Source organism: Balaenoptera ricei, chromosome 10 (genome assembly GCF_028023285.1).
Source record: "Balaenoptera ricei isolate mBalRic1 chromosome 10, mBalRic1.hap2, whole genome shotgun sequence".
NCBI classification, from domain to species: domain Eukaryota; kingdom Metazoa; phylum Chordata; class Mammalia; order Artiodactyla; family Balaenopteridae; genus Balaenoptera; species Balaenoptera ricei.
The window spans coordinates 106,825,948-106,962,569 of record NC_082648.1 but is presented as its reverse complement, the minus strand read 5'-3'; the positions used below and the strand labels follow the sequence as shown (position 1 = coordinate 106,962,569).

Genomic DNA, 136,622 nt, shown 5'->3' with positions numbered 1-136,622 from the left:
TATTTTTTCCTATATGTGTCAGGATTTTTTCTTATAAAAAAAGATTTCTTAGCTCTAGGCTGGATCATAGAGCTGACCCTCGGGGATGAGGGAGGCCGCCTGTCCACTCGTGCCAGCCTGGCCTTGGGAGAGTCAGCTCTGGAGACCAGCTGCCATTCTGGGTAGTAACCTTGAGCACCAGCCACCCCTGTCTGAGAGCAGCAGCTGCTCTGCTCGGAGAGGGGAGAGACGTGAAAGCTGCGGCCCAAAAGGGCAGGGTGCAGGGCCAGGTCTAGGGCTGGCTGGGGGACGCACCCACTGCCCTGGTGTGCAAGGACCAGAGAAGGGGCAGAGACCAGGGGACTGCCTTCCCTGTGTAAGCGAGACTGTCCCCGCCAGGGCTGAGGGCTAGAGCTTTGCAGGCCGGATGGTGGGTCCCACCTGCTCTGGGCTCCTGGGCTCCTGCGGCTCCATCGGGACCTCAGGGGCTGAGGCCTCGGGGGGCTCTGCTGCCCCCTCTGTATCCTCTTCCTCACCCCCACCTCCGGGCACTGGGCCTTCTGGAGTGGTGCCTGGGCAGGGAAGGAAGAGACCAGTCAGCCCCAAGGAGCCTGAAGACCAGACAGCAGAAGGGGGGCTGCCTCTCCGGGATGAGGGGCCGACCCAAGGAGAACCTGAGAGGCCATTCCTCTCTCAGCTCCGTTTGTTAGAACCAGAGGATGCGGCAGGGCATTTTACACTCTCGTCATACTGCTGCTCTGTTTGGTTCATTTTATTTCTTAGTAATTTTTCTCTTGAAATGCTGCCACCTCTGTCTGCCCAGAGAGGAGGGGGTGGGCCCAAACCTCAGAGCCCCAGAATGGTCAGGGGGTGGTCACTGAACCAAGACAGCACAGAGGCCTGCTCCCCACGCCTCACCCCTCCACAGGCTGTACAGCGGTGGGCAGGCTGGGGTGGCTGAGTGCAGGGCCCCATCCCCCCCCCACCCTGCGGCTCCACCTGGCCGCTCGCTCCTCACCTGGCTCCTGGGAGATGCTGAGCGCCGGGACGGGACTCCTGCACGCAGAGACTTCCATTGGCTGCTCCTCAGCCCTCCCGGCCTCTGGGAAAGACGGGGGATTGAACGGGGTCAGCCCCGCTTCCCCCGCAGAAGGCCCTTTCCTTCCCACCAACATCCGAGCCCTCACCCTTCTGGTTCCTCGGCAGCAGTGCCCCCATGGGGGACATGCCCACCGGCTCCAACATGAAGGCTCCTCTGGGGTGGGGGGTGCACGTATTCATCCTAAAATCCTTCCGGCTGGCCAGGACCTCCCCCCGACAGCTGTGCTGGCAAAAACACAGGTGCTACAGTGACCCTTCCCCAGCACACCCCACCCTCCACCCACCAGGCTCGGGCCCGCACCTGTACAGGGGGTTACTATTCTTCTCCGTCTCATCAGGGGCTACCAGGGCCATGGGCAGGAGGGGGACGATGAGGGTCTCCTGAACAGAGGCCAAGAGTGGGTGAACCATGAGAACCCACGTGGCATGACACCACCTTCCAACACCCCCATCAGCTAAACGCAGGAGAGGGGCACTCACACTGGGGGCCTGGTCACTCCTCAGATCCACGTTAGCGCGGGAATCAGAGAGGTCATCCAACGACAGGAACTGCGGGGGAAAGGAGAGCTCAGGAGGGTGCCTGGCAAGCACAGGGGGCAATGCCGGGCACCCAGGAAACCTCACCTCATACTCCACTTCCTGGGGGGCCCTGGAGCCGGCATCCCCAGTGGGCCCGTCTTCCCGCTCACAGGAGAGCTGCTTGGCCCGCCTGAGAGAGAATCAGTGCAAGGGCATCACAGGAGGCCATGGGGCCTCCCGAGCTGCATGCAGGCCCCACCTCCAGTACTCACTTCTTGCCAGAGATGAAATCAAGAGCCTGGTAGACCAGCGAGTAGAGATATTCCACCTGGCAACCAGAAGCGGGCAGTGAGGATGCAGAAAGGAGGGGCCCTCCCCAGAGCCTTTCGAACTAGTCGTCCGAGTACACGGAGAAGCCCAGATGTCCTCTCCAAAACCCCCAGCACAATTCCTGCCAATGTGGCTGCCAAAAATACTTGTCCAATCAAACCAGTATGTTTCCCCAGAATTACCTAACAGCCGAAGCTCCCACTCCTCCTCCTGCGCCCTTACACCATGCCGCAGCAGGTGTGGCCACCTCCACACTGTGGCACCCCGCCCTGTGCCCCACGCAGCCCTGTCTGCCTTCACTGCTGGCACACCAACCAGCCTGCCTGCAGCCCGCGTCCCTGCTGCTCCAACCAGGGCCCAACCTGCAGGAGCACCTGGGGGTCTCTGCCAGCCCGTCACAGCTCCAGCCACAACCTGTGGGGCCCCACCGTTAAGGTGAGGGTTGGGATCTTCCAGACACCACAGAGCACCCAGCAGGAGGGTGCATACACGCGCTGCCCCTGGGCCATTTCCTCTGGGGTGACAGCGCCCGGTAGAAGACAGCGGTGAGCAGAACAGATGGTGGCCCCTGATCGCATGGATCCCACTCACCAGGAATAAGAAACGTTAACTTTCTTAGTGTTTGTCACATACACAGGACTGTGCTTCATGCTTCGTCTCATTTACTCTGTCTGAATTAGGTGCCATCACTATTCTCATTGTATACGAGATAAACTGAGACTCAGAGAATCAAAGTAACCTCAATCAGTAGTGGGTCCAGGACTTGCACCAGGGATGTAGAAATCCAGTGCTGCACCATCTAATACAGCAGCGGTGAGCCACAGGTGGCGCTATCAATTTAAATGTAATTAAAAGTTAATAAAACGCAAGATGCCTCAGTCACGCCTGCCACATTTCAAGGGCTCAGGAGCCGCACGTATTGGACAGCACAGATCACAGAACGTTCCCATCAGCTCGGAAGGTCCGGCTGGACAGCGCTGACTACAGCCAACGCTCCCCTCACACCTTCCAGACTTCGTGCTAACATTTTGCTACACCTGCTTTATCACATATCTACCCGTCTACATATTTGTCTATCGGTTCACCTTAGGGTTTGTGCTTTCAAAGTTAGTTGCAGATATTCCTTCTTAGGACAAATGCAGGGCGAAAGAATCCAATTTAATTGGATCATCTAGGACAAAAACCAATGAAATCTCAGACCATCTTAATAACTTACAGTGCCCAGAGGTAGGTCCATGGTACCCTGCGCCAGTTACCCTGCATGTAGGTTACTCCCCCTCCTCTGTCTGGTTGGGACCCCGTTACTGAGCTCCTCAACACACTTCTTCTGAACCCTTAACCTCCAGTGCACTTTTTATTTTCCCCCCTCCCACTAAACCACCAATTTGGGATCAGTGCTGTGGTCCACGTTTCCATGCTCCTCCACTAGGGGACAGCTACTGCTGCTGGAGAAGAATTTCCAGCGTTTAATCTTCATTAGACTACCCATGCTTTCAATTAATCTTTTATTTTGCATTCCCCTCAGCAAATATTTTGAACTTTCGCCAAACCTCACTCTCCAAATCTCCTATCCAGTAGCTGATTCTCAGTAGCTGACTTATATGCTCCATTGTGAAAATTGGGGCTGGCCTTCGGTGTGAACTCTGCAAACTGTTGGGCCCACCTTCTCTGCATCAGTGTTTCTCCCTGCAGTCTCCTGAGATGAGTCGTCTTTTCTTTTTTTCTTCTGGTTCTTTGTTTCATCCATTTTCCTCTCCCAGCTCCCCTTTCCCCTCCCCCCACCCGGCTGGCCACCCCAGCTCCGTGGTTTTCAATCCTGGTTGTCAGAGGGTAGTTCAGAAAATCCTGCGACCTGCCTGCCCCTCCGCCCCACCACCCGGGGATCTTGATTTAATCAGTCTGGGTTAGGGCGAGGCACTGGTGATTAACTGGAGTGTAGCCTGGGTTGAGAGCCACCGATTTAGTATTTGCCCAATCTCTTTCCTTCCCTTTACAATAAAATGTCTTTCTTTCTTTTTCTTCTTCTTCTTTTTTTTTGGCCACATTGCACGGCATGTGGGATCTTAGTTCCCCAACCAGGAATCAAACCCATCCCCCCGGGGAAGCGCGGAGTCCTAACCACAGGACCGCCAGGGAAGTCCCAACCCCGCAATTATCAAATCCAAGTTTGTTCTTTGGTGTTAAAAGGTGGCGAGGAATTGGGGGAGGAGGTGGGAGGCGCTGGTGAGCCTGCCACCTGCCCCGGCAGGACAGCAGACCTCGGTCCCACGAGACACTGCAACACCGAGACCAGCAGCCGGAGGGGCCCACCTTCTTACTGTAGACGCACGCGGAGCCCTGGACCAGCAGTGCTGCCTCGGCGAAGTTCATTGTGGTTTTGCCTTCGTCAAAAGAAATGCAGATCTGGTCCAGCTGCAAGACACAACGCAGGGCAGTGGGAAGTCTATGCACCCTTCTCGCTGGCAGCCCACCCGCCACCCCAGCTTCTCCCAGTGCCACTGGCCCAAAGTACCCATCACCACAAGCAGCCCCTCAGAACGACAGCTCTGGCTCTGCTTAGGGCTCACCGGTTGTGCAATTTTTTAGAGGCAAAAGACAGGTCTTTGTGATTTTCGCTACTTCCTGTAATCTCTGAGACCTAGTGTTTTGGAAGAGGGAGGCCCCTAGAGTGGATCATCCACAAACGGCCAGAGCTACACTCCACCTCCTCTCCGGAGGTGCTCACACCTCACCCATCCTAGTCGGGGCCAACTCAGCCAGACTCCAGCAGGAAGACCCCCACCCCGAGAGAAGGGCTGAGGACCCTCAGGGGTGGGGGAGACAGAGACAAAACGCTGGGGTCTCAATCCTTGGAGCAGGAAAGTCAGGAAACACTTCCAAGTACATCCTCCTCCTTCCTCTGCAACCACCAACCCCGCAGCCCCTCATGAGCCCCAATTCCTACCACCCCTTAAATCTGTGTCCACCAACCATATGCCAACAGTCCCCAAGCCCACCTAGACCAGCTCTCTCTCCTAAGCTGCAGAACTGTGTTTATAGCTGCCCACTAGGTATGTCCACCAAGACATCCAAAGTCCCCAGACTCTATCTCCATACTTAACTCAGGATCTTCCCCACAACCCGGCGCCTCAGGGAACAGTACTCTGAAGCCTCCACGTGGTTTTCAAGCCCTTTGCCTTTGCTCTCCATCTGCCTGGAACGTCCAGCCCCAGCGCGCTCAGACTGACCTCTCTAGCAGTCTCCCTAGGACGTGCCTCGGGCCTCGCCACCGTTAGGGTGGTCTTGTCACACTGAGTCTCTCCTCCCCCAGCAGACCGTGAGCCACACTAGGGCAATTCCAGCCTTCAGCTCAGCGCCCGGCACCGGCGTTCAATACACGTCTGATGAACAAGGGGGGACAACAGAGCTACGCCTGAAGACAGACCGATGCTCCCCAGACAGATGAAGGGAACGGCATTTTAGGAAGAGCAAAGGCACCCACGCAAAGGCAGTTAGCAGACACAGGTTTCAACGATTTAGGAAGATGAGTACTACGCAAACATGTCCAAAGCAGAGGGTGTGCTGGGGAATAAGGCGAGATGTTAGGTACTACGGTGGCACAACAAAGGGGGAGAGTCTGAGAGGAGCCACCATGGCACCACTTCTGCTAATTCCTGAAAGACAGAGGAAGTGTGTGAAGAGGACAGCAACATAAAATGTGTTTTAAAAAAAAAAAAGAAAGAATGTTCTGGTAGCTATGTGGAAAATGAAAGGAGGAGAAAGACAAAACTAGAGGCAGAGAAATCAGAACTTCAGGGGGCAGAGGAGGTTTGGAAAAGCAGACACATGAAGCAGGAGGGGAGCTGAGCAAGCAAGTAGGTTTACCAGGCATCCACGAGCACCCTGCCCGATGTGGAAGCCTGAATCCACACCGGCCCCGCCTAGCATAGCTCTCTGAATGTTCTCAGGAGACTCTACGTCTAAGCAGAGGTCGATTGCCAGATCAAGTGTCCATTTCACAAACATTTGTTCTGCACCTACTATGTGTCAGGCATTCTATTAAGCAAAGGGGAGAGAGCATGAACATAGTCCCTGCCCTCACAGAATTTACATTCTAGGGTGGAAACAGACCATAAACAAGTTAGAGAATAGCTTACGATGAACATTCTAAAATACAGAAGGTACTATGACAGAGAACTATTTTAGACATGGTGATCAGCTGATATTTCAACTGAGAGATACAGGATGAGAAAGAATTAGTCATAAAAAGAACTAGGCAAAGAATTTTTGCCATTGAGTGCAGAAAATATAAAGACTCTCAGCGAAGAATGAACTTGGGTGTTGTTGACTGACAGGTTCAAAAGACCAGGTGGAGAAGAGCCTGTCACAAGGCTAAGACAGTGGGCAGGGCCAGGTTCAGAGAAGGAAATGTGGATTTTCTTCTGGGAGCAATGGAAAGCCACTGAGGGGTTTCAGGCAGGGCAGTGCTGCAGCCTGATTTTAATTTTTAAGCATCACACTTGCTGCTGGGCGGAGCATGAATTGGATGGGGCCAAAAGCAACAGTAGGGAGGCCAGGAAGGAAGGTTTTAGCATGAATGGGAGCCAAATTGTGGCCTGGATCAGAGAAAATGGAAAATAGATGAACTGAAGTGAAATTCTGGTGGCATGGGAGAATTCACGGGTGAACTGGTGTGGAGTGTGGGGTTTCAATAGCTCTTAGCGTTCACCTTGGTTGAACAGTAGTGCCATATACCACGATCAGGAAGGCTGGGATTTGAGCAAAAAAACAAAGAGCTCCCCTTTATAATATATTAAACCTGAGTTGCCTGTGTGAAATCTAAGTGGAATGTCAAGATGAGCAGCTGGATACACAAAATAGATTCCGAAAAAAGACCTGGAATGGAAATATAAATCGAGGGAGGGGGTAATAAATAAATAAACCTAGGAGTTGTTCTCATACAAGTGATACTTAAAATCATGGAAATAAATTAAACGGCTTAGGGGAAATGCGTAAAAAGCTGGCTCAGGCCACACCCTGAGGAGCTCAACACTGAGACTGGATAGGAGAGAAAAAGTAGGTAACGAAATCGGAAGAAAATCAGAACACCAAAACCTGTTTCAAAAAAGAGGACGTGGTCAACCCACCAAATGCTGCTGAGTTGAATAAGATGACACTTCTGGTGACCCTTGGATTTGGTAAGAGGGATATCATTATTGATCAAGGCAAGAGCAGTCCAAGCGGGCTGAGGAGTGAAAGTGAAGTGCAGAAACGGAGCGGACAGCTCCTTAACGACGTCTAGACACAGCTGTCAAATACGGGAAAAAGGTTAAATGCTGACGAGATGGAACATGGCAGTAGCTTGAAACTGGTTTGAAAATCTAACATCAGATATCCCTCTTACATCGTGATCCAGACCCCTCACACACCCACACATGCACACAAATCGTAATTTACTCTATTAGAGAAAAATGCTGGTCGCCACTCACTAAATCGATTTCAAGGCTCACTAACGGGCAGTTACAGGAGCTGTAAGGACAACTCCAGGCTAATCTAATAAAGGATGATTTCGAGGGGCAGAGACGGGGCTGGGATAAAAGAAACGAGCCTGAGGACGAGTGCGATCAGAGCGCCAGACGGACACACAGCAGGAGGCGGCGGGGCCCCCGGCAGCCCCTGCCCCGCGCCACTCCCCGGGGCCGCCCTCACCTCCTCAAGATATTCGCCCAGCTGGGCCGCCACATCCACCTCCCAGTTCTTGGTGAGGTCGCGGATGGGCTGCAGGAGGTGAGCGAAGCGCGCCTCCACGTCCTCCATGTCCGGGAGGGGCCGGGTCGGCCCGGGGACCGCAGGGCCGGCTTCGAGGGGCCCAGTGTGCTCAGCCCGCCGCTAGTTCTGGCGCCATTTTACTGTTCCCGCCCAGGAAAATACGTAGCGCGCAGCGACACGCGCACATCTCTGACGTGAAGCTGAGGAATCGCACCGGAAGGGTCTCAGGACGCGCCGGAGGCGGGGCATGCGTGGGGACGGGGCCTGCGGCTGCGCGGGGCGGGGCGGGGCTTGCAGCTGCCGCCGGCGGGGAGGGGCGGGGCGGAGCGGACAGGACCCTGGTATCCAGTCCAGCCCGCAGCAGCGTAGCGGATATGGCTGGCTCCCGGCTCCCGCGGCAGCTCTTTCTCCAGGGCGTGGCCGCCGTCTTCATGTTCGCCTTCGCTTCCCTCTACACGCAGATCCCGGGTGAGGGCGCCGAGGGCGGGACCCCCCCCCAACCCGGGACCCCCCCCGCAACCCGCGCCCTGTGACCCCTCATCTCCCCACCCGACACTCCGCTGTCTGGGGGCGGGAGTGAGGGCCAGGCCTTGATGCATGGGGTAGGGGGCTGCGGTTTGTGTCCTGCGGGCCGCGGGGGTGTGGGCAGTGGGAAGGCGTGCAAGGGTCCCTTTTCAGTAGGGTTCTGGGTTCTGGGTTCTGACCTGGGGCGGGGGGCAGAGCCCTGAGGGGGGTGGGCCCAGACCTGGTGGGCAGGTAAGAGAACACGCTCTGGCGTGGAGGAAGGGGGAACAGGGCCCTGCCGGGTGGAAGATCCTGACCTGGGGGAGTCGGGTAGGCCTGGGGCCTGACCTGGGTGGGAGGGTCTGGAGGGTCTGCAGGACTTGACCTGTGAACGGGCAGAGTCAGCAGGTCCTGACCTAGATTGGCGGGGGTGGGCGTGGGGGTCTGCAGGGCTTGACCTGGGGAGGCGGGTCTGAAGGCCCTGACTGGCGGGAGGAGTCAAGCCTTGGAGGGCAGTGTCCAGTGCCTGGCCCTGACGTGCCCTCTCACAGGCCTGTACGGCCCTGAGGGCATCCTGCCTGCACGGAGGACGCTGCGGCCGCAGGGAAAGGGACGCTGGCCGCAGCTGTGGGAGACCCCAACGCTGCTGTGGGAGACGCCGCTCCTGGGGTTGGACACAGCACAGGGCCTGGAGCTGCTGAGCCTCCTGGGCACCCTGCTGGCCCTGGGAGCCCTGCTGCTGCACCAGCTGCGCCACTTCCTTGTCTACCTGCTGCTGTGGGCCGCCTACCTGTCTGCCTACCAGGCAAGTGAGGGCTGCCTGCTGCCCCCTGCACCACTGGGACCCTTATCTCCAGCTCACTCCAGGCCCATGCGCTCTCCACCGCACCCCTGCCTCTGCCTTGTCTGCCTTTGCAGACACACACCCCCTGTTCCCTGACAGCCCTTCTCCCTGCAGGTGGGCCAGGTGTTTCTTTATTTCCAGTGGTGAGTGATTTTTGGGTGTGGGGCTGCAGGAGGCTGGGTGGGTGGATGGGGTGGGCTGTGTTTGTCTCTCCCGGGAGGACCCCCTTAGGGGAGCAGCCTTGATGGGGAGGAGGCCCTTTGTGCTATTTTTTCTCCCCACAGGGATTCCCTGCTGCTGGAGACTGGCTTCCTGGCCTTGTTGGTGGCCCCTCTGAGGCTGCCCCCGCGCCACAAGCACGCCCAGGGCAGGCTGGCAGGGGTCTTGCCCCACGAAGACCTCCCCTTCTGGCTCGTGCGCTGGCTGCTGTTTCGCCTCATGTTTGCCTCGGGTGTGGTCAAGCTGACCAGCCGTTGCCCCGCGTGGTGGGGGCTCACCGGTGAGGTCTCTGCCTGGACGTGGGGCAGTCTTGGGGGACTCTGCCCAGCCCTGACCATCCGCCTGTCACCTGCAGCCCTCACCTACCACTTCGAGACTCAGTGCTTGCCCACGCCCGCCTCCTGGTTTGCCCACCATCTGCCCGTCTGGCTGCACAAGCTCAGCGTGGTGGCCACCTTCCTCATCGAGATTGCAGTGCCCCCTCTGTTCTTCGCTCCTGTTCGCCGCCTGCGCTTGGCTGCCTTCTACTCCCAGGTGGGTGTGGTCCTTAGCCATCAGGAAGACAGGCAGGACGTGGCCTTCCTCTGCACTGCCCAGAGGGTCCCACTGGGGATGGGGTGTCTGCTGCCAGCAGTCAGAAAGGCCTCACGGGCAGAGGAGCGAGTCAGCCTGACGTTGAAGGTGTGCCTGTGGGGCAGGGCTGCAGCCTCGCTGGAAGATGTCCATCTTGGGTCAGCAGGGGCAGGCGGGGAAGGGCCGCATGAGGCGTGCCGAGCTTGGGTTTTCTCCAGGTGGTGGTGGGGAGCTGTGGAAGGTGTGAGCCAAGGGGGAGGACAGGTGGAGTGGGAAAACAGAGGCCTGCATGCGGTGATGAGGGGGGCACAGGGGCCTGCAGGAGAGATCTAGGTGGGGCGGGGAGGGATGGTGCAGGGGGGCCTGGAAGTGGGCTCTGAAGGGCGCAGGAAGGGGGCGGCCCCTGCAAGCGCTGAGTCCAGACCCTCGCCAGGTCTTGCTGCAAGTCCTGATTATCATCACTGGCAATTATAACTTCTTCAACCTGCTCACCCTGGTGCTCACCACTGCCCTCCTGGATGACGCACACCTGGCTGGCAACAGCCGCCGCAAGAAGACGCCCTCCTGTGAGTGTCAGCCTGTCCCGGACAGACAGCCGTCCTCACCCCCGCTGCCCGCCAGAGTGTTGCCAGCACCCCCACGTGACCCTGCTCTAGCCCTGCCCCAGCGCCCTGGCCGCAGACCCTCCAGCCCTGTTCCCAGCCGACGCGTGACTGTCTTGCCCTGCAGCCTGGCCCAAGGCCCTGCTGGCCCTGCTGGCCCTGCTGCTGGAACTGGCCGTCTACGGGCTGCTGGCCTCTGGCGTGGTGTACTGCTTTGGCCTGGAAGTGGATTGGGAACAGCACAGCGTTCACTCCAAAACCAGTGAGTGCCAGCTGGGGGCTCAGGGCAGAGGCTGGGCCATCCCTCCTCACACGCCCTTCCTTCCACAGCCTTCACCTTCCACCAGTTCTCCCAGTGGCTGAAGATGGTCACCCTCCCCACCATGTGGCTGGGGGCTGCCTCCCTTGCCTGGGAACTGCTGACCGCCCTCTGGAGGTACATAGTCAAAGGGGGTGGGGTAGGGCTGTGCAGAGCAGGCCTGACTGCATTTCGGTCCCCTGCCCGCCAGGTGGACCCAAGTGCGAGGGTGGCTGCAGAAGTTCTGTGCTGCAGTCCAGCTGTCCGTCTTTGGCACGGCCACGGTGGCTTTGTTCACGATCAGCCTGGTGAGTAGTCCCTTGCGGCCGGGGTAGGGGGTCGGGAGAGGGCTGGAAGGTCATTGCTGAGCCTCTGCCTACCTGTGTCTAGGTGCCATACTCCTACATGGAGCCCTCGACCCATGGGCGCCTCTGGACTGGGGCCCACCGCCTGTTTGGCACCGTGGAGCACCTGCAGCTGGCCCACTCCTACGGCCTCTTCCGCCGGATGACTGGTCTGGGTGGACGGCCCGAGGTGGTGCTCGAGGGCAGCTATGACGGGCACCACTGGACGGTGAGAGCTCCCTGGGGCCCCTGTCTGGGGCGCGTGGCGGGCTCCACGGGGCTGGGGAGCCCACAGGCGTGGGGTTGGGGGGAAGAGCCGGGAACCAGGTCCTGCTGGCAATGCTAAACCTAACTCTGCCTGGCAGGAAATCGAGTTCATGTACAAGCCCGGTAACGTGAGCCGGGCGCCCCCCATCGTGGCGCCCCACCAGCCGCGCCTCGATTGGCAGATGTGGTTCGCGGCCCTGGGCCCGCACACGCACAGTCCCTGGTTCACAAGCCTGGTCCTCCGCCTGCTGCAGGGCAAAGAGCCTGGTGAGGCTGGGCCGAGGGGCGGGGCCGTGGGGCGGAGCCTATAGGGAGGTCTGCGGGACCTGCGGGGGCGGGGCTGCTGGAGGTGTCACGGGGAGGGGCGGGGTTGGGGGGGCTGTGGGGGCGGGGCCGCGGGGAGGGCCCAGGCTGAGGGAGCTGCCGGGTGCTGAGCTAGCTCCCCGCCCCTCGCAGTGATCCGCCTCATCCAGAACCACGCGCCCAGGTACCCCTTCCACAAGCAGCCGCCCACTTACGTGCGGGCCCAGCGCTACAAGTACCGGTTCTCGAAGCCCGGGGAGCAGGGGTAAGGCCGGGCGCCGGGTGGGGTGCGGGGCCTGTGCGCTGGCGCCGCCTGAGTGCCCCGTGCCGTTGCAGCCAGTGGTGGCGACGCCAGTGGGTGGAGGAATTTTTCCCGTCCGTGTCCTTGGGGGACCCGACGCTGGACATGCTGCTCGGGCAGTTTGGCCTTCAGGTGGGAAGGCGTCAGCCAGCCTGGGGTGGGCGGCAGGGGTGGGCCCAGGCCTTACTCCACGCCCCCCCGACCCCCTCCAGGACAAGAGCCCGCCCCGGCCCCGCAGCTCCAGCAGCACCCTGGCTCAGGCGCTCCGCTGGATGCGGAAACAGCTGTCTCCCCTGGAGGCCCCTGCCCTGCTCTGGGGGCTCCTCGGGACCGTGGTGGCCATTAGGGTCATGCAGGCCCTTCTGGGCCCCCAGTCCTCCCCTCGGGCCAAGGAGGAGAAGCACAGGCCAGCCCCCCCGGAGGACTCGGTGGCTGCCAGCAAACAAGCTTCCCCAGCCCCCGACGTAAGCAGCGGTTCCCAGACCCCTCGGCGGAAAAAGTAACCCCATTCTGTCAGCCACACGTCCGGAGAGGGTCAGGGTCCCGGCTTGTCTCTGGCCTTCTGCAGCAGGACGTGGCCCAGCCACCGTGCCTTAGCCAGCTGCCACGCAGACGCAGGTTGGGGTGCTGCCCTTTTGCTTCGAGGGCCCACTCGTCTACCCACGCTAACCACGTCCCGTCCCAGGGCATTCTCTGGCCTGATGGATGGCCCAGGAGGCCCGTGTGTGACTTGGCCCAGGGTCCTTCCCAGGACATTGTAATCAGGGCTGTGGGAGGTCCTTCCCTTTTGCTCCCACCGTAGGGGTCCAAGCTTGATGCCCCTGACACGAGCTCCTGCACAGAAAGGGATGAGGCTGACCTGCTGTGGGAGAGGAGGAAAGACGGCCCTGAGGTCATCTCCACAGCAGCCTGTCCTGTCATTCGGATCCGTGAACGAATAAAGGCAGTTCGTGCTTGATCGTGTGCCTGCCATTTCCTTCCCACTGGGGAGGCCTGAGGGCAGTGGGCCGTCCCTGCCTTTGACGGTGGACACAGCCCAGATACTGTCCGGCTGATGGCTGACCAGTCTTCCTGAGTGCCTTCGCTGTGCAGTCCTCAACATTCTCGTCTATAAAATGGACGCAAGGGTCTGAGCTGGTGCTGCCTGAAGCCCTGAGCCTCAGTGCAGCACAGCCTGGCCGACCTGTCAGCTCTACACATCAAGGCTACGAGGTTGGTGCTGGAACGTGGGGCCTGAAACCATCCTGAGGGCTGGAGAATTCACCAGAACGCAGCCCCTTCCTACTCTCCTGCTCCTGCTTCCTCATCTCAGGGCAGAACTGAAGGGTCAGCACACTGGCCCTTGCCTAGGCAGGGGTGGAGGAGAGATGGGGGAGGGAACTCGTCAGGCCGCTGACAGCGGAATGGGGCGTGGGTGGGGAGAGCAAGGAGGAGCAGAGGCCCTGGGTCAGGGCCGGAAGAGGGAGGACACGTATGACCACCTGTGTTCTGACCGCTTCCTGGGAGCAGGAGTTGAAGGCGCTGTCCAAGTTTCGGTTTGGAGATCGGTTGTCAATCAGGAAGTCACTGCCTCCCCTGTGCCTGGCTCTGTCCTCAGCCCCTATCCCTCATGCTCTCACCTCACAGACCCCTGGAGAGCCCCCCAGTGTGCCCAACCCCTCCCCCCAAGTCACTGAGCCCCCCCCCCAACTGACCCAAGTAGACAGTGCTCCATGCTCAGCCAGTGCCCACTGTCACACGTGGCTCAAGGGGACCTGCCACCTGAGCCTTCGGATGCTCTTAGACAGAGTTAAATGATCTATAAGTTGACCTTTGGCTTAAGACAGTACATAACAGCCCAGGGACTTCCCTGGTGGGAAGAAGATGGTTGAGAATCTGCCTTCCAACGCAGGGGATTCGGGTTCGACCCCTGGTCCGGACACTAAGATCCCACGTGCCACGGGGCAACTAAGCCCGCACGCCGCAACTAGAGAGCCTGCACGCCACAACAAAAGATCCCGCTTGCCGCAACTAAGACCCGACACAGCCATAAATAAATAAATATTTTTTAAAACGAGCAAAAATCAACGGAATAGAAAACAATAAAGAAAACGAAAAAAAAAAAAAAGTACAGTCGGCCCTCTGTATCCTCAGCTTCTGCATCCACGGACTCAACCACCTTCGGGTTGAAAATAATCGAAAAAAATTCCAGAAAGTTCCAAAAAACAAAACTTGAATTGGCTGCACAATCAACAACTATTTACATAGCATTTCCCTTGTGTTAGGTATTATAAGTAATCTAGAGACGATTTAGAGTGTATGGAGGATGTGTGTTAGTTTATGCAAACACACCATTTTACGTAAGGGAACTTGAGCATCCGTGGATTTTGGTGTCTGGGGGGATTCCTGGAACCAATCCCCCTTGGATACAGAGAGACAACTGTAATATATTTAAAATGTAAAAACCTGATCTTTTTCTTAGGCTTTTAAGCTCAGTGTATGAATCTCTTTTGGAGCGGGGCGGGGGAGGTGTTTTTGTTTTCCATAACAGCTTTGAGATGTAGTTCACGTGCCATACAACTCACCCACTTAAAGGACACAGTTCAGTGGCTTTCAGTAGATTCACAGAGTTGTGCATCAATCACCATAGTCAATTTTAAAACCTTTTTATCATCTCAAGAAGAAACCCTGTTATGCCTAGCTGGCATCTTCCAACCCCCCCTTCCCATGACCTCAGCAACCACTAATCTACTTTTTGTCTTCATGGAGTTAGCTATTCTGGACACTTCATGTAAATAGAATCATACAATTTGTGCCCTTATATGTCTGGCTTCTTTCACTTAGCATAATATTTCCAAGGTATATCCATGCAGTAGCCTGTGTCAGAACTTCATTCCTTTTTATGGCTGAACAATACTCCATTGTCTGTTTATGCCACATTTTGTCCATTGATCCATCACTAGACATTTGGGTAATTCTCACATTTTGGCTGTTGTGAATAATGTTGCTGTGAACGTGGGTGCACAAGTATCTGTTTGAGTCCCTGCTTTCAGTTCTTTTGGATGTATACCTAGAAGTAGGATTGCAGGATCACATGGCAATTTCATGGTAGACTTTTTGAGGAGCCACCAAACTTTATCACAGCAGCTGCATCTTTTAAATTTTACATTCCCTCCAGCAGTGTACCAGGGTTTCCGTTTCTTCACATCCTCACTAACACTTGTTATTTTCCCGCTTTTGATAAAAGCCATCCTCATGGGTAAGAAATAGTATCTCAAAGTGGTTTGTTTTTGTTTTGTTTTTTAATTTAATTTATTTATTTATTTTTGGCTGCATTGGGTTGCACGTTGCTGCGTGCGGGCTTTCTCTAGTTGCAGCGAGTGGGGGCTACTCTTCGTTGTGGTGCGCGGGCTTCTCATTGCAGTGGCCTCTCTTGTTGCCGAGCGTGGGCTCTAGGTGCGCAGGCTTCAGTAGTTGTGGCACACGGGCTCAGTAGTTGTGGCTCGCGGGCTGTAGAGCGCAGGCTCAGTAGTTGTGGCACACGGGCTTAGTTGCTCCGCGGCATGTGGGATCTTCCTGGACCAGGGCTCGAACCCGTGTCCCCTGCACTGGCAGGTGGATTCTTAACCACTGCGCCACCAGGGAAGCCCTCAAAGTGGTTTTGTTGTTGTTGTTGTTGTTGTTGTTTTATATTTTATTTTTGGCTGTGTTGGGTCTTCGTTTCTGTGCGAGGGCTTTCTCTAGTTGCGGCGAGCGGGGGCCACTCTTCATCGCGGTGCGCGGGCCTCTCACCATCGCGACCTCTCTTGTTGCGGAGCACAGGCTCCAGACGCGCAGGCTCAGTAGTTGTGGCTCACGGGCCTAGCAGCTCCGTGGCATGTGGAATCTTCCCAGACCAGGGCTCGAACCCATGTCCTCTGCATTGGCAGGCAGATTCTCAACCACTGCGCCACCAGGGAAGCCCTCAACGTGGTTTTGATTTGCATTTGCCCAATGGCTAATGATGTTGAGCTTATGTTCATGTGCTTATTGGCCATTTGTATATCTTCTTTGGAAAACTGTCTATCCAAGTCCTTTGCCCCCCTCCCTTTTTTTTTGGCCTCGCCACGTGGTGCGCTGGATCATTATTCCCAGATCAGGGATCAAACCCACTCCCCCTGCAGTGGAAGTGTGGAGTTTTAACCACTGGACTGCCAGGGAAGTCCCTCACATTGTTTTAATTACTGTAGCTTTATAGTGAGTTTTGAAATTGGGAAGTGTGAGTCCTTCAGCTTTATTGTTTTTCAAGATTTTTTGGCTATTTGGGATCCCTTGAGATTTTAGAATGGATTTTTTTTATTTCTGAAAAAATAAAAGTGCCATTGGAATTTTGATAGAGATTGCATGGAATAGTACAGTTGACCCTTGAACAGCACTGAGGTTAGGAACGCCGACCCTAACCAGTCGAAAATCTGAGGATAACCTTACAGTTTGCCGTCCATATCCGAGGTTCCAAATCCACAGATTCAACCTACCGAGGGTCATGTGGTGCTGTAATATGTATTTAGTGAAAAAATCCACATACAAGTGGACCGTGCAGTTCAAACCGGAGTTGTTCAAGGGTTAACTGTATTGTCTTCTTAACAAGAGTGAGTCTCCCAATTCATGTACTTTCATTTTCTCTGTTCTATTTAACTCTAGCAGGTTTTAGCAATAACTCTGAAGGGTTCCATTTATAAATTTTAAATGCCTAAAATATTCTAAGTGCTTTACAAATTTAATTTATTTTTTAACTGTTCAGTCATCTGACGCAACACAATCTTCCCAAGCTTCAAAAAAATACCCATAAATGAATAAACATACAAATGCAACGAGCCAGTAATTCACTTGAACGTCCCTTTACCAAGAATAAACTTACTAAGATTGACCAGAGGCAAAAGCTTACCACAGCCTGACCTGGTGAGGACGCACAGTGCTGGGACCCAGGGCTGACTCCGGAGTCCAGTGGGGCTGGCATGTGGGCCCCATGGCTGCTGGGCGAGCACCAAGTTTCTCCCCTTCTTGACTTCCAAAAGGAAAGGTGGGAGAGGAAGTGCAGCCCAGCCTCCCACCCAGACTCGTGGCAAGGCAGAGCCTCCGTCCACAGGAAGAGTTCCAACACCCACCCCCTTGGGTGCCCAGGCCCCTGATGAGTCCATCTTTCCGATTCACACTCCCTCCCCACTCCCACACAACGTTCCACTAACGCAAGGCAGCCACTCTACATCCCACGCGAAACCCCTCGCTCATGCCAGGTGGGGAGGCACGCACATCACTTCCAGGCTCCAGCTGGACACCCACCCCTGAGCTCAGTACAGTCGCATCTCAAAATTCTACATCTCACATCTCATTGAACAGTGAAGTTAGCCACCAGAAGATGTTTGAAGGACAGCGAGGAAAAAATACAGCTTGTGCTTGGTCCTGCAACAATCACGAGGTAGGGCTGGTCGGGCCTCCACGCTCACCATCTTGAGGTATCTGAGCCCTCGGGCCCGTCTGCAGAGGGCGCTGCCGTCTTCCACTAAGCTGGCTGCTGGACTCAGCACTGCACATCTATGGGTCTCCAGCAGCTTGTTCCCAGTTCTCCTGGCCTCTCAGTCGTGCACCAGCAGCTCTTTCCCAGTGGAGGTCAGCACCGGTCACGCCCCTCAGCTGCCTGCTCACTCAGCGGCCGAGGTGCTCAGAACGGCCACGTGGCTGGCCTTGCCCAGCTCGGAGGGCCGTCTGTGGGAGGAAGCGCTGCTTCCTTGAGAAGCGCATTCCACATGCAGCACCACCCGGTCACTGGGGCAGGCAGCAACAGCTTCTCCAGGGGTTGCGGGTGCAGGAGTGAGAGCCGCTTGCCTACGTGCACCAGATGGCTCCCAGACACAGGGCGTTTTCCACAGCCCGACTCCCAGGGGCACCGTCTCCAAGCTGGCACCACGGCTGGGGCTTCGACTGGTGGCTGCACCATTCCATCAGATCACTGATTTGGGGTCGTGGGGTGTGAGTGGTAGTTTCTTGGGGGTTTACTGCAATTTGGAATCTGAAACCTTACCAGTGAGCTTTCTGTCCTCTGCCATGTGAAAATCCATGTGTGCATCTTGCACTCTGAATGGATATTTTTACCCAGGCGTGATTTTGGTGGGTCACATATTGGTCATTTGGAAAATCTTGGCTCAGTGAGTTATGCAAATCTTCCAGATGTTGACACATTCCATCATACAGTCTAAAAAAATCACACTCACTAATTTCACCATCCACCTTATCAGACAAATCTTTAAGTATGAGGAAGCTGTCAAGTTCACGGTGGTGGACACAAGTTTTCCCAAATCCCAATTTTTTCTTGAAAGCTAAATGTTATCATTGGCAATAAATGCTGTCATCGTTTTCCTTTGTCCATTTTTTTAACAATAAATTTGTTTATTTATTTATTTATTTTTGGCTGTGTTGGGTCTTCGTTGCTGCGCGGGGGCTTTCTCTAGTTGCAGCAAGCGGGGGCTACTCTTCGATGCGGCACGCAGGCTTCAGTAGTTGTGGCGCACGGGCTTAGTTGCTCTGCAGCATGTGGGATCTTCCTGGACCAGGGCTCGAACCCATGTCCCCCTGCATTGGCAGGCGGATTCTTAACCACTGCGCCACCAGGGAAGCCCTCACTTTGTCCATTTTTGAGGAAATGATCACCAAATCCCCAAGGCTGAGTGACTCGGGTGTGTTTGTCAGTTGTTCTCCCGAGTAAGACTGACCCGCTGAGCTGGCAGCTGGGGCCACAGCCGCTCTCCCTAGGCAGCCAACCTGCTGATGCCCGCACAGAGCTTCCTCTCCCCCCCAGCTTAGAAAAGAGCTGCACTCAAGGAGGAGACTTAACAGTATCAATAGCTTTTACTACTTCATCAAAGACAATTCTTGGGAATTCCCTGGCCGTCCAGTGGTTAGGGCTTGGCACTTTCACTGCCGAGGGCCTGGGTTCAATCCCTGGTTGGGGAACTAAGATCCCGCAAGCCACATGGCGCGGCCCAAAAGATAAAAAAAGACATTCTTAAGTAAAACTTACCTTTTTTTAAACTGCAGGAGTGAGGACTAGAGGGACACGGCCACGACCGCTGCCCCCATTGTGACATTCTGTCACCATGGGAATGATGTGGGCTCAGTGAAAAGGCAACGACGTCTCTGGGTGAAAACAGCAGTGACCTCACAGGCCCCTGCCAGCCTGGAGTCTCGGGGGCAGCCGGGCAGCTGCCAGCCAAGCCCGAAGGGCTGCGGTCTGGGTACAGCCACAGACTGTTTCTCTTTCAGTCCAGGCTTGAGCCTGAAATGTAGGGATTTGAACTCGTCGTATTTTCTTAGGCCGTCAGTGCCCTTGGAAGCAGCCACCTTCCTCTAGTGCCCGCTCGCAGTGCCCTCGGCCTGGCCAGAGCAGCAAAGGCCACGATCAGCCGCCGCGCTCCTGCAGGCCACGAACCCGCCAGATTTTCATTACCAGCAGGCGTTGCCAACTTTCAGCCCCAAACGGGCCTGATAACAAATTCTACATTCCTCTAAGACTCTGTGGCTTGCTACCACTCTCTTAGAAGAAACTGGCTCCTTGACAGAGAAACGTGGCTAGTTAGAAGGGTGCTGGAAGGCCTGACCCAGGCCGTGGGAGTCGGCGGGAGGCAGAGTTGGCTCAGGAGCTGCAGGAGGGGCGGGTGCAGTGAGGCAGCGGGTCGGTGGCGGAAAGCAGAGCAGGCTGGAGGGAGAGCCAAGCCCCTCCTCCTCTCTGCGGGCTCCTCAGCTGTCCCAGTGCCCTGAGGCTCCCAGCGGGGCCCTGCTAGACAGAATTACGGGAACCCTGGCCCCCGCTGCCCTTCCCCCACGCTGGGGCCTTTTTGGAGACGGCCAGGTTAGGGTCTGCAGGGCCACAGAGAGGCCTGGGGACCCAGGGGCAGGGGCAAAGGTGGCCACTCCTGCTCTGCACTGGGGAGGCTCCCCCGGGGTGGTTTCAGGGTGATAACTTCGGGCCCAGAGGGGCAGTCTGTCAAACATCCCCCTGCCCCAGCTCCGGGGCTCATGTTTCTCTTCCCCACCCCAGCCTCTTCCCTGCTCTCGGGAAGGCTGAGAGGCCCCGTTGCCCACATCCAGTCCAGGCTCAGAGCCCCCTGCACCCCACAAGCAACTCTAAGGAGGGACCCCCTTGGCGCCCTGCACCTGCCCTGCCTGAGCTCAAAGGCTGAGAGGGGGCCGCAGCTGGGAAGGCTGCCCAGGGACGGTGCGAGGGAGCCCAGGGCAGGCAGGAATTCTCCAGAAGGAAGCACAGCGAGTGGGGAAGAGCTTGGGCAAAGCCTCTTGACACACTCGAGCCCATCCTCTCCTGACACCAGGGCACAGAGGGGCTGGGGTACACAGGGAGGGCCGGGGTGGGGTTTGAGCGGAACAGGAGGGTCTGACCGTGCAGCAGCCTAGGCAAGGCAGGGAGGGCAGTGGGCAACGCCACCTTTCATGGCTACAACCAGTGGACATTCAAGAAGTGATTGGGGGGCTTCCCTGGTGGCGCAGTGGTTGAGAATCTGCCTGCCAATGCAGGGGACACGGGTTCGAGCCCTGGTCTGGGAGGATCCCACATGCCGCAGAGCAGCTGGGCCCGTGAGTCACAACTACTGAGCCTGCGCGTCTGGAGCCTGTGCCCCGCAACAAGTGAGGCCGCGATAGTGAGAGGCCCGCGCACCGCGATGAAGAGTGGCCCCCGCTTGCCGCAACTAGAGAAAGCCCTCGCACGAAACGAAGACCCAACACAGCCATAAATAAATAAATAAATAAATAAATAAATAAATAAATAAATAATCCTTCCCTCTTAAAAAAAAAAAAAAAAAAAAAAAAAGAAGTGATTGGGTCTTCAGCCCCAGCACGTGGATTTGCAATACCACCTCCCACTCAGCAAAACCAAGGTTCCTTGGAGAAAGGGCCAATTCTATGTCGAGGGCAGCCTCTGTGGTAAACTGGAAAATGGCCCCCAAAGATGTCTACATCTGATCCCTGGAACTTGTGAGCGTAACCTTACTTGGAAAAAGCATCTTGCAGATATAATTATGGACCTTGAGATGAGGAGGTCATCCTGGATAGTCTGGTTGGGCACTAAATGCCGTCACCAGTGTCCTTATAAGAGCGGCAGAGGGAGACAGACACACAGAGAGGGAGCCACGTGAAGGCAGAGAAGAGACAGGCATCCACCAGCCAGGGCGTGCTGGCCGCCACCTGAGGCTGGATCTTCCCGGAGCCTCCGGAGGGGCCCCTGCTGACACGTTGATCTCAGACTTCTGGCTTCTTGCCAGAACTTGAGAGAATAAATTTCTGTTGTTTTAAGTCACCAAGCTTGTGGTAGTTTGTTACAGCAGACACAGGAAACAAACAGTCGGGCGTCTTGTTACACCAGACGGCAAGACATCCCAGAGACCCTTGCGATCGTCAGAAGGAGCCAGGGGCCCACAGGAAAGACCCTCCCCAACCCTGTCTGAGCACCAGTAAGAATAACTCACTGAAGCGCAAATATGCTGAAATCTACACGTTCTTTATTCAAAAACAGACAACTTGATCATGTTTGAAGGGTGCCAGAGAACCAGCTCTTGCAAAATGGTAAATTAAGAGAGAGACAGGAGCATTTACCTCCCTTTCCTCCACAAACAGGAGCCAAACAGCACCAGGGGAGCTGTTCTCTACGGCCCGGTTCTACCAGGTGAGTGAGGATGGAACTGGAGCCTTGCTGTTCTCACTCTATCCGGTGGAGGGTGTTCTCAGACCCGAAACTGCCACACAGCAGCTTCTGACAACACAGGAAACAGCGGGGCTTCCTGATAAAGCACAGCCCCCACCTCTAGGGCACCCCTGCCCTCAACAAGTCAAAGCTGAATCTGACTAAGCCTCTAAATTTATTTACCAATTAGCAAGAAAGAGGAGGAAAGTATATTAATAGGTACCATGGGGACGCAACCAGCAAATCCCAACAGGAAGTCCCTAGACACATGAGCCACTTTCTTCAAAGGAATAAAACCGCTAGTAGAGGGAAGGCGGACGCTGAACTGCAGCATGAGGGGTGCACACTTGGGGGACGAAACCACAAGCAAAACAAGTTGATTGTCGGCCAAGGTGAGGGCTGCACCTTGGGGCCCACGGAGGGTTTCTTGGCGTGTTCTCGTGGGTCGTGTTCATGGCAGTTAACCTGACCATTTATCATGATGTTTCCTGTAGTGCGTTCTTCTAGCTATCAGGTATTTTGTATTATTGCTTTCTTGAAGGGGACTGAGCCCAGAGGACTTGGTGGCTGTTTTCAGAATGTGGAGGTGGGCAGGGTGACCCCAGGTTCTGACGCCAGAGCTGGGAGGACGAATGGCAGCAGGAATGGCCGGGCACGCGTGTCCACGAGGTCGCGGACTTGCCTCTCCTGCCCCCCGCTCCCCCAAGCGACTGCCCTGCCACGACACGCCTCGGCCTCAATGAGGGTTTGAGGGTCAGACTCACGAGCTGCTTCAAAGTCTTTATTGCAACCGGGGAGAGGGGCCAACAGGGCGGGGAATGCAGGTGGGTATGTGGGGTCCCCTAGAAAGGCCAGGGTGGGTCGTCACTGTGCCTGACAGTGGCTGTCACCCCAGGGCACCCAGCCGGGTGTGGGCAGGCCGGTCACCAGTGGAGGACACCGGGGCAGTACTTGTCAATGAGCCCCTGGTAGTAGGGCCGCAGCTTGTCCACATCTGGCAGGTCAGAGCTCTTGGTGTAGAGATCGAACTTGCTGCAGCGCAGAGGGACAGGGCCTCATGAAGCCCCGAGTGCCCTCCCCCCCTCCCCCCCACGGGCATGACCGTACTTGAACTCCTGCACCCAGGGCAGCATGGCCAAGTCCTGCTCATTGCACAGCTGCTGGTAGTCGCCGCCCGTGTGCCACGGGTAGAAGGAGTGGAACCGGATGATGTAGAAGGCCTGGGGCAGGAGGAACCACACCCCACGCTCCAGCTTGGGCTGGACTGGGCCAGGCTGGGCTGCACTGGGATGAACTGGGATGGACTGGGCCAGGCCGGGCGGGGCTCTTGGTTTGGTTCCTCCCCCACACCTACCTCCGGTGGGAGGGAGAATTTGTTGAACTTCATCATCTGGTACATGTACTCTGTGGGAGAGAGGGTGTCACCACCAGGCACCCAGAGGCGTGGCCCCCACCTCGGTCCCCACTGTTCCTGTCTCTAACTGGCCTCACCGTCATGGCCCCAGGACATGAGGACGTTCTCGAGCCCACAGTGGGACTGGTACATGCCAAGCTCTGTGCTGCAGGGAGAGACAGAGGGTGAGGGGGGCTCAGGAACACCCCGCAGAGGGGAGGACCAACGGCGAGGGAGGCATACCTGTACAGAGGATCCTGGAGGTCAGGGTTGTCCTGGAAGGTAGAGTCACAGAAAAGCACAGAGCCTTGGGGACGGCAGCCAACTGGGAAGGTGTCTCCAACGACTGCCCACTGGGGAGGGACAGGCAGCGGTGGGTGGGCCTGACTGGCCTGCCCACCAAGTGGGTGTCCAGAGCCCAGAGCCGAGGCTGCCCTGGGCCCCGCCCTGCCCACCCCCTCCACCCCTCTCCTCACCTGGGGCTCCCCTGCCAGAGCCAGGACCTTCCCCAGGTCGTGCAGGAGCCCGACGAGGTGGAACCAGTCTGGGGGAGAGAGAGAGGCAGGGCAGGCTAGAGGGGGTGCAGGGGCCAGGGCAGAGGGACAGCCTTGGGGCTGGGGTGGGGGGCAGGGCCTGCTGGGAGAGGGCCAGACCTCTACCCTCCCCCACCACCAGCTGGGGCGGGTGGGGAGCACACCCTTGTCGGGATGGGCCTTCCGGATGCCCTCGGCCGTCTGGAAGGCGTGGAAGGAGTTGGGGAAGTCCACGTCGGGGTCCGACTCGTCCACCAGCCCGTCCAGCATGTCCACAGCCTCCATGACAGTCATTCTCTTATAGGAGAAGCTCCCAAACTGGGCACGCTGGGCCAGTAAGGGAGAGGTCAGCGTAGCCCCAGGGCCGGCCCTCGGGGGGTTCGGGTTAGGAGTCGTCCAGCTACCTTCCTCCTGACGAAGTCCACGGTCTGCCACGTGTGCATAAGCTTGTAGGTGGTGAAGACACGGTCCAGGAGAGGGCCGGGCTGCAAGCCAGAGGGTCCGCCGGGCAGCTCGCCAACCCCTGCCCTTCACACCCAGGGGGCCACTGCCTCCCTCTCCCAGGCCTGGCCCCACAAGATGTGAACGGGGTATCCCCAGGGTGGCCTCTGGAACTGTGCAAGGGGACAGGTGCTGCCCTTCCCAGGGGCGGGAGAGGCAGGGGCGGAGTGGGGGGCGGCCGCAGGTGCTCACCGTGTAGTTTCGGAAGCTGCCCTTGTCTTTGGCCGCCGCCTCTGCCTCCATATCAGGCCGGTAGACCAGGGAAGGGTCCGGGGGGTCCTGGTTGGGTGGGCAGTGAACCCATTTCACCACAGTGCCAGCTCCGTGAGGAAGTGAGGACATCCCCAGGGGGCACGAGACTGTCAGAAGTGGAGCAGCCGCGATGCCGTGGGCGCCCCAGGGCACAGCCCCTCCCAGCACAGGCGCGGTGGATACTCCAGGCTCCCGGTGTCCTTATCTGCAGGGTGGACGCCGAGGATGCCTGCTTCCCCGGTGATGCACGGCTCTGGAAGCACCCCTACCCGGCATCTCCTTCTCGAGACCTGGGTCCGCAGGGAGCCCAGGGGTTGGGCCGACGACCCTTGCCCCAGCTAGACCACGACAGGAAGGACGGAGACCTTTGACCCAGATGAGTGGGCCGGCAGAAACCCGCTGGGAGAGGGCATGGTGTTGCTGCCCCTTCCCCGAGGGAGCAGGCTGTGCGGGGCCCGGGGTGCTCACCACAGCCACCTTCATCCTGCGAGGGGGCAGAGCGCCGCAGGCCCGGGTGCCCGTATATATGCCCACAGGTTACATAAGTGACCGGACACCACCCAGCCCCTTGGCCTTGGCCCTCGGTAATGAGTGACCATCCACCCTCCTCCTGGCCTCTGAGAGTTAATGTGTCAGCACAGGAGCAGCCCCAGCGGCCCGGCCCCCCCCCCCCCCCCCCCCCCCCACCGCCAGCCAACCTCAGCGTCCCTGGAGCAACTGACCTGCCTGGGAGGTCGAGGCTGCTCTGTAGCCAGACTCCCACTCCTGCTTCCCAAGCTTTAAACACCTCCATGCCCCAGGCGGTAGGCCCCTCCCAACACCCTATCATCCCCAGGCACCTGGGATTTGGGGCGGGCCGGGGCTTATTTCAGAAAGTCATTTTGACACTTGTTAAAATGGGATAGAAGACTTTTATTCACGTTTCCCTAGAGGGGAGAGGTCGGGCTCCACTCTGAACACAGAGTAAATCCCCAGCACAGTCAGCTGGGGATTTACAGCCACCAGGCAGGGCGGGGGGCTGGGGTGGGGTGGGTGGGCAGGGGTCAGGAGGGAAAATTGCCAGCGGAGACATCAAGGGTGAGGGCACTCTTGCTAAACCCCAGGATTCTGTCAAGGGCGTGATTCTCGCTAATACTGGGTGAGGCTGGAGCCTTGGGCTCACGTTTGGTCCAGGGGGTCTTTGTCAGGCTCTTGAAGTGAGGGGCTCCATCTCGAGTCAGCGCAGACATGAATTCACAGCACTGGCCACGTGTGGGCTGAGTTAGGCAGGGAGGACACAGCAGGGACCGCACCGCCTGGAGCTGACTGTCCCGTCATTGGAAAGAGGCCGGCGCTCTGGCGAAGGACGGGGCACTGAGTGTGGTCAGGGTGCAGTGGGACGGGAGAGGGCAGTGGGCGAGATGCGAGGGTGCTGGGCACTCCGCGAGGCTCCTCCTGCCCACGCTGAGAATCAACCGGGCCCCACTTAAAATGGCAAAGTGCTCTCGGCCCCTGTGAGCCCACAGCGCCTCCAGCTTCCCACGTGCATGTGCATCCCTCACGCGCTGTACTTTTGAGGTTGGTTTCCTCTGCCTCCTCCCACTGGAATCTCAGTCCCTGGGGGTGGGGGGGCGGGGTTTATTCGCTGTTTCCGCAAGTGCTCAGAAAATATTTGCTGCAAGGATGGAGAGGGGACTGGGGAGGTGGGACGGGGACTGGAGCCATCACCCCAAAGCAGGTGGTGGCTTGGACCAAGAGAAGGGACAAAGGGCCGGCCAGTGGATCCGGATGAGGAGAGAGAGGGGCAGCAGCAGGGGGAGGGCAGCGGGTGGGGGAGCTGGGGGAGCTGGGGGGCTACCACCAGGCCTCCAAGCGGGGTGCCAGATAGGCAGCCGGGACACGGTCTGGAGCTCAGGGGCCATGTGGACGACAGTGCGATGCTGTGACCATGGCAGGTGACCATAAGGAAAAACAGCCCAAGGCTCAGGCAAGGGCACCAGGTGGTGCCATCCTGGGGGCCTCCTGGCATTCTGTGTTGCCACAAGGAGGGTGCAGTGTGGGGTGGTGTTCTGGCGGGGGGGGGGCACCCTGCGTGGAGAACCAGACCGCAAGGGACTTTGCCCCAGGGCCGGAGCCAGGGAGGGTCTTGGCCGAGCTGAGCTCCTGACTCTCCCTGACTCGGCCCTCCTGGAGCCCTCCTCTTCCTCGTCCCCCAGTCGCCCTGGCCCTGTGCCATAGCCGCCCCTCCCTGCCTGCTCTACCGACACCCCTCGGTGACCACAGGCTCCCGGCTCTGAGGCCCAGCCTGCCGCCCATCCAGCCCCCACGCACACACCTGTTCCAGCCTCCCCCCAACATCCACGCCTCCCCTGGGCTCAGGGCCTGGGCGCTCTCAGCTCCTCCCCTGGGGCCCCTGCCGTCCTCAGTTCATCTCCCCAGCGGGGCAGGGACCAGCCTGAACTATTCCCATGGGGCCTGGTGGAGGGAAGGTAGGCCCTGAGCTGGAAGAGCAAGCACAAGGGTGGGAGGCCAGATGGCGCTTCCAGGAGCCTACCGCCCTTAGGGGGCCCCCGGGGGCCTGAGGGGCAGGCCTGCCAGCGACCCAGGGTATGGGCTGCAGGGACCGCAGGCACCTCCCTGATCTCTGGCTGCAGAGCTGGGATAAAGGCGTGCTCTCTTCACAGGGTGGCTGAGAGGGTGACAGGGCAAACGTCGACAAATTAAGTGCTGTATGAACATTTGTTAAATAACGGAAACCGCATTTCTGAACCCATGAGGCATAGGGTGCCAGTACTACAGGACTGGCAAAAGGCTCTGGTGTCACAGCACTTAAAGCCCCTCCCCCTCCCCCCATCCCAGGTGGGGGGGGCAGACACACACCGAGAACTCCGCCCTCTGGCTGTGGACTTGTTCCTATTTGAGGCCAGTCCCCTCCCCCAGGCTCCTGGCAAGCCTGCTCCAGCCTCCTGTTGTCCCCACGCCGGGCAGGATGGGGCTCAGGGAGTCCCTGTGGCCCGCAGAGCCCCAACCCTTGTTCGGCCATCCCTACCCACCTTGAGGTGGTGGTGCTTCCGCCTTAACTGAGACATTTGCGCTGGGAGATTTGCCCCTCCCCACTCCCACCCTGCCCTAGGGAGTGGGAAGGGTGTTCTGCCCTGCTCTGCCCTGGAAGCCCTACACCCTTTCCCCAGCTGCCCTCAGGGCACCCAGGCAGGGAGTCTCCATTGCGACCTTGGGCCCAGCTGGAAGAGGGCAGTCCAGCCTTAATCCTACCATGTCAGGACCAGCAGGGAAGAGGCCATGCTGGGCCCACTCCGGGCCCCTCTCTCCTGCTTGCCCAGAGGTGGCCCAGGGTGTTCAGGTCCCTGGCATCTGCCCTACGTGCCTGGGCAGACCCTCTCCTCTAATGCTGCCAACCACCTCCAAGTGTTACACTCCCCAGGGGCAGAGCCCCTGGGTGTTCAGGCTCTGCTGGGTCCACACACGTGCACTGGCTTCTGTGTCCGCGGTTGTTCGAGGTTGGCTGCTGCAGAACCTGGCGGGGGTAGGGTGGGGCGGGGGTGTCCTCAGGGGCCTGCACCGCTGTTCCAGCGACCGCTCTTTGCAGCAGCTACGGGGCTGGTTCTGGGCTGGGGGCTCAGCTGCAGCTCCGGGATTAGGGCGCAGCATCCCAGCTGGGACAGGCAGGGGTACGGCCCGCCGCGCCTCAGCCGTAGCTGTGAGGGCTGCTGGGGTCCACAGGGGCTGAGTCGTGTGGGCCGGCTGAGCCGACAAGCTGCCATAGGCGGTGGCTGAGGTTCTGCACCTGGCAGGTGCCCAGCACACAGCCGACACGCAGGAGCTGGGCTCGGGGCCTGCGGGGACCCAAGTGTCGGCGGGGGCCGTTCCGGAGAGGCTGACCCATAGCAGGGGCCAGGCTGGCACTCCTCTGGGGCTGGAGGGCCTGGTGCAGCTTCCAGACCACAGACCGGGCTGCAGGGTGCCGGGACTGCAAGCCACTGGAAGGAGTCCGGGCTGGGGGCTCCCTGCAGAGGCAGATGGAGGAAGTAAGCCCGGTGGGCCAGCCTTTCAGGGACCCATGAACCCACCCGCTTTCCCTTCCACACAGGCCTGGGGTCACTGGCAGGGGAAGCCCACTGAGCTCAGGGCTCAGGGCCTGGCCCTCAGCCACCTCAGTAGCCCATTTACCTGCCCCTCCCTGGGCAAGGGGCAGTCCTGGCCTCTGTGGGCCACTAAGCTCAGGACTCAGGTGACTCCCTCTCAGCCCCTCCCTTGGGGTGGGGGAAGGGGGGCAGGCCTGAGGGCCCCTCCAGCCTCGCCTCCCACAGCTGACCTTTCCTTTTGAGGGGTCTGCTTGCCAGTGGAGGAGTGGGCATGCCTTAGGAGGAGAGGCAGAGAAAGAGGGGCCTCTTGCCCTGCTCAGGGGTTGCTTAAGGCCTGGGGCTGGCCCTTGATCTAGGGGGTGAGCCCCAGCAGCAGGTGGGGGGTTTCCCCAACCAGGGGCTAGAGGGCCTGGGGAGGGGGAGTGGTCGGAGGGAGGCCTCCCCCAGCACTCCGGTTTCCTGCCCCGGCAGCCAGGGTGGTCTGAGACCTGCTCACCTGGGTCGCGCGGGCGGCCGGCTCCGGGCCAGGCCGAGGGACAGCGCGCCTGGGAGCTGCAGGTAGAGGAAGCTGATGCAACCGAGGGTGACCGTCAAGAGCCGGGCCATGAGGGCGGGGCCGGAGGGGGCAGTGAGCCGGGCAGGTGTTGGGGGCGGCCCTAGGCTGAGCCACCGCTTCCGTCCGCACCTCGGGGCGCGCGGGCTGGCGCCGGTGGGTCGGCGAGGCTCTCCAACACAAAGCGACACGAAGCGGGCGGGCGAGTCTCCTGCCGGTGGCGCGTGAACCTCCTCGGTCAGCTGGCGGTCGGAGCCCTGCTGGGGCCGGAGCCTCAGCACCTCGGGGCTAAATAGTCTTCCAGGGAGGCGGAGCCGGACGCGCCGGCGGGGCGGGGCGGGGTGCTCCCGCCCGGACCCCAACTCCGCCCGCCGCCCGAGAGAGGGCGGCGGCCGTAGGGAGCGCGGGTGACTGGCCAGAGACCCCGGCAGGCCAGCCTCACCTCCGCCACCTTCTGGTGGGGGACACTGGCCCTGAGCCTGGAGGGATAAAGAGCTGGGTGCTGCGGAGTGCGATCGGAGGGGCTGGGTCCCGCCCGCCACCTCTAGGTCCCTGGGCCTCGCCTCCCAAATGTCCGCGCCAATGAGTGGCAGGGGCCTGGCCAGAGGCGATTTTGAGACCCCTCCTCAAGAGGTCCTAGCAGCTCTATTACTAAAAACTCTACCCTCCCCGCTCCCCACCCCCCACTATTACTGAAGTATTAACTGGTTTTTGTCAGAAATTTAAATGAGTAAAAAGTGAGAACCTCTCACTGCCATCCGGTGGATTCCTCTCCCAGGTCCGGATGGGTGCCCCGTTCTTGACTTTCTCGTGTGTGCATTTTGTTGAGGGGGGGTTGCATCCTGTGTGTGTGCACTATATACAGACACATATGCATATATAGGTAAAAATATATGTAAACATAGAGACTGCCATTCTTTCTTATGGTTGATCCTACACCAAAATGTAGGTGTTCTGTGGCTTAATTGATCCTTTACTGGGAAGCAATTAGGTGATTTCCAAGCTTTCCGAGAGCAAGAACCCTTCTTCATGAGCTCATGGATGTGTCTCTATATGATACTTCCACAGACATGGGAATTCTGGCTGAAGGTGAGCCCGTGTTTGTGTTGACAGATGGAGCCAAACTGCTCTCCACAAAGCTGATGCACTGTCCACCGATAATGGACTTGGTGCCAGGGTTCTTCATCCCTTTGTCCCTCTGAGAGGGGACAATTATTCCATCACATGCTCAGACATTTCTGATCATCTGAGCATCTCTGCACCCATTTGTATTTCCTCTTCTGTCTTCCCTGCCCCAGTCTTGCTCCCTCTATCGGGTCATCATGAGTGACCCGGTCACTTTCCGTCCCTCCTTCTGCACACGCCATGGGAGCTCAACAAACATTAGCTGCATGAATAAATCAACAAGTGGTGACCACCTGCCATGTTAAAGAGCGGTAGGGAAGCATCAGCAGGTATTCCCGTTTTTATTTGTTTATTTATTTTTACTGGAAGGAGGGTGGGTGATGTGATCCCATCTATGTTAGAAAAGTGGAATTCAGCAGGGAGGTGGGTGCTGAAGGGCTGGCAGGAAGGGTGCAGTGGGGACAGAGCGGATGGGTCAGAGAAACAGAGCAGAGTGGGGGGGCAGATGAGGAGGGTCAGCCCACCCATCTGTTTGCTGATGCAGGGAGAGTGGGGGGAGGGGTTAGCTACCTGGGGGACATCCTGGCAGGAATGTCTTGCTGGCCTCCAGCGTCCTGGGCCTCGGGCTGAAGAGAAAGCAGCCCTGGAACACAGTCTGGGGAGTTTCGGAGCTGGCAAGGCTCTGAGAGGTGAGGAGTGTGGCGAACATCACCCACAGAGAGTGAAGAGAGAGGACAGAACCTGGAGTGGGAAGAGGGGCAGGCAAGGGACCCCAGGGGTGGGCCCGGTTCTGCAGCTGCTTCTTCTCCCACCAGCACCCCCGTCCTCCCTCAATCTGCCTTCCACAGTGCTCCCAGTACCGTCTTTCCAAAACACATGTGACCGTATCACTCACCCCACCAATAAAGAAGAAATAGATAAATATTCGCAGTCTCTTAGGCCGTTGGCCACTGCATTCTTTCTCTCAGAACACTGGCTGCCACCACAGGCCTAGGGTCTCATTTCCCCGACAGCCCACGGGCAGGGTGTCCTCTGGCCTCAGGCCTCAGCCTGGGAGCTTATTTCGCCCCTATCCCTCTTGACTGGATCAGAGACCCCCTGTGATCCCACAGCCCCTGCACAGCACAGCTCGTGGCACTTGTGGTCTGTAAGTGTCCGCGTGCCCCCCGGGGGGAAATCCACAGGCTTCCCGCACTGATCCTCGGTGGAGGAGCCGCCGCTGTGGAGGCACCCAGAGCACCGCTCACCCATGGAGACACACAAGAAGCAGACCAGAGGTTCCCCTGGAGCAATGCTTTAGAGAGAAATCACCGTGGAGCAGGAAAAGCGAGGGTGGCAATTGGCTGGGCAGACAGCATCTAAGGAGGTTTCTCTTGAGTGTTTTAAGGTGGGAGAGACTGAGTGTAATCCCGATGGCGAGGGTCCATAGAGAGGGCAAGATTGAGGGTGGGGGTACCTAGCAAATAGCCAGAGGTGGGGAGGGGGCAGGAGGGGCAGAGCCTCTGTGGTCGCTGTGGAGGGGGAGGCGGGGCTGAGGGGGGCAGACTTGGGGGGATGCAAGTCTGTTTTCTCTGTGAAGGAGGGCAGTGGGGTCATCTCTGAGACACGGGAAGGGGGTCAGAGGAGACTGCAGAGAGAACCGAGCTGACCAGATGCCAGCAGGCTGGGCAGTGGGGAGAGTGCATCCACAGCTGGGGCCACGGTGTCACTGTGGCTACTCTGCACCAGCTGGCGCTGCAGGCCTCGAGGAGACGGATGGGCAGGACTGTGCGTGGCTGGGGTTTGCCAGGTGAGGACAGTGACAACAGTTGGGGGGGGGGCGACGATGTTGGCAGGATGACAGGTGACTGGAGCCACACTGGGAGGAAGCGGGCGGCAGCGAGTGCCTCTGAGGGTAACATGGACAGTGTGGTAGCCGGGAACTTGAGTGGGGCTATCTATCATGGTCTAGAAGTGACCCCAAACCTACCCTTGACCCTAAGGTGCTCAAGGAATGGGCTCCTTGCAAGGAGGGCATGAGGGTGGAACAAAATGGAGTGCAGGGTCCCCACCATCTCTGTGGAAGAGCCAGTCCTGGGCTCATGTGCTAGGCCAGAGGGCTTCCCTGGGACACTGCCTGCCCATGCACAAGCTCAGTGGTGTGGTAATGTGGCGGTGAGGACCTTTTTGGGTGTAAGTGACAAAAACCAACTCAAGACAGCTGGGGCAAAAAGGAGGGGTTCTCAGCCTATCTACCCAGTACCGTACAGAAGCAGAGGAGGCTGTGGCTGGGCATGTGCCCAGGGGCAGGGAGGGGAGCCTGGTGGTCCTCCCCCTCAGCTCTTGTCTCTGGGTTGGGTTCCACTCGTTCTCCAGGCGGGCCCCTGCGAGGGGGTGGAGGAGGAACGCCAGCAGTTTGTTCCTTCATAGGTTCTTGAAGCAGCCAAAGTCACCCCAAAACAAGTTCAACCCTGCCTCCCCCTCCCAGCCTGTCAGCGAGCAGCCCTGAGGCTCCCCCTCCCCCCACCCCATCTCCTCTCCTAGCGTGTTCTGCCCTAGACTCTGTGTCCCCCTTGCCCATCCCTGTGTCACTGCAGGGGAGGCCCTGGCTGGCCCCGGCCCTGAGGGTGTTGGGCACCGTCAGGGACCCTGAGTGGTGCAGCCTTCTCCCAAGCAGCGCACCCGGGCCCCGGCGCCTCACGGCCTAGTACGCGGCTCTTTACAGCAGGACGTGCAGCGCGCCTTTTAAAAAGTACATGTGTTAAAAATAAATGAATGGGGCTTCCCTGGTGGCGCAGTGGTTGAGAATCTGCCTGCCAATGCATGGGACACGGGTTCGAGACCTGGTCTGGGAGGATCCCACATGCCGCGGAGCGGCTGGGCCCGTGAGCCACAATTGCTGAGCCTGCGCATCTGGAGCCTGTGCTCGGCAACAGAGAGGCCGCAGCAGTGAGAGGCCCGCGCACTGCGATGAACAGTGGCCCCCGCTTGCCGCAACTAGAGAAAGCCCTCGCACAGAAACGAAGACCCAACACAGCCATAAATAAATAAATAAATAAATAAAATTAAAAAAAAAAAAAAAAAGAAAAACACTGGTTGAGTCTTTAAAAATAAATAAATAAATAAATGAATGAATGCATGAATGAATGAATGAATAAATAAATAAATAGAAATAAAAAAATAAAAGTACATGTGTTAAGCGTTTCACCTCACTTAGACTGGGCTTCCAAGTGGGGCCAGAGCCCTCCTCAGGCTGGGAACCCCACGGGTAGGGCCTGGGTGGGTACTCCCCCCTATCACCAGGCTGGCAGCCCCAGGGGATGGCTTAGGGCCCCAGTTTGGGAGACCTGTGGGTAGGGCCGGGCCTTCCAGCTTTCCTCCAGACTGACAGCGCCGGGGCAGAGAGCCCCGGGAGCCGCGCGGACCCCAGACAGAGCTCCCAGAGGCGGGGCCCGACCCCTCTCCGCCCCCTCTCCGCCCTGCGTGGGAGCCGCGACGGCGGGGCGCGCCCTGACCCGGCCCGCGCCTGCCGCTGACCCGCCCGAGCCGCCGTCGCTGTCACCGCTTGAGGGTGGTGAGCGGCTGAATCCCGCCCCCGGGAACCGAGCCTGCGCCGCTGGTCCAATGAGGGAGCTTCGCTCCGGACCCCGCCCACAGGGGGCGGAGCGAGGCCACGCAGGCGCACGGCGCGGCCGGGCGGGCCGGCTGGCTGGGAAGATGGCGGCGGGAGCCCTGGCCGCCGCTGTGGAGCGGGCCCGAGGCGTCCGGGGTGCGCGGGCCAGGGCCGGGGCCGGGCCATGAGAGCGCCGTCCTCGCGTCCCCGAGCCGCGGAGCCCGCCCGCGCCCCTCGCCATGGCGCGGCTCGCGGACTACTTCGTGCTGGTGGCGTTCGGGCCGCACCCGCGCGGTGAGTGCCGGCGCGCGGCCGAGGGCTGAGGCCCGGGGACCGGGAGCCGGGAAGGGTCAGCCGGGGCGGCGGGGCAGCCCCAGGGTCAGCCGGGCACCTGCCGCCCTGGTTCGGGGTCCGGGGTCGGCGGTCACAGAGGGCCGACCTCCCCGAGGTGGGCAGCGCGGCGAGACGGGGCGGGCCGAGATTGCCCACCCCAGTCAGGGCAGAACCGGACCGACAGCGCCTCGGCGTCGCCCCGGAGGTGGGAGGGCCCTGGGGCGGCTCGGCCTCCCGACTCCCAGTTGGGTGGGATGGGCTCTCTCTGCCTTGGCGGACTGCCGGGCGGCTCTGCTTCCAGGGGCACGGAACGTTCACTTGCAAGCCCCTCCTCTGACCCCCAGTGCCTCTGGTCTGGAGCCTCCGGCCCCTGTGCCGTGTCTCAGGTACAGGAGGCTGGGGGGCATGCAGAAAAGGGGTGGGGTTCAGGGACTACTGCTTGAAGAGGTGGTGTTTGAGTTGGAGGAACTGTGGAGAGGAGAGAGAAGAGTGTTCCTGGCAGAGGGCCTGCCGACTTCATGCCTGCAGCCAAGCCCTGGGTGGGAGAGTGGCGTGGTGACTGGTGCCGATGGCCAGGAGGTCCGTGTCTAGGGTCAGCGCCCGTGTCTGAGAGCCCTTCAGTCCAGGGGGTAGGAGAAAACAGCCTGACAGTGACATCAGCAACAGCCGTGGAGACAGCGGCGTTGGGGTGTGCACTCAGCGTGCCAGGCCCTGCACAGCCCTTTGTTGCGTGATCTCACTTCTTCCTCCCAGCAGCCCACCGAGGTTTCCCTGTCATTGCCCCCATGTGTAGAGTGCAGTCAGGGCTGAGAGGTTGAGTGCCTGGTCTGAGCCCCCAGAGGGGCTGGGACTCGCACCCAGGCTACCCCAGAGCTAAGCTGGGGTCTCAGATCCCAAACTGCAGGAGGGCACGCGTGTCATTGGGGGGGTGGGGTGGCTGTGTGGTCAGGCTGGGGCTGAACCTTGAGCCTGAGAGTGGGGTCGAGACCCTCAGTCTACCCTGCTTCTTGTCACCCCAGCTGCCTCTGTCACCATCCAGGACCCGGACTTGCACTCCTCTTTGCTTTTCTTCTTGCTGAGCCTATACCTGCTGGACTCCACACTCTCCAGACCCTCCTCATGCCCTTTCACTCAACACTCACTCCTCCTCTCCGCTCCTCCTGTCGTATCCATCCCGACACCGTCAGTCATGAGCATGTCTCTCCCTTCAGGGAGGACATTCTTGTGGGCAAGGACCAGTTGTCCTCGTCCTGCAGTCTGCACGTGGCAGGCTCACTGTCAGTGTTGAACAGGCCCAGAGGGAGGGCCGTCTGCTCCAAGGCATGTGGGGAGGGGGCAGTGAGGAGGACATGCCAACTGCAGCAGCGGGGTGCGCTGGATCCAGGGAGACGGGGCTGGCCAAGGTGCTGCCCCAGCGTGAGGGCCCCCAGGCTGCGTGCCAGGGCAGGGGCTGCATGAGCAGAGTGAGCTTGGAGGCTGAGGAGGCTGAGGGCAGGTGGGAGGCGTGCTGATGGTGGTGGCAGCTGGAGTGAATGTGAGGGAGGTGCGAGGAGGCATGGGTGGGCTCCGTGACAAGCTGGCTGGAGCCACACGGGCGGTGGGCACCGCAGGTGTGTGTGGCCTCTGAGCAGAGCCGGGGAGAAGGCTGGTGCCACAGTGCCGGCTCACCCCGTGACTGGAAGGAGTGACTCTCAAGATGTCCCTTCAGTAGGGCTGGGGGGCCATGGAGCCCCCTAACCACTGTCTTCCGGGATTGGAGCTGGTCAGCTGCTGGCTGGCTGCCCAGCCTCAGGGCCTCCCTTGGCATGGCCGGTCCATCCCTGTGAGGAGCAAGCCCACGAGCTGGGATCCCGGCTGTGGGACTGAGGGCAGAGCGAGGTGGTGGGGACGTCCGAAGCAGAGGAGCCCCGCGTGAGGCTCAGTGGTCCCTGCTTTGCCACTGGAACCTCTGTGACCTTGGACCAGTCTTTCGGCCCTCCGCACCTCACCTTCCTCATCTGGGGGTAGGGTGAGTGACACAGACGTCCCGGGCTGCCGTGAGCACAAGGTGGACACGCACACGTGGAGCTGCTCACACAGAAGGCTCCAGGAGGTGATGGGTGTCTCATTAGCGCTGAGCAGCCAGTGTGTGGACGCCACTTGGCACAGACAGTGGGCACCTCTGCGGGAGGTGGGGACCCCTGCGTGCTGGCAGGCCTAGGACACTAGGGCAGGACGTAGGGTCTTTTGGGTTCAGTGGAGGGTGTAGGAGGGGTAGAAGTGTTGTCCTCGGCCTGGATCTGGACGTCCTGTCTGGAGCTTCTAGATGCAGGGCCTGGGTGCTGAGTCCTCGAGTCCTACCTGAGGAAGTATCCTGGCTTCATGGTTACTACCTGGCAGGCCGCTCCAGGCAGGAGGACAGGGAGGGGGTTGGGGGGTTCCCTTTCGTTCATCCCAGAAGGTGTAGGCTCCTCCCTTGGTGAGTTGGGGGAGCTCCTTCACTAAGGACATGGGTTTAGCCTGTATTGCACCCTGGCCCAGCTCTGGGGACATCATGGGGGCCAGAGAGACTACCTTGCCCGGTTCCTGGCCAGGGAGTGCCCTGATGGTGGTCAGCTGATTTTACACAGTGTGACCAGTGCCGGGGTGTGTCTTTGATCTGACCAGATGGCCGAGTGCATATCTGCCAGGGAGGAGGGGCTGGACCCCTCCTGGTGCTGGGGGTTCCACCCCCAAACATCTGAGAAGAAGACTTTCCACCCCTGGCCTGGCCTCTTTTGGTCCTGACCATGTTGAGCTGGCCACATTCCTCCGCCCCATCTACTCTCCCCACCCATATTCCTGCCCTCTCTCTGGAGCAGGTTGGGGCTGTTTGGGATGGCCTTGGCTGGCTCCCAGCCCCACCCTGGGAGCCCGAGGGTCCAAGTCCTTGGGTCAGAGCCAGTCGGGTCTGACCGGAGAGGCTGGAGAGGTTGCAGCCCCTCTGCACATGTCCCGTGCTGTGGCCAGCTGGGAGTGGCCTGTGTGTTGAGGTTTGTGTTGAGGTGGGAGGTTGGGTTTGCAGCAGGACGGTGCCGTCCTTCCTACGGCCTGGCTGGTCTCAGGGCGTGTGTGCTGGGTGTGGGGAGGGGCGGGCAGAGGAGGCTGCCATCCTCCCTCGCCTCTGCCCACAGCACATGCTGGCCTGGGCCGGCCCAGGCGTCGGAGCCTGGCACTGGTGACGGCGTTGCCAGCAGATGACGGACGTGAGCTCTGGGTTCCCCGCCCCGGGGCTGGCTGTGGGGACACAGCTCTTGTCCCCGTCTGTGTTTCAGGGGACCTCTGTGCCCTTCCTCCTAGGGCCCCCCCGAGTCCCGCCCTGTGACGCACGGCTGTGCTGGTTGGATTAGTCCTGTCACCGTGGGGTGGAGGTGTCCTCTCTCCTGTCTACCCCAAGGTGGGGCGGCGGACTCAGCTGCTGTAGGTCCCCTTCACGGCCTCAAGAGCTCGACTGGGTGGGGGTCACTGGGAGATGTGGCAGAGCCCTACCCCCACCCCCAGGATGCAGGCCAGCAGCCAGATTGCAGCCCGGCCCCTGTGCCTTGGCACAGAGCTGAGGCATGGGCTAGGGTCTCAGAGAAGGGTGAGGGAGTCAGGACACATCCACGGTGCACCCTTCCAGGGAGGGCCGGCGAGCGCTGGTGTGCCTTGGGGCTCCAGGAGCTGCCCTGGACTTCCTACTGAGGAACCTGTTTGCCTGTGGGGTGCGAGCGGGGCTGACGGTGGGGGGAGGGTGGTGCCGCGGCTGTCTGCGATCAGGAAGCCCTAATTAGGCGGGGGGCTGTGCAGCGCTGGACGCGGAGACGTGGCTTCTTGCTCGTGGAGCTCCTGTCTGGCTCAGCTGGCCAACAGGTGCACCAGGAATCCCAGAAGGCTGTGGTAGAGGGTGGGAGGTTCTTGGGGTCCCACTGCAGGCCCCAGACTTGGGCAGGGTGCAGAGAGCTGGCTAGAGGAGGTGACGCTCTTTGGGCTGAGACCTGAGGGCCAAGTTTGGGGCCATCATGGCCCAGAGGAGGAGCTGGCGGGGGAATGCTCACCTGCCTAGCCTAGCGCCATTCTCCCGCCCGCCCCCCCCCCCCCCCCCCCCCCCCCCCCCCCCCCGCCTCTGTAGGCGGCCCGGACACCTCCAGGAAAGCCTGCGCTCAGTTCTTTGGAGGGTGGAGCCCTGCACGTGGGAGTAGAGTAGACGTTCCACACGATGAATGGGGTAGGGAGGGTGGGCAGTGGCCGGTGGCCAGCCACTCTGCCCACTTCCCTGGGGGAGAGGCTGTGGAGAGCAGCCCCCGAAGGCCACCTGCCCACTGGCTTTGGGGGGGAGATGGGGCGGAGGCTACTGTCCCCATCCGCACACACCCCCCTTCCTTCCTTCTCCTCCTGCCTCGTGGCAAGAACTGAGTGAGCCCTGGGTGCCAGCCAGGGCTGAGCCCAGATGGTGGTTTGGGGCTGCACACAAGTTGGCCCTGGGGGAGGAGCCACAGTTCAGGGTGAGCCAGCCTGGGCCTGTTGAGGGTGCCCCTTGGGAGTGGGCCTGGAGGGACCCTGGGGGCTTCGGGGTGTGTGTGTGTGTGTGTGTGTGTGTGTGTGTGTGTGTGTGTGTGTGTGTGTAGGTAGGTGAGGCACCAGCAGACACCTGTCCTCCCCCACCCTGTCCTGTCTGCCACCTCCTCTCCGTGTCAGTGGTGGGAGGGGGAGGGGAGCAGGAAGCTGAGGTTTGGTGAGGCGGAGTCACGGCCCCTCACTACCCCTGCCTGCTGCTGACCTTTTAGGCCTTGCCTCCGTGATCCTGGAGGGTGGCGGGTTCCTAAGATTGCAGCCCAGCTCCTCTGCCTCTGGGGGCCTGGGGAGTGTGTGCTCTTGGGCTGCTGGGGTCCGTTTGCCAGTGCCCTTGGGTCCAGGCCTGTGCCCAGGCCCCCAGCTCGGTCTGAGGCTCCTGTGCCCACTCAGGTCACAGGTGGACCAGACAGGCTGGACGTGGGACTGCATCTCACAGGTCCTCAGAGGCTGCACACGGTGGCTTTCTGGGCCTTCCCTATCCGCCCCTGCTCTTCTGCTGGTGTGGGCAGCAGTGTTGAGGCTGGTCTGAGGGGAGGGCTGGACCTGCTTGTCGAGTGTGGGAGGTGAAGGTGGAGAGCTTTTGTCTTTCCTGCTTCAAGCTGCTGCCATGCTGGGTGGGAGCTGGGGGAAGAACAGGGACCCCCGTCCTTCCTCCACGACGCCTGGGTGAGTGCTTCCCCGACTTGACCCTCGTCCTGCCTCCAGGTTTGTCTCCACGGAGGGTGGGCAAGAGGCAGGGGCCTCCAGCTAGCCCTGCCAGTGTGGACTGGACCTGGGAGCACTGCCCTGGGCATGTAGTGGGGGGAGCAGACCGGAGGGGGCTCAGCGGGCCGAGTGGTTTCGGGAGTGGAGGGGGGTCTCTGGGGAACACATGGGGGGCTAGCAGGCTGGGGGTGCAGGGACATGCCCTTCTCCCTGGTCTAGAGGACCCTCAGGGCTGCACATGGCGACCTGGTCTGTGGCTGTGTGCCAGGTGGCCTTTGCGGGCAGGGAGCAGGCCTGTGTGCCACCATCTTCAGGGCTCAGGAGAGCACTCCTGTCCTTCCTGCCAGCCCCACCCCTCTCTGGCTGTCTTCTGGGGCCTTTGCTTGTTGCGTCTGCCTCCTGAGGCAGCGGGGACAAGCAGCAGTTTGGGGCTGTAGGCACGGGTGGTCCTTCCGCCGGCACAGGTGGCAGGTGTGAGACCTCTGCACCTCTCAGGTGGGCCCAGGGCTGGCAGGTGAGGCGGAGGCAGGGAGCAGGGCTGTGGGCCGAGTGCCTAAGCCGGGCGCTGGCTGTGGAACAGTCTGGAACAGCTCTCCCCTTGCTGGAGGGGCAGGTGCTATGCAGTTGGGCGGGCACGCTGGCATGTGGCGGGCTGGGTGTGGGTTCTGGCTGGGGGTGCTGACACAGTGGGCGGGACCCAGGAGGGGGGTAGTGGGGGTGGGAGTAGGGAGTATCCCCCCCTACTCCCCTGGGCTGGGGCTCCTGTGCCCTTTTTTTTTTTTTTTTTTTTTTGAGGCTCTCACAGTTTATTTTATTTTACTTTATTTTTTAAAATTTCCAGGTGATTTAAAAAAAAGTTTTCTATTGGGGTATAGTTGATTTATAATGTTGTGTTAGTTTCTGCTGTACAGCAAAGTGAACCAGTTATACATCTACATACATCCACTCTTTTTTAGATTCTTTTCCCGTTAAGTTCATTATAGAGTACTGAGTAGAGATCCCTGTGATATACAGTAGGTCCTTATTAGTTATCTGTTTTATATACAGTGGTGTGTATATGTCAGTCCCAATCTCCCAGTTTATCCACCCCCCCCCCCCCACCGGTAACCATAAGCTTCTTTTCTGCATCTGTGACAGGCCTCCTGTGCTCTTGGCGCCTGGCCCAGCCAGAGGCTTGCGGGGCCCCAGCCCCACAGCAGGGGCTTCTCCCCATGCCCTCTGGTGGTCCGGGGTCTGTGGCTGCGTAGCAGCTCCTCCTCACGGGGCCGTCTGTAGGGAAACCGTAGGTCTGGGAGCTGGGACCGGTCTGGTGCCACATGAGGGCCAGGATGGGTGAGCTGTTCCCACTCGGACCCTCGAGGCTCCTGACCGGGTGCGGGTGTGGCAGGTGGGAGGTGCTCTGACCCCTGCTCCTGTCCTCAGGGAGTGGGGAAGGCCAGGGCCAGATCCTGCAGCGCTTCCCAGAGAAGGACTGGGAGGACAACCCGTTCCCCCAGGGCATCGAGCTGGTGAGTGCGGGTGCTCCCCCGGGGCCCGGAGCCGAGGGCTGGGGTGCTGAGACGGTGAGGGGCAGGCACCGTGAGGACCCCGCTGGGTACAAGCAGACATCAGCTGCGTTGGAGAACGTGGGGCGGGGGTGCAGGCTTGGCTGGTCGGGCGCTTGGTGCCCACATCGCGTCCTGTTGTCCCTCCCTCGTGATGGTGGGGACCGTGCCCTGCGTCACAGGTTCTCGCCCCACACAGTGAGGCGGGAGGCGCTGACTCTCCTTTGTGGGGGAGAAGGCTGAGGCCCAGGAGGCAAGGCTCGTGGGTCGCGGAGCGGGGTGCTGCTGGCTGCACTGGAGCCCGGCCTCCAGCCCTGGCTGTGCAGTCCCTCGCGGGCAGGGGGCTGGAGGGAGCTGACTGCCGACCCCCGTCCCCCTCCTCTCCGTAGTTTTGCCAGCCCAGTGGGTGGCAGCTGTGTCCTGAGAGGAACCCGCCGACCTTCTTTGTTGCCGTCCTCACCGATATCAACTCCGAGCGGCACTACTGCGCGTGCTTGACTTTCTGGGAGCCCGTGGAGCCCACACAGGTAACCCTGCAGGGGCCGAGCCTCTGGCTGTGGCCGACTCTCTCTGTCCTGTGTGTGTCTCCCCGTGTGTGTCTGCTCCTGGTGACCCAACCCCACAGAGGCTGAAGTTTCCAGAGGGCCAGTCCTGTCTGAGTCACCTGTGTCCCGTCCGCCACCTTCCCCCCGCCACCCCCGCCCCGGGCCTCAGGAGACCTGCCTGAGAGCCTGGCACATGGAGCTTCTGTCCACAGGAAGGGCTGTGCACCGAGGACACTGCCGAGAGGGAAGAGGAGGCAGGTGAGGGAGGCCTAGTGGGACTGTCACCCGCAGCTCCTGGCCCGCCCGGCCAGCTTTTTGCTCCAAAGACGCTGGTGCTGGTGTCTCGATTGGACCACGTGGAGGTGTTCAGGGTGAGGTGGGCAGCCAGGGCACGGGGCAGGATGCGGGGTGCTCCTGCTGGCTGGGCCGTCATTCCCCGATCTGTGGTCCTTGCAGAACAGCTTGGGTCTCATCTACACCATCCATGTGGAGGGCCTGAACGTGGGCCTGGAGAACGTGGTTGGGAACCTGCTGACGTGCGTCATCCCTCTGGCTGGGGGCTCACAGGTGGGTCAGGAGGCAGCTGCTGTCCACCCGCAGCCACAGGCCCCGCTGGTGCCTGAGGCCACGGGGTGGGGCCTGCTAGGCATTCGGAGTCCAGCCTGGGCAGAGCGTGGCCCCGGCCTCGGACACTGTCCTGCGTCTTGGTGCTGCCGCCTGTCCCCTTTCCTTGGCCCTGCCTGTCTTGTGTCCCATGTCGCACCTGGCTCTCTACCTGGCACCCTTTGGTTCCTCTGTCCTCTCGCTCCTTGGGTGTGCCTGTCTCTGGGTGTCAGTGTTGGCTTATCTGTCCACCCCCCGTCTGTGTCCCCGCGTGTGGGTGTGTCTAACTGTGTCTCTCTGCCTGTCTGTCCCGTGCAGCTGGACTCTGTTGAGGACGGAGTGGTACGGATTCTTTGTTTCTTCTGCCCACCCAGGCCCCGTCCCCACCCCAGGTCAGAGGCCCGGAGTTTTCTCTGCAGCACTGCTTGGGCCGACAGAGGCCGGGCGTGGCCTTTCCCTTGTGCCGTGCTGCCCGTCCCGGCCAGTCCCGCCTCGGGGTCTGTCCTTCCCCCAGGCCCGCCTGAGGCTGTGAAGCTGGGGGTGACCCAGGTCTGGGTGGAGCAGCTGAGCACTGGTCCCTCTCTCTCCACAGAGAACCATCTCTTTGGGGGCTGGGGACCGGCAGGTCATCCAGACGCCACTCACCGACTCGCTGCCCATCAGCCGCTGCAGTGTGGCCCTGCTTTTCCGCCAGCTGGGTGAGCCTGGTGCCCCCAGCCCCAGCCCCTGCACAGTCCTTCCTCTCCCCTCCCGGGCCGGTGGACAGACATCGAGGATTCGCTGCAGGGCGGGCGCCTGCGCCCTCTAAGCCTGTCCTCCTCCTCAGGCATCACCAACGTGCTGTCTCTGTTCTGCGCGGCGCTCACGGAGCACAAGGTGCTCTTCCTGTCGCGGAGCTACCAGCGGCTCTCGGACGCCTGCCGGGGGCTCCTGGCGCTGCTCTTCCCTCTCCGATACAGGTGCTTACCTAACCGCTGCCCGCCGCCCCGCGGTCCCTCCGCTCGGCCCCGGCCCTCGGGCTGCCGCGCTGAGCCTTGGCCTGTTGCAGTTTCACCTATGTGCCCATCCTGCCGGCGCAGCTCCTGGAGGTGCTCAGCACGCCCACGCCCTTCATCATCGGAGTCAACGCTGCCTTCCAGGCAGAGGCCCAGGAGCTGGTGAGGGCCCTGCTCTGTGTCTGCCTCGCTGCTCCAGGCTGGGCCGACCCCAGGCCCCGCTGACCGGCCCGCGGCTCCCTGACCTCTCGCTCCCTTTGGTCCACAGCTGGATGTGATTGTTGCTGATCTTGATGGCGGGACGGTGACTGTGCCCGAGTGCGTGCACATTCCACCCCTGCCAGAGCCACTGCAGAGCCAGACGCACAGTATTCTGAGCATGGTGAGGCAGGACCAGGGGCCTTGGGGAGGCTGGTGCCTCCGGCAGGCTGGGGTGGGGTCACTTGGTGGCCAGAGGAACCCAGAGCCTGGGGCTCGTGTGCAGCTGACCCTGCTCCCCGCTGCTTCCACAGGTCCTGGATCCAGAGCTGGAGCTGGCAGATCTTGCCTTCCCTCCACCTACGACGTCCACTTCCTCCCTGAAGATGCAGGTGGGGGTCGCTGCCCCTCTGGGGGCCCAGGCCCACCCGGTGCTGAGCGCTCCTCCAGGGGGTCGCCAGGGCCGCGTGGGGTGGGTGTGAGCCTCGGAGGGTCCTGCACAGGAGTGGCCGTCGGCGCCGAGTCTTAGAGGAGGCACTGTGGCTTGTGTGGAGGAAGGTTGGAGGGTCAGGAGGGCGAGGTGCCTGGAAGGCTCAGGGCCTGGCACTCACCTGCCCTCACGTATGCCCCAGGATAAGGAGCTGCGCGCCGTCTTTCTGCGGCTCTTTGCTCAGCTCCTGCAAGGCTACCGCTGGTGTCTGCACATGGTCCGCATCCACCCGGAGCCTGTCATCCGCTTCCATAAGGTGGGCGTCAGGCGGGGGCGGGGGCGGGCAGAAGGTGAGTGCCCGAGGGGCTGACCTCTTTGTGCACCGCAGGCAGCCTTCCTGGGCCAGCGTGGGCTGGTGGAGGATGATTTCCTGATGAAGGTGTTGGAGGGCATGGCCTTTGCAGGCTTCGTGTCGGAGCGCGGGGTCCCCTACCGCCCTACGGACCTATTTGATGAGGTGCACCCCGACCCCACCTGGGAGGAGCCGCCATCACCCCCCTCCCTGCCCCAGCCAGCCCGCCTGACCCTGTTTCCTCCCCCAGCTGGTGGCCCACGAGGTGGCACGGATGCGGGCGGATGAGAACCACCCCCAGCGTGTCCTGCGTCATGTCAAGGAACTGGCAGAGCAGCTCTACAAGAACGTAAGGCAGGCGGCACGAGGGGGCGGGCTGGCCAGGTGAGGTCACTGTGCTGCCCTGGCCCGGGCTGCTCGCCCATCCTGCCTGTGTCTGCCCCCAGGAGAACCCGTACCCTGCCGTGGCTATGCACAAGGTGCAGAGGCCAGGGGAGGCCAGCCACCTGCGGCGGGCGCCCCGGCCCTTCCCCCGGCTAGACGAGGGCACGGTGCAGTGGATCGTGGATCAGGCCACAGCCAAGTTGCAGGGCGCACCCCCGGCCGTGAAGGCCGAGAAGAGGACCACCGTGCCCTCAGGGCCCCCCATGAGTGCGTAACCGGGAGGGGGAGCCTAAGTGTGGCCGAGGGTGGACGTGAGGTCAGAGGTAAGCACGTTCTCTGCTCCCCAGCCGCCATCCTGGAGCGGACCAGTGGGCTCCACGGCAACAGTGCGCGCCGGCTGGAGGTGGTCCGGAACTGCATCTCCTACGTGTTCGAGGGGAAGATGCTTGAGGCCAAGAAGGTGAGGGTAACCTGGGCGCAGGGAGCGCTGTGGGCTCTGGATGGGGGCGGCCTGGGCCAGGGCAGCGGCCCTCAGAGGAGCCCCGGCCCTCGGTCTCCTGCAGGGGGCTGGAGGGAGCTGGGCTGGCGAGAAGGGCAGGTGGGCGCCAGGTCCGCCTCAGAGCAGCTGGGGGCAGCCTGCTGGGGAGGCTCAGCGGGAGGGATTTACTTCAACTTTTAGTCACCAGAACGCTCTGAAAGTTCCTACTGTTAAGTTTCTTCTTTATCTCTCACAAAGACTAGTGTAGACTCACACGTGTGTTTTGTTTTACTTGCAGAAAGTGGAGTTCATTTAGCATTCTGCCCTCTGTGATGTCCACTGACACTTTGGGTCTCTCAGGACAGCCAGTTTGAGTCTGTCTTGTGTTTCACAGCTGCGTGGTTCTCTGTGAAGCACCTAGTTCTTAAACCAGCCCTTTATCGGGTTCCTGGTTGTTTCACAGTGTGCGGTAGTGTCAACAGGACAAGTGCAGCCCTTTCTGTGGCCCGCCCAGTGCTGAGCCGGCTGCTGGCTCTGCGTTAGGCTTGTGCGTTCTAGGCGCTGGGGCCCTGGCTGGCCATGGGGCCTCGCTCAGAGCGCTGGCAGTGTCGTGAGCTTCGTGTGGGGAGGGCTGGCTCCACTAGAGCATTGGTCTCTTTTGGGCAGTGAAGCCCCAAGTCTGGGCACACCTGACCAGATGGCTTCCGGTCTCCTCTGTGCTGAGAGCCTGGGCTCTGGCCCCCACGTCTGGGCCAGGCCTTCCCTGTGCCTCAGGGCACGGTTGGGTCCACATAGGCTCGTGCCCTCATCCCTTTGTTTCCCCGTCCGCAGCTGCTTCCGGCTGTGCTGAGGGCCCTGAAGGGGCGTGCGGCCCGCCGCTGCCTTGCCCAGGAGCTGCACCTGCACGTGCAGCAGAACCGGGCGGTCCTTGACCACCAGCAGTTCGACTTCGTGGTCCGCATGATGAACTGCTGTCTGCAGGTGAGGCCGGGCCTCACACCCTGCTGGCGCTGTGGCCACAGGGTGGGGCCGGGCAGGGGTTCCCCGGCCTACCCATAAGGGTGCATCTTCTGGTGGAGCCGACAACTGGGGAGACCCCGGTCTGCCGGTGAGGGTGGCGTGGGGAGAATCCTTGTTGGAGGCTGGTGCAGGGGTCTCCTGCCCTCAACCTCCGAGCAGCCCTGGGGAACTGGTGCAGACGGTTCAGGGACTGACGGGAGGTGCTGCTCTGTCGGCGGTGCTGGTGGGGGTGTGAATGGCGCTGGCGGGGGTGTGAATGGCGCTGGCCCGGGATCCGACGCCCCCGGCCCTACCGCAGGACTGCACCTCCCTGGATGAGCACGGCATCGCAGCTGCTCTGCTGCCCCTGGTCACTGCCTTCTGCCGGGTGAGTGCTGGGGCGGACAGAGTCTCCCCAACCCCCTCCCGGCTGCACCCGCTGACTCCCTCTTGGCTTCTGCAGAAGCTGAGCCCAGGGGTGACGCAGTTTGCGTACAGCTGCGTGCAGGAGCACGTAGTGTGGAGCACGCCACAGTTCTGGGAGGCCATGTTCTACGGGGATGTGCAGACCCACATCCGGGCCCTCTACCTGGAGCCTGCCGAGGACCGAGACCCCTCCCAGGTGTGTGGGGACTCCCTGGGCCCGCGGGGTGGGGCTGGCCTGGCTCTGGCTCACCCGCGGCCCCTGGGGCAGGTTGGGGAGGCACCCGCACAGGCGGACGAGCGCTCTGCCCTGGACGTGGCCTCTGAGCAGAGGCGCCTGTGGCCCACGCTGAGCCGCGAGAAGCAGCAGGAGCTGGTGCAGAAGGAGGAGAGCACCGTGTTCAGCCAGGCCATCCACTATGCCAACCGCATGAGCTACCTGCTCCTGCCCCTGGACGGCAGCAGGAGCCGGCTGCTCCGGGAGCGCGCAGGGCTGGGTGACCTGGAGAGCGCCAGCAACAGCCTGGTCACCAACAGGTGCGGTGTGGCCTGGGGGTGGGACCTGAGCGGGACAGGCCTTGGGTTGGGTGGCCTGTGCCCACCGTGCCCCTCCCCGGCCCAGCATGGCAGGCAGCGTGGCGGAGAGCTATGACACAGAGAGCGGCTTCGAGGACGCAGAGACCTGTGACGTGCCCGGGGCCGTGGTCCGCTTCATCAACCGCTTCGTGGACAAGGTCTGCACAGAGAGTGGGGTCACCAGCGACCACCTCAAGGGGCTGCATGTCATGGTGCCAGGTATGGGGTCTGGGCCTGGAAACACTCCCCTTGGATGGGTGGGCGCAGGCCAGGGCATCAGAACTGCTCTCCCCCAGACATCGTCCAGATGCACATCGAGACCCTGGAGGCCGTGCAGAGAGAGAGCAAGAGGCTGCCCCCCATCCAGAAGGTGAGTAGGGGCCGGGGGTGGCGGGCACTAGGACTGCGCTATGTCTGAGGCGCCGCTCCTGTCCCCACACAGCCCAAGCTGCTTCGGCCACGCCTGCTGCCCGGTGAGCAGTGCGTGCTGGACGGCCTGCGTGTCTACCTGCTGCCGGACGGGCGTGAGGGGGGTGCCGGGGGCAGCAGGGGCGGCCCCGCACTGCTCCCGGCGGAGGGCGCCGTCTTCCTCACCACGTACCGGGTCATCTTCACGGGGATGCCCACCGACCCCCTGGGTGAGCCTTTGGACCCCTCTGCCCCCGCTCCCCCGGCCCAGGTCTTTGGACTAGTGGGACTTCTTCTGCCTCTCCCTCTCCCCTTCTCAGGGGTTTAGGGTCTCTGTGGGAGATAGGCTGTTGTCTTTCCTCCCCACCCTCCCGGTCTACCCCATAGCTCTGGTACCCTGAGACTCTGTGACCCCTGGCTCCTCCCGTCCCCCTGACTCTGCACCCGGCTTGTTATAAGTGGGGGAACAGGTGGTGGTCCGCTCCTTCCCGGTGGCTGCGCTGACCAAGGAGGAGCGCATCAATATCCAGACCCCCAGTGACCAGTACCTGCCGGACGGGCTGCAGCTGCGCTCCTGCACCTTCCAGGTCGGCTGGGGTGTGGGCTGGGTTGGGTGGGGTCTGTGGGCCCCTGAGTCGCGCGCCCTCTCCAGGATGCAGCATCTGAGCCCTAGTCTTGTTCTCGTGAGCGGGTGTTGAGCCAGCATTGAGCCCTTTGTGATTCCTGAGTTTACGGGGAAGTCGCTGTGCCTTAGCTTGGTGTCCTCTGCCTGCGCCATGTGCCAGTCTTTGGGGCTCTCCCGTTTCCCTTGCAAGGCCCGAACCCTAGAGGCCGTGTCTGGAGCGTGCTGCGTGAGCCCAGCCCGGCTGAAACCTACACAGATTAGATGAAACACAAAGACTGGGTTCCCGAGTCTCCCGCTACATGCAGTCTGGGTAGCAGGCCCTCGGCTAACCCTCTGTCCTTGGGGCGCTCCTTCAGGACGTGTCCATCACCAGGTGGAGAGGCGAGCCTGGCCCTTCACAGTCCCACGGTAGACCTAGCCGCCTTTCTCAGGGCCGTCTGGCCACAGGGCCCTCACCCGTCCATCCTGTTAGAAACACCTGAGTTCCAGTGATGCAGCATGGGGCGTCCCGTAGGCCTGTCCACCTTTGTGGCCAGGGCTCAGGCCCATGGGCCTCCCAGCCTCTGAGGGCCTCATGTGTGACACAGCTGCTGAAGATGGTCTTTGACGAGGAGGTGGGGTCTGACAGCGCTGAGCTCTTCCGCAAGCAGCTGCACAAGCTGCGGTATCCGCCGGATATCAGGGGCACCTTCGCACTCACCCTGGGTTCTGCCCACACACCCGGCCGGCCGCCCCGTGCCACCAAGGACAAGGGTCCTTCCTTCAGGTAGGGAGCTGGGCTCCAAGGCCAGAACACCTTCCCTTCGCAGGACCACTGTGTGTGTGTGTCCCCTTGTCCATCTCCTCACCTCTGCTGACCCTGCAACTGTACTCCTCGGGCCCCCCCAGGACCCTGTCCCGGAACTTCATGAAGAACGCTAAGAGGACCATCGGGCGGCAGTATGTCACTCGGAAGAAGTACAACCCCCCCAGCTGGGAGCACCGGGGCCAGCCATCCCCTGAGGACCAGGAGGACGAGATCTCAGGTGGGGGTGTGGGAGCCATGGGCGGTCTGGGTGAAGACCCTCACGTGGAGGGGTAAGGGACCCGGGCAGCCTGTGGGTAATGACCCCCGTGTGCCTGGCCTGCCCCAGTGTCGGAGGAGCTGGAGCCCAGCACGCTGACCCCTTCCTTGGCCCTGAAGCCCTCGGACCGCATGACCATGAGTAGCCTGGTGGAGAGGGCGTGCTGCCGGGACTACCAGCGCCTGGGGCTGGGCACGCTGAGCAGCAGCCTGAGCCGCGCGAAATCCGAGCCCTTCCGGATCTCCCCGGTCAACCGCATGTACGCCATCTGCCGCAGGTGAGCAGTGAGTGCGGCAGGCTTGGTGGCCTCCAGGAGGCCGAAGGCCCAGGGGCGCCTGGCTGTGGGTCCAGAGTGCCTTTGGCCTGCTTCTCCTCTCACATCCGCCTCCTCGCAGCTACCCGGGGCTGCTAATCGTCCCGCAGAGCGTCCAGGACAACGCCCTGCAGCGCGTGTCCCGCTGCTACCGCCAGAACCGCTTCCCGGTGGTCTGTTGGCGCAGCGGGCGCTCCAAGGCCGTGCTGCTGCGCTCAGGGGGCCTGCACGGCAAGGGGGTCGTCGGCCTCTTCAAGGCCCAGAACGCGCCTTCTCCGGGTAGGCTCCCTGCTCACGCTACAGCCCGCCCCGCCCCCGCCCCCGGCGCCCCGGCGCCCCGCCCCCAGCGCCCCGCGCCCGGCGCCCCGCCCGCAGCTCCACTTCCTCCCGCAGGCCAGTCCCAGGCCGACTCCAGCAGCCTGGAGCAGGAGAAGTACCTGCAGGCCGTGGTCAGCTCCATGCCGCGCTACGCCGATGCGTCCGGTCGCAACACCCTCAGCGGCTTCTCCTCGGCCCACATGGGCAGCCACGGTGAGGCTGCTCGGGGCGGGAGGACCTGGGGGGTTGTGACGACATTTATGGAGGGCAGGCCAACAAGGGGGCAGAGTGGGGTGCGGGAGCAGGTGAGTGTCCTGAGGCCCAGCTCTGACCACTCCTCTGGGGGTTTACAGAGGAGGCAGCAGGCCCAGGAGTTTGGGGCATGCGCCCAGGGGCCATCCTGGGCCCTACCCCTTGCTTGTCGGGGTACTGGTGCAGGGTGACCCTTAGAAGAGCATGTTGTCCACAAGCGGTGGTCTGGTCTCCTGGGGTGACAGGCGGGGACCCTGTTGTGGCAGGATGAGCCATGTGGATGCCTGGCGCTGGGAGAGGATTTTAGACAGAAGACACCCAGGAGGGCCCCAGGGCGTGCAGGCAGGGGAGGGTTTGTGTCAGGATGGGCAGCCTCACCCCAGGGTCTTGCTCCAAGGCAATCGCTTCTGCACCCCGCTTACCCTCCACCTGACCCCATCCTGCCCCCGCACCTCCCCCATCTCCCCCCGTGACAGCCTCTCCCCTACCTGCCCCTGTCTCCCCCCATCTCCCCTCCTGGACCCTCCGTCACTGATCTTCTGGTCCCGTCTGGTTCATCCTCTTGGCCCTCCTGGAAGCTGCTGGGCCTCCTCGAAGCTGCCCTCTAGCCCATGTTGGTGCTCACGTTGGTGATCCACAAGCTGCCTCTCAGTGCGTGCTTGGAGGTTTCATCACCCCGCTGGAGGCATGAGGGCTGGGGGGCTGCCCGCACTGGGCCTGACCATTGCCCAGATGCTGGCCTGAGCCAACCCCCGCCTGTACCTCAGCAGGTGCGGTGACAGTGTCTACCAGGGATCTGTACACACCTGGAGCCGTCCTGGCGGTTGTGTGTGCAGAGTTGGCAGATGTCACACGAGGGTCACTTCTGTGAGACCCTTCCCCCACCCTGGCTTGTGCAGGCATCACACCAGGGGTCACTTGTCGCTCAGGCCCTCCTGATTCCCTCCCTCTCCTCACACTTGTGTGCGTTTTTCTCTGCTGCTGCTCTAGCTTCCAGATGCACTGGCTCCCAGATGCATTGCTCTAGCTCTCAGGTGGCTTGGGGGCTGGCAGACCACCTGTGGGGCTGAACCTTCTAGAAGCCCGGGCATCGTCCTTGATTCTTCCCTCTCTGCCCACCCTGAGTCCTGTGAGCTCACCACCCGAGTCTGCAGCCATCCCCATGGCCAACTGCCCCCGTGCTGGCCCAGGCTGCTCCAGCCCGTGGCACAGGGCCTGCTGGGGCAGCCACCACTCGTTCCTGTAGCTGGAGGGCCTTCACCCCTCCCAAGTGAGGCCTGAGGAGCACCCCAACCGCAGGCACCTCCGCTGCTGCTGGCGCACAGCAGCCCCCACTGCTCCGTCTGCAGCTGTTGTCACCACTTGCTGGGCGCCGGGGCCAAGGGGGCTGGGAACAGGGTGGCCAGGCTGTCCTCACGGTAGTTAGTGGGGACGCCGCCCTAGGAAGCGCTGGACGCGGTGCCACCTTCCGAAGCGGCACAGGCCTTCCTCCTCTTGGTCCTCTGCTGGGAATACCGCTCTCTAGTTTGAGTGGCTTTTAGTTTTCCAAACATCAGAGTCCATCACTAAGTATGTTTCATGGTTACGCTGTCTTCCTGCCTTCTGCCCCCTCCAGAGGTTCTGATTGGCCCCTGCAGGCAGCACCCTCCCCACAGGATCTTTCGTCTCCTAGTGCCTGTGTCTTCCCTAGTGTTGCTTGGGCATCTCTGACTGTCCCCACAGCCCACTGGTGGTGCTTCTTGGTGTCCCCCGAGTTCTGGGCACGGGCCTTCCCCCTCATTGCCTAGGGGCGTACAGGGTCTCGGCTCGCCTCAGCCGTACACCGGTTCCAGTCCAGACTCTGTGTCACGAGGACACACCATCCTCACTGTGGGTGACCGTGCTTCTGCCTGCAGCGTAGTGGGCTGGCGCCATGCTGGCCTCTGGTGCCCTGCGCCCTCTCTGTAGAGGCGAGTGAGCCCGGGTCAGAGCCAGGTGCAGGCTTTGGAATCCAGAGGCCACTGTGGATCCGCCTCCTGCGGGCTCCCTGTGCCTCCAAGCTGGGCCGTCCCAGCCCGTAAGCCTCGGGCCTGGTCCTCACAGGTGGCTCTGTGCTGGGACTCGGGCCTGCCTGTGTCCTGGATTGAACCACCCTCCGAGGTTCCAGGCTGGGAGCTCCCAGGCTGGGCCTCCTCTTCTCTGGGGTGCGCCTCACGGGCACCTCCTGCTGCTGTGTGCTGGGCAGAGGCCGCTTGGTGGCCGTGTGTCATGAGCAGCTTAGGCAGTGTCCACGGGGCTGAGGGTGCAGAGGAGGCGGCCCAGCGTCCTGCCTGTCCCCTGAGCCTTTCTACCTGCCACTGGGTCCTCTGTTCCCTAGTTTGCCCTGGGGGCCCAGAGGGCCTTGGTGCTGATCCTCACTGTCTCTGGAGCCCCCGGGGGGGTTGGTGGCGACCCAGCCCTGCACCCAGTCTCTTTGGGCCACAGCTCCCCCCTTGCTGGGCGCACCCCCGGGCCTGGGGCCAGGCCTGAGCCTTCTCTCTGCTGTGCCCCCAGTGCCCAGCCCCAGAGCCAGGGTCACCACGCTGTCCAACCCCATGGCGGCCTCGGCCTCCAGACGGACTGCGCCCCGAGGTACCGTAGTGGCCGTGCGGGCTGGCTCCCCACTCCTGGCACTGATGGCCCCGTGTGACTGCTCATGGGCACTAACGTCCCCCACACCTGGCACTAACGGCCCCGTGTGACAGACCAGCATAACCCAGCCCTCCCCACAGCCCCGGGCACTAACAGCCTGACGCCCTGAGTCCCGCCCTTGCCCTCCCTGGGAGCTCAGCCCCAGGTAAGTGGTGCCCTGGCCCTGCTTCGGTGCTCACCTGGTTTCTCTGTGCAGGTAAATGGGGCAGTGTCCGGGCCAGTGGGCGCAGCGGTGGGCTCAGCACTGATGTAGGCACCCGGCTAGCAGGCATGGGTCCCCCCCAGGCCAACGGGGCCCCCCCCGACCCAGGCTTTCTCCGGCCCCAGCGTGCAGCCCTCTACATCATTGGAGACAAAGCCCAGCTCAAGGTGACTGGAACGGGGTCCTGGGGCCAGGTCGGGGCACGGGGCCTGGGCGCGTCTCACCACAGCCGGCTTCCTCCAGGGTGTACGGCCAGATCCCCTGCAGCAGTGGGAGCTGGTGCCCATCGAGGTGTTCGAGACACGGCAGGTGAAAGGCAGCTTCAAGAAGCTGCTGAAGGCGTGTGTCCCCAGCTATCCTGCCACTGAGCCGGGTTCAGCCTCCTTCCTGTGCTCGCTGGAAGACTCAGAGTGGCTGATCCAGGTCTCTCCACTGCCCCTGCCCCACCGTGGTGGAGGGCTACCCGGGGGGAGGGGATGCAATGGGCCGGGCCCCCCACTTACCTAGAGCCGTGGGTGGGCGGGGTCTGGGCTTGCTCTTTTGATAGCATTGGGCTTCAGGAGGGGATGATGGCCACTTCCCAGTGGTGGTACCTGGACAGGGGAGGGAGGCCAGGGCCCAGCTGTGTTGGAGACCTCTGCTCTCTGTCAGGATGGGGCTGGGCACGTCAAGGAGAGGGGGCGCCTCTTCAGGCCCAGAAGATGCTGATAGGCGGGTGGGTGGGCGGCCGGGCGGGAGGAAGCACGCCAGAGCATTTCGGGTCCATCCAGGCTGTGCTGCCTCGCGGGGTGTCCCCTGGCGTGGGCCTGCACGGCCGCCGCTCCTGTGGATGTGTGGGTCCTGGGGGCCCGGCTGGGTGCTGGAGTCTTAGGCCGCGGGCTCTGGGAGGTGCTGAGGGGCTGCGGGTCCCTGCAGATCCACAAGCTGCTGCAGGTGTCGGTGCTGGTGGTGGAGCTCCTGGACTCGGGCTCCTCTGTCCTGGTGAGCCTGGAGGACGGCTGGGACATCACCACTCAGGTGCGCAGTGGCCGGGGTTGGGGGGGGGGGTGGTTGGGCCAGGTCCCCACACCCTGCTGACCCACGGCGCTGCTGGCAGGTGGTGTCCCTGGTGCAGCTGCTCTCGGACCCCTTCTACCGCACCCTGGAGGGCTTCCGTCTGCTGGTGGAGAAGGAGTGGCTGTCCTTTGGCCATCGCTTCAGCCACCGCGGGGCCCACACCCTGGCCGGGCAAAGCAGTGGCTTCACGCCAGTCTTTCTGCAGTTCCTGGACTGCGTGCACCAGGTGAGCGGGCGGCCGTGGTGGGGGGCGCTGTGCGTGCTGACCGCTGGCCGCTGACTCCTGACGCCCCACAGGTCCACCTGCAGTTCCCCATGGAGTTCGAGTTCAGCCCGTTCTACCTCAAGTTCCTCGGCTACCATCACGCGTCCCACCGCTTCCGGACCTTCCTGCTGGACTCGGACTACGAACGCATCGAGTTGGGTACGGCGGGGGCGGGGGCGGTGGGCACGGGGGCGCGGTCGGCAGCCGGGGTGGGGCTGCGCTCAGCGCTGCCCCCCGCAGGGCTGCTGTATGAGGAGAAGGGGGAGCGCCGGGGCCAGCCGGCCTGCCGCTCGGTGTGGGAGTACGTGGAGCGGCTGAGCAAGAGGACGCCGGTGTTCTACAACTACCTGTACGCACCCGAGGACACAGAGGTGAGCTGGGGCCTGGTCGGGGCGGGCGGGCCCCCTCCGTGCCCCGGTGCTCACGCCAGGCCCGCCCCCAGGTCCTCCGGCCGTACAGCAACGTGTCCAACCTGAAGGTGTGGGACTTCTACACCGAGGAGACGCTGGCCGAGGGCCCCCCCTATGACTGGGAGCTGGCGCAGGGGCCCCCTGAGCCCCCGGAGGAGGAGCGGCCCGATGGGGGTGCCCCCCAGAGCAGGCGCCGGGTGGTGTGGCCCTGCTACGACAGCTGCCCCCGAGCCCAGCCCGACGCCATCTCCCAGCTGCTGGAGGTGCGTGTGGCCCCTGAGAGGGGAGAGGGGGTCCTAGCGCACGTCAGTTCGGTGGCCCTGCCCCTGCCCCCCCCCCCCCCCCGCCCCCCGATGTGGACTGTGCTCTGCTGGGTTCCCTCCTGCCTGGTGGTTCCCCCTTCAGAGAGAGATGGGTCTGGAAGCTTGGGGTTGATGTTCAGGCTTCTCTTACCCTCCCTTTGCCAGACTTAGTGGGCGTGTCTGCTTAGCCTCAGCAATCAGGATTCAATAGGACATGGGCCCCTGGAAGAGAGAAAAGAGCCCCTTGGGGTTGGGGTTTGGGGGGAGGCTGGGGTGGCATGGAGGGTGGCTGTCCGGTGGCTGGAGTTCTCCCCCGGGGCCTCAGGTCCGGACCACAGGAAGGTTTGCATGCCCCTCCCCACCCCTTGGCTGGGTGTCTTTGGAGGGATATCTAAGCATCCTGATCTTCTGCTTCCTTGTGGGGAAAGTGGGGAGGCTGATTCCTGCCTCTCGGGGAGGTGGTGAGGTGTAAACAAGCAGGTGACAAGGTTTTGACAGCCCAGCAGTGGCCCAGGCTGAAGGCACTGGCCACCCAGGGTTTGGGGAGCCTGGGTCATGGTTTTGTGGGTGAAGGGGATCCACAAGCACAGAGAGCAGAGGACCGTCCTCTTATCTCTGGTACTACTCGTGGTCTTGGAGTCGGTGTCCCTAGGCCAGCGTCTGTGTGGCGTGATGTCTGTAGTGCTTTCACTTCTGACTGGTCTGTGTCTTTACAGTTAAGGTGAGTTTCTGGATGGTACTCAGCATGTGGTTAGGTCGTCTTCTTACCCATTTCTATCTTTCATTGGACTTTTTTTTTTTTTTTTTTTGCTGCTTTCTTCCTTTTGTTATTTTTCCTGACAGTTGAGTATTACTTTTCCATGTTATCTACTTTGTGTGGCTTTTGAGCTGTATCTTTGTGTTATTTTTAGTGGTTGTCAGTGACTGCAGTCCCAGCCCATCTGGGATTGAATTGCACACCCCCCCACGGGAACTGCCCACTCCTGTCCTTCTGCCTTTGTCGTCACCCCTTTTACTTTTACCTGTGACATCAGCACAGAGCATGGATTATGGTTGTTTTAAATGGTCAACTTTGTTTTAAAAAAATTAGGAAACAAGAAAAAAGCCTTCTATGCTTTTATGCTTTTTGCTGCAACCCAGTATTTTTCATTCTCAGTGTAGATCTGGTATTGTATCATTTCCCTTTAGCCTGAAGAACTTTTAATGTTTCTTGTAATCCAAATCTGCTAGTGACAAATTCCCTCAGCTTTTTTTTTTTTTTACCTGAAAATGTCTTCATTTTCTTTTCTTTTCTTTAATTTCACCATTTCTGTTTTTATTGTATAGTTAATTTACAACGTTGTGTTAGTTTCAGGTGTATAGCAAAGTGACTCAGATATATATATATCCTTTTATAGTGTCTTTTCCATTATAGATTATTACAAGATGTTAACTATGGTATGCTGTGCTATTCAGTAGATCCTTGTTGATTATCTGTTTTATATATAGTAGTGTGTATATGTTAATCCCAAACTCCTAATTTATCCCTCCCGCCATCCCCTTTGGTAACCATAAGTTTTTATTTATTTATTTAGTTAGTTAGTTAGTTAGTTATTTGCTGCGTCGGGTCTTATTTGTGGCCCGCTGGCTTCTCTCTCGTTGTGGTGCGCAGGCCCCAGAGCACATGGGATCCAGAGCATGTGGGCTCTTTAGTTGTGGCCCATGGGCTTAGTTGCCTGACCAGGGATCGAACCTGTGCTCCCTGCATTGGAAGGCGGATTCTTAACCACTGGACCACCAGGGAAGCCCCCATAAGTTTGTTTTCTATGTCTGTGAGTCTATTTCCGTTTTGTAAATAAGTTAATTTATATCATTTTTTTAGATTCCACATACGTGATATCATATGATATTTGTCTTTTTCTGTCTGGCTTACTTTACTTAGTATGATAATCTCTAGGTCCATCCACGTTGCTGCACATGGCATTATTTCATTCTTTTTATGACTGAGTAGTATCCCATTGTATAAATACGCCACATCTTCTTTATCCATTCATTTGTTGCTTCTGTGTCTTGGCTTTTGTGAATATTGCTGCTATGAACATTGGGGGGGTGCATGTATCTTTTTGAATTAGAGATTTTGTTTTTTCTGGATATATGCCCAGGAGTGGAATTGCTGGGTCATATGGTAGTTCTATTTTTAGTTTTCTGAGGAACCTCCATACTGTTTTCCATAGTGGCTGCACCAATTTACCTTCCCACCAGCAGTGTAGGAGGGTTCCCTTTTCTCCACTCCCTCTCGGCATTTATTATTTGTAGACTTTTTTTAAATTTACGTTTATTTATTTAATTTATTTATTATTTTTGGCTGCGTTGGGTCTTCGTTGCTGCGCGTGGGCTTTCTCTAGTTGCGGTGAGCGGGGGCTGCTCTTTGTTGCAGTGCGCGGGCTTCTCATTGCGGTGGCTTCTCTTGTTGCAGAGCACGGGCTCTACGCGCATGGGCTTCAATAGTTGTGGTGCGCAGGCTTAGTTGCTCCGTGGCATGTGGGATCTTCCCGGGCCAGGGATCGAACCCTTGTCCTCTGTGTTGGCAGGCGGATTCTTAACCACTGCCACCAGGGAAGCCCCTCCCCTGTAGACTTTTTATGATGGACTTTCTCACTGGTGTGAGGTGATACCTCATTATAGTTTTGATTTGTATTTTTCTAATAATTAGTGATATTGAGCATCTTTTCATGTGCCTGTTGGCCATCTGTATGTCTTCTTTGGAGAAATGTCTATTTAGGTCTTCTCATTTTTTGATTGGGTTGTTTGTTTCTTTGATATTAAGCTGTGTGAGCTGTTTGTATATTTTGGAAATTAATCTCTTGTCCGTAGCATTGTTTGCAAATATTTCCTCCCAGTCCATAGGCTATCTTTTCATTTTGTTCATGGTTTCCTCTGCTGTGCAAAAGCTTTTAAGTTTAATTAGGTCCCATTTGTTTATTTTTGTTATTATTTGTTACTCTAGGAGATGGATCCAAAAAAATATTGCTGTGCTTTATGTCAAAGAGTGTTCTGCCTATGTTTCCCTCTGGGAGTTTTATAGTATCCAGTCTTACATTTAGATCTTTAATCCTTTTTTTTTTTTTTTTTTTTTTTTGGTGGCGCCATGCAGCTCGTGGTATCTTAGTTCCTTGACAAGGGATCAGACCTGTGCCCCCTGCAGTGGAAGTGTGGAGTCCTAAGCACTGGACTGCCAGGGGATTCCCTTTAATCCATTTTGAGTTTATTTTTGTATATGGTGTTAGAGAATGTTCTGATTTCATTCTTTAGCACGTAGCACCACTTATTGAAGAAGCTGTTTTTTCTCCATTGTATGTTCTTGCCTCCTTTGTTGTAGTTTAATTGACCATAGGTTCACGGGTTTATTTCTGGGCTCTCTATCCTCTTCTATTGATCTGTGTCTGTTTTTGTGCCAGTACCACACTGTTTTGATTACTGTAGCTTTGTAGTATATTCTGAAATCAGGGCACATGATTCCTCCAGCTCTGTTCTTTCTCAGGATTGTTTTGGCTATTCGGGGTCTTTTGTGTTTCCACACAAATTTAAAAATTTTTTGTTCTAGTTCTGTGAAAAAGGCCATTTGTAATTTAATAGGAATTGCATTGAATCTGTTGATTGTCTTGGGTAGTGTGGTCATTTTAACAGTATTGATTCTTCCAATCCAAGAACACAGTATATCTTTCCATCTGTTTGTGTCATCTTCAGTTTTGTTCATCAGCATCTTATAGTTTTTGGAGTACAGGTCTTTTGCCACCTTAGGTTTATTCCTAGGTATTTTATTCTTTCTGATGCAACGGTAAATGGGATTGTTTCTTTAATTTCTCTTCCTATGCCTTTATTTATTTATTTTTTAAAGGAATATTTATTGATTGATTGATTGCCACGTTGGGTCTTCATTGCTGTACTCAGGCTTTCTTTAGTTGCGGCGAGCAGGGGCTACTCTTTGATGCCGTGCACGGCCTTCTCATTGCAGTGGCTTCTCTTGCTGTGGAGCACGGGCTCTAGGTGCATGGCTTTCAGTAGTTGTGGCTCGCGGGCTCTAGGAGCACAGGCTCAGTAGTTGTGGCACACAAGCTTAGTTGCTCCGCATCTATGCCTTTATTTTTTTTTTTTTAATTAATTAATTAATTTATTTGTTTATGGCTGCGTTGGGTCTTTGTTGCTGTGCGCAGGCTTTCAATGCGGCGGCGTCTCTTGCCAGAGACCACAGGCCCTAGGCGTGTGGGCTTCAGCAGTTGTGGCTCACGGGCTCTAGAGCACAGGCTCAGTAGTTGTGGCGCACGGGCCCAGTTGCTCCGCGGCATGTGGGATCCTCCCGGACCAGGGCTCGAACCCGTGTCCCCTGCATTGGCAGGCGGATTCTTAACCACTGCGCCACCAGGGAAGCCCTATGCCTTTATTTTTTAAAGGGTGTTTTCTTTGGATGTAGAATGCTAGGTTGACAGCTTTTTATACTTGGCAGTTTAAAGATGTCGTTCCAGTGTTTTCTGCTTGCATTGTTTCTGATTGAGTGTTGGTGCTCGTTCTTATCCTTGTAAACCGTGTGTAACATCACCCTTTTTTTCCTTGACTACGTTTAAGGTTTTGTCTTCATCTTTAGTGTCAGCAATTTGGCCATCACATGGTTTTTTTGTGTGTTTGTTCTGCTTGGAGTTCTTTAAGCTTCTTAGATGTATGGGATGATAGTTTCAATCAAACTTAGTACATTTTAGGCCATTCTTTCTTTTTTTTAGTCTGTGCCCCGCGGCATGTGGGATCCTAGTTCCCCGACCAGGGATCGAATCCACGCCCCCTGTGTTGGAAGCACAGAGTCCCAACCACTGGACCGCCAAGGAAGTCCCTAGGCCATTGTTTCTTTAAAAAGTTTTCTCTGCATGATCTTGTCCCTCATTTCCTCTGGGACTTTTTTGCCCGATAGGTCACTGAGGCTGTATTTAGTTTTTTCCTCCAATCTCTCCTGTCTGCAGTTTTTTTTATGATTCCTGTTACATTGTTTTCAACTCTACTGCTCTTTTCTTACGTTTAATGTGCTCTTAAGCCTATTTAATGAATTTTCCACTCTAGATATTGTATTTTTCAGCTCTAGTGTTTCCATTTTTTTTTTATAGTTTTTCTTTTCTGTAGAGATTCCCCATTTGCTCAACCATTATGTCCATCTTTAAATCTTAAATGTATTTATAACAACTGTTTTGAACTTCTGGTATGCTAATTGAGTGTCTAGTTCCTTTCTGGATCTGTTTCTTTTAACTTTTCCCCTGAGGATGCTTCTTATTTTCCTGCCGTTCTGCTTGTCTAATAATTTTTTTTTTAATTTATTTATTTTTGGCTGCGTTGCGTCTTTGTTGCTGCCCACGGGCTTTCTCTAGTTGCGGCGAGCGGGGGCTACTCTTCATCGCAGTGCGCGGGCTTCTCACTGCGGTGGCTTCTCCTGTTGCGGAGCACGGGCTGTAGGCACGTGGGCTCAGTAGTTGTGGCGCACGGGCTTAGTTGCTCCGCGGCATGTGGGATCTTCCCGGACCAGGGCTCGAACCCGCGTCCCCTGCATTGGCAGGTGGGTTTTTAACCACTGCGCCAGCAGGGAAGTCCCTTGATTATATTTTTGATGTCTCTTCAACTGTTGTCTCCAAATACTGATTTTGCCCAATCCCTCCCCCTTGCCTCCTCTTCCTCCTCCTGGACAACAGTTATACATTCGTTAGATCTTTTCCCTGTCTCCTTTCGTACATCTTCCATCCTTTTATCCTTTCGTGTTCTAGTCTGGGTACTTTCTTCTGCGTCATCTCTCACTGATTCTTCTCCAGGAGCTGCAGCGGTTGGAGACAGAGCTGGGCCGACCCCCTGAGCGTTGGAAGGACGCCTGGGATCGGGTGAAAGCTGCCCAGCGCCTTGAAGGCCGGCAAGACGGACGTGTGAGCGGGGGTGGGTGTGGGGGGCTGGGGTGGGCTTGCTGCCAGGAGGAGGTGGAGGCCACCCCCCTGACACGGGCCCACCCTCCTGCCCCCAGGGCACCCCCAGCTCCCTGTTGGTGTCCAGTGTGCCCCACCACCGCCGCTCGCTGGGTGTGTACCTGCAGGAGGGACCTGTGGGCTCCACCCTGAGCCTCAGTCTGGACAGCGACCAGAGCAGCGGCTCAACTACATCCGGCTCCCGCCAGGCAGCCCGCCGCAGCACCAGCACCCTGTACAGCCAGTTCCAGACAGCTGAGAGCGAGAACAGGTGTGAGAAGCAGCTCTCTCTGCACCACGGACACCTCTGAGCTAGAGGGACTCAACTGGGGTCCCAGGCAATTCTCAGATGGGTGGGGGGGCAGGTGCCTTTGGGGAGCTTCTAGTTATTTCTTAGGTGGACTGATTTGCAGGGGAGGCCATGATGGTGGCCTGAGCCTAAGCTGTGACCGTTACTGGGGAGAAGCAGGTGGGCTTCGAAGGGGTTTGGGATATAGAACTGGTGACCACAGCCAGGCCACGGTGGCTGCGGAGGAGGAGAGGGACAGGGACCATGGGATACCTATGAGGGTGGGCCAAGTGCCCAGTGAGGTTGGGGCAGCTTCCAGCAGAGGCTGGGGCCCGGCAGGCTGCATGCCACCCTCTGGGCCTGGAGGGGCCACGTTGCCGCAGTCGCCTCCCCAGACCTGCCTGCTCCGTGTCAGGGGTCCCTGCTCTGCACGTAGGGCTGTTTCCCTGAGACCCTGAGGCTCTGGTGTGGGACCCTCCCGAAGTGTCTGTGCTGTGACGGGCGTGAGGGGGGTCCTTTCTGGGAACAACCCCAGGCTTCTTCGTGTTCCCTTGCCCAGTGCTCCGGGCTTGGGTCGGTCTGGGGACAGGGACCTCGGTCTTGCTGCTGGGGCTGGCGGGGCTGGCGAGGCGGGGCCGTTGCCGGGCCCTGATGGCTGTTCTGGCCGGTTCTTCTGCAAACGCAGGTCCTATGAGGGCACCCTGTACAAGAAGGGGGCCTTCATGAAGCCCTGGAAGGCCCGCTGGTTTGTGCTGGACAAGACTAAGCACCAGGTGAGTGGTCAGTGGGCCGGCAGGGGTAGGGAGTTGAGGGAGCCCTACCCTGACCTCCTGCCCTGCTCAGCTGCGCTACTACGACCACCGAGTGGACACGGAGTGCAAGGGCTTCATCGACCTGGCGGAGGTGGAGGCCGTGGCGCCTGGCACTCCCACTCTGGGTGCCCCCAAGACCGTGGACGAGAAGGCCTTCTTTGACGTGAGCTGCGGCTGGGGGACGGGGGGCGCGGGGGGGGGGGGGGGGGGGGGAGGCGGCCCGCGTGGAGCCGTGGAGTCAGTGTCCCGTGTCCCCAGGTGAAGACGACGCGTCGTGTTTACAACTTCTGTGCCCAGGACGTGCCGTCAGCCCAGCAGTGGGTGGACCAGATCCAGAGCTGCCTGTCGGACGCCTGAGCCCGGCCCTGCTCGGCGGCTCTGCGTCCAGTCGTTACAGACCACTAGGGGTGGGCAGGGCCCCCCGGCCATGTTTACAGCCCCCGCCCTTGACAGTATTGAGGCCCCGCCCCCAAATGTGTGTACAGCCCCCACCCCCGCCCCACCCCGCCCGGCCAGCTCTAACTTATCTTGGAGCCCTGGCTGAGCACCCGCCGGGAGCAGCCACGGTACAGCCCTCGCGGTGGGCCTGTAAATATCCCCCCTCCCGCCCTGTCAACGTGCTGGCCCCGGCCGGCCAGCCGCAGACAACCTGTTCCTAGAACCAGAGTCTATAAAGAGCGCTAATGACACACCGCACGCCTGCGTCTCCTCCGTGTCCTGGGGCCGGGGTGGGCGGCGGGGGCCGGCATCACCAGGCTTCTGCTTGGTGCCCGGCCACCCATCCCTCCAGGCCTCAGAGGCGATCCTGGGGCTGGTGCAGAAGGCGCCATCTAGAGGTGTGTGTGTTGTGAAGAAGGGGGTACAGGGGAGGTGGCCCCCAGGAAGCTGTCCGGAGTCCAGACATGCTGGTTCTTCCCTGGTCAGATGAGAGTCAGTCAGTGGGATGGGATGGATGGAGGAGTGGGACGGGGCCTGAGGAGGGGGAGACAACACCAAAGAGGGTGGGCTCTCTGGAGAGCAAGGGTGCTTGAGGGCTTGACATGGGGGGGATTATGTATGGGGAGGTGGGTCCCCAAGGACCCGACGGCCTCCATTATGGGCACTTTGCTCCAAAAGCCTGTCTCTGCCTCTCCCCTGGGGTCCTGACCATCCTCACCCCGCCCCAGTCTTGGCTGTAATGCGGGTCACTCTCCCATTCAGACGTGAGTCCCACCCAGGCTAGGGCCTCACTCGCAACGGGTGCCAACCAGGGGCGGGGCAGGGCTGGGTGGGCAGCAGGTGGGGGTGTGTGGGGTGGAATGTGGCACCGCGGAGGCTGGGAGAACATCCCAGAGTGGTCGGGGTGGCGGCCACAGCTCCTGGTCAGAGGGGCTGGTGGTGCGGGGGGCCCGGCCAGCAGCGGCACCCGTCAGTGGGCGCCAAGGCGGGGCTCACCCAGGTCCTCCCTGGGCCCACGGACAGCCGTCGGGCCGATGTTCCTGTTGCCCAGGAACCTGTGGGTTTGGGGTCCCTGCCCGAGACTCAACCTCCAGGCAGAGCTCGTTTCACAAAGAAAAAAAAGCTCAGTCTTTACTCAGGAGTTGACTCAAAGACGGGCCCGGGGGCAGCAGACGACCCCTGCTGCCAGCCAGGTTGGGGATCCAGGGCCCGCAGCGTAACAATACGCGGGTCTGTCGGTGAGAATAACAACTTTTATTGGGAGTCGTGGGGTCTGGGTGCCCTGTCAGATCATCAGAACAGTAACATGAGATACCCCGCCCTTCCCGGCAGGTGCAGGGTAGCCCCCCACGCCCGGGCACTGCTGGGCCCTCCGCACCCCGTCCTGCACGCCTGTGGCCAGCTCCTGCCAGGCGCCCCCCACTGCCCACTGTGGACAGCCTGCCAGGCTGCGGGGGGCTTGTTTTTTTTTTTTAAGGCAGTCAAGTTTGCAGCCTGGCTCAAGGCCAGCTCCCAGGGCCACCGGGCAGCTAAAACCCCGTCTGGCCAGCCCAGCTCCAGACCCACATTTGTCCCCAGAGCCTAGGAGACCCTCTCCTGCGCTAGATTAAAAAGTGCAAACACGTGGCTCTATCCGCATTTGTTAAAAAATGGATAAAAACAGGCTCAGAGCCTGTGGCGCAGGCAGAGCCCCCGTCTGAGGCCTTATTGCTGTGCGTGGGGCTGGACCCTCAAGGCCCACCCGGAGTCAGGCAGGAGAAATGCAGGCTGGGCCGTCTGACTGGTTCCAACTGCCAGCTTTACCAATGCAGCATTTATTTTAAAATTAAATTAAATTAAATTAAAAAAGACAAACTGCGTCACCAGGTAGTTTTCTTGGTTGGGGTGCCAAGGCTGGGCGGCGGCAGCATCACACGAGGCCATTTAAGGCGGCTCCCGCGGGCGGCGGCCCGTCAGTCTGCCTGCGGGGGTGGGTAGGAGTCGCTCAGGGCAAGGGTCCCCACCCAGCCCCTCCCCTGGTCCGACCTGCTCACCTGTCCTTTGTCACCGTCCCCAAGGTGGCCGCTGTGGAGACAGCTGGGCCAGCTGGGGCTGCAGGGGTGACGGCCGTGGCCAGCACAGGAGAGACTGCTGGGGTGGCCGGGGCGGGGCCGGCGCTGCCTGGTACTGTGGTGGCCGCCACGGCAGCCTCGGGGAGGACGGCCCCGACTGGGGCAGAGGTCACTTCCACAGGCGCAAGGGAGGCCAGGTCTGGAGGCGTGCTGGTGGCGCACTCAGCCCTGCGTGGCAGACAGGCTCCGGTTACTGGACCACCTCCGGTGGGGCTCCACCCTGCAGAGTGGCCCAGGCCCCTCTGCCACCCCAAGCTCCAAACGCGCCAGAGACCGCCTGTCAGCCCCCAAAGCGCTGCGCCTCCCCCCAGCAGCGCTCATCCCGGGCATCCCGGCCCCCTCGGCCCCCTCCGGACGGCCTCGCCACACCCCCACCCCAGTCTGGAACGGGCCGCCTAGGTGCTCCCAGCAACCCTCCCTCACTACTCTGTGGACCACACAGGCCCAGGGCCCTTCCCTGGACACCTCTCAGGCCCCGTCTGTCCACAACACTCCCGCCCACACCTAGAAAGGCTGAGAGCAGGAGGCAGGCGGCCTCGGGACACCCAGCCCTGGCACTCAGCTCTGGTCTGGGGCCCGGAGAGCAAGCCCATGGTCCCCCCACCAGCCCAGCGCCTGCTTCTGCTGTGTGACGTCTCCTCCAGCCTGGCACTGACCCTTGCGAGCCAGTGAGGGCAGAGCCTGGAGACAAGCCCCGCGTGTCCACCCACAATGGCCCAAGGCTTGTGAAGACCGCAGGCTGCGCGAAGACCACCCCGAGAACCAGAAGGCTTGCTTTCAGAACATCAACTGCTTCTTGGAGCCGGGTGGGTTTTTTGGGGAACGGGGGGTTAGGAAGAGGAAAAGGTTTTAAGAACTTCGATGACTCTAAGCTTCAAGAAGGAATCAAACCGTTTGGGAGCTGCGTGTGCACCTTTACCCCAGCGCTGAGGTTCTCCCTGGGCCCAGGCGTCAAGCTCGCGCCACCCTGCAGCGGCGGCGTGAACCGCGCCTCCCCCGACACGCACTGCGCAGCTTGACCCTGCTCCCTCCAGGCTGTGCCCACTGCCGCGAGCCCCAGCGCAGGGCGCCAGCGGGGACAGGCGCGCCCTGGGGTCCTGGGAGCTGGACTGGACCCCCAGCATCAGCAGGGACGCTCCAGGGTCACTGGGTGGGGACCTCACAGGAACAGCACCGTCACTCTCTGCTCCTCGTCCCCTCGTGGGGGTCTGGCCTGGCCCCCCGGCCCCCCGGGCCCCACCAGCCCCTTCAGGCCTTGACCCCAGCACCACCTTCTCCCTCACGTCTCACCAGCCCTCCTGCCCCGTTCCGTCTTCACCACACGCGGTTCCTCACGCTGCCCACCCGCCCCACCCACCCAGCCAGGAGGCATGTGTCCACCAGCCGATCCCAGAGGCCTGGACCTTCCCCCTGGGCGCAGGGGTGGGGTGCGCGGGCCAAGCCTGCAGGGAGGACGACCCGGGTCAGGGCCCCAAGCAAAGTCCCGAGACACCCCCATCCTACCGGTCCAGCGTGATGGACATGTGCGTCCGAGGCGCCCGGCTGAGGTGGGCGCCAAGTCTGGGACTAGGCACCCGCCCCAGGAGAGCGGCAGCTCCAGAGCCCACCCGGAACCCCAAAAGCCTGGCCATTCTCTCCGATGCGGCCTGAGATGGGCTAGCCCCGTGCTGTCTCGACGACCACCCCAGCTTCCGCTTGGACGAAGCGGTGTCCCTCCTGTCCAAAGCTGGCCTCCAAGGAGCCACGGGGCCACCAGGGCAGGAGGGTCGGCCTGCTCCCAGGCCAGCGGAGTGCTGGGGACAGCCAGACCTCCGTGTGCACCCGGGGGCCCCCCACCCAGCCTGTCCTGCTCACCTGGGGACGAACATAGGCGGCGGGGGGGCCTCCCGACCGGGGCCCATCCTAACGGCCTCCGAGGCGACAGCCACCTTCTGCTTGTCCTCGCGGCCGCTGGAGGCCACCAGGGGCGCCTTCCTGGCAACACATGCGTTCCAGGCACCCGGAGCGGCCGGCCCAGCTGCAACACAGGGAGCCGGCGACACCAGGTGAGGACAGAGGGACCAGTACGGCGCACGCGAGAACTTCAGCCTGCAACTGGCGACAGACCTGTCCCCCACACCCCCTGCCGCGTGCATGTGCCATGCACACGTGCGTCTGTGAATTCACAGGAACTTCAGGAGGAACGGTCCTCCCTGCAGGGAGGGCCACCACTCAGCCTTGCGGCTTCCAAGTCCCTCCCCGTGTGGCCCTGATACCCTGGGGGGGGCTTCCAAGCCCATCTGACAGGGAGCTCAGGGCCAGGGCCCTAAACAGGTCCTAGGACAAGCACTGGGGTGGCACGGCGCACACGTGTGACCCACACCTAGAAGGCGGCCGGGCCTGGGGAGACAGGCTCTGCCGGGGGTCCTGGCAACACAGACGGGTGTGGGCTGTTCGGACCTGTGCGCTGAGGCCAGCCCAAGGGCCTCGCCGGCCGTCCTGTGCCTGGAGCCGGGGCCCTGCCCCTTCCACACACCCACTCCAGTCCCCGCACGTGGCGCCAACCCCAGCATCACCAGGGCAACACGGCGGCCCCGAGGTCTTGGCCTCCCTCTCCCGCCCCCCTGCCCCTGGGGCCGCCCCTACTCACGGGTTCTCTCTGGGCCCCGGTTCAGGCCACCCTGGGCATCGCCATGACCTCTGTCCACGGGGGAGCTGCACCTGGGCCCCGACTCAGAGCTGCAGACAAGGCCAACTCTGAGCCCACGCCCAGGAGACCCGGCCGCCAGGCAGCCGGGGCCGCCCCCCGCCCCAGCCCCGCCTCACCAGCAGAAAGGCTGGAAGTCGGCGAACTTGGCCCAGCCTCTCTCCTCTGCAGCCGAGGCGCTGGGCGCGCTGGCCGCCCACACACTGGAACCCACGTCCATCGCCACTGCCGGGGCCAGGCCCGAGGCCGTGGAATTCACCGGCTCATCAGACACCGTCCACGGGGCGCCTGCTGGGGGAGACGTGGTGTCCAGGCCCCACAGCAGTGGTGCGGGTGTGCCTTCCCCCACGGTACCGGGGCACACCCGCCTCTAGCCGTGACGGCGTGGCCACGAGTGACCGTGACGGGGCGGGAGACCAAGGGCTGAGCGTCACCACAGTCGGAGGCATAGGAGCATATTTGAAAGTGTGTGCCGGGGGGTCAGTGGGCATCAGGCCCACGGCAGCCCAGCCACGCACACACACAGGCCAGGGCACCAAATCCTCTGTCCCCCATGTTCCCGCCCAAGCCCCTTGCCCGGCCCGCACCCTGTGGCCCCATCATCTACCTTCTGAGCCACCCTCAACACGAGGACCTTCCTTCTGGACGGCAGCCCGAAGGGCGCCCGCCCGAGCCCCGTCCCCGTCTGCTTCCGAGCTCTCCTCCCCACCTTGACCTCGGCGCTCCGGGCCGTCCTTCCGGCAGCTCTCTGAAGCGTGAGGGCCCCCGAACCTGGGGGGAGACCCACGGTCAGAGCAGCCCTTCCCGCCCGCCCTGGGCGCCACGGCACAGCTGAGACAGGGCTGGTGCCCGTGTGGCGCCCAGGCCCACCTGGCCCACCTGGCTCTGGTCACTCGGGCCACACAGTGTGTCTCCTCTTCCTCCCAGAGGTCGTCGTCCTCGTCGAAGGGCTGGATGTGGTCACTGCAGCAGGCCTCAAACAGAGTGGCACCGGGCTGCAGGAGAGCACACGTGGGCCACATGGCCCCCACACCCGGCCACCCCCAAGGGGCACCCACGGGACTCACGCTGTCCTCGTCAGCATCGACGCTGAAGTTGATCTCCGCGATCCTGTCAAATGGGGCGCTGCGAGGACAACAGGGACGCCGTCAAGTCCCACCCAGAGGGAGAGGAGGAGGAGGAGGAGGCAGCCCACCAAGGGAGGCAAAGGCAGGGGCGGGGGGCCAGGGCTGCAGGCCAAGCCCGGGTGGGTGCACGGGCTCCCCTCCCCCACCTCTGGGTGGGCGGCCAGGGGTGACTCCCCACCCGGCTGCTCTGCCTCCCCAGAGGGCGCCTCCGGGCCGTTGGGTCACACGTGGCTTCCAGCTGAGGAAGTGGTGTGATGGCCCCGAAGGCCAGGCAGGGCTGAGCCACAGGCCAGGGACCTGGTCACACCGAGCAGAGCCTGGCTCCCTCCCAAAGGCAGGAGGGTGGGGCAGGTGGGCATGTCCCACTGGGCTCACTTGACGCTGTCGTCCTGCTCAGCAAACTCCTCGTCACTGAAGCCAAATTGGTCCACGAAGGTGGCCGTCATCTGCTGGACCTGGTACTCGGAGAAAGCCTGGGCGACAGGACCCCGGCTGCTCTCAGGAAACCCCCTGCTACTTCAGTGGCTTCTCCCAGGTCCTGCCCTCTCGGCTGGGCGCCCACAGGCAGCCACGTCCAAACAGCCTGTGACTCTAACTTTCCATTCGCCTACCACGTCCCCAAGGGTCTCATCAATGTCAAGTGGCCCTGGGGGCGCCCCCTAAGCAGAGGAGGGTGAGGCTGCGCCCCCTGCAGGAGCGCGGGGATGAGCGCCTCCCCCGGTCCCGCCCGAGGCTCTGGTGACGTGGGCAGGACACTCTCGAGGCCGAAGCGCCGCCGAGAGTGTGGGGATGAGGGGGCCTGGCCTCACGCACCTGCTGAAGGGACAGCTCATTAGGGAAAACGCCCTCCATGTCCTCGTCTTCACTCGAGGGGTGAAGATGGTGGGTGCTAACCTGCAACGGCCAGGGTGGGTGGGCATGAGCCGGCGTCCGGGGCCGCGCCGACCCACCCTCCCCACGCAGGGCGCACCAGGCCTCGGGCACCAGGAGTCCAGCGAGCCCAGGGCGGGCAGGGACCGGGGGCAGGAGAGCGCTCTGCCCGGCCGGCCTGGGGCCTGCTCACCAGGTCCACCGCGTTCCTGCGGTTGGCCTCCGTCAGCGTCTGCCCCACAAAGCTCTCCCAGCGCCCGCGGCAGTCCGAGGGTAGCCCTGCGCGGAAGGCTGCGCGGTGAGCCCTTGAGACGGAGCCAGCGGCTGCATCCTGGCCCCGCGAGCGCTCCCGGGCCGACCGGGCAGCCCCGGGGACACAGGAACCACGGGGCACAGTCACGTCCCTCTTGGCCTCACAGGCCCAACCCAGCAGGCCTGGGTGTGTCTGTTTCTCTGGGCAGGTCGGAGCCCAGAGACATTCACGGTCCAGAAGGAGAGAGCCTCACGCTCGCCCCCAACCCCACACCGGGCCGTCCCGGGTGCGCACAGGTGCCGACGGGCTGGGGGCCAGACCGCAGCCCAGACACCACCGACCGAGAGCACCGCCCGAGCCTCCTGGCTCACAGCTGCCCCGGGACCACAGGGGGCCACGGCCAAGGTCACCATGGGGCAACTAGGCAAGGGCACGGGGGCGGGGGGCCACGGAGGCCACGCCCACTGCACGACCAACTGGACGTCTGCGGGGCAGCTTCCCCAGCCCAGGACAGGGACAGACCCAGCACCTCCCCTGCCTGCCCCGGGCTCAGGGCACCACGGCCCCCAGAAGGGATGGGGACCACCCCACCCCGACAGCACACACAGCGCTCAGGGGCCCCTCAGACGGTGCTCACTCCCGTTCGCTGTTCACTGAGCACACGCGCCCCCCTCCCCCTTGGCCAGCCCTGTCCTCAGGCCCCCACACAGCGCGGGGAACGAACTGTCTTGGCTGTGAGACCAGCATGAGCCCCCAAGTGCTCTGTGGGCCGCCACTGTCCATCACCCTCAGGCCGCCCCGAGCGCATGCCCCTCCTGTCCCACCCTAGCACGTGCTGCTCCTCCCCAAGAGGCCACACAGACCCTTCTAAGCTGCCCGCCTTCTTCCATCTGAACCGAGACCCCTCGGGCTCTCCCCAGCTCAGGCCAGAGTGCCTGGGAGCTGCAGACTGGGTGCCCAGGATGTGCGAGGGCTGGGCGGTGGCCCCCCGGTCGGGGCCCCGGATCGCGACGAGGAGGCCCGGGGGGTATGAGGGAGAGAAGGCCTGGCCAGGGGGGCCTCTGCTCAGGCCCTGCGGCCGCTCTCAGGACACAGAGGCCCCCTCGCCAGACTCCCCAGATGAGCCACGAGCTCAGAGAAGAGCCAGACGGTGGGGCAGGAGTGCAGGCGTTCGGGCAGGCGCGGGTGGTCCAGGGCACAGGGGAAACTGCCGCCCAGGCCCAGGCCCAGCTGACAAGACAGCCCCCGTGGGAAGGTGGGCCAAGTGCCTGGTACCAGTGCTGGTCCCGTCCACTGAGGGGCCGAGGGCAGGGGCAGGGCACCTCGAGTAGCGACACCTGGGCCTGGAGGCGCTCACCTCGGAGGACCTCGCTGACCTGGGTCTGCACGGGGCCCCCCTCCAGGCTCTGCACCACTGCGTTGGCGATCCGCGTGAGATGGCCCATGTTCCCGCGCCTCATGCCACCCGCTGCCCTGAAAGAGAGGGTGGCGTCAGGGCTGCCACCGGCCCTTCTCTGCGGTGCTTCCACCCGGCCAGGCCTCGGCTCTGCAGCCTCCCGCGGGCCTCCTCCCCGCGGCCCCCACTGCCCTGCGAATCTGTCTCGTGGCCTCGCCTGCAGACTGCTTCTTTTTGGAGCACCTGGTCCGCACCAGCGTCACTCCACTCCCCGCCTAGAAGTGAGATGGGCATTCGCTGCTCCCACTCTGCGCAGACCACAGGCCTGCAGACCCGCGCCCAGTTGGGGCTGCGAGTGTTGACCGAGCACGTCCCGAGCCCCCAGAGGAGCCCGAGGGTGGACCCAGGACCCGGGAGTGGGCAGCGCGGCAGGGGCAGGGGCCTGGCTCCCGTGCCCACGCACGTCCCGCGCGGCCGCAAACACACGGCTCTCCCTCAACGTCTCATCTCTCCCACACAGGACCCCGCGGAGCAGCAAGTCTTCAGACCCCTGACGCACTAGGAAGAGCATCAGGTGTAAGACTCCCGCGCATCTGTTACAGAATCACAGCCCTTGAATCCCAGAGTGGACAGCACTTGCTTTCAGCAGTGTTCTCTCTCCTCAGAGCCTGACGACAACCAGAGAGGAAGCGAAGGTGGTCCTCAGTCGGTGGGCCCACCCGGCAGAGGAGGGGGGTCAGGAGAGACCGGGCAGAACTGGCCCGGAGGTGAAGCGGGGCTGAGGGTGGAGGCCTGTGGGCAGCTGTCCAGGTCGCAGAGGACTGCGCTGAGGCCGCGGCCTGCAGGCATCCAGGCTCCCACGCCCGTCCACGGCTTACTAGGGCCCAGGGACCCCTCGGTGACAGCAGTGAGCCCCCCCCCCGACACAGGCACACACATGTGCACCAACACGCAGAACACACAGGAGCAGATTCGGCACGGGACCCCCTGGGCACTATGCACACCGGCCCCATCTTGCGTGTTGCTACCTGGGAGCGGACGCAGATGTGTGGATTCAGTAACAGCAGGACAGAAGGGATGAACTAGGCGAGGTCGCAGAGCTCCCCCTACCTGCCCAGAGCAGCCCCTGGTAGGGCAGAGCAGGAGCACGGGGGGCCAGGGCTGCCCACTGGACCCTGCAGTCACACCAGGGACCTGGGCAGTGAAGACTTTCAAGCAGGAGGTGACACCACCTGCTGGTTTCAGAAAGATACCAGCTTATCATGCAACAAGAGGGCAGATGGGGCAAGAAGGAAGCAGAAAGTGGCCCAGATGCTCTTTCAAGGGTTTGAGGCTTCAGTAAGAGAAGTGGCTGGAGGCTGGGATGGGGACGTGGGAGGATTCGGGACACAGTGCAGGCACAGGATTGGGGTCTCCGCTGATGGACGGGCAAGGGAGGAAGAGGGTGAGGGGCCCACGGAGCCAGGGGCTGGGCTGTGCAGGCCGCGAGGAGCAGGACCAGGACCACAGCCCAGGCCGCGTTACCCTGCCCTGCGCCCAGCCCCGCCAGCAGCACTGCAGCTGCTCCCACAGCGGTGGGAGCCTTCCTTGAAAACAAACCCTCCGTGGCAGCCCTGGAGCCCCACGCCGAGCCCCAGTGGTCCTTACTGTGTGTGGTCATTGGCTTCCCAGGCCTCCAGGATCCTCTGGACCAGGCAACACTTCTGGAACAGCTGGCAGACAGGCGGCATGAGTCAGGGCCAGCAGGGCTGCACACCCCCCTCCACCCACCCCTGAGTGGGCTTAGCAGGCAGCAAGCTCACACATCAGCCCCAAGTTCGCTGTGGGCAGTGACAGCATTACAGCCCAGCTCTGTGGTCCCCATCCGACACCCAGGCCGGCGCTGCTCAGGGTCGTCCACATGGAGACGGGGGTCAAGTCAGGACATTCTCATTCCCCGCAGGCTCCCGGCCGGTCGTGTACTCCCCCTTGGGCCACTCTACTGCCTTCTCTGTCCAGGAGGAAGGCCAGCGGCCCCAGGGCTCACTTGCTTCCAGGCCCTCACCACAGGCAGCTTCCCGCACCCGGAGTGTTTGTTCCGGGCCCCAAATCACATGCCCACCCGCGTGTGGCCTCACCCTCTGAGTGAGGGTCCCTTGCTGGCCTGCATGGCCGCCGCATATGCCCAGCCCCTGTGGCTCTCGGCACTGAAACCGCCCGCTCCGGGCCATGTACCCCCTTGGCTGTGTTCCAGCTCAGGCCTGCAGGTGCGGCCCTCCACGACCCTCCCCCAGGCCTCTGACCAGAGACCTAGGGGCCCCGTGGCCAAGCCCCTCCTGTCTGAGCCTTGCAGCCACCTGGGGGTGGGGGGCAGAGCTGACCCCCAGGGCCCCGCATGCAAAGGTGGGCTCCTCGGCTTGGGGACCGTCTGTGCCACGTGCTCCACCCACGTGCTGCTTCCTTCTTCCTTCCTTAGCGAACACCCACTACGGCCGGCTCCCTGCAGGCCCCGCGCGGCCGCTCAGGATGCCTCTTGCTCGCGGCCCCGGGAAGGGCAGCCCCGGGCGGTCTCCGCACGGTGTGCTCGGGTGAGCGGGAAAGCGTCAGGGAAGAGGCGGGCCGTGCAGGGCACCCACACTTTCCAGAGGCTCACAATCCCAGAAAGTCTTCTTGTGAGAACTGGCCATGTTCACGCCTCCCCTGGCATTTTCCCGGCACGGCATTCACACGACGGGGCTGCTCGCCCTCACGGCCTGGAGAAGCCGACTCGGGGGCAGCAACGGGGCTTCTTCCACACCCCTCCCGGGCCCTCCACTCGACCAGCTCTGGGGCCCTGGCAAACAGGGACACCTTCCTGGTGACTTCCCGTCTCACAGGTGAAAGGAGAGCAGTGCACCCGTGTCACGGGAGGATTAGAGGAGAAAACACACGAGGGCCCAAAGCAACGTTAATGTCCCTACGGTCTGGGGGGTTCAGCACACGCAGCAGCACACAGGATGCACAGGACACGCAGGACACAGCTACACGCGTGACACTGGCTGGACTTACGTGGGTCACCATCGTGCTCTCGGGGCGGCTGGCGGCAGGCTGGGGGGTCTCTGGGTCCCCGCTGGAGGGTGGAGGCTCCACCCCGCCCTCAGGTCCACTGGCCACAGCCCTGTCCTCCCGGGCAGCGTGGGACAGGATGGCGGCTATGCACAGCTCCACTTGCAAGTGCAGGAAGTTATTCCAGGCGTACTTAACAAACAGGTCCTGGGGAGACAGAGGGTGAGGGAAGCCCCGTGTCCTGCAGACTGAACGTGAGGGGCCCTGCTGCCCTGCCCACCTCCCCATGCTGTGTCCTGACGTCCGGGCGGCCACGGGCCTTCCATCTCCATCCAGCTCCGTAATCTCTGCTCATATGACCGCTTCCTATGGTTTCTTTATCCTCTGTCCTAGGTTAGAAGCTTCACCCACAGACCCTCAACCTCCCTCCTTCTCCAGTGCATCTTTACAAGGCTGTACGTTTCCCTGTAAAATCCACCTCAGCTACACTCTACACATTTTGCTATGTAGTATTTTTATCGTCTTTCCTTTATGATTTTATCTTTGACCCACAAGTTACCGGGAGTGGGTTCAATTCTCCAACCCCTGGGGATCCTATTCAGGAGGGCCATGGAATCAGGAGGCGCACACATGGACACTCCCCAAGGGAGCCCCAAGGGGCCCAAACAGAAGCTCCTAGGCGGACGCCCCCAAGGAGGCTGAATGGGCAGCTGCATCCCCTCTCCCATGGCCTTTTCCAGACCTGCCCCTGAGGTGAGCAGGGTGGCACCAGCAGGGAGGCGGGACAAGCACACCTACCACGTCCGCAGGGGCACCTCACACCCAGCAGGGGCCACAGCTGCCTGCACCCTACACCCTCTGCTGCCTACATGGAAGGAAGTGGGGTGTGTAGGATGGGGAGACGGGGCTGGGGAAAGGGGTGTAGACTCCAGCCCAGGATATAAGTCTGGACCCTTCTTTCCCACTAGGGAGTGGGGAGCTGGATAAGGAAGGAGGCCCGTCTGCCTGACACAGCTCTCCTCCCCCACAGAAACACAGTCTCCAGTCTCGGCTTCACCTTCTCTGCCTGTGTGACTTTGGGTGACACTGGAGGTGGCTTCATCCATGCTGCCTCGTCTTCAACAGTGAGACCCACCTCCCAATAAAGAAACGCCCATACCAGTTGCCTCAGGCAAAACAACCAACAGGGAGGGAACCCAGCCCCACCCATCAACAGTCAAGTGGATTAAAGTTTTACTGAGCTCTGACCACCACAGCAACAGTCAGCTCTACCCACCACCAGAGCCTCCCATCAAGCCTCTCAGATAGCTTCAACCACCAGAGGGCAGACAGCAGAAGCAAGAAAAACTATAATCCTGCAGCCTGTGGAACAAAAACCACATTCACAGAAAGATAGACAAGATGAAAAGGCAGAGGGCTATATACCAGATGAAGGAACAAGAAAAAACCCCAGAAAAACAACTAAATGAAGTGGAGATAGGCAACCTTCCAGAAAAAGAATTCAGAATAATGATAGTGAAGATGATCCAGGACCTCGGAATAAGAATGGAGGCAAAGATCGAGAAGATGCAAGAAATGTTTAACAAAGACCTAGAAGAATTAAAGAACAAACAAACAGAGATGAACAATACAATAACTGAAATGAAAACTACACTAGAAGGAATCAATAGCAGAATAACTGAGGCAGAAGAACGGATAAGTGACCTGGAAGACAGAATGGTGGAAATCACTGCTGCAGAACAGACTAAAGAAAAAAGAATGAAAAGAAATGAAGACAGCCTAAGAGACCTCTGGGACAACATTAAACGCAACAACATTCGCATTATAGGGGTCCCAGAAGGAGAAGAGAGAGAGGGAGGACCACAGAAAATATTTGAAGAGATTATAGTCAAAAACTTCCCTAACATGGGAAAGGAAATAGCCACCCAAGTCCAGGAAGTGCAGAGAGTCCCATACAGGATAAACCCAAGGAGAAACACGCCGAGACACATAGTAACCAAATTGGCAAAAATTAAAGACAAAGAAAAATTATTGAAAGCAGCAAGGGAAAAACGACAAATAACATACAAGGGAATTCCCATAAGGTTAACAGCTGATTTCTCAGCAGAAACTCTACAAGCCAGAAGGGAGTGGCATGATATACTTAAAGTGATGAAAGGGAAGAACCTACAACCAAGATTACTCTACCCGGCAAGGATCTCATTCAGATTTGATGGAGAAATCAAAAGCTTTACAGACAAGCAAAAGCTAAGAGAATTCAGCACCACCAAACCAGCTCTACAACAAATGCTAAAGGAACTTCTCTAAGTGGGAAACACAAGAGAACAAAAGGACCTACAAAAACAAACCCAAAACAATTAAGAAAATGGTCATAGGAACATACATATCGATAATTACCTTAACGTGAATGGATTAAATTTTCCAACCAAAAGACACAGGCTTGCTGAATGGATACAAAACCAAGACCCATATATATGCTGTCTACAAGAGACCCGCTTCAGACCTAGGGACACATACAGACTGAAAGTGAGGGGATGGAAAAAGATATTCCATGCAAATGGAAATCAAAAGAAAGTTGGAGTAGCTATACTCATATCAGATAAAATAGACTTTAAAATAAAGAACGTTACAAGAGACAAGGAAGGACACTACATAATGATCAAGGGATCAATCCAAGAAGAAGATATAACAATTATAAATATATATGCACCCAACATAGGAGCACCTCAATACATAAGGCAACTGCTAATAGCTATAAAAGAGGAAATCGACAGTAACACGATAATAGTGGGGGACTTTAACACCTCACTTACACCAATGGACAGATCATCCAAAATGAAAATAAATAAGGAAAGAGAAGCTTTAAATGACACAATAGACCAGATAGATTTAATTGATATTTATAGGACATTCTATCCAAAAACAGATTACACTTTCTTCTCAAGTGCACACATAACATTCTCCAGCATAGATCACATCTTGGGTCACAAATCAAGCCTCAGTAAATTTAAGAAAACTGACATCATATCAAGCATCTTTTCTGACCACAACGCTATAGATTAGAAATCAATTACAGGGAAAAAAACGTAAAAAACACAAACACATGGAGGCTAAACAATACGTTACTAAATAACCAAGAGATCATTGAAGAAATAGAGGAAATCAAAAAATACCTAGAGACAAATGACAATGAAAACACGACGATCCAAAACCTATGGGATGCAGCAAACGCAGTTCTAAGAGGGAAGTTTATAGCTATACAAGCCTACCTCAAGAAACAAGAAAAATTTCAAGTAAACAACCTAACCTTACACCTAAAGGAACTAGAGAAAGAAGAACAAACAAAACCCAAAGTTAGCAGAAGGAAAGAAATCATAAAGTTCAGAGCGGAAATAAATGAAATAGAAACAAAGAAAACAATAGCAAAGATCAATAAATCTAAAAGCTGGTTCTATGAGAAGATAAACAAAATTGATAAGCCATTAGCCAGACTCATTAAGAAAAAGAGGGAGAGGACTCAAATCAATAAAATTAGAAATGAAAAAGGAGAAGTTACAACAGACACCAAAGAAATACAAAGCATCCTAAGAGACTATTACAAGCAACTCTATGCCAATAAAATGGACAACCTGGAAGAAATGGACAAATTCTTAGAAAGGTATAACCTTCCAAGACTGAACCAGGAAGAAATAGAAAATATAAACAGAATTACTTTCAGTTTTAAGTAGTGAAATTGAAACTGTGATTTTAAATCTTCCAACAAACAAAAAGATGGCTTCACAGGTAAATTCTATCAAACATTTAGAGAAGAGCTAACACCCAACCTTCTCAAACTCTTCCAAAAAATTGCAAAGGAAGGAACACTCCCAAACTCATTCTATGAGGCCACCATCACCCTGATACCAAAACCAGACAAAGACACTACAAAAAAAGAAAATTACAGACCAATATCACTGATGCATATCGATGCAAAACTCCTCAACAAAATACTAGCAAACAGAATCCAACCACACATTAAAAGGATCATACACCATGATCAAGTGGGATTTATCCCAGGGATGCAAGGATTCTTCGATATACACACTCAATCAACGTGATACACCATATTAACAAATTGAAGAATAAAAACCATATGATCATCTCAATAGATGCAGAAAAAGCTTTTGACAAAATTCAACACCCATTTATGATAAAAACTCTCCAGAAAATGGACAGAGAGGGAACCTACCTCAACCTAATAAAGGCCACATACGACAAACCCACAGCAAACGTCATTCTCAATGGTGAAAAACTGAAAGCATTTCCTCTAAGATCAGGAACAAGACAAGGATTTCCACTCTCACCACTATTACTCAACATAGCTTTGGAAGTCCTAGCCATGGCAATCAGAGAAGAAAAAGAAATAAAAGGCATACAAATTGGAAAAGAAGAAGTAAAACTGTCACTGTTTGCAGATGACATGATACTATACATAGAGAATCCTAAAAACGTCACCAGAAAACTACTACAGCTAATCAATGAATTTGGTAAAGTTGCAAGATACAAAATTAATGCACAGAAGCCTCTTGCACCCCTATACACTAACAACAAAAGATCAGAAAGAGAAATTAAGGAAACAATCCCATTCAGCACTGCAACAAAAAGAATAAAATACCTAGGAATAAACCGACGTGAGAAGGTAAAAGACCTGTACTCAGAAAACTATAAGACACTGGTGAAAGAAATCAAAGATAACACAAACTGATGGAGAGATATACCATGTTCTTGGATTGGAAGAACCAATACTGTGAAAATGACCATAGTACCCAAAGCAATCTACAGATTCAATGCAATCCGTATCAAATTACCAATGGCATTTTTTACAGAAGTAGAACAAAAAATCTTAAAATTTGTATGGAGGCACAAAAGACCCCGAATAGCCAAGGCAGTCTTGAGGGGATAAAAACGGAGCGGAGGAATCAGACTCCCTGATTTCAGACTATATTACAAAGCTACAGTAATCAAGACAGTATGGTACTGGCACAAAAACAGAAATACAGATCATGGAACAGGATAGAAAGTCCAGAGATAAACCCACACACGTATGGTCAACTGATCTATGACAAAGGAAGCAAGGATATACAATGGAGAAAAGACAGTCTCTTCAATAAGTGGTGCTGGCAAAACTGGACAGCTACATGTAAAAGACTGAAATTAGAACACTCCCTAACACCATACACAAAAATAAACCCCAAATGGATTAGAGACCTAAATGTAAGACCGGACACTATAAAACTCTTAGAGGAAAACATGGGAAGAACACTCTTTGACATAAATTACAGCAAGATCTTTTTTGATCCACCTCCTAGAGTAATGGAAATAGAAACAAAAATAAACAAATGGGACCTAATGAAACTTAAAAGCTTTTGCAAAGCAAAGGAAACTACAAACAAGACGAAAAACAACCCTCAGAATGGGAGAAAATATTTGCAAACGAATCAACAGACAAAGGATTAATCTCCAAAATATATAAACAGCTCATGCAGCTCAATATTAAAATAACAAAGAACCCAATCCAAAAATGGGCAGAAGACCTAAATAGACATTTCTCCAAAGAGGACATACAGATGGCCAAGAAGCACATGAAAAGCTGCTCAACATCACTAATTATTAGAGAAATGCAAATCAAAACTACAATGAGGTATCACCTCTCACCAGTTAGAATGGGCATCATCAGAAAATCTATAAACAACAAATGCTGGAGAGGGTGTGGAGAAAAGGGAACCTTCTTGCACTGTTGGTGGGAATGTAAATTGATACAGCCACTATGGAGAACAGTATAGAGGTTCCTTAAAAAACTAAAAGTAGAATTACCATATGACCCAGCAATCCCACTACTGGGCATATACCCTGAGAAAACCATAATTCAAAAAGACACATGCACCTCAATGTTCACTGCAGCACTATTTATAATTGCCAGGTCACGGAAGCAACCTAAATGCCCGTCGACAGACGAATGGATAAAGAAGATGTGGTACATATATTCAATGGAATATTACTCAGCCATAGAAAGGAACGAAGCTGGGTCATTTGTAGAGACATGGATGAATCTAGAGACTGTCATACAGAGTGAAGTAAGTCAGAAAGAGAAAAACAAATATTGTATAGTAATGCATATATGTGGAACCTAGAAAAATGGTACAGATGAACCACTTTGCAGGGCAGAAATAGAGACACAGATGTAGAGAACAAACGTATGGACACCAAGGGGGGGAAGCGGGGGGGGGGGGGCGGGGTGTGGTGGGATGAATTGGGAGATTGGGATTGACATGTATACACTGATGTGTATAAAATGGATAACTAATAAGAACCTGCTTATAATAAAATAAAATAAAATTCAAAAATTCAAAAAAATAAAAGGTATCTAAATTGGAAAGGAAGAAATAAAATTATCTCTGTTCACAGATGATACAATCTTTTTTTTTTTTTTAAAGGTTTGCATTTTTTTTTAAATTTATTTATTTATGGCTGTGTTGGGTCTTCGTTTCTGTGCGAGGGCTTTCTCTAGTTGTGGCAAGCGGGGGCCACTCTTTTTAAGTACATATTTTTTTAAATTAATTAATTAATTTATTTATTTTTGGCTGTGTTGGGTCTTCGCTTCTGGGCGAGAGCTTTCTCTAGTTGTGGCAAGTGGGGGCCACTCTTCATCGCGGTGCGCGGGCCTCTCACCATCGCGGCCTCTCTTGTTGCAGAGCACAGGCTCCAGACGCGCAGGCTCAGTAGTTGTGGCTCACGGGCCCAGTTGCTCCGCGGCATGTGGGATCTTCCCAGACCAGGGCTCGAACCCGTGTTCCCTGCATTGGCAGGCGGATTCTCAACCACTGCGCCACCAGGGAAGCCCCAATACAATCTTATATGCAGAAAATTGTACAAATTCCACATAAACTGTTAGAGTTAATAAACAAATTCAGCGAAGTTCCAGGATACAAGATCAACACACAAAACTCTGTGGCATTTTTTCCCACTAACGATAAACAATCCTAAGAACTAAATCTTCACACATATGGTCAATTTATTTTCAACAAGGGTGCCAAGACAATTCAGTGGGAAAAGGATAGTGTTTTCAACAAAAGGTGCTGAAAGAAATAACAAGTGTTGGTGAGGATGGGCAGAAGAGAGGACCTTGTGCACTGGTTGTGGGAATGTAAACTGGTGCAACCCCTGTGGAACACAGTGTGGACGTTCCTCAAAAAATTAAAAATAGAACAATCATATGATCCAACAATTCCATTCCTGAGCATTTACCCAAAGAATACAAAAACACTAATTTGAAAAGATATATGCCCCTCCATGTTCACTGCAGAATTATTTACAATAACCAAGATATGGAAATGACCTAAATGCCCATAAACAGATGAACGACTAAAGAAGATGTGGTACATACATACAATGGAATATCACTCAGCCACAAAAAAGAATGATATAATGCCATTTGCAGCAACATGGATGGACCTAGAGGGTATTATGCTAAATGAAGTAGGTCAGATGGAGAAAGACAAATACCGTATAATTTCATCAATAAAAAACAAACAAAATAAACAAACCAAACAAAAACAAACATGTAGATACAGAGTAGTGGTTACCAGTGGTAAGGGGCAGGGTAGAGAGGAGGACGAAATGGGTAAAGGGGATCAGCTGTATGGTGACAGATGGAAACTAAATCTTTGGTGGTGGGCATGCAATAGGGTATACAGAAGTAGAAATATAACCTACGCATGAAACTTACATTCAAAAAACGAAACAAAACAAATGGTGCTGTGATATCCACATGCAAAAGAATGAAGTTGGACCCTTACCTTACACTGCATACATATACAAACTCAAAATGGACCAAAGACCCGAAAGAGCTAAAACTATAAAGTATTTAGAAGAAAACACAGGGGGAAAGCTGCATGACAGTGGATTTGGCAATGATTTCTTAGGTATAGGTATGACACCAAATGCACAAGCAACAAAAGAAAAAAACAGATAAACTTGGGACTTCCCTGGTGGCACAGTGGTTAAGAATCCGCCTGCCAACGCAGGGGACATGGGTTTGAGCCCTGGTCCAGGAAGATCCCACATGCCGCAGAGCAACTAAGCCTGTGCGCCACAACTACTGAGCCTGCGCTCTAGAGCCCACGAGTCATAACTACTGAAGCCTGCACGCCTAGAGCCCGTGCTCCACAACAAGAGAAGCCACTGCAATGAGAAGCCCACGCATCACAACGAAGAGCAGGCCCCGCTCACTGCTACTAAAGAAAGCCCACACACAGCAACAAAGACCCAACGCAGCCAAAAATAAATAAAATAATTAATTAAAAAAAAGAAAAAAACAGATGAACTGGACTTCATCAAAATGAAAAGCTTTTGTGCATCAGAGGACACCATCAAGAGAATAAAAAGACAACTCACAGAATGGGAGAAAATATTTGCAAATCATGTATCTAAGCGCTTAATATCCAGAATATATAAAGAACTCCTTCAATTCAACAACAACAACAAAACAAACAACCCAATTCAAAAATGGGCAGAGGACTTGAACAGACAGTTCTCCAAAGAAGATACACAAATGGCCAGCAAAAGCACATGAAAAAATGCTCAGCATCACTAATCATTAAGGAAACGCAAATCAAAACACTGTGAGATACCACCTCAGACCCATCTGGATGGCTATTATCAAAAAAATGGAAAATACGTGTTAGTGAAGAAATTGGAACCCTCATACATTGCTGGTGCGAATGTAAAACGGTGTACCCACTGGGGAAAACAGTGTGTGGGTGCCTCAAAAAGTCGAACATAGAATTACTATATGACCCATCAATTCCACTTCTAGGTATGTAGTCAGAAGAAGTGAAAGCAGGGGCTGAAACAGATATTTGTACATCCATGTTTATAGCAGCATTATTAAAAATAGCCAAAATGTGGAAGCAACCCAACTGTCCACCAACGTATGAATGGATAAACAAAACGTAGTATATCCATACAATGAAATATCATTCAGCCTTAAAAAGGAAAGAAATTGTGACACATGCTACCACATGGATGAACATTATACTAAGTGAAATAAGCCAGACAGAAAAGGCCAAACACTGTTTGATTCCCCTTACATAGGAATCCCTGGAATAGTCGGGTCCACAGAGACAGAAAGCAGAAGGGTGGGTGCCAGAGCTGGGGACTGGCGGGGGGAAGAGGACCGAGCATTTAATGCTCAGAGCTGGAGAAGATGAGAAAGTCCTGGAAACAGTGGTAATGGTTATACAACAATGTGAACGTTGAACCATACGCTTGTAAGTTATTAAAATGGTGTATTTCGTGTTACATATATTTTGCCACAATAAATGAAAAGCAGAAAGGGGGAGTGGGAGAGAGAGAACTTTCTCGGAGAAGAGGAAAGGAAACGAGGTCTTTCCTAGTCGCCCTCTGACCCACATCCAGGTTCTACAGTCACAGCAGAGCCCAGTGACTTCCAAACGCTGAAAGGACTCCTGAGGCAGGCAGTCCTTCAGGCCCAGGTCCAAGGCAGCTCCTGGGATTGAGACTTAAATTTAAGGATATTTCAGCTTCCTGGGAGCAGAGGCCCAAGGGCAAGGCTGAGGAGAAGGCTGGGGATGCATCAGCCGGGTGCACAGCTTGGGCGAGGTCCCCTCCCTGTCAGCACCGCCCTGTGGTCACTGCCTGCAGACCCTCCCTCAGACGCCCAGGGCATGCTCACCAGAGGAGCTCCCCACAGGCTCTGCCTTTACTGTGGGGACGAGGAGCAGCTCTTTAGGGCGTTTTAGGCTGAAGAGCTACAAAGTTCTCCACTAAGGCAGAAATCAGAAAGGGGAGGGACCGTATTACCCGCCCCCTCTGCTTCCAGGGCAGCCCTGCGCATGAGCCTACGCGGAGGCGGGTCCCAGCGTTGCTCAGTGCGCCTCACCAGCGACCTGGCGTCAAGCCTGGGGGGCAGGATGCAGTCTTTGCACAGACTGTGCCTGTCCCAGGACCGAACCAGAGCCTCCCTTCGGGCAGGCCTTCACCGGGGTGCTGAGGTCCGGCTGCCCAGCCCCGAGGCCCCAGGCCGGGCAGGTGTCCGCTCACCAGCAGCAAGCCCATGGTGTTGAGCCGGCAGAGCTCCTGGTTGATGCTGGGCGTGTGCGTGTGCAGCAGGGCGGCCACGAGGCGAGCTCCGTGCAGGCGGGCGTTACCCAGGGGCTCCTCCAGCACGCCAATGGTGGTCAGGATCGCTGCTTTCTGCAAACACAAAAGGACTGCCCAGTTAGAGCCCTGCGACCAGTGTGATCACCACCCATGTGTGGGCTTCTCTTTGACCTGGCCCTGCTCAAAGGGCCAGGGCCGCTGTTGCATGACGTGGCCCAGCCGGGAGGGGTCCTCAAGGCAACGCGGTCTGCAGGAGGAAACGAGGGGTCAGTCGGGTTAAGAGCCCCACCGCTCCCCTCAGGGCTCACAAGAGTGACTGAGGGTGGGCCGCTGCTCCTGGGTGCCTAGGGCACTCTGGTCTCAGCCTGCCAGCCGAAGGGATGTGACCTCAGCGTACAAGACAGAGGAGACTGATGACAAGGCTGGCCTCGTGAGATGGGGTGATCCCATACACGGAGCACAGTGCGTCTACCTTTTCATTAGCAGAATGTTCCAGAATCCCTGACTTCATGAGTCCTCCTTTCTAGCGGGGAAGGCAGACCACAAGCAAGCTGATAAATGTAAGAAACAGTATGGTAGACCACGGCGAATGCCAAGGAGAGGCACCAGGAGAGGCGAAGGGGCTGTGCCCGGGGCACTGAGGTGGAGAGGGACTGGGTCTTCCTCACCGTGACCACCGCCGCTCAGCTGAGCAAAGGGTCTCCCCTGGGACCCCCTGACCCCTTGGCTGGGTGCCCCCAACTCAAGAGTCCGGTTCTCCAGTGCACTCTGGCTCTCGGACACCCCCCCTGTCAGAAGGCAGGAGTTGCCTGGGGGGGGTGGCGAACCGTCCAACTCCCCAAAGAGAAGATGGACACTCGGCAGATGGGGTCTGAGTGCGCTTGTCATCCTGGGTGACGACTGGGGTCCTTGCCTTGTAAGCGACCCAGCCCACGAGGTCTCCTGAGCCCCCCTTTGCTCAGAGCACCTACCTTTGGCGGGCTGAGCAGAAGCTGGTGGAAGTCCTTCAGCCGTGGTTCGATGCCACGCAGGACGCCGGAGCTGACGGCACACAGCCTGTCCAGTCCCTGAGAGCAGGAGTCCAGCAAGCCCTCCATCCTGTGGACCAGAGGCAGCTGGACACGGGGACACTGGTCCCATCACACCACACCCCCTACCGACATGCCCACTTGTTGCCTCCAGGGAGGCTGCTGACCGTATGGGGGTGGGGGCCGTGCCCAGGTGATGGCCCTGACGGGCTGTGGGCGTCACACCCCCGAACCAGCTCTGCTCCCTCCTCCCGCCTTGAAAACCTTCACTGTCGGCCCCACTCCTCGGCTGAGAAACAGACAGGACTGGCCATAAAAGGATAAAAAGGGCCACATAAAAGGATAAAAAAGCAAAGAGAATGAACCGGCTCGTCTGTTTTCTGCATTGTCATTCTGTCCCTGCATCGCAGGCGAGGCCCTCGCCAGAGTCCCCACTTCCTGCGGGAAGGGCCCAGCCTTCCTGGGCTCATAAAGATGAATAAGCAATATTCTGGTTTCTAACTAGAGAAAACGATGATAACATCATAATTCTATTTTTAGGTAATAAACTAATAAATATGTATTGGGTACCAGAGTGAGAGAAAGAAACTGCTAATAATCTCACCAAGATTAAGTCAATTTCTTGTTATTTTCTGGTTGTTCTTTTTCTTTAAAAAAACAGCACAGGCTATCAGTGCTGGGGGCTACAGTGAAGCTCCTTCCAGAGCGGGGGCACGAGGGAACTGCAGCCTCCTTGGGACTCAGACCACCAGCACGGCATGTGACAGGACAGAGCAGACAGACGTGCACACGCGCGCGCACACACACGCGTACATATACACATATACACACATATAGAGACACACACACACACACGTGCTGGGGGTACTCATCGGGACAGTCCTTGGGGAAGCCCACTGGCCGTGCCTGTTCTGCACACACGTCTATAAACACTCCGCAAGCTGGCGACAGGGGGTGCCTTTGGGCTGAGGTGGGAATGTGATTGATGGCGAAGGTCAAAGGGGACTTCACAGCCGTAAAGTTTATCTTTTCAACGAGGAGAATCTATCCCCGTGATTACTTGCATCATCAGAAACACTAAAAACACAAACAGCACACCCGGCCAGCCCCCTGGGCCTCGCGGCACTGAGGTGGCAGCACTCTCCCTCTCGAGAGACACTCACCCCGCCCGCCTGGGCTCAAGCAAGCTCAGTAACACCTGGGTCCCGCTGACGAGGCAGAGCTCGGTCTGGGCTCCGTCAAACATGTTCCTCAGCAGCTGCTCCACGCAGCCCTGCCTGCCGGACACGCGCAAGGTCACTGCCTGGCAGAAGGGGCTGCCCGCCGAAGGAGCTAGCGCCCTGCCTCCCGGAGAGGCCCCGCTCGGGGCTCAGGCCACGCACCCAGGGTTTTTAGGACACGGCTGCCCTGGGGGCCCGCGCTCTCTGAACCTGCCAGGAGACACGTCCCGTGAGAAAGAGGCCCATCAAGTTAACTCTGGATCGGGGCAAGTTCCTCAGAAACGATCAGAGGAGGTGGCGGTGCCCCTGGCCCCCAGCCCAGGCCCCCCAGCGCCGCAGCCCACACTCACGACTCCAGCACCGTGAGGAGGGGGTCTGGCTCTGGAGCCTCCTGCAGCTGGCTGCCCTGCTCCCTGCCCAGCCTGACGATGTCGCAGAGCGTCTGAGAAGCGTTGGACTGCCTCTGAAAAGACAGGGACGAAGAGCTGCCTTCAGGGCCAGCCTGCCGCATGGTCAGAGCGGCTCCTGTGGCGGGTCCGCTGAGGCGCTGGACTCGAAGCCGGTTCGTCTCAGAGACGCCTGGCCTGCCTCTCACCACAGGGCGCAGATCTGGCCGCCCCCCAAGAGCTCCCACGGGGCCTCGACGGTCGAGCACGCCACGCAGACACCGCTCTACCCTCAGACAGACACCGCGAGTGTGCCCGTGGTACTGACACAACAAGTGGCTATTAACACACAGGGTGGGTCCTGTGAGCTCATGAAAACAGGACAGTTGCTACAGAGAAAATAAAGGACTCAACTCTTCTAGAGAAACGTTAAGCCCACACAAATTCAGAATCTCCGATTCGGCGCATTTGCCCACCACGTGGGGGCAAGTCTGTGGAGCAGGTGAACAGGGTCAGAGAGAGACTCAGGCGCCGGCTCGGCGCAGGGAGCACCTCACAGGCACCTTGGCGTGCACGCCACGGGAAACGGAGCGGAAGGAAGCGCTTCGTGCCTGTTTCAGGCAAGACTGAAAGCAGCCAGGTCGCCTCCGCGGCCTCCCAGCTGCCTCGGGGACTGGGAAGGGGCCAGTCAGCTCACAGCGTTCACACTGGTGGAGGGGCGTCTCCCTTCCCCGATGTGGAGCACAGACACCCTTGCCCGGCTGCCTGGCCAGGCCCGGGGGCCAAAAGAGCCCCAAACAGCACAGCCAGGCAGCAGCAAAGGCTCAGACACGAGTCAGCACCACCGTTCTCCAAAGTGCTGAGGAGACCATGCGTGTGCAGTTGTCACGTGTAGGAAAAGGCCTATCGGGATATACCCCACACTCTCAACAGTGATACCGCAAGGAGCGGGCAGGGGCTGAGAGAAGGAGCCCCACTGCCACCCCACTCGCTCCCTCCGGAGCTCACGCCCCTGCAGACCCATCTCCTCGAGCACAGGCTGGAACCAGCACTCACGGGAGCGGGATGCCGCCAGCGAGGACTGTCACCTGCAGGCCAGGTGCCTGCCCCAGAGGAGGCAGCAGCAGGCTGCGAGCCGCCCTGCGGAGAGGCCCGGGGGGGCGTGGGGCCAAGGGCAGCCTCAGCCAGTAGCCCTCAGGAAGCTGAGTCCTGGCACTTCCCTGGTGGTCCAGTGGTTAACTCTGTGTTTCCAACGCAAGGGGCATGGGTAGGGGGCGTGGGTTCGATCCCTGGTCGGGGAACTAAGATTCCACATGCCACAGAGCCAAGAAATAAAAAATAAATAAATAAATAAGGAACTGAGTCCTGCAGAGCCACCGGTGACCCTGGGGGTGGACCCTCCCCTCGTTGAGCCCTGAGGTAACCACAGTCTTGTGAGAGACCCTGGGCAGAGGACCCGTGACCCCTGGCCCATAAAAATTGAGATAAAAAATACTTACTGTTATAAGCAACTAAGTTTTGGGGTCATCTGTTACTCAGCCATAGATAACTAATACAATTCTATTCAGATTGTTTTTTTATAATATGTATGTACTATATTTTAGGAAAAAAAAGTCTAGAAGTCAGTGCTTGATTAAAGGAAGAAGAGCGTCTGAGGAAAGGAGGGACTTGCCCCTCAGACAGCAGTGGAGAGCGCTCTCCGCCAGCCCGGAGCGAGGGGCTCCTGCTCAAAGGTGGGGTCCACGAGCCCCATACTCACATCTTCATCCTGACTCGGATGGATCAATTCCACGAGCCTCTGGATGATCTTCTCTTCATTAAGCCACTGAAAGGGAAAAGAAGGCCTGTAAGTGACTCTGCTCACACCTGACGAAGCGGAAGGAAAGTCCTTCAGTGCAACAGAAATCCACGCACCAGGTTCTGGCACAGAGATACTTCACCCAACACGTGCGTCCACCCAGACCCAGAAAGCACAAGCAGTGGCCGAATTCTGGAGTGACCCAAAGATTATAAAGGAGGGAATCCCCTTCCACACGCCCTAATGGTTCAGACTCTTAAACGCACGCGAGCTCTATTTTTAGGACGTCTCCAAAGCGGAGCCTGGAGCCACCCGCGCTGGCGGGGCTCTCCCAGCACACAGCCCAGCTGCTCCCTGCAGCACCCGGGCCTTTCCAGGTCAGTCCGGCTCCTCCACGCACTTCCTTATCCAAAAACGGGCCCAATGTAGTCAGGGCAGGCTTCCCACTAACGTTCAGCAACGGCTGATGTTCACGCTGCTCTCACTGTGCCACATCAGCTACGATGATTAATTCTTAGTGGGAGGCTGCTCCATAATGAAGCGAGTTATGAATCTAAGAGTGACAACTGTCACCTAATTCCAGGAGCTGGAAAACTGTCAAGAAGGACCAGTGGTTTTTACTTATTCTGTTTTAAGCTGCATTACAAACAAAACCTGCCGAACAGCAGCAAACAGTTTGTCCAGCACTGATTTCCTGGGCTTCTCTGGGTTGAGCATCCCCTTTTCTGGGAAAGCCCTCAGGGAGCTGTGGACAGCCCCTCTCGCTGTGAATACTGTCAGGACAGACACAGGCACACGCTCCAGGACAAACAACAGGCCAACTCTGGTCTTCGAAACTTCTCTGCATGGAATCCTCTTGGGCGACTGTTTCCTCTCGGGCACGTGCTCGGGCACAGGACCAGCGCCCACTGGAGACCTAGCAGCCCTGGGGGTGGGGCACAAGTGAGGAAGCCTACTTCTGTTCTCTGCTAATGAATGGACTGAGGCAGGAAAAGAGAAAAGGTGCAGACGCCAGACCCAGTCTCAAATACAAGCCTTGACTAGAACCCGTGAGGGGTTCTCATCCGGAGGGGAAGGTTTTGCTGGGTGGAAAGCTGGGGTGCTGGGCACCCCGGTGCTGCTTCACCAGCTCCAGCCTCCTTGTACCAGGCACTTACTCCACACTCGGAGAATGTGCAGAACCCACGCAGACGGGGAGGGGCTCCAGGGAGGAGGGGGCCCACACACTCACATGCAGGACCTCCTGCCGGAGCCCGGCGGGCTCTACGCAGCTGACCAGGCGCAGCAGCAGGTCCATGAGGGCCGAGGTGCCGATGTGCTTCAACACCAGGCTGATGAACTTGTCCTTCTTCCTCAAGAACACTATCACCTGCAACCAGACAGCCCCTGAGAGGTGAGCAGGGCAGACCCTGACCACCAGGAGATGCTGCCCCCAAGAACTGCCATGGGAAAGATTCACTTTCAACAACAGGGAGCAGAAATAGTGGAAAGACGTGGAAAGAGTTGTAAGAAATCCCCCCCCGCGCCGCCCCCCAGCAATGACTGGCAGAGACCTGAACACAGGCGAGTCCACGAGGCGGTGGGGGCCTGAGAGGACCCCGGGCTGGCGGAGTTTGCCGCACACCGAGACTAGGCACCAATGCAGCCCCAGCACCCGAGTGAGATGGCACAGCAACCGCTCCACATGCACCAGCTCAAGTCTTCCCAGCAGAAATGACCAGTGCAGACGGAGCTGAGCCTGGGGTGGCCATCAATGACAGCTCCCGGACAGGGGACACAAACCCGGAGAGCTGACAGGCCCCACAGGTGGCTGAAGGGAAAGGACTGAGGTTTCAGAAAAGCAGAGGCGGAGGGGTGCGGCTGGCTGGTGACCAGAGCCGACAAGACACAACGCAGCTGGCTGGCTGAGTGTGCGGTCACAGGGTGTGGTGCCTGAGCGCAGAGGGGTGGGAGAAGCCCAGGCAGAGGCCTTCTTGGCCACGTGTCGGCAAGCTCGGCTCAGTTGGCCACAGAGATGAGGTGCCTGCGAGTCCAGGCCACTGCACAGACCCAGGAGTCTACTGGGGGCAATGGGGACACGGAAGAGGCAAGGGATCCCAACCATACTCATGCCAGAAGTGAAGGGGAGGAGGGGAAGGAGGAGGAAGAGGGAGAAGAGAGGCAATAGGGGTGGGGAGGCGGGGGTGGGGTGGGGGGGGGAGGGATGGTTCTTTGAAAAGCGTGATTAAACTCCTAGAAAGACTGAAAACAGCAGAGAAGGCGCCAGGGAACATCCCTACACACCCTACAGATATAAACACTATTACAAGAGGTTATCCGGAACAAGTTTATGCCAATTTCTGTAAATTTGGAAAAATGAAAAATTTCTTTGAAAAACTCACTTAAGTAAACTGACAAGAAGAAAGAGAAAATCTGGAGTTCTAGAGCGTCAAAAGAAACAAAATCTCTAATTAAAGGCCTCCCCATACAGAAGACTCCAGGCTCTAAAGGCTTTACTAGTGAATTCTATCAAACATTTAAAGAAAAATAACCCCAATCTTATGCAGGACTCTTCCAGGGAACATAAAATGAGAGAATATGCCCCATATCATTGTATGAGGACATAAAACCTTGATTCCAAAAACTTGATGTGGGCACTTTAAGAAAAGGAAATTATATAAGGACCTACTGTATAGCACAGGGAACTCTACTCAATACTCTGTAATGGCCTATAAGGGAAAAGAATCTAAAAAAGAGTGGATATGTGTATATGTATAACAGATTCCCTTTGCTGTACACTTGAAACTAACACAACATTGTAAATCAATTATACCCCAATAAAAATTAAAACACAAAAAAGAAAAGGAAATTATAAGCCGATCTCGCTGATGGCCACAAATACAAAAATTCTTTAAAAAAAAGCAATATGGGGGGCTTCCCTGGTGGCGCAGCGGTTGAGAATCTGCCTGCCAATGCAGGGGACACGGGTTCGAGCCCTGGTCTGGGAAGATCCCACATGCCGCGGAGCGACTAGGCCCGTGAGCCACAATCGCTGAGCCTGCGCCTCTGGAGCCTGTGCTCCGCAACAAGAGAGGCCGCGATAGTGAGAGGCCCGTGCACCGCGATGAAGAGTGGCCCCCACTTGCTGCAACTAGAGAAAGCCCTCGCACAGAAACGAAGACCCAACACAGCCATAAATAAATAAATAAATAAATAAATAAAATTTAAAAAAAAAAAGAAGCAATATGAAAAAAAGCATAATATATCACAATCAAGTTGGGTATATTCCAGGAAATCAAGGTTGGTTCAACATTAGAAACCCAATCAGTGGAATTTACCTATTAACAGAATAGAGAAGAAAAATCATATGATGAACTCAATAGATACGGTAAAAACATTTCATACATTTCAACATTCATGTTATAAACTAAAAAGACTAGGAATAGTCTTATAAAAAAAATCTACAAAAACTCCACAACAAACAACATACTTAATTGTAAAACAGTGAAAGCTTTTCCTCAGAGGCAATAAATAAAACAGAGGCCCACTATCACCACTTCAATTCAACAATGTATTAAAGGTTCCAGACAATGCAACAAGGCAAGAAAAAGAGACTAAAAGTGTAAGATTTATAAAGGACAAAATAAAATTGTCATTCATCACAGATGGTATGATCTTATACATAGATTTAAAAAAAGAATATAAGGAATTCCCTGGCGGTCCAGTGGTTACGACTCCATGCTTCCACTGCAGGGGGCATGGGTTTGATCCCTGGTGGGGAACTAAGATCCCACATGCCATGCGGCATGGTCAAAAATAAAAATTTAAGAAAAATTTAAAAAGAATTTAAATTATTAGAACAGCAGCTTTATTGATAATTTCCAAAAACTGGAATCAGCCCAGATGTCCTTCAACATGTGAATGGTTTAACAAAGTGTGCTCCATCCACCCCATGGAACACTACTCTGCAATAAAAGGGAAAGTACTCCTGATACATACAGCACCTTGGGTGACTCTTCAGGGATGTATGCTGGGAAAAAGCCATAAGGCTGTATGTTACATGATTTAATTTAAGTAACAGTTTGAAAAAACAAAATTTCTGAAATGAAACAGACTAGTGGTTGCCAGAGGTTAGGGATGGGTGAAGGGATAGAGGCCAGAGCAAGGTGGGAGTAGTTATAAAAGGGCAACACAAAGGACGCTTATGGTTTAAGAACCGTTCAGTATCTTGACTGATGGTGGAGACACGAACCTACACAAGTGATAAATTGTATTGAACTTAATACACATACACACACAAATGACTACAAGTAAAATGTCAATGTCCTGGTTGTGATCTTCTGCTAGTATTTTACAAAATATCACCACTGAAGGAAACCAGGCAAAGTGTACAAAAGATAGCTTTATATTATTTCATAAAACTGCATGTGAATCTACAATTATCTCAATAAAATTTTTCAATAAAAAAGACACTGCTTAGAATAACATGAAAATATCAACTACTTAAGGATAAACATAACGAAAAATATGTAAGACCGCTACCCAAAGAACTAGGTTACTGAGAGAAATTAAAGAAGCCCTAACTACTCAGCGTTTTGCTATAGCACAAAAGCAGCCATAGATAATATGTAAACAAATGGGAGCAGCTGTGTTTCAGTAAAGTTCCTTTTACAAAATAGGGGCAGGCTGGTTTTGGCCTGTGGGGCATCATTAGCCAACCCCAATCTATAGGAAATGCAAGCCTAATCAAAATTTCAGCGGGTTTTTCTGGGGAACAGGGGAGAATGTGGAAACTGACAAACTCACTCGAAAATTTGCTCATCCTAAAATAATGCAAAGGGCAAAGAATAGTAAAAACAACCTTGAAGAAAAACAAAGTGAGAGGACTAATTCTACCGAACGTCAAAACTTACAAAGCTACAGTAATTAAATAGTGCTGTGTTCATAATTACAAACAGGACAGTAGAACAGAAACATATACACACATGATTGCTTGATTTATGAAAAGAGGGACACTGTAAAGCAATTGAGAAAGAACGGCCTTATCAATACAGTGCTGGGTCAGCTGGATAACCATATTAAAAAAAATACTTCAATCTTACACCATTTACAAGAATCAATTCCAGGTGGATTGTAGGTAGAAATATGAAAGGCAAAACAAAGCTTCTAAAAGAGGACACAGAAGAGTAGTAAGAGCATTATCTTTATGATTTCGAAGTCGGCAGAAGTTTCTTAACAAAACAACAGCAACAAAAAAACCAAACAGAAATAAAGAGAGTTATGACTTGGACTATATGAAAATCAGGATCTCTGCTCATTAAAAGATACCATTAAGAGAGTAAAAAACAAAACAAAACCCAGCAAGCAGAGTGGGAAAAGATGTTTGCAACACAAAATCAACAAAGGGGGAATTCCCTGGCAGTCCAGTGGGTGGGACTCTTGGCTTTCACTACCGAGGGCGTGGGTTCAATCCCTGGTCAGGGAACTAAGATCCCGCAAGCTGTGTGACACGCCACCCCCCCCCCCCACCAAAAAAAATCAACAAAGGACTTGTATCCACGAAATAGAGAGAATTCCCACAAATGAAAAAAGAAGAGACAGCCTGATGGAAAATAGGCAAGAGACTTCACACAAAAAATATCCAAATGGCCAATGAATATATGAAAAGGTTCTCACCCTCACTAGTCACCAGGGAGACGCACAATAAAAGCACAATGCTGTTATATACACCATCAGAAGAGAAAAGATAAACCAACTGATAATATTAGTAAGGGCTGGAGGGGAAGTGGAAGAGCAGGAACTGTCACGCTCTGCTGCTGGGACTGCAAACTGGCTCAACCACTCTCACTTCAGCCATTCAAGCTGACCACACGTACAGCCTAGCTACGACCACGTGGCGTAATGCCTGGAGAAAAGGAAGTCCTTATATTTTAGAGATACACACTGAAATATTGACAAAAGAAATGACATGCCGTCTGGGGTTTGTTTTGAAATAGTGCCTGGGGGATGGCGAGCAGGGATAAAGGTGAAAGAAGACTGACAAGGCCGACTCCTGAAGCAGGTAACAGGCACAGGCGCCAGCAAACCTCATGCCCCTTCTGTGCCATCTACGGTGTGTGGTGCTGAAGCACGCCAGGGCAGATGTGAGGCAGGAGCAACCGTGGAGCAAGTGCGGCCTCCAGGAGGTCCACGCTCCAGCTGAATGAAACGAGTTTACTCCCTGCTTTTACAGAAACGTATTAGTAGACATTTCCTTTTTTTCTTTTTTGGCTGCACCGCGTGGCTTGTGGGATCTTAGTTCCCCAACCAGGGATCCAACCCACAACCCCTGCAGTGGAAGCACGAAATACTAACCGCTGGACGGCCAGGGAAGTCCTAGGCATTTCCTTTTATTTGCTTTGAAACAATAAGTGCCCTAGACATACAGGCACCCGCCACCCACACAGATGCAGCAGCAGACACCCTAATGTCCTGCCATGATGCAGGCATGTCCTGGATCTCACACCCATGACTGGTCAGTGACAGGACGAGCTGGCCTAGTTTGGGGCCCTGCGCAGCTCCCAGGGGTGGCAGAAGTGCTGCTTATTCCAGAGCTGGCCAGAGGCAGTCTCTCTTGGGAAGCCACTTTCTTAATCAAATCCCAGCTCCCACAGCAGCAGCCCACACTGCTCCACGTGCGTCCCAGAGACAGTCAGAAGCCTGCCCCCCACAGCCTGATGCACGGGTCACACAGCAGTGGCTGAGGGCAAGATGCGATGGCGTCAGCCACGCCTCCCTCCCACATCTCGCGGGCTTGGCGGATGAGTACCTGTTCAGTTCTTCTTGCAATGAGACTGCCAATGGTCTTGCTGAAAAAACTGGCGAGGAGAGGATTGAGAGGCGGCTCACGGTTCAAGAAGTCGTAAAGAAGGTTGAGCAAAGTCTCGTCCCCTCCCAGCCTGTCATTGATCTGTGGCACGTCACACGTCAGCAGCTCACAGGCTGTGTTTGGGTACCTGAAGGGGCACAGTGCAAGCAACTGGAGGTGAATGAGACTTCTCCACCGCTCAGCAAGCTACTTGAATAATCTGCCTCTTAGGAAGCAGATCCACAGGCAAAAACCAAACATGGCTAGACCTTGGAACAGAATAAAAATGTGATTATCCTGTGACCAACCAGCATTTTTGACTATTAGAACCTCAATGTTTTTATCATACCTTTTTCTGGCTCCTCATACCCTAAACTCTGACATCCCACATTTTCTGACTCTATTTTCATTCTCTACGGAACCTTTCCTGATCTTTTGGCTTCTCCTCTGCCCTCGTACTCAGCTGCCATGTCTCTCACCTCCATCAGGTTCGTCCTCCCCTCACCACGCCCTTCCTGACCCCACGTGTCAACAAGCACAGATCCAGCTTGTTCCCAGACTGAAGAGATGCTTCATCAGCAGTTTACAATGCAGTACCCATTCTGAAGTGTTATGCAGGCAAATTATTATTAAGAAATACCAATACATGTAAACTATGTACTATTCACTTGATAAAAAAGATCAGACAGGGACTTCCCTGGTGGTGCAGTGGTTAAGAGTCCGCCTGCCAATGCAGGTACATGGGTTCGAGCCCTGGTCCAGGAAGATCCCACATGCCACGGAGCAACTAAGCCCGTGCGCCACAACTACTGAGCCTGCGCTCTAAAGCCCACATGCCACGACTACTGAAGCCCGCGCACCTAGAGCCCGTGCTCATCAACAAGAGAAGCCACCGCAATGAGAGGCCCACGCACCGCAACAAAGAGTAGTCCCCGCTCGCCACAACTGAAAGAAAGCCCACGCGCAGCAACTAGAGACCCAATGCAGCCAAAAATAATAAATAAATAAATGAATAAATTTATTTATTTACTTATTAAAAAAAAAAGTCAGACACAAACTGATCCTGATCCCATTACGTGTAATCCCATACCACTGTGCTCCCTGCCTGACCCTCTGACAGACATGGGGTCACTGCTGTGGTCCTGGGACAGGCCTACCCAATGTCCTGCTGCATCCAGGACAGAGCCCACCGTAGCAGCACAGTGCCACACTCAGCACATCCGGGAACACAGGTGAGGGTGCCCCGGGCCAGAGCAGGCAGGGACCCGGCCGGCGCACCCTGCGGGGCTGGCCGCCCTGGAGCACGCCTGGCGCCGAGCGACACGGGACGCGCTGTGCAGCCTCAGGCCCCTTACCCATAGCGTCTCTGCGTCTAGGCTGCTTTATCTGAGCACGGAGGTCTGCGTGTCCGCCTTCCCCACGAGGCTGTGTACAAAGCAGAGCAGCAGCGCCTGGCACACAGTAAGCCCGGGATCAAGGGCAGCCACTACGACCCTCCGGCTTCTGGTAGCCACCCACACGGCCCCAGCAAGGGCCTAACCCCAGGTGGTCACTGTGGTCAGCTAGGGCCTGGGTTTGAGAGTCTAGAGCAAACAGCTGGTGGAGCGCGCGGCCGGCCCAGCGTGGAGGGGAGGGGACAGGATCTCAGCCTGGCTGTGGGGTGGGTGCTCCCCGGCACCCCGAGAAGAGGGCCTTCTGAAGCCAGGCGGGCAGCCGTGTATGAGGGGACGCCCGATCCACACAGAGGGGCCCAGGCGAGGTGTGGCCAGCGCCCAGCTCACGGGGTCGTGACGAGGATGAGATGGGGCAGCTCCGTACCATGGACGTGCCCCACGGTGACCAGCACAGCAGACAGGGGCAGAGGCCAGAGAGCCTGCTCAGAGGGCAGCACCCAAGGCCGGCACGAGGTCCCACAGGACACGGGCGGAGAGGTGTCCACCAGACTCCAAACAACAAGACAAGACTCGCCGAGCAACAAGGGAGAAGCATGCCCCAGAGAAAGGCACAGAAGCTTTTCCAGAGCACACGGAAAGGCTCCCATCCAGTCTCTGCGTGTGCGCACGCGCACACACACGAATTGTGCACGCGTGTGGCAAGCTGAGCCACAAGGCGCTGTTGTACTTAGACAAGGTTGCATCTAGGTGGAGGGACTGAGATCTCTGTTAGTATTCTATAATTATTCTTCAGAAAAACAGGTACTGCTCTAATAATTTATATAATTTATGCAAGGAATAGCCATTCCACTTACACACGGCAGATGGAACCTAGAGGTCTGTGGCCATGATGCAAAGAAGAAAAGACGAGGGAGGCAGAAACTACGCGGAATGAACCTGGAGGGTGGGCAGCCAGGGAAGCGGGCCAGGTGCACGGGGCAGGTCTGTGTCTCAGGGTCCTGGGGGAGGAGGGTGGACAAGCAGACACACAGCTCATGAAGCCGAGAAGGACCCCGTGGAGCCCTCCAGGGCACAAAAGCCTTTCTGTGTCCACTATTTCTTGTTTGTAGGAAATCGGCTTCATTCAGCCTCCCTGACATTCCGCACGTTCCAAAGGGCAGGTTCCAACAGTTGCTGACCAGGGAAGGGAGGGGCTGAAGAAACAAGGGAGGGGCCCTCAAGCACCAATGGTGCTGGTCCTGGTTCCTCCTCAAGGGACACACGTAAGGTATCTTTGAGCTCTTCGGCAGAACTAAGGCCTCCATCCAGGACGAGGACAGTAACTTTGGGCTGAGCCCAAGGTTCCTGGAGCTCCGGCTCTGTCACCTGACTACCAACCAACGAGAAGAAAGCCACACACCCCGCAGCTCTCACCCCAAATTCTCCCTATAAAACTTCTGCCCTGAAATCAGGGAGTTTGGGGTTTTTGAGCATGAACCACCCATCCTCCCTGCAGGGCCCTGCAATAAAAAACCTTTCTCTGCTCCAAACTCTGCCGTTTCCGTTTGTCTGGCCTCACTGTGCTTCGGGCACACACACTTGCGTTCTGTAACACTCAGAGAGGCCTGGATGGAGACAGCATCCACCAGGCAGGTGGAGGGTCGGGTTGGTGCACTGAGACTCCCAGCCCCTCCTCCTTGTTTTGTTTGCTTAGTTTTATACTTATTTACTACTAATTTCTCCCAAACTCTTGGACTATAAAACTCTCCTGGATTAATGGTGCTGCTTCTGAGATTCCCCTATCTTAACCCAGGGGATAAAGTTACATTACTGGGAAATTCCAGAGCAACAGGATTAGAAAAGGCCCTGAAATGCCCCTAAGGAGAGCTGCAGACCTGTGGCATCAGACTTGTCAGCAGCAGGGCTGGAACTAGGAACTAGAAGATGTGAATGAAAAATGCTGCTGCCCTGTCAGTAAACAAAGGATGCTGCAGCCATCAAGCCACTAGAGCCTCTCCAGCGGCCCCGCCCCGTGAGCCCTGAGGGAACTCAGGAGAGAGGAAAGTGGCTCAGCTGCAGCAGCCACCCTCAAGGATGGGAAAAGCACAGGATCCTGGCCCTAGACAGCTGAGGTGCAGATCAAAGGAATGATTTCAATGAGCCCAGACTCCTCATTTTTTTTTTTTTTTTTTTTTTTGGCTGTGTTGGGTCTTCTTTGCTGTGCGTGGGCTTTCTCTAGTTGCAGAGAGTGGGGACTACTCTTCGTTGCGGTGCGCGGGCTTCTCATTGCGGTGGTTTCTCCTGTTGCGGAGCACGGGCTCTAGGCGTGCAGGCTTCAGTAGTTGTGGCTCGTGGGCTCTAGAGCGCAGGCTCAGTAGTTGTGGCGCACGGGCTTAGTTGTTCCGCGGCATGTGGGATCTTCCCGGACCAGGGCTCGAACCCGTGTACCCTGCATTGGCAGGAGGATTCTTAACCACTGCACCACCAGGGAAGTCCCGAGCCCAGACTCCTGCATCTTTCCATACGCAGAAAAGTGCTAAATTCCTTAACTTAATATGTGTGGTTTTCTTTAATGAACAGTAAGCTTTTCAAGTCCTGACTACCTGGTCTTTTGTTGCAAAAACTCCTATATATCCTGGCCCCTCCCTCACTCTTTAGAGCTGTCCCTCAGAGCGATCTGAGAGTCCTGTCTCCAGGGCTTGAAGTCCTTAGAAATTCCACCAAATAAAACATAATTCTCAGCTTTTAGGCTGTGCGTTTTTTTTTTTTTTTTTTCAGTTGACGAAGACACCTATGGAGTCTTCAAAATTTCAGGAGATGCATGTCCAGTCTGGACTGGAAACCAGAGGGAGCTTAGAGCCAGCAGGAAGGAGAACGATGCACTCAGGCTGCGCCCCAACCTTGCCACCCACGCAGGCCTCCTCAGGAAGCTGCCAGAGAATAGTATTCGCCAGGGGAAAGAGACAAAAAAGAGGAAGACGAACTCCTGGAGAACGGAAGGTGGACTCAGGAATTATCAGAGTGAGGATGGGAGAGTCCAGGAACCTTAACGGCGGGGATTCATTCCCTCTCCCCTCTTCACGCCTCCCTCTGGGCCCTGCCCTGCTGATCCCCAGGGGCTCAGCTGGGCAACTGGGCTCAGCCGTCCTCTCTGCTCTGCCCCTTAGTGCGGCAGGCAGGGTTATTTGGTGGGGGTGGGGGTGGGGTCCTTCCTGGGGTCCTGCCCTGACCCAGCACTGCTTCCCGCTGGGTGAGCAGTTCTAACTCTGATTTGGAAAGAGGAAGCCGCCACTCAGAGCTAAAACAACGTCCCCCCCACACCACCGCATGAGGAGCAGAAGCGGTAACTTGGCATCCATCTGCTGGCTTTTCTGTCTTATTTCTCAAATGGTCCAGAACTCCGCAAAGTGCACAGGAATCTCAAGAAAAAGGCCAGAAGCATCCGCAGGGTTCTCAGGCTGGACCAGGTGGCCAGCTCCCGGCCCAGGGCTGCTCCACAGAGGTCTCAGCCGCATGGAGCAGTCTCTGGCTTTAGCAGAACAGCCAACCGCTCAGGGCAGCTCCTCTGGACCCGTGTGGCTCGGGCACACTCCCTGCTCTCGGGAAGGGTCTCTCTGTAACCAGCCTGCAGCCACAAGGGTGAAGCCACACCAGCTGTGCTGCAGAGGCACAAAGGCGGCTGGAGGAGGTGCTGCCGCCCTGCCCAGGCGGCCTGGGGCGGCCATCTAGAGGCCGAGCAGCACAGGCACTCGCTCCGCGCTCTCCGCCGTGTCACCTGCTGCTGCCGCACGCTCCGAGGCCGAGCTGAGCGGCTCGACAGAGACCTACGGCTCAAAGCCTGCAACCGGGCCTATCTGTATCTTCGGCATCTTTAAAAAATGATCTTGACCCCACTTCTTCCTTCAGCTACTACCTCATCCATCTATCCAGCCTATTCCTCTTCTCAAAAAGGACGTTTTGATTTAATTTTAATTAAAAGCAAATAAATTTTTAATAAAAGCAAGTTAATTTTAAAATTACTTTTTAAATTAAAAACTTTTTACTTTTTTTAACAGGTGAAATGGGGACTTCCCTGGTGGCCCAGTGGTTAAGACTCCACGCTCCCAATGCAGGGGGCCTGGGTTCAATCCCTGGTCAGGGAACTAGATCCTGTGTGCCGCAACTAAGACCCAGAGCAGCCAAGTAAATAAATAAATATTTAAAAAAACCAAAAACAAAAAACAGGTGATACGCACAAATGCTTTTTAAGACTCTGTATGACAGGGCTAGTGAGGAAGAGCGGCCCCCTCCTTTCCCACTCCCACATCCCACTCCTGAGACAGTCACCACAGGCTCCTGGCATTTTCTGTATTACTGACCTCCATGTTTCCAAATAAAATACAAGTACACTTCTTCATCTAGCAATTTTAGGTATTACAAATTGACTTCTTATGGTGGAAGATGAAGATGTAGCTCTCACATCTCACATCACCCTGCCCTGCCACCCCACTGCCCTTTTTCCCTCTCTCTATAAAATTATACCACAATTTCTAGTTAAATCCATGTCCCGTGTTGCCCTCTGTATGAACATGCAAACACTGTTCTATTTGCTTACTTACATACATCCCTCCCTCAGAGTTAAAGGTTTTCTCACTGCCTTGTTTGCTTTGTTTGTACTCACCCACTGCTAACCTCTCCCAAACCCTGACTATAAAGCTCTCCTGGCTCACTGATGCCACGCTGGGACCCCTCTACCCAGAACTACAACATCTGCCCCAGCCCTTCTCCCCGTCACACTGTCGCCAACACCCTCCAGACAGGGAGACTCTCGACGGGTCAGCAACAGGACACATTTGGGAGTGAGAGAGCGAAAGGAATGGAGCCCATTAATGGCGATGATGAGATAAGAGGCGCTGACCAGGCACATCTCAGGGATGATGGCCTCTGATCTATCACAGCTGATCACCATGGCCCCAAGCCCCTGGCTCCTCCACGAGCAAGCTCCCGCCTCTTTCCAGAGCTCTCCTCCTCCAGCGCAGGCTGACTCCCTGTCAGAGGGGCGCGGTAGACCACCACAACCGCAGCACTACTCCCCATCACCCCATCCTTCTTTATTTGCCTCCTAAGTCATCAAAGACTTTCTGTAAAAAGTAAAGGGCCAGAGAGTCAATATTTTAGAACGTCTATGTTGTCATGGCCAACGGGTCACGGGTGTGTCCAACAAGACTTTACAACGAAAATGACGGACAAGGAAATGTGAATTTTGTCATTTTCATGTGATATTATTATTTTTCTATTTTTTCCAACCATTTAAAAATGTAAAACCATTCTCAGCTTGCAGGCCTCACAAAAACAGAATCTGACCTCAGGCCATAGTTTCCCAACTAAGACTTTACCACCACACGCCGACTCCCTGTGGGACACATGAGCAGCTGAGGGCACCCTGTCTGCCCTGAATCCCTCTGCATCACTAGCCCCAGCTCCGCCGCTTCCCAGAGCCTGCTCGGGCCCAGAGAGGCACCCTCAGAGCCAGAGGCCGGCTCTGCTGTCCTTCCTGTCACCCAAGGCCCGACCCGTTCACACTCTGTCCTCACTCCAACCCTTGTCCCAAGTCCTTGCCCTGTCCCTTTTGTCATCCCCTAACATCCCAGGCCGCCTGTTGAATGGAACATTTTACGAAAAACTCTGAGAACGTTCAGGATCACTAATGACACAAAATACGTCCTCCAGGCCCAAGACCCCACAGTCGAGCAGTCAGATGCCGCCTGTCTCTGGGGACTGGCTGTTTCACCAGTCAGGCCGAGGCTGCACCCATCCGCCTCTGTCAGGGCTCAGCCTTTCTTCAGCACATATTCACCCAAAACGCTCCAACACAGTGCAGCTCGCTATAACCCAGAGTGAGGAATCACACACAGGAGGTCCCCAAATCTTCAACATCACAAAGCAAAGCCCACTGGAGGGGCCTTCTCACACGTTAGGCGGGGCAAACGTTTACGGTCAGCCATTCTGTCAGAAAGCCCGGCTCTGACCGTCCTCCAGCCCTGCCCGCTGCCACCCTGCACACTGCCCAGCTCCAGGCCACTCAGAGCCGCGGTACGTACTTGAAGCGGACCTTCTCTTCCATGTCCGGGGCCGGGTCCTGGGTGACGAGGCTCACCAGCTCCTCCATGCTCTGCTGCCTGCACAGGAACTCCAGCAGCTTCCGGTTCTGGGCCTTGCACTCCTGCAAGATGTCATCTTCGTCCATTAACTCTCGCAGCGTCACGTCCTCCTTATCCAGCAGCTTGTCGACGTGGGACGTGGTGTTCAAGTCAAACTTCCAGAACATGGTGACGGCCACAGAGCTGCAAGCAGACAAGAGGGTCACTGCCACCACGTGCGAATCCGCCTCAGCAACCCCCGCACCCAGGTCCTGAAGTCCACCCACAACGGGGCCTGGGCTGCAGGGGGCGCTCCCCCACGTACGGCAGGACAGCTCGGCCTCCTGTCCTCCCGGGGGGCCCCCGGAGCGCTCACCACTAGCCCCTTGGCTCCGAGGCCAACACATGCCGGTCTCCCACACGTCAGACGGGGGACGCCCCTCCACCCAGAAAGTGAGACTCGCAAACCTCCTTCCCAGTGCCCAGCCCCTCCTCAACAAACACTGGACATCTCTCCCCAGACGTCTCTGTATCGTATGTATTTTTAATTTTCTGTATATTATGTTTTGACATCTTTAAAAAACATTCTGATTGAGGAGAGACTGCCCCTCCCGGGCGGCCAACTCCTAGAGATGGCAAAGGGTTCCCAGGAGCACTCCTGTCACCTGCAGACTGACCCCCCGGAGCCCTCCTCCTCCGTGGGCCCACACACACCAGGGGACTCCGTTCCACTGCCTTCATTCTCCCAGGGCCAGGGGCCAGGCACCCAGGAGCCACCCACATAGCTCAGAGCTCGCCGAAACCATCCAAGCAAGCTGACCCGAAGCTGTGCGCCCTGCCCAGCCTTGCCTTCCGCGTGGAAACCTCGGTAAAAGCCGCAGCCTCGGCTCTGCCCTGGCTCCTCCCCCTTCTGCCTCCTGCCCCCCTGGGGCTTCCCGCACGTGGCCCGCGTGAGGTTGGTGCCTCCGGCCTCCAGGACCCGGGAGTGTAACGAGCTCTGCTTCCCTGTCCCTCCCACGCCTCCTCTCGCGGCCGCCCCCGCCTGGCCATCCCTCACGGGACACAGAGCAGCGCCCAGACCAACCTCAGCAAAAGCCAAACTCAGGGCAGCTCCTTCTGCTCGACCCTCTGCTCCTCTGCCGCCCCCACCTACTCGGCCCCTCGTTTCCTTGCGTCACCTTGCTGAGTGAGCCAGGGCTGTCCCTGAGGCCACCACCTCCCTCACACGCACACACCGAGTACTAGGTCCTGTCACGCCACCTAAGGACTCTCGATCCACCCACCCCTTCCCCTGCACCCCACATCACCCTCTGCGGGCTCCTGCTGTCTCTGCCTGGACTCTACAAGGTCTGAAGCACTCAGTGAGTCTCATATGTCAGTCTGTGGGCCTAGGTTGGTTTGCAACAAAGTTTTCGCTGTTGGATACAAAATGAAAAACATAAAGCCTGCATCTTCAACAAAGTTACACCTGTATCTTGAGGTTATCTTTTCAATGTTACACAGATCACTATGTGCAAAATCATGGTGACAGTAGATGGGACTTACCTAATAGTTTTACTTAGAAGAGCAAAGAACTTCCCACGTGACGTGAGCCCCAGTGTGTCTGTGCATGAAGCCCAGCTGCCCAGGAGTCCCGGACACAGGCCCCTCAGCTGTCCAGCCACACCCTCCACAGCCTCTTGTCTTTGCTGCGTCAAACTCACTTTCCCAAAACGCAGACACACGTCTTCACGTCCCTCTCACGGTGGTTTAAAGCCTGTGCTGGCCCCAAATGCCCACCGCTCACCAGGCCGCCCCTCCCGACGTGCCTCCAGGTCCTCTGGGCACCTCCCGCTGCCTCCCCGACCCCGAGGATGCCGTGTCTCTCTTCCCACACACACCGCACTCTCTGCCTTTGCCCTTCTGTGCACACTCCTGTGCTCAGCCCCTTCGCTGACAAAATCCCACCTGCCCCGCCAGACTCAGAGGTGGGGCCGCTTGGACTCGCAGAGCAAGGGACTCCACAAGCTGACCTGCACTCAGTTTCCATCTAGGTCCTAATATCTTCCTTATTTCTCTCGTGAGGAGTGCAGATGGGTATATGCCGGTGTTAGTTACAGACTCTGGGGGACCAGAAATAATGATTACTAGATGTAACTTCAGGAAAAGATGGATGTCCCCACACACACATCAGGTGCCCTCTCTCCTAAGGCCCTACAGAATGACTCATGTGCTTGGATAACATACAATCCAGGGAAAGAGGGGAACCAGAGGGAGGACCCCCACCTAGCCAAGGCTTTGTTTCCAAACAAGAACTTGCCAGACATGGCAGCTAGAGGTGGCTTCTATGCGTCCTGTTTTCAGCGAGAGTGGGTGAGTGTCTTCAAGTGAATATAGAGTATCTTGAAGTCTGCTTTGTCTGACACTATTACAGCATACCATTCTTGTGGTTTATATTTGCTATATCCTTTAACATCCTTTTACTGTCAACCTATTTGTATTTTTATATTTAAAGTGGTGTGATGAATTGGGAGATTGGGATTGACATGTATACACTGATGTGTATAAAATGGATGACTAATAAGAACCTGCTGTATAAAAAAATAAACAAAATTAAAAAAAAAAGTATGATCCTCAAAAGAGTCACATAATTCTAAAAAAGACTTGAGACAATATTTTATAAAATATTTAATTTTACTCATATGCTTTGTTAATTCATTGAAAAGCATGTATTTAGCACCTATTATAAGCCAGAACTGCATTATATATAGGGGTTATAACAGTGAGCAAAACACATACAGTCTATGATTTCATGGAAAATTCAGCCTACTAGGGGAGTTTCGTAATGATTATATAATCGTGCAAATATATAATCAGTTATACAATATTTAAAATTTTATGTACAATAGGTATAGAGAGCTATGGAAATATATGATACAGGGGCAGAACTCAATGACTAATTGGATGTGGGAGAAAAAAGGTCAAGGATTAATTTTGGTTCTTGACTGCATACACAGCTGGAGACGTTCACAGATATAGGACTCTTAAAAGATCATTACATTGCACAATTTCAAAGGGCATCATTCACACATTTGCAGTGAAAATCATTAACTTCTTTGGCTTTGTACACAAGCTTGATATTCATTTGAAAGATCTAAGAAAATCTGGCATGTAGGCAATTAGATGTATGCATGGTAAACTCAGGGAAACAGTTTGAGGTGGAGAAATAAATGAAGCCACAGAGAATAAATGAAGCCATGATATTGTAGAGAAAAGATATAGGATGAGAAGAAAATAGCATCTGTGAAGCTAAAATATTTTAAGGCCTAATAGTGGTCCTGAGCAAAGAATACAGACTAAGAATAGCCAGATAAATAGAATGAAAATCAAGACAGTATGCTAATTAGCTTAATGGTGGTAATTATTTCATGATGTATACATATATCAAAGCATTAGGTTGTACACCTTAAATATGTACAATTTTTATTTGTCAATGATACTTCAATAAAGATATTCTTAATTTAAAAAAATAAAAATAAAAAAAAGTGTTTCTTTTTAAACAGCAAAGACTGATTGATAAGGTCTTGCTTTGTTATTCCGTCTGTTATTCTCTGCCTTTTAATTAAAATATTTAGATCATTTACATGTAATATGGTTGGGTTTGAGTAATTTGAAAAAAATACAACACACTTTCATGACACTCTCAATAAATGAGGAATAGACGGGAACTTCCTGAACCTGATAAAGGGCATCTACTAAAAAACCTAAAGCTATCAGCACACTTAATGGTGAAAAGACTGAATGCTTTCCTCCTAAGATTGGAACAAGAAACTCTAACCACTTATATTCAAGATTGTAGCAAAGGTCCCAGGTAGTACTATAAGACAAGAAAAAGAAATAAAACACATACAGATTGAAAAAGAATATGTAAAATTTTCTTCACTGACAAATGATATGATTGTGTAAGCAGAAATGCCTAAGAAATCTACAAGGAAAAGAGCTACAAGAATTAATGAGAGTGAACAGCTAGCTTACCAGTTACAAGGTCAATATCCAAAAAGTAATTGTATCTCTATATACTAGCAATAAAAATTGGTAAATAAAAAATATTTAACTTCTGCTAACAACAACATTCAAAAACGTGAAATACTTCAGGATAATTTAATAAAATATGTGCAGATCTGCACACTGAGGGACTTCCCTGGTGGCGCACCGGTTAAGAATCCACCTGCCAATGCAGGGGACATGAGTTCAATACCTGGTCTGGGAAGATCCCACATGCTGCGGAGCAATTAAGCCCATTTGCCACAACTACTGAGCCTGTGCTCTAGAGCCCGCAAGCCACAACTACTTAGCCTGCGTGCCACAACTATTGAAGCCGGCGTGCCTAGAGCCCATACTCCGCAACAAGAGAAGCCCCCACGCAGCAACAAAGAGTAGCCCTCATTCACCACAACTAGAAAAAGCCCAAGCACAGAAACAAAGACCCAACGCAGCCAAAAATTAAAAAAAAAAACATAACCATTATTAAAATTTAAAAAAAAAAAGAGTTCGCATGCCACAACTAAGAAGTCAGCATGCCGCAACTAAAGATCCCTCATGCCGCAACGAAGCACCCGTGTGCCACAACTAAGACACAGCGCAGCCAAAATAAATAAATAAATATTAAAAAAAAAAAAAAGAAGACGACGAGAAGAAGAAATACCCATGACAAAAGATCTTAAGTTCCGGGAGGTTACACAGACACAAAAAAATTAGAATGTGTAATTTTAATCAGCAGTAAAACAAAAACAAAACAATCTATCCAACGGAAAACAGAAAAGGAGAAATAAAAGCAAAAGGAAAGTATTAGTAAATGAAAATGTGAAATAAAATGGTAGAAATTAGTACTAATACACAACATTGTAAATCAACTATACTTCAATAAAAATAAATTTAAAAAAAGAAATTAGTACTAATATAATAATAATTTCAACAACTGAATATGGGATAAACTAATCAATGCAGAAGAGTTTTCTCAGATTTAATTTTTAAAAAACAATATCCAACAAAAGACACACTTTAAAAAAACTGAAAAAGGTAGAAATGAAAAGACTGAAAAACATACACAAGGCAAATGCGAACCAAAATAAATCTGAGCCACAATCTTTATGTCTGACAAACTAAAAGTTAAGATAAAATGAGATGCAAAGGATGTTATAAACAGGTACAAGGGACAATAGGACAAGAATATATAACCATCACAAACACAGAGGCATTTTATAGTATTGTTCAACCTCTATAAACTTTATTGCAGCAATTGAGAGAAATCCATAGATGAAAAATGCCTTGGCCCTGGGCATTTATTCTAGAGAAATAAAAACAAGTTCAAACAAAATCCTGCACATGAATGCTCACAGTAGCTTTATTTGCAAAAAGTCAAAAACTGGAATAGGTCCAGATGGTCCTTGACACATGAATGCTAAAGTGTGGTCCATCCATACCATGGAATACGACTCAGCAACCAAAAGGAACAAACTACTGATACGTGCAACAACTTGGATGAGTCTCTACGGCAGCAGTCGCCAACCTTTTTGGCACCAGGAACCAGTTTCGTGGAAGACAATTTTTCCAGATTGTAGGGGGGTTGGTTCAGGCAGTAATGCGAGCAATGGGGAGCAGCGGGAAGCAGCAGATGAAGCTTTGCTCACTCGCCCACCGCCGCTCACCTCCTGCTGTGCGGCCCGGTTCCTAACATGCCATGCACTAGTACTGGTCCACAGCCCCGGGTTTGGAGACCCCTGCTCTAGAGAATTATTGCTGAGCAAAAAAAAGCCAATCCCGGGGACTTCCCTGGTGGTCCAGTGGGTAAGACTCCATGCTCCCAATGCAGGGGGCATGGGCTTGCCCTGGTCAGGGAACTAGATCCCGCATGCACGCTGGAACTGAGAAGTCCGCACGCTGCAACTAAGAAGTCTGCATGCCGCAACTAAGAAGCCCACTTGCCGCAGCTAAACATGCCACAACAAAGATCCCTTGTGCCACAACTAAGACCCGGCACAGCCAAAATAGATAAATTATTCTTTTTTAAAAAAGCCAGTCCCCAAAGATTACACACTGTATGATTCCATTTATATATAACATTTTGAAATGAAAAATTTTAGAAATGGAGGACAAATTAGTGGTTGCCAGTGGTTAGGCATGAGGAGCAGGTAGGTGGAGAGAGGGAAATGAGTGTGGTCATAAAAGCGCAACAAGAGAATCCTCGGGGCTTTGGAACTGTTCAGCATTTTGTCTTTGATGGTGGATACACAACCACACAGACAACAAACTATAGAACTAAACACCTGCACACACAATACAAATGCAACTCAGGAAGTATGAGTAAGATCAGTGGACTGTATCAATGTCAATTCCTGGTTGTGATTTTTCTACTATAACTCTGCAAAATATTACCACTGGGGGAAACTGGACAAAGGGTACAAGGGATATCTCTGTATTATTTCTTACAGCTGCAACGTTAAAAAGGTGAATATTATTAATAAGCTCAAGCTATAAAAGAGACACAAAATTCTACACCCAAAGGACAGAGAATACAAATTCTTTTTGAAAACACCATGTAACATTTACAAATACAAACCAGATATTAAACCAATAAAGGAAGCCTCAATAGACTCCAAAAGACCACTATCTTGCAGACTGTGTTCCCCAAACAATAAAGTATAGAAATTAATATAACAAGGATAGTTTTTAAAAATCAGTGATAAGCTGATCCTAAAATCCATATGGAAATGCTAGTGGCCCAGAACACACAAAACAATCTTGAAAAGGAACAAAGCTGGAGGACTCATTCTTCCTGATTTCAAAATTTACTACAAAGTTTCAGTAAACAATACAACGTGGTACAGGCCTAAGGAACGACATGTAGATTGATGGAATAGAATTGAGACAAGAAATAAACATTCATGGGCTTCCCTGGTGGCGCAGTGATTAAGAATCCGCCTGCCAGTGCAGGAGACACGGGTTCGAGCCCTGGTCCAGGAAGATCCCACATGCCGCACAGCCACTAAGCCCGTGCGTCACAACTACTGAGCCTGTGCTCTAGAGCCTGCGAGCCACAACTACTGAGCCCGTGTGCCACAACTACTGAAGCCTGCGCACCCTAGAGCCTGTGCTCCGCAACAAGAGAAGCCACCGCAATGAGAAGCCTGCGCACCGCAACGAAGAGTAGCCCCCGCTCACCACAACTAGAGAAAGCCCGTGTGCAGCAATGAAGACCCAACGCAACCAAAAATAAATAAATTAATTTAAAAAAAATAAACACTCAGATTTACAGTCAACTGATTTTTGACAAGGGTGAAAAAACAATTCAATGGGGGTTAGAATAGTGTTTTCAATATATGATGCTGGAACAACTAGATATCTGCATGCAAAACAATAAATGCGGGCTTCCCTGGTGGCGCAGTGGTTGAGAATCTGCCTGCCAATGCAGGGGACACAGGTTCGAGCCTTGGTCTGGGAAGATCACACATGCCGCGGAGCAACTGGGCCCATGAGCCACAGTTACTGAGCCTGCGCGTCTGGAGCCTGTGCTCCGCAATAAGAGAGGCCGCGATAGTGAGAGGCCCGCGCACCGCAATGAAGAGTGGCCCCCACTTGCCACAACTAGAGAAAGCCCTCGCACACAAACGAAGACCCAACACAGCCATAAATAAATAAATAAATTTTAAAAAAAAACAACAATAAATGTAGACCCTTATTTATACACTATATACAAAAATTTACCAACATAGATCAAAGACCTAAATTTAAGTGCTAAAACTATAAAACTCTTAGAAGAAACAATCATGTATTTGCTGATGGTTTCTTAGATATGACACCAAAAGCAACAAAAGAAAATATAACTTGGACTTCCTCAAAAATAGTTTTTGTGCTTCAAATGACACCTTTAAGAAAGTGTAAAGACAACACACACAATGGGAGAACATTTTCACAAAAGAAAATTTTTGCAAATCATATATCTGAAAAAGGACTTGTACCTAGAATATATAAAGAACTCTTACAACTCAATAATAAAAAGACAAATTTTAGAACAAGTAAAGGATCTGGGATTCCCTGGTGGCACAGTGGTTAAGAATCCGCCTGCTAATGCAGGGGACATGGGTTCGAGCCCTGGTCTGGGAAGATCCCACATGCCACAGAGCAACTAAGCCTGTGTGTCACAACTACTGAGCCTGAGCTCTAGAGCCCGCAAGCCACAACTACTGAGCCCACGTGCCACAACTACTGAAGCCTGCGCGCCTAGAGCCCGTGCTCCGCAAAAAGAGAAGCCATGACAATGAGAAGCCTGTGCACTGCAACAAAGAGTAGCCCCTGCTCACCTCAACTAGAGAAAGCCCGTGCACAGCAACGAAGACCCAACACAGCCAAAAATTAATTAATTAATTAATAAAGAAAAAAATGAGTAAAGGATCTGAATAGACATTTCTCCAAAGAAAATATCCAAATGGACAAAAAGCATACAAAAAAATGCTCAGTACCATTAGCCATCCGGGAAATGCAAGTCAAAAGCACAATGAAGGGACTTCCCTGGTGGTGCAGTGGTTAAGAATCCACCCGCCAATGCAGGGGCCAGAGGTTCGATCCCTGGTCCAGGAAGATCCCATATGCCGCGGAGCAACTAACCCCATGTGCCACAACTACTGAGCCTGCGCTCTAGAGCCTGCGAGCCACAACTACTGAGCCCGTGAGCCACAACTACTGAAGCCCGCACGCCTACAGCCCATGCTCCACAACGAGAAGGCACCGCAATGAGAAGCACGCGCACTGCAACGAAAGAGGGGCCCCCGCTCACCGCAACTAGAGAAAGCCCGCGCGCAGCAACGAAGGCCCAAAGCAGACAAAAATAATAAAATAAATTAAATAAAATTTTTTTAAAATGTGGTCTATCCATACAATGGAATATTATTCAGTAATAAGAAAGAATGAAGTACTGATAGGCCCCCACGGAGCCTGGTTGGTTTCACCGCAGCAGCACAGAGGCGGCCTCAACGTGCCAAGCGCCCACACTATGCTGCTCTGCGTGATGCCAGCACTGCACACCAGGCCTGGGTCTGCACACGCCAGCCCACAAGCCACAGGCTCCTTCATGGTGGGGATGGTCATACATCTTATGTGTTCCACCAGACAGCACCGGAGCACACACAGAACAAATCTTGACCAACAAATAAAACCAAAATTTCACCCAAATAATCATCATCATGCTACTCGCTTATTCATATCTTTTATAGTTGGAAAGAATAAACTAAATTAACATCTACTTATTTACCCCTAAATCATAAAAGAGCAAGTCTAGGCAGGATTTCCACCCTGTAAAAAAGAGTAAGACACTCAAGGGCCTCTGAGAACCCATACCTTCTGCAGAATCTGGTGCACCAACTTATCTACCCCAGGGCCTGTGTGCTAAAGGCGGCCCAGCTCAACGTTCCAAGACACGGGGATTTCACAGGCTGGTTAAGTTCTTTCCTTTTTTCTTAAAATAAATTTATTTATTTATTTATTTTATCTTTGGCTGCATTAGGTCTTTGTTGCTGCGCGCAGGCTCCCTCTTGTTGTGGTGAGCGGGGGTTACTCTTCGTTGCAGTGCGCAGGCTTCTCATTGAGGTGCCTTCTCTTGTTGCGGAGCACAGGCTCTAGGTGCGCGGGCTTCAATAGTTGTGGCAAATGGGCTTAATTGCTCCATGGCATGTGGGATCTTCCCGGACCAGGGATCGAACCCGTGTCGCTTGCACTGGCAGGCGGATTCTTAACCACTGCGCCACCAGGGAAGTCCCAAGTTCTTTTATTTTAATTTAGAAAACTAACAGGGTTGCCAACTTTTTCACTCTGCCAAGCCAGGGGGAGGGAGGGAGGGAAAGAGAGAGAAAGAAAAGCAGACACAAAGGGGCTTCCCTGGTGGCACAGTGGTTAAGAATCCACCTACTAATACAGGGGACACGGGTTCAAGCCCTAGCCCGGGAAGATCCCACATGCTGTGGAGCAACTAAGCCCACGTGCCATAACTACTGAAGCCCACGCGCCTAGAGCCTATGCTCTGCAACAAGAGAAGCCACCACAATGAGAAGCCTGCTCACCGCAACGAAGAGTAGCCCCCGCTCGCCACCACTAGAGAAAGCCCGCACGCAGCAACGAAGACCCAATGCAGTCCAAAATAAATAAATTAAATAAATTAAATTTTAAAAAAAGGAGGAAAGGATAAACTGTCATCTACAATCACCTTCAATTCAGACAACAATGGCTTTTTCAATATCAAAAGAAGAAAGCCATAATATCAGGATTGAGGATTATGTCTCACTCTAAAAAAACAGTTTTAAGAAAAGCTCACCTTTGCTCATCTCACCAATATTACATACAGACCAGCATCTGAGAACCTCTATTTACATTCCCACTGACACCTGAAATAAAAATAGGTTACTCTCAAAGTCATTCACTTAGACTGTGTGCCTCACCAGCTCACACCTAGGCCATTAAACCAAAAATCTCTGTGCAGCAACGTTTCTGTGCTTCCGTCAGCTATCCATGCATTTTAAGAAATACGTAATCTCATCAGTGGAATCCCTTAAAGAGTTCATAGCAATGGTACTGGTTTAGGTGCAGCTAACTTCACTGCCTAAGGAACTGGTTTAAACTGGTTCTAGAACTGTTACTCAGGTAATACTGCATACTTCTTTTCCAAACGTTTCAAGATGACTTTACTTTTTTTTTTAATATTTACTTATTTATTCATTCATTCATTCATTTTTGGCTGTGTTGGATCTTAGTTGTGGCACTCAGGATTTTTCATTGCGGCAAGCAGGCTACACTCTGGTTGTGGCATGTGGGCTTAGTTGCTCCGCGGCATGTGGGATCTTAGTTCCCCAACCAGGGATCGAACCCGTGTCCCCTGCATTGGAAGGCGATTCTTAACCACTGGACCACCAGGGAAGTCCCTTCCAAACGTTTCTTGTATCCCAACAACTATGCACTATCCTCCAAAGAGATGCTAGCATTCTCTTAATCGGCCCTCACCTACAGGAAGGCTAATTTTCCTTCCTTAGATGACCTAGAGGCCCACCACCGACAGCATATCTTTAGAACAAGCTACTGGCTCACAGTACTGGCGTGTTGACTTGAGACGTCTCTGGTTATACGTGAGATGCAACACAGCACAAGGATTCCCGTCACATCCTGACAACAGCCTCCACAGTCTGTCTGGAATGCCAAGCAAAGTATTACCAGCATCTTCTAGACTCTTATCCAACAGCCAAATGAGAGGAACTTCAAGTTCCTCTTAAACTACCTCTCATTTACTTCTTCTGGTTAGTATAACCATCAGACACAAGGCAGCTTCCAAAGAGAAATGTTGTCCATACGATCATGCAGTTCCATGGACAGAGCCCTTCAGAAAAGAACATTCTGCAGTAGAGACTGTTGCTAAGAGAAAATGAGAATCTGAAACGCACCCTATACCTGTCTGACCAATCGCTTTTTAAAAAAGTTTCACAACCAAGGTCCTGGCTCTGCTATGTGACCTGACCTCTCGTGCCCTGGTGTCCTCACCTGTAAACTGGGGACAAGGAGCACCCTCCACGTAGAGCTGCTGTGAGGATGAACTGAGCTACCCCGTGAGGAGCCCAGAGCAGGGGCTGGCACACTTCCTCCTCAGTCTCCTGACTGCAAAGGAGAGAAGGAAACAGAGACAAGGTCACCTTGCCACAGAGGACGGGCTCAGCAGTGGCTGGGGAGGCATGACTTGCTCACGGGAGCTGACCGTGAGCCTCTCCCAGTGCCACCTTCAAGTGGCATCACACTGGTAGCTCAAGTTGGACATGACAGAAGCATTAGCACTGTAGAAATCGACAAATGCTACAGGCCAGGAGATTTTTGTGCTTTTTTTGTTTTTGACCTTTAAAAAATTTTTTTATTATTATTTTTATTTTTGGCTGCATTGGATGTTCCTTTCTGCACACAGGCTTTCTCCAGCTGCAGCGAGCGGGGGCTACTCTTCATTGTGGTGCGCAGGCTTCTCATCCTGGTAGTTTCTCTTGTTGTGCAGCACAGGCTCTAGGCGCGTGGGCTTCAGTGGTTGCAGCACGTGGGCTCAGTGGTTGCAGCACTCGGGCCCTAGAGCATGCTGGCTTCAGTAATTGCGGCACGCAGGCTCTAGAGCGCAGGCTCAGTAGTTGTGGCTCACGGGCTTAGTTGCTCTGGGGCATGTGGGATCTTCCTGGACCAGGGATCAAACCCGTGTCCCCCACATTGGCAGGCGGACTCTTAACCACTGCGCCACCATGGAAGCCCCGTGGCCAGGAGGTTTTTGACTCTCCCAGAGAGCCAGATATTAAACATTTACCAACACACCACTGGAATTCTATTGGTCTGGAAAAAAGCGACAATGTGAATCCATGGAGAGCAGTGGATACTTGCACAACCAGTCAAACAACAAACAAGACCATGTCTATACTGGGCACAGTCCACTGGGGGTGGCGGGGGGATGGGGGGACCAAAAAGAAGGGGGTGGGGTGGGAGGAACAGATGAACAAAAATCTAAAATCAGAAGTGAAAAGAATAGCCACAGGACGCCCCTGGTGGCACAGTGGTTAAGAATCCGCCTGCCAATGCAGGGGACATGGCGGAGCAACTAAGTCCGTGTGCCACAACTACTGAGCCCACGTGTCAAAACTACTGAAGCCTGTGCACCTAGAGCCTGTGCTCCGCAACAAGAGAAGCCACTGCAATGAGAAGCCCGCGCAACACAATGAAGAGTAGCCCCCGCTCTCCGCAACTAGAGAAAGCCCGTGCACAGCAATGAAGACCCATGCAGCCAAAAACAAATAAATAAATTTGTTTAAAATAAGTAAATAAAAATAAAAATAAGGAGTATGCTTATGTAATAGTCTGTTTCTTTTTTTAAATATTTATTTATTTATTTACTATTTATTTTTGGCTGCGCCGGGTCTTAGTTGCTGCACGAGGGATATTTAGTTGCAGCATGTGGACTTCTTAGTTGTGGCATGCAGACTTCTTAGTTGCGGCATGCAAACTCTCAGTTGCAGCATGCATGTGGGATCTAGTTCCCCGACCAGGGACCAGAACCCGGACCCCCTGCACTAGGAGCGTGGAGTCCTGCCACTGGACCACCGGGGAAGCCCCAATAGTCTGTTTCTGATAATCCCCAAATCTAAAATCTAGGAGGGCTGTTTCTACTGGTTTTCATGCATGGTGCCTTATTTCCTTGTGTGCTTGTCCAGTTTTGTCTGTGTACTAATCAACATCCTTAAAAAATATTCATAGGTGTTTTTTGCATTTTAGGATGATGGTAACTTCCTCCAGAGAGGTTTTATGTTTGGTCCCACTGTTGCCTGAAGGCATTACCAAACCAGAAAACCTTAAATTCATGCTTCATTTCCCTGAACTACCAAGTAATATGAACCTGGGCCACAAATCCTCCCAAAGGCCAATCCACAGCCCCAATTTTCCCCCTTTTTTCCTGCTACATTTAGTAAAAAGGTGGGGGCAAAGATGGAGATAGGCAGGTATGCTTCTAGTTCACCCTGCCTCTGAGGGCACTGACTTTCAGAGCCCATTTAAAATGAGGAGGGCCCCTTTTAGGTTCTCTACCTTGAGAGGACTGCAGCTCTTCACTTCAGAGGCCGGCAAGGACTCAGAAATCAAAGCCCCACTTTGTCCAAATCAGCAGATGTCCTTAAGGCAAAGGCAGATTCCATCCTATGGTGTTTAAATTACCTTTCTGGGTTCTTTCTTTGTTATATTTTGGTTTAAAACGTCCTTGCAATATTGTCAGTCTTTTTTTTTTTTTTTTTTTAAAGAGCAAGTGATATACAAGCTGGCTTTATTTTTATTTTTATTTTTATTTATTTAAACACTATTTTAATAGTGTTTGGGTCTTCGTTTCTGTGCGAGGGCTTTCTCTAGTTGTGGCAAGTGGGGGCCACTCTTCATCACGGTGCGCGGGGCCTCTCATTATCGCGGCCTCTCCAGACGCGCAGGCTCAGTAATTGTGGCTCACGGGCCCAGTTGCTCCGCGGCATGTGGGATCCTCCCAGACCAGGGCTCGAACCCGTGTCCCCTGCACTGGCAGGCAGACTCTCAACCACTGCGCCACCAGGGAAGCCCTATTGTCAGTCTTTTGATTTTTTTTTTCTTTTTGGCTGCGTTGGGTCTTCGTTACTGCGTGCAGGCTTTTCTCTAATTGCAGAGAGCGGGAGCTACTCTTCGTTGCAGTGCACCGGCTTCTTATTGCAGCGGCTTCTCTTGTTGTGGCCCATGGGCTCTAGGCACTCGGGCTTCAGTAGTTGTGGCACGCAGGCTTCAGTAGTTGTGGCTCACGGGCTCTAGAACACAGGCTCAGTAGTTGCGGCACCCAGGCTCAGTTGCTCTGCGGCATGTGGAATCTTCCCAAACCAGGGCTAGAACCCGTGTCCCCTGCATTGGCAGGTGGATTCCCAACCACTGCGCCACCAGGGAAGCCCTTGATTTTTTCTTTAATCCAGTAATTTTAATTGTTTTCCATAGGGTGGGAGATGGGAGGATAGCAGGTAGTCCAAATAATCTAGCCTAACAATTACCAAATACATAAAATCACTGATGTTTTTCTGTAAAATATATCTGATACACAATTCTATACTGAAACTTATAGTCTCTCATCACTTTGAGGAGATACTCCACTCTCTAGTGGCCTCTATTCATGCTAATGAGACATCCGTTGTCAACCTAACAGACATTCCTTTGTAGGTAATCTCTCTTACCTCTGGCTTAAGGTCTTTTTGACTTTGTTGCTATACAATTTCAGTGTATGGGTGTGGGTTTCCTTTTACTTATACTGTTTAGGACATTGTGTGCTTCCTAAATCTACAGATTTATCTCTCATTAGTTTCTGAAAAGTCAACACTATTAACACTTTGAATAACGCCTCTCCTCCTTCTCCCTACTTTTCCATCCTGGGGTTCCAACTACACAGTCACAGCACACTTTTAACCTACCCTCCACTTCTCTAGTCTCACCTTCCATCTCCCATCTCTCAATGCTGCACACTGGATAATTTCTTCAGGTATATATTCCAGTTCACTAATTCTGCCTTCAGCCATGTTTATTTAATTCACATATATTGTTTTTAATTTCAACTTTTTTTCATTTCTGAAAGTTCTACTTGGAATCATTTTGATACCTTGGTTTTCATTACTAATTTTTATTCTATTTTGTATTTCTTCAAAAATTTCATACATTATTATATATACTGCATCTGATTATCCAATACCTGCAGACCTCAGGGCATCTAATTGTGCCAACTCCTCACAACGGTGTGTGTCCTGAATATAGAATGAAGCTTGCTTGGACTTCCCTGGTGGTGCAATGGTTAAGAATCTGCCTGCCAATGCAGGGAACACGGGTTCAAGCCCTGGTCCGGGAAGATCCCACATGCCACGGAGCAACTAAGTCCATGCGCCACAACTACTGAGCCTGTGCTCTAGAGCCCGCGAGCCACAACTACTGAACCCACGTGCCACAACTGCTGAAGCCCACGAGCCTAGAGCCTGTGCTCTGCAACAAGAGGAGCCACCGCAGTGAGAAGACCGTGCACCGCAACAAAGAGTAGCCCCCACTCGCCGCAACTAGAGAAAGCCCGCGTGCAGCAACGAAGACCCAACGCAGCCAAAAAATAAATTAATTAATTTAAAAAAAAAAGAAAAAAGAATGAAGCTTGCTTAAACGTAATCTACAGAAATCCCGAGGGCCTACAATGAATATGCTTTGCTCTGAAAAGGATTTAACTTCTCTTCAGCAAGGAGCAAAAGAGTGCTATCATAATACTCACTGTTTCTTTTCTTTTCTTTTTCTCTTTTGGCTTTTGAAGAGTTAGCTTAATTTTTAAGCACCAAAGTGCTCCCGGGAAGTTGTATCTACTGTAATTTATCCAGCATCTATCTAATTGGATTGCGATGGGCAAACCTTTTAGGGGCATCTACTACAGCTGGAGGCACAAGCCCCTCCCCGCCTTTTCAGCTTCTACTTGGAATGTGTTCTGACAGCGGCCATAACACATATAAGCCTATCTCACCTATTCCCCACGGGTGAGACACGGCATGTTCCTCACTACATATGCATGACTGTCCCTGTTTTATTTGGATTACCCTTTGGCTTGGAGAGACCAAGTAACTTTTCCACAGCACAGCACCTCAAAACCAGACACAGGAGGGTCAAGAATCCCTAAAAGTCAGGACACTATATGCACATCTTCAAAACTAAAATTTTTGCTGTCACCCATCTTCGAATGTCCCCTTATACAGTATATTTGCATAAATTACACAATAAAACAGAACCAAAAACAATTATCTTACCTTCTGTGGAAACTCCTTGTTTAAATTTTGTATTTAGGCAGAATATAAAAACATTTGGGATTTTCTCTTGGAGTATATGCAACTTTAAGAAAAATTTTTTCATTCAGTAGACTTATAATCTCTTCACCTGAAAAATAAGAGGAAGAAACTTATTTTAAGTTCTACTTCTGTAAAGTTAACTCACCAAAATGATAGGGAAAAGGAAAACAAAAATCATTAGCTTTACTTAGTATTTAAATTATCAGAACATTTCATGATTAAGGATCTAAAAACTCCCTTGTCCATGCTTGTTCTATAGAGATTGGTACCAACGATACACACCCATTTTAAATCTGGTTAACTAACTCAATGGTTGGAATTGAAGGACATGAGGAGGATCTCTGTGAAGTCATCTAGTTTCATGCCTACACACTGTAACTATCAAGAGGCACATATCCTGGTCACAAGATGACTGCACGGCTCACTGACGATCCATCACAACTTCTAGAAGAAAAGCGTTCCAAAGCGCTCCAGGTGTGATCCCTAACACCATTTCCAAATAACGTGACTAGCGCTCCTTGGCAAAAGGACTGACTTCAAGGCATGCAGCAAAAACACAGACCAGGGGGCTTCCCTGGTGGCACAGTGGTCAAGAATCCGCCTGCCAATGCAGGGGACACAGGTTCGAGCCCTGGTCCGGGAAGATCCCACATGCTGCGGAGCAACTAACCCCGTGCGCCACAACTACTGAAGCCCACGCGCCTAGAGCCCGTGCTCCACAACGAGAAGCCACCACAATGAGAAGCCTACGCACCGCAACGAAGAGTAGCCCCTGCTCACCATGACTAGACAAAACCTGCGTGCAGCAACGAAGACCCAACGCAGCCAAAAAAGTATAAATAAATAAATTTATTAAAAAAAAAAAAAAAAAACACAGACCAGCAGAGCCCAGGACTGTTCATTCTGTATTTGCATGGAAGTCATGATTTCACCTTTTTAAAAATAACTAATTAATTTTTTTTTAATTTATTTTTCTGGCTGCGTTGGGTCTTTGTTGCTGTGCCCGGGCTTTCTCTACTTGCGGCGAGTGGGGGCTACTCTTCGTTGCACTGCACGGGCTTCTCACTGCAGTGGCTTCTCGTTGCAGAGCACGGGCTCCAGGCATGCAGGCTTCAGCAGTTGTGGTTTGCAGGCTCTAGAGCGCAGGCTCAGTAGTTGTGGCGTACGGCCTTAGTTGCTCCATGGCATGTGGGATCTTTCCGGACCAGGGCTCGGACCTGTGTCCCCTGCACTGGCAGGTGGATTCTTAACCACTGAGCCACCGGGGAAGCCCAATGATTTTACCTTTTGAAAATTATACTTTAGCAATAAGGAGGGGTGACTGTTCTAGAATATAAGAGCCCTAAGAGACCTAATCATCAAATATAATATTTAGATCTTGTTTGGGTCCAATTAAAACGAATCAACTGGAAGAGTATATTTTTGAAGCTATTGGGGAAATCTGAATATGGACTGGTATTAGATGGTATTAAGGAATTACTGTAAATCTCTTAGTTGTAAAAATGACATGACCACTATGTTTTTAAAAATAAAAACTTTCCTTGTCTGTTAGAGAGAAAAAGTGAAGTATTCATGGGTGAAATGACATTATTTCTTGGATTTACTTTTAAAACACTCCACCGAAACACAAGAACGAAATAAATTTTAAAAGCGTGAGAGAGATATTACTCAGCCATAAAAAGAAACGAAATTGAGTTATCTGTAGTGAGGTGGATGGACCTAGAGTCTGTGATACAGAGTGAAGTAAGACAGAAAGAGAAAAACAAATACCGCATACTAACACATATATATGGAATCTAAAAAGAAAAATGGTTCTGAAGAACCTAGGGGCAGGGCAGGAATAAAGACACAGAAGTAGAGAATGGACTTGAGGACATGGGGAGGGGGAAGGGTAAACTGGGACAAAGTTAGAGAATGGCACTGACATATACACACTACCAAATGTAAAACAGATAGCTACTGGGAAGCAGCTGCATAGCACAGGGAGATCAGCTCGGTGCTTTGTGACCACCTAGAGGGGTGAGATAGGGAGGGTGGGAGGGAGACGCAAGAGGGAGGGGATATGGAGATATACATATGCATATAGCTGATTCACTTTGTTATACAGCAGAAACTAACACAACACTGTAAAGCAATTATACTCCAATAAAGATGTTTAAAAAAAAAATAGACGGTTCACAACATTAAAAAAAAAAGTGTGAGAGAAAAAGGGACAGATTAAAAAATAATAATAATAACTGGCAAAGTACCAATCACTGATAAAGCTGGGAGATGAGTACATGGGTGCTCATTATCTTTTCTGTACATTTGTGTATTTTTAAATTTCATATAAAAGTCAAGCAAAAAAAGGCACTCGAAGTTGTGCTACTAAGCCAGGAATAAGTCAGTGTTATCTCCTAAAATAGGAAAATCTTTTTACATCTGTGAAACAGAACAACGGAAACTTCGTTTACAATAGAGTCAGGAGGCCAGAAGGGGAGCCCGCACTCACTGCTGCTCAGCCTCAACCACAGACCCCCATGGAGGAAGGTTTCCTGTTTGCCCAGCAACTCAGCCAGGGAGAAACCATCACCACCCTGAACTCTCACTTTCCTCCAATGGACTTTTGTTCAAAATAGCCCCTCCCAACTTCCTCCTTTTTCTCTACAAAGTAACCTTCCTCTGCTTTGTTCATGAGAGGAGCCTATGGCTTTTGCTATTGCTTGCTTGCCCTGAATTGCAACTCTCTGCTATTCCCAAAGAAACCCATTTTGCTGGTAAAATAACTAACTGGTTGTTTTACTTTTAAAGTTGGCACATCTAACATTTCAAAATTATTAAGTAAATAATTCAAAATTGGCTTTTCAGCACTTTATACACAGTTTCAAAATAAGGAAGTATCTCTGTAAGGGCCCTGAGACCTGTTTATTCTGACTTTGAACCAGTGCTTTTATAACATACATCTTCTTGACAAATTCTGCTTAGTCTGAGCCGGAGGAAGCCCGAAACAGCCGGGACATCACGGGGGACACGCAGCCCGGGAATGAGTGGCACCTTCTCCTCGGCGGGCACACAGCCTGGGCGTCCTCCCCATGCTTGCTCTCCCTGGCAGCGTCACCCTCTCCCACGTCCTCCCACTGCAGGTACGAGCGTTCTGTCACCTGTGGCCTCCAGCCCACACCCCGCGGGCTCTTCTTCTCAGCAGGCCCTCAGGATCTCATTCTGTAGCCTGGTTCTCCTGTGACACCTTTCTCCCAAGCTCTATCCCCACCTCCTTCCCTAAACACATGAATTCCCTTCATGTCCACCCAGGTAAGGCCACCTCTGCTCTACCACCCAGGCATCCCGAACCAGAAAGGGGTCAGCATTCTCATAGGTCCCATCACTATCTTCTATGCTTCCTAATACCTTCATTCAAAAATACCTGTTTTTGATACTTTTGCTTCTGGCCAAGACGAAATAACAGGGACCAGATTTACAAATGAAATGGTTTTCAAGACACTGGCTATCCTGCAGTGAAGAACAGTGATCCCTGACAGGAGGGAAACAAGAGGAGCCCCTTAACTGCCCAGTTTCCTGCCTGACAAGTAGTTCTGGGTAACAGCAGAGACACCAGGTGGGGTCCAGCAGTCCCCCGAGGTGAAGAAACAGCACTGGGAGTCCAGGAAGGCCAAGGCGCTAGAGTCCACAGGCAGAGCACTGGAAGGGACAGAGTCGTAGACAGCGCTGAGGATCTGCTGGCTCCAGCCAGGTACTGATCAATGCAAGTGTGTAAGAAAGGCATCCAAGCCAGGGATTAGCAGGAACCACCCTCCGAGTTCACAGGGGGCCAAGGAGAGTTACTCTTTCTCCCAGTCACAGTGGAAAATTTCCTAATTTCGGGGCACTGGACAAAGTACTCAGAAGACTTTTGCCTCAGTGGTGGGGCAAAGTGACAACACTGGACTCAACATAACTCTGGTCCCACCTAACAAAGCCTAAAAGCCAGACCCACAGAATCAAACTGTTTCTAAGTAATTTAACAACATTCCAGAACAAAGGTCAAGAATATTTATAGAAATACAAAAATACCCAGCATCCAACAAGATAAAAGTCACAGTGTCTTGGCATCCAATCAAAAATGACCAGACATGCAAGGAAGCAGGAAAACACAAACCATAATCAACCTAGAAATGACACAGATGATAAAATTAATAGACAAGGATATTTAAGCAGTTGTTGTAACCATATTCCATATGTTCAAAAACCTAGGGGAAATATTAGACGTGTTAGAGACATGAAAGCTATACGAAGACCCAAACAGAATCATAAATATACTCTTAATCCAAAAAAAAGGCAGAAAAAGAGGAAAAGGGAACAGAGAGCACACTGCCAGCCTCGACACCAGGCCACATTAAGTGGGGCCACCACTCGACACAGTCTCGGTTCTCTTTCCTCATCCCCACCCACCTCCCCAACCACACCAGCACCCACTACTTCTTAAATATGCTGCGAGTCTCTCATAGCTGACACCTTGGCACGTGGGTCCTCTCTGCCTGGAACACCCTTCGTCCCATCTTCCTACTTGGCAAATTCCTGTCTGTTCCTCAAGTCCGAAATTCACCGAAAACCACTTTTGTCAGGTCACTGAGTCCTTCCTCAGTGCTCTCACAAGAGCACTTCCAGAGAATCAACACACTATAATAATCTGGTTTTACGAATTTTTATTTATTCTGAATTATGAAAATATTTAAAACATAAAAAGGTCCAGAAAAGAATATAACAAATACCCATGTACTGAGATTTAATAAATGTTAACATTTGCTCATATATGTCACCTACTTAAAAAAAAAATAAATTGTTTCTAATACACCGAGGAATTGACAACCTATTTAACTCCCTTCGTCCACAGAGATAATCATTAATTTGCAGTATCCATAACTTCATTCTTTTACTACTTATATAACTGTAAGTAATGCATTATTTTAAGAGTATATTTAGGACTTCCCTGGTGGCACAGTGGTTAAGAATCCACCTGCCAACGCAGGGGACACGGGTTCGAGCCCTGGTCCGGGAAGATCCCACACGCCACGGAGCAACTAAGCCCGTGCGCCACAACTACTGAGCCTGCGCTCTAGAGCCCGCGTGCCTAGAGCCCACACTCCGCAACAAGAGAAGCCACCACAATGAAAAGCCCGTGCACCGCAACAGAGTAGCCCACGCTCGACACAACTAGAGAAAGCCCACGTGCGGCAACGAAGACCCAACACAGCCAAAATAAATTAATTAATTAATTTTAAAAAATAAAAAATGAAAACAAGTATTTGGAGGTACCGGAGACGAATCAAGAACGTGCAGAAACTGGAGGGAACATAATCACTGGAAGAAGGAGAGCAAGGAGGAAAGAGGCCAGAGTTCAGGGCGACCAGCATGGCTGAAAATCCAACAGGAAAACCAGAAAAGAAGGGAGCCCCCCAAACCTGCATTAAATTCCTCCCAAATCCTTGGCTGACTCCTAAACAGCAAGTGGCGGGATGAGACACCAAGAAACCAAGCAGAAAAATAAGTCAAACTCAAAGAAATAGAGAGTAGAAAAGAGGCTGGGGGGCAGGGGGGTGCAGGGAGAGGTTGGTAAAAGGGAGCAAACACTCAGCTATAAGATGAATAAGGTCTGAAGATCAGATATAAGAATATGGTGACTACAGTTAATAACAATGCATTGAAATTTGCTAAGACGAAACTTAACTGTTCTCACCAAAAGTGTATGTGTATGTGTATATATATAGCTCTAGCTGTGACAGTTAACTAGTTAATTGTATACTTGCATCAAATCATCACGATATACTTTAAATATCTGAGAACAGCTATGTGAGGTGAAAAAGCTGAGCCAAGACTCAGCAGCTGTCCAGCACTGTGGAGACAGACTCTGGAGTTTAAGTTCTGCCAAACTAGAAGGGTTTTCTATAAAAACCCCAGAAAGGCCATGCCTTAGGAGTAAAAAACATGTTCCAGAATAAAAAGCTATGCCCTAAAACTTAGTACAAAGCCAAAACAGATCTACCCTAGAAAAGTTCCTACAGGATCGAGATCATCTTCCAGTCATTTAACAGCCTGCCCTAACAAAACTCAACACTCTTTAAGGACAGATAACCTAAAACAGAATTTCTAGAATATACTATCTACAATGTCCATTTTGCAATAAAAAATTATTACACGTGCAAAGAAGAAAAATATTACCCATGATCAAGAGAAAAAACAATCTACAGGAACCAAAAATGACCATACATTGGAACTGGCAGATGAAAACGTCAGAACAGCAATTATAAATATTTTTTAAAATTTTAGGAAAAGGGAACAGAAGAAATGAACAGGTGGAGAATATTAGCAGAGAAATGCAAACTTGAAAGAAAAACCAAAAAGAAATTCTGGAACTGAAGAATACAGTATCTGAAATTAAAATGTCACTGGACGGAATAAATAACCGAATGAGCACAAAGAAAAGCAGGGAATTTGAAAATAGATGAAAAGAAAATATACAAATATAAACAAAGAGAGAAAGAAGAATTTTGAAAATACCAACACATTCGAAACCTGTGGGACAACATCAAACAATCTAAAATAGATATCATTGGAGGGACTTCCCTGGTGGTCCAGGGGGTAAGACTCCACATTCCTAATGCAGGGGGACCGGGTCCAATCCCTGGTTGGAGAACTAGATCCTACATGCATGCCACAACTAAGAGTTTGAATGCCGCAACTAACAGTCCGCATGCTGCAACTAAAAAAAAAAAGGGCTTCCCTGGTGGCGCCGTGGTTGAGAATCTGCCTGCCAATGCAGGGGACACAGGTTCGAGCCCTGGTCTGGGAAGATCCCACATGCTGTGGAGCAACTGGGCCCGTGAGCCACAACTACTGAGCCTGCACATCTGGAGCCTGTGCTCTGCAACAAGAGAGGCCGCGACAGTGAGAGGCCCGCGCACCGCGATGAAGAGTGGCCCCCACTCGCTGCAACTAGAGAAAGCCCTCACACAGAAACGAAGACCCAACACAACCAAAAATAAATATAAATAAATAAATAAATAAAAATTTAAAAAAAAATCCTGTGTGCCGCAACTAAGACCCAGAGCAGCCTAAATATATAAATATTAAAATAAAATAAAATATATATCACTGGAGTCTCGAGAGAAGACAGATGATGAGGCAAAAGAATTATTTAAGAGGCAATGGCCAAAAAGTTTCCAAAGTTGATTAAATACATCAACCCACAGATCCAAGCAAATACAAAAACAGCACACCTAGAAGATTACAGCCAAATTGAAGAAAAGTTTTTAATAAAAAATTTATTTAATAAAAATAAATATACATCTTAAACAGCAGGAAAAAGGGTATCAGGTAAACAAAAGTAAGAATGATAGCTGATTCCTCATCAGAAACAACAGAAACTAAAAGACAACAGAATAACTTTTTCAAAGTGCTGGGAAAAAAAGCTGTCAACCTAGAATTATCCAGCAAAAATATCCTTCAAAACTGAAGGGTAAATAAAGACTTTTTCAGACAAACAAAAGTTGAGTGATTCTGGGGCTTCCCTGGTGGCGCAGTGGTTAAGAATCCGCCTGCCAATGCAGGGGACATGGGTTCGATCTCTGGCCCGGGAAGATCCCACATGCCACGGAGCAACTAAGCCCGTGCGCCCCAACTACTGAGTCTCTGCGCCACAACTACTGAGCCCACGTGCCAAGAGTCCGTGCTCCACAACAAGAGAAGCCACAGCAATGAGAAGCCCACGCACCGCAACGAAGAGTAGCCCCCGCTCACCGCAACTAGAGAAAGCCTGCGCACAGCAACAAAGACCCAATGCAGCAAAAAATAAATAAATTAAATAAATTAATTAATTAAAAAAAAAAAAAAGTTGAGTGATTCTGTCCCCAGTATACCCACAACATACAAAATACTGAAGGAAGTGCTTCAAGCCAAAGGAATATGATCCCATACAGAAATCCAATCTACAAAAAGAAATGAAGACCTTCCCAACTCACTCTCTGGGGCTGGTAGTACCCTGATACCAAAACAAAAGATATCATACGGGAGGGACTTCCTTGGTGGCACAGTGCTTAAGAATCCGCCTGCCAACACAGGTTCAAGCCCTAGTCCGGGAAGATCCCACATGCTGTGGAGCAGCTAAGCCTGTGCACCACAACTACTGAGCCTGTGCTCTACAGCCTGTGAGCCACAACTACTGAGCCCGTGTGCCACAACTACTGAAGCTCACGTGCCTAGAGCCTGTGCTCCACAACAAGAGAAGCCACCGCAACGAGAAGCCCGCACACCACAATGAGGAGTAGCCCCCACTCGCCGCAACTAGAGAAAGCCCGCATGCAGCAACGAAGACCCAACACAGCCAAAAATAAACAAATAATTTTTTAAAAAAGATATCATATGGGGAAAAAAGTTCATACACAAATATCTCATGAATATATATGATATATGCAAAAATCCTTAACAAAACACTAGTAAACCAAATCCAGCCACTTTTTGTTTTGTTTTGTTTTTTGGCTGTGCCACACGGCATGTGGGATCTTAGTTCCCTGACCAGGGATTGAACCCGTGCCCCCTGCAAAGGAAGCATGGAGCCCTAACCACTGGACTGCCAGGGAATTCCCCCCAGCCACATTTAAAAAGGATTATACACCCCACACTAACGGGATTTATCCTAAGAATGCAAAGTTGCTTTAACATCTGAAAATTAATTAATACAACACATCATATTGATAGGATAAAGGACAGAAACCAAATAATCATCCCAACAAATGTAGAAAAGGCATTTGACAAACTCCAACACCCTTTCATGGTAAAAACTTTCCATAAAATAGAACCAGAAAGCAACTTCCTCAACCAATGAAGACCCACTATCACCACTTCCATTCAACATTATATTAGAGGTTCTAGCTGGTACTACAAAGAAAAACAAATAAAAGGCATAATAATTGGAAAGAAAAAGTAAAACTGTCTTTATTCACAGATGATATGATTATACAGATAGAAAACCCAAAGGAATATACAAAACCTACCATGAGAACTGATAAGTGAATTGAGCAAAGGTGCAAGATACATGATAAGTATACATAAACCAACTGTGTTTTTGTACATTAACGTTGAGGGACTTCCCTGGTGGTCCAGTGGGCAAGACTCCGAGCTCCCAATGCAGGGGGCCCGGGTCTGATCCCTGGTCAGGGAACTAGATCCCTCATGCATGCCACAACTAAGAGTCCACATGCCACAACTAAGAAGCCCGCATGCTGCAACTAAAAGATCCCACATGTTGCAACTAAGATCCCACATGCCACAATTAAGACCCGGTACAGCCAAAATAAAATAAATAAATAAATAAATATTTTTTAAAATACTTATTAAAAAAACAAGTAGTTGAAAAACAATATAAAAATATTTTAAATAACATCAAAAATATCAAATACCTACAAATATACTTAATGAAAAAAGTGTACTTTTCACACTGAAAATTACAAAACGTTGCTGAGGAAAATTTAAATAAATGGAGAGATATACCATGTGCACAGATCAGACGACTCAAAGTTAATAACTCAATTCTAAAACTGATCTATAGGGCTTCCATGGTGGCGCAGTGGTTGAGAATCTGCCTGCCAATGCAGGGGACACGGGTTCGAGCTCTGGTCTGAGAAGATCCCACATGCCGCGGAGCAACTGGGCCCGTGAGCCACAATTACTGAGCCTGCGTGTCTGGAGCCTGTGCTCCACAACAAGAGAGGCCGCGACAGTGAGAGGCCCGCGCACTGCGATGAAGAGTGGCCCCCGCTCGCCGCAACTGGAGAAAGCCCTCACACAGAAACGAAGACCCAACACAGCCATAAATAAATAAATAAATAAAATTAAAACTGATCTATAGATTCAACGTAATCCCAACCAAATTCCCAGCAAAAATTCCTATCCAAATTGAAGAGTTTCTGAAACTGGCAACATAATTTTGTAGAGGAATAAAGGTGGAGGTCTCACACTACCTGATTTCCAGACTGACCATAAAATTACAGACATTAAGACAGCATGGGGGGCTTCCCTGGTGGTGCAGTGGTTGAGAGTCTGCCTGCTAATGCAGGGGACACGGGTTCGAGCTCTGGTCTGGGAGGATCCCACATGCCGTAGCGTAGCGGCTGGGCCCGTGAGCCACAACTACTGAGCCTGCGCGTCTGGAGCCTGTGCTCCGCAACGAGAGGCCGCGATAGTGAGAGGCCCGTGCACCGCGATGAAGAGCGGCCCCCGCTTGCCACAACTAGAGAAAGCCCTCGCACAGAAACGAAGACCCAACACAGCCAAAAATAAGTTAATTAATTAATTAATTTTTAAAAAAAGACAGCATGGTGCTGGCACAGGACAGAAAAATAGACCAATGGAACATAACAGAAAGCCCAGAAATAAGCCTGCATACACATGTTCAATTAATTTATAACAAACGCTCCAATGCAATTTAAAGGAGGAAAAAGAGTCTTCTCAACAAACGATGCTAGAATGATTGTGTATCTCATACGGGGAAAAAGTGTACCCTTTTTCCACCTCACACAAAAAATCATGCAAGATAGATCATTCATAAAGGAGATCAGTATTTGCTTGGACGTGGAGGGGCAAAAAAAGGGTGGAAAGGAGGGATCCAAAGGGGCATTAGGAAATTTGGGAAATGATGGATACATTTCCTATCTTGACTGTGGTGATGATTTCACAGGTGTACACATATGTCAAAACTTAACAAATTTTACACTTTAAACATGTGCAGTTTATTGTACGTCATTTGTATCTCAATAAAGCTGTTTAAAAGAAAAAGAGCGGGACTTCCCTGGTGGTGCAGTGGTTAAGACCCCATGCTCCCAATGCAGGGGGCCCGGGTTCGATCCCTGGTCGGGGAACTAGATCCTGCATGCCGCAACTAAGAGCCCACATGCCGCAGCCAAATAAATAAATAAATACAAGACCCGGCACAGCCAAATAAATAAATACAAAAATAAATAAATAAATATATTTTTTAAAAAATAAAAGAAAAAGAGGAATCATAAACCTGAATACAAAAGCTACCACCGTAAAGTTTCTACAAAGACAAAACATTGGACAGTGTCTTCACAATTCTGGTACAGGCACAATTGTCTTACAACACGTAATAAACGTAAAAATAAAATATTGACCAATTTTGACTTCATCCAAATTAAAATTTTCTGCTCGTAAAAAAATACCATTGGGGGGACTTCCCTGTTGGTGCAGTGGTTAAGAATCCGCCTGCCAATGCTGGGGACACAGGTTCGATCCCTGGTCCAGGAAGATCCCACATACTGTGGAGCAACTAAGCCCGTGTGCCACAACTACTGAGCCTGCACTCTAGAGCCTGCGAGCCACAACTACTGAGCCCACATGCCACAACTACTGAAGCTCACGCACTCTAGGGTCCACGTGCCGCAACTACTGAGCCCGCATGCTGCGACTACTGAAGCCCGCACGCCTAGGTCCCGTGCTCCGCAACAAGAAGCCACCACAATGAGGCAATGAGAAGCCCGTGCACTGCAACAAAGAGTAGCCGCCACTCGCCGCAACTAGAGAAAGCCCGTGCGCGGCAACAAAGACCCAACACGACCAAAAATAAATAAAATTAAGAAAAAAGAAAAAAGATACCATTAAGAAACAAATAGGCAGGGGCTTCCCTGGTGGCGCAGTGGTTGAGAATCTGCCTGCGAATGCAGGGGACATGGGTTCGAGCCCTGGTCTGGGAAGATCCCACATGCCGCGGAGCAGCTGGGCCTGTGAGCCACAACTACTGAGCCTGCGCGTCTGGAGCCTGTGCTCCGCAACAAGAGAGGCCGCGATAGTGAGAGGCCCGCGCACCGCGATGAAGAGTGGCCCCCGCTTGCCGCAACTAGAGAAAGCCCTCGCACAGAAACGAAGACCCAACACAGCCAAAAAGAAAGAAAGAAGCTTTCATTAAAAAAAAAAAAAAAATAGGCAAACCACAAAATAGGAAACATTCACCCCTCACTTCCTCTCCTCCTCCCACTCCCTCACTGTATATGTATGTATGTACACACACACAAATATCATAAAGGACTTACAACCACAATATTTTTTTTAAATTTATTTTTATTATTTTTGGCTGTGTTGGGTCTTCGTTTCTGTGCCAGGGCTTTCTCTAGTTGCGGCGAGCGGGGGCCGCTCTTCATCGCGGTGCGCGGGCCTCTCACTATCGCGGCCTCTCTTGTTGCGGAGCACAGGCTCCAGACGCGCAGGCTCAGTAACTGTGGCTCACGGGCCCAGCTGCTCTGCGGCATGTGGGATCTTCCCAGATCAGGGCTCGAACCCGTGTCCCCTGTATTGCCAGGTGGATTCTCAACCACTGCACCACCAGGGAAGCCCCACAATATTTTTTTGAATTCCTAAAACTGAATAATAAAGACAATCCAACAAAAAGTGGACAAAAGACCTGACACCGCAAGAGATACACAAATGGTCAAAAAGCATATGAAAAGTTGCTCACCATTGTTATTAAAACCATAATGAAATACCACTACCACCAGAATTAAAATTAAAAAGACTGACAATAACAAGAGTTGGTATAATGTGGAGAAACTAGAACTATCATACATTACTGATGGAAGTATGAAATGGTACCAGTTTGGAAAACTGTTTAGCATTTTTTTTTTTCTTAAATTTATTTGGCTGCATTGGGTCTTTGTTGCTGTGCACGGGCTTTCTCTAGTTGCGGTGAGCAGGGGCTACTCTTCATTGCGGTGTGCAGGCTTCTCATTGTGGTGGCTTCTCTTGTTGCGGAGCATGGGCTCTAGGTGCGCAGGTTTCAGCAGTTGTGGCACACGGGCTCAGAAGTTGTGGCTCTTCAGCTCTAGAGCACAGGCTTAGTAGTGGCACACAGGCTTAGGTGCTCCATGGCATGTGGGAATCTTCCCAGACCAGGGCTCGAACCCGTGTCCCCTGCATTGGCAGGCAGATTCTTAACCACTGTGCCACCAGGGAAGTCCCTGTTTGGCATTTTCTAAAAACAAATTAAACATATATCTATACTATGACCCAGCAATTCCACTCTTAGATATTTACCCAAAAGATATAACACATGTCCACAAAAGAACGTACAATAAACTCAGTGACTTTACTCACAACAGCTAAAAAGTGAAAGCAACCCAAATGTCCATCAGTAAGAAAAATATTTTCACACAAAGGAGTACTACTCAAATAAACTATAAAACTATAAACCTACAGACACAGGCATCAAAATCAATAAATTTCAAAAACATTATCTGAGCAAAAGAAGACAGACACAAAAGAGCATATACTTTGTGACTCCATTTACATGACGTTCAAGGACGTGCAAAATTAATCTGTAAAAATAGAAATCAGAACAATTGTTGCCTTGCGATTTTGAAGGATGGCTTTAATACCTGAAAAGGGACACAAAGAAACTTTTAGGGATGACAGAAATGCTCTATATCTTGACATGAGTGATGGACACACGGGTGTATACATTTGTTAAAATTCATCAAACTTATATACTTAGGATCTGTACTTTGCATTGGGTGTAAAATACTCTTCAATAATTTTTAAATGGTGGAATATTTTTAAAGAAATAAAAGATTGCACATTGTGTTAAAAAGAGAGCTGCTTGCTGTATATGGACATGACATGATTTCCAAGAGGAAGAGGATAGCTGATGGACAGGGTGAGAATGATACATATTTTGGTGCCCTTTGAATTTTATGCTGAGTTCAGATTACCATGTACATAACCACCCACTGGAGTCTGACCACATGAGCTGAGTCCTGGCTCTCCCATTTATTTACTGCTACCCTTGAGTACATTACTTGTTTGTGCCTCAGTGTTCTCACATGAATATTAACAGGAATATTAAGAGTAACGACCTCATTAACTTGTTTTTAAGAATTAAATGGATTTCTCTGGCGGTCCAGTGGTTAAGGCTCCGTGCCTCCAATGCAGCAGGCGCAGGTTCGATCCCTGGTCGGGGAACTAAGATCCCACATGCCGCGTGGCACAGCCAAAAAAAAAAAAAGAATTAAATGATTACTGGGTTAGATGTCCAAATATAGAATTTAGCACTGGTTTTCACTCTCTGGTGTATAGTAAATTCTGCACAAGTCACGTACTCACTTTATGTCAAAATGTTATGTCTCGTGAAAATACAAAGCTAACAACAAGTAAAGCACTTTGTTTAAAAAAAAAAAAAAATCGGGAATTCCCTGGCTGTCGGTGGTTAAGACTTGGACTTTCACTGCCGTGGACCCTGGTCAGGGAACTAAGATATCACAAGGCGCGGTGCGGCCAAAAAAAAAAAAAAAAAGGTAAAAAAGATTAAATGAGGCACTTTATTTTTTTTAATGAGGTACTTTAAAAAGTGGCTGGGCTTGTTTTCTAAATGAAGTTTTATTGGAACACATACGTGCACGAACACCAAAGTGCCTAATACATAATCGATTACCATTATTATTCAAAAATGTAAAAACAGTACTTTAAAAGTTAGCCTTTTCCTTAACCAAAAAAAAAAGGGGGAGGAGAGGCTTTAACCAGCCAGCCTGGAATGCAAATCCTGGCTCTACCACCTATTTGTTGTATATCTTAGTTTCTTCATCTATAAAACAGGAAAATAATAGTTCCTATACCCTAGGGTTCCTGTGAGGATTAAATGAAATAATTCATATTAAGCATTTAAGACAGCAGCACACAATAAACGATCAAAGTGTTCTGCTACGTGTGTGTGCAAATAAATAGCCATTTCCTAGGCTTCAAACATTATCCTGTGCTGAGGTCGTATACCTGCAGCCTGACCTCTCCTCTGGGCTCCAGATTCTTCTGCGAGATTCCTTCTCCCTAACGACCCTTTAACTTGTCAGACTTCTCCCACTACTTTCAGCCACAAGAAAGCCTTGCTTTCCGCCTCCAACCTAAAACGACTCCCCTGCAACTGCCCCCACCACCCCCAGCTTCCCCATCCACCCATCCAAAGTGCCCCAGTCCACCCATGTACGCCACCAATAAGCCTGGAAATCATCCTGAGTCCTCTCTTTCCCTCACACCCCTCTCCTAATCCATCAGCACGTCCCAATAGCTCTACCTCCAAAATCACTCCCTCAGTCGTCACCAAAGTCCAAACCACAAACACACTCACTCCCAATGCCTTGCCTCTCCCCCTCTTATTCATGTGTTGATGGCCCTCCCCAACTCAATCTCCAGCCGGGGTCCCTCAAACTCAGACTCAACAGCCTTCAAGGAACAGCATGATTGGAAGGCCAATGCCCCAACCAAGGCTCTTGTGTGTCTCCCCCTAACCCTGGCCACGTATCAGTCTTATCTAGGTTCCTGGAGGTCCACCTCAGGGCCTTTGCATGTGCTGCCCCCTCGGTCTAGAAGTCTCTGTCCCCCACTCTTCTCATAGCCAGCTGCTTCTTGCCTTCTAGAGCTTAGCTGACATGACAGTTTGAGATGCCAAAAGGGAAGAGAAGCCAGAAAGGAAGGGACATGAAGAAGAGGTGAACAGCTGAGAGTGCCAGTGAGGGCCTGGGCACTGAGAGGCCAAGGGCATGGCAGGAAGAGGCCATGGGGGGAGGCGACAGGTGGGTGAAAGAGTAACAAGCTGGAAAAGGCCCTAAGGACAAGACAGGTGGGTACAGGGACAAAATGGGGGAGGGGGTACAGTGAAATGCAGGAACTAAGCGGAAGTGACAGACTGAACGAGCTGGTGGTGACAGGGCAGGGGCGGTAGCAAAGTGGGAGCGGTCAGTAACAAATGGGTGGACGATGCAGGTAGTCAGGCGGTAAGGACACAAAGCAGAAGTGGGGGTGTGTGGACGCCGTCACAGTGATGGTGGGAGGACATTCAAGGGGCCCGTAAAGTACACGGGGGAAGGTGACAGGTGTGAAGGGAAGAGGTGACGGAGATGAAGGAAGAAATGGGGCTGTGAGGGGTAAGGAGGTGACAGAATGGGGGTGGGTGACTGGAGACACATGAGCCCACATGGTCATGGAAAGGGGACAGTAGCAGGGAGAGGAGCCAGTGAGTGGACACGGGGACTGACGACAGCGGGCAGTGGGGAGGGGAGAGTCCCACATCGGCAGGCAGGAGAGCGGCCCTGGCGGGCACTGCGAGGGGCAGCACTGACAGGTGGGTCAGGGCGCTGACCGGAAGGGTCCCTAACAGAGAGGCGTGAGGGAGGAAGCAGCGAGGAGGGGAGTGGGGACACCGGCGATCGTGGGCGGACTGATGGGGGATCTCGCCTGGGGGGGCACGATGCTGGAGGCACTGGCAGCACGGGGGGAGGAAGGACATTAAGGGGGAGGTTACCGACAGGGAGGAGGGCACCTGGGGGGTCGCTGACGTGGGAGACACTGACCGGAAGGGCACCACAGGTGGGGGTGAACACCGCTCTGGGGGGCTCTGAGGGAGTAAAGGAGGCGGGAGGACACTGACATGGGGCACTAACGGAGTGGCGCGGTGGACACTGGCGGGAGGTCACTGGTGCGGGCGGACCGTCATGGGAGACACTGGCGGGGGACACTGACACGACGTCACTGTCGGGGTGGGCACTGCTGCAGAGGACACTGACGGGGCGGGCACTGACACGGGGGAAACTGACCTGGGGGACGCTGACCAGGGTGGGCGCTGACAAGGCGAGCATCACGGCGGCAGCGACGGGCGGGGCGTGGACGCTGACAGAGGGGTGGACACTGAGGGGGCAGCGACAGGCGGAGGGTGGACGCCGACATGAGGACACTGACGGGGTGGCCCCTCCGGGCCCGGCCGGCCAGTACCGCCGGCTCTGAGCGGCGGCCGCACTCACCTGCCCCGCGGGCCGGGCGTCGCGGCGGCTCCTCGGAGGCCCGGGTGGAGGCCAGGGCGCGGGCGGAGGCGAAGCCCGGGCGGCCTGGGGCGGGCCGCGCGCACATGGGCCCGGCCGGGCGAGGCGCCCACGGACACGGCGCCCACAGACTCAGCGCGGCGGGCCGGCGGCTCGTGACCGGCTCGGGCCGCGGGCGGCGCTCCGGTCACCCCAAAATGGCGGTAGCGGCGGCCGGGCGCGCGCACGCCGGGGGCGGGGCCTCGTGCGGGGGGCTCGCGCTCGCAGCGGGGCGGGGCCTCTAGGTGGGCGGGGCCTCTGTTGGGCGGGGCTGCGCGGGGTGGGGCGGGCGCGGTTTCCTCCTCCGCTGGTCACTCTGAGGTATCGCAAAATTTCTGCACGAGCGTAAGTAAGTTTTGATGGGATAATGCGTTTGCGGTGATAAATTTTCTAACGCAACGTCAGCAACAGAACAACCCCTCCGGAGGCCTGAAACGATTTGAGGATCACACATCTGGGGCAGGGGTATCCCTGCTCCCTGGGAGCCTTCCTCTAAGGCTGAAGGCCTCTGCGACTGGGGCAGCTGGGTGTCTCCTGAACTCCTTGGGCACGTGGCGTGGACACGGCCAGAGCAACAGTGAGCAGTGGTCAGCTCTCCGTCCTCTCTGCTACCCGGACTGGGAGCGTCGGAGCAGCAGCCACCAGACCCATGGTTTTTCCAGGTGCCCCCCAGGTTCTTGTAGTATTTTGCACATTAAAATATGTGCCCATTTGGCATTTGTCGAAGTTGTTTGACTCAATCAAACTGATCTCTAAAATGAGAATTGTTATTTC

At 54.4% G+C, this 136,622-nt stretch overlaps 6 protein-coding genes across 29 annotated transcripts in view; 2 read left to right on the top strand and 4 right to left on the bottom strand.

Annotated features, from left to right (window-relative positions):
• Positions 1 to 7,854, bottom strand: part of NCAPH2 (non-SMC condensin II complex subunit H2) — a 10,371-nt gene extending 2,517 nt beyond the window's left edge. For all 11 annotated transcript variants that reach the window (XM_059937296.1, XM_059937292.1, XM_059937297.1 and 8 more), the window contains exons 1-9: positions 7,618 to 7,854; positions 4,240 to 4,341; positions 1,872 to 1,927; positions 1,705 to 1,789; positions 1,561 to 1,629; positions 1,382 to 1,461; positions 1,167 to 1,300; positions 998 to 1,081; positions 421 to 551 (exon numbers count right to left, since the gene is read on the bottom strand). In XM_059937296.1, the coding sequence (XP_059793279.1) occupies positions 421 to 551; positions 998 to 1,081; positions 1,167 to 1,300; positions 1,382 to 1,461; positions 1,561 to 1,629; positions 1,705 to 1,789; positions 1,872 to 1,927; positions 4,240 to 4,341; positions 7,618 to 7,725 (849 nt within the window). In that variant the 5' untranslated portion in view covers positions 7,726 to 7,854. The remainder of the gene's footprint in view (positions 1 to 420; positions 552 to 997; positions 1,082 to 1,166; positions 1,301 to 1,381; positions 1,462 to 1,560; positions 1,630 to 1,704; positions 1,790 to 1,871; positions 1,928 to 4,239; positions 4,342 to 7,617) is intronic.
• Positions 7,855 to 7,985: 131 nt separating this feature from the next.
• Positions 7,986 to 12,536, top strand: LMF2 (lipase maturation factor 2). The gene is made up of 14 exons (XM_059937289.1): positions 7,986 to 8,145; positions 8,733 to 8,986; positions 9,140 to 9,168; positions 9,310 to 9,524; positions 9,600 to 9,778; positions 10,251 to 10,383; positions 10,547 to 10,681; positions 10,750 to 10,855; positions 10,929 to 11,025; positions 11,108 to 11,290; positions 11,427 to 11,595; positions 11,785 to 11,896; positions 11,968 to 12,064; positions 12,145 to 12,536. Exons 1-14 carry the CDS (start codon positions 8,052 to 8,054, stop codon positions 12,433 to 12,435), a joined length of 2,094 nt encoding a protein of 697 aa, XP_059793272.1. The 5' UTR covers positions 7,986 to 8,051; the 3' UTR covers positions 12,436 to 12,536.
• A 9,862-nt stretch (positions 12,537 to 22,398) lies between these two features.
• MIOX (myo-inositol oxygenase) lies at positions 22,399 to 24,874 on the bottom strand. Of its 4 annotated transcripts, none has more exons than XM_059937286.1 (10): positions 24,786 to 24,874; positions 24,258 to 24,344; positions 23,969 to 24,049; positions 23,729 to 23,891; positions 23,508 to 23,575; positions 23,275 to 23,384; positions 23,130 to 23,197; positions 22,993 to 23,042; positions 22,746 to 22,858; positions 22,399 to 22,670 (listed from the first exon to the last, which is right to left on the bottom strand). In XM_059937286.1, the coding sequence occupies exons 1-10, from the start codon at positions 24,798 to 24,800 to the stop codon at positions 22,562 to 22,564; spliced, it is 864 nt and encodes a 287-aa protein (XP_059793269.1). In that variant the 5' UTR covers positions 24,801 to 24,874; the 3' UTR covers positions 22,399 to 22,561. The 4 variants fall into 4 exon arrangements, with proteins under 4 accessions (XP_059793269.1, XP_059793270.1, XP_059793267.1 ...); XM_059937287.1 differs by lacking the exon at positions 24,786 to 24,874 and adding an exon at positions 24,587 to 24,779; XM_059937284.1 differs by lacking the exon at positions 24,786 to 24,874 and having other exon boundaries at positions 24,258 to 24,779.
• A 3,045-nt stretch (positions 24,875 to 27,919) lies between these two features.
• ADM2 (adrenomedullin 2) lies at positions 27,920 to 29,326 on the bottom strand. The gene is made up of 2 exons (XM_059937288.1): positions 28,896 to 29,326; positions 27,920 to 28,321 (listed from the first exon to the last, which is right to left on the bottom strand). The coding sequence occupies exons 1-2, from the start codon at positions 29,003 to 29,005 to the stop codon at positions 28,003 to 28,005; spliced, it is 429 nt and encodes a 142-aa protein (XP_059793271.1). The 5' UTR covers positions 29,006 to 29,326; the 3' UTR covers positions 27,920 to 28,002.
• Positions 29,327 to 33,816: 4,490 nt separating this feature from the next.
• SBF1 (SET binding factor 1) lies at positions 33,817 to 62,454 on the top strand. Of its 6 annotated transcripts, none has more exons than XM_059937263.1 (41): positions 33,817 to 33,963; positions 40,702 to 40,787; positions 41,213 to 41,350; positions 41,581 to 41,739; positions 41,825 to 41,935; positions 42,564 to 42,669; positions 42,798 to 42,930; positions 43,020 to 43,128; positions 43,235 to 43,348; positions 43,479 to 43,556; positions 43,797 to 43,910; positions 43,983 to 44,111; positions 44,197 to 44,295; positions 44,393 to 44,597; positions 44,678 to 44,790; positions 45,640 to 45,789; positions 46,127 to 46,195; positions 46,271 to 46,429; positions 46,502 to 46,767; positions 46,853 to 47,025; positions 47,103 to 47,176; positions 47,249 to 47,444; positions 47,674 to 47,801; positions 48,427 to 48,605; positions 48,728 to 48,864; positions 48,973 to 49,180; positions 49,299 to 49,495; positions 49,610 to 49,747; positions 52,319 to 52,396; positions 52,653 to 52,825; positions 52,902 to 53,081; positions 53,574 to 53,675; positions 53,755 to 53,940; positions 54,012 to 54,138; positions 54,220 to 54,350; positions 54,422 to 54,652; positions 60,514 to 60,621; positions 60,717 to 60,928; positions 61,632 to 61,719; positions 61,790 to 61,921; positions 62,017 to 62,454. In XM_059937263.1, exons 1-41 carry the CDS (start codon positions 33,909 to 33,911, stop codon positions 62,113 to 62,115), a joined length of 5,670 nt encoding a protein of 1,889 aa, XP_059793246.1. In that variant the 5' UTR covers positions 33,817 to 33,908; the 3' UTR covers positions 62,116 to 62,454. The 6 variants fall into 6 exon arrangements, with proteins under 6 accessions (XP_059793246.1, XP_059793243.1, XP_059793247.1 ...); XM_059937260.1 differs by adding an exon at positions 42,290 to 42,313 and having other exon boundaries at positions 46,271 to 46,767; XM_059937266.1 differs by lacking the exon at positions 33,817 to 33,963 and adding an exon at positions 36,349 to 36,460.
• A 977-nt stretch (positions 62,455 to 63,431) lies between these two features.
• Positions 63,432 to 136,019, bottom strand: PPP6R2 (protein phosphatase 6 regulatory subunit 2). 6 transcript variants are annotated; one of them, XM_059937269.1, is made up of 26 exons: positions 135,792 to 136,019; positions 118,930 to 119,056; positions 114,131 to 114,244; positions 102,536 to 102,778; positions 95,044 to 95,230; positions 89,488 to 89,625; positions 88,218 to 88,283; positions 86,423 to 86,535; positions 86,235 to 86,282; positions 86,016 to 86,129; positions 84,796 to 84,922; positions 83,765 to 83,917; positions 73,667 to 73,870; positions 72,287 to 72,351; positions 70,601 to 70,716; positions 69,184 to 69,269; positions 68,934 to 69,014; positions 68,496 to 68,593; positions 68,061 to 68,118; positions 67,873 to 67,988; positions 67,601 to 67,764; positions 67,113 to 67,284; positions 66,937 to 67,025; positions 66,162 to 66,324; positions 64,230 to 64,475; positions 63,432 to 64,157 (listed from the first exon to the last, which is right to left on the bottom strand). In XM_059937269.1, the coding sequence occupies exons 4-26, from the start codon at positions 102,760 to 102,762 to the stop codon at positions 64,106 to 64,108; spliced, it is 2,883 nt and encodes a 960-aa protein (XP_059793252.1). In that variant the 5' UTR covers positions 102,763 to 102,778; positions 114,131 to 114,244; positions 118,930 to 119,056; positions 135,792 to 136,019; the 3' UTR covers positions 63,432 to 64,105. The 6 variants fall into 6 exon arrangements, with proteins under 6 accessions (XP_059793252.1, XP_059793250.1, XP_059793253.1 ...); XM_059937267.1 differs by lacking the exon at positions 114,131 to 114,244; XM_059937270.1 differs by lacking the exon at positions 114,131 to 114,244 and having other exon boundaries at positions 67,113 to 67,281.
• Positions 136,020 to 136,622: the final 603 nt, after the last annotated feature.

Excerpts from the sequence above, each read along its gene's own strand:
- LMF2 (XM_059937289.1), top strand. The coding sequence starts at position 8,052 with ATGGCTGGCTCCCGGCTCCCGCGGCAGCTCTTTCTCCAGGGCGTGGCC. Across the intron at positions 8,987-9,139 it reads CCTACCTGTCTGCCTACCAG|GTGGGCCAGGTGTTTCTTTA; the intron begins GCAAGTGAGGGC and ends TTCTCCCTGCAG. Across the intron at positions 11,291-11,426 it reads ATGACGGGCACCACTGGACG|GAAATCGAGTTCATGTACAA; the intron begins GTGAGAGCTCCC and ends TCTGCCTGGCAG.
- MIOX (XM_059937284.1), bottom strand. The coding sequence starts at position 24,407 with ATGTCCTCACTTCCTCACGGAGCTGGCACTGTGGTGAAATGGGTTCAC. Across the intron at positions 23,576-23,728 it reads GAAGGCCCATCCCGACAAGG|ACTGGTTCCACCTCGTCGGG; the intron begins GTGTGCTCCCCA and ends TCTCTCCCCCAG. Across the intron at positions 23,198-23,274 it reads CTCCAGGATCCTCTGTACAG|CACAGAGCTTGGCATGTACC; the intron begins GTATGCCTCCCT and ends CTCTCCCTGCAG.
- ADM2 (XM_059937288.1), bottom strand. The coding sequence starts at position 29,005 with ATGGCCCGGCTCTTGACGGTCACCCTCGGTTGCATCAGCTTCCTCTAC. Across the intron at positions 28,322-28,895 it reads CGGCCGCCCGCGCGACCCAG|GGAGCCCCCAGCCCGGACTC; the intron begins GTGAGCAGGTCT and ends CTGCCTCTGCAG.
- SBF1 (XM_059937260.1), top strand. The coding sequence starts at position 33,909 with ATGGCGCGGCTCGCGGACTACTTCGTGCTGGTGGCGTTCGGGCCGCAC. Across the intron at positions 41,740-41,824 it reads ACCACGTGGAGGTGTTCAGG|AACAGCTTGGGTCTCATCTA; the intron begins GTGAGGTGGGCA and ends TGGTCCTTGCAG. Across the intron at positions 61,922-62,016 it reads ACGAGAAGGCCTTCTTTGAC|GTGAAGACGACGCGTCGTGT; the intron begins GTGAGCTGCGGC and ends CCGTGTCCCCAG.
- PPP6R2 (XM_059937269.1), bottom strand. The coding sequence starts at position 102,762 with ATGTTCTGGAAGTTTGACTTGAACACCACGTCCCACGTCGACAAGCTG. Across the intron at positions 84,923-86,015 it reads CTTGAGCCCAGGCGGGCGGG|GATGGAGGGCTTGCTGGACT; the intron begins GTGAGTGTCTCT and ends TCTGGTCCACAG. Across the intron at positions 72,352-73,666 it reads AGAGCACGATGGTGACCCAC|CTGTTCCAGAAGTGTTGCCT; the intron begins GTAAGTCCAGCC and ends CCTGTCTGCCAG.